This window comes from Rattus norvegicus, chromosome 8 (genome assembly GCF_036323735.1).
Source record: "Rattus norvegicus strain BN/NHsdMcwi chromosome 8, GRCr8, whole genome shotgun sequence".
Taxonomy (NCBI): domain Eukaryota; kingdom Metazoa; phylum Chordata; class Mammalia; order Rodentia; family Muridae; genus Rattus; species Rattus norvegicus.
The window spans coordinates 13341805-13463210 of NC_086026.1; the positions used below are offsets into that span (position 1 = coordinate 13341805).

Sequence of the window (121406 nt, forward strand, 5' to 3'; positions counted from 1 at the left end):
CATTCAAGGTCAGTCTTGTCTATAGGACTACAGAGTGAGATCCAGGCTAGTTTGGGATATGTCTAAAAGTAAGGCCTAAAGGGAACTAGAAATTTAACTCAGTGGTTGAAGGTTGAATGCTTGCCTAGGAAGTAAGATGATGATAATGAACTGAATCTCAGAAACTGTTCTATTGTAGCATGACAAAAAGAACAGAAAAATGTAATGTTATGGTTGGACCCCCAGATTAACTGCAGCATACCAGGGAATTGAATTGAATGCTATGGCTGGATCCCACATGTGTACAAGGAGGGGGCATCAAATCCATGAAGGATATTTTCCTTTCAGTCTGTGCATCTTTAATGTACAGATATCTCAGCACATCATATTTATTTTTTGGACCATGAGTTTGAGACAGGTGAACTAAACCAGCTCTTGAGAGTTATTCTACCATTGTGAGCCTTGAGGTTTACGTGTCTCCTGTTTTCTTGGCTTGAAGTTGAAATATAAAAGATGACATCTAAAACTATTTCTAGGGGTGGGGGTGAGGTCTATTTACTCTCAATACCATGGAGAACTGGCTAGAGATGAAGGGGAAATCATAAGGGAGGTTCAGGTATGCTGGGCACACAAAACCCTGAGATGGGGCATTACCTCCTCCAACCTTTGGATCTTGGAAAACAACATCATTTACAAAAGTGCACACACTGTACCAACTAGTTTTGTCACTTTTCACAAACTACAGTTATCACAGTAAAAGGAGCCTCAGTTGAGGAAATGCCTCCATGAGATATAGGGCATTTTCTCAATGAGTGACCAAATGTGGGAGGGCCCAGCCCATCGTGGGTGGTGCCATCCCTGGGTTGGTAGTTCCGAATTCTATAAGAAAGCAGGATGAGCAAGTCAGGGGGAGCAAGCCAGTAAGCAGTGCCCTCGCCATGGCCTCTATACCAGTTCCTGCCTCCAGGTTTCAACACTACTTGAGTTCCTGCCCTGATTTCCTCCAATGATGGACTATAGGAAGTATAAACTAAATAATTCCTTTCCTCCCCAACTTGCTTTTTGGTATGGTGTTTTGTCACAGCAATAAAAAACCCTAACACTCATTGTCTTAGTTAGGATTTTACTGCTGTGAAGAGGCACCATGACCAAGGCAACTCTTATAAGGACAACATTTAATTGGGACTGGCTTACAGGTTCAGAGGTTCAGTCCATTATCATCAAGGCAGGAACATGGCAGCATCCAGGCAGGCATGGTGCAGGCAGAGCTGAGAGTTTCACATCTTCATCCGAAAGCTGCTAGCAGAAGACTGGCTTCCAGGTAGCTAGGAAGAAGGTCTTAAAGCCCACACCCACGGTGACACACCTACTCCAACAGGGTCACACCTTCTAATCATGCCATTGCCTGAGCCAAGCATATACAAACCATAGCACTCACACTTCAGAACTGTGCAAACAGATTACAAAAATGTTGGCCGGGCTTCCTGGTTGCTGCCGCCGCAGAGAGCCCTTGGGCAGCACCCCGCAAGCAAACTTGAGCCTTGGGACCACAGGTAAGACCAACTTGTCTGCTGCAAGAGAGCTGCCTGGTGAGATCGGGACACACAGAGGCAGAGTTCATCTAGGACCAGGCACATCCTGTGTTTGCCGGAGGTCCCACGCCCTCAGATCCCGGGCCCGCAGCAGCTCTCTGCTCCCAGACCCTGTGGGAAAGACACCTCACCGCCTGATCAGGTGGGCACTCCTGAGGCTGCAGAGCAGAAGAGACCACCAACACTGCCCACCCCTGCCCACATCCCTGGCCCAAGAGGAAACTGTATAAGGCCTCTGGGCTCCCGTGGGGGAGGGCCCAGGAGCGGCAGGACCCCTGCCTGAGACACCTCCGGAACCTGAGGGAAACAGACCGGATAAACAGTTCTCTGCACCCAAATCCCGTGGGAGGGAGAGCTGAACCTTCAGAGAGGCAGACAAGCCTGGGAAACCAGAAGAGACTGCTCTCTGTACATACATCTCGGACGCCAGAGGAAAACACCAAAGGCCATCTGGAACCCTGGTGCACTGAAGCTCCCGGAAGGGGCGGCACAGGTCTTCCTGGTTGCTGCCCCTGCAGAGAGCCCTTGGGCAGCACCCCGCGAGCAAACTTGAGCCTCGGGACCACAGGTAAGACCAACTTGTCTGCTGCAAGAAAGCTGCCTGGTGAAGTCAAGACACAGGCCCACAGGAACAGCTGAAGACCTGTAGAGAGGAAAAACTACACGCCGGAAAGCAGAACACTCTGTCCCCATAACTGACTGAAAGAGAGGAAAACAGGTCTACAACACTCCTGACACACAGGCTTATAGGACAGTCTAGCCACTGTCAGAAATAGCAGAACAAAGTAACACTAGAGATAATCTGATGGCGAGAGGCAAGCACAGGAACCCAAGCAACAGAAACCAAGACTACATGGCATCATCGGAGCCCAATTCTCCCACCAAAACAAACATGGAATATCCAAACACACCAGAAAAGCAAGATCTAGTTTCAAAATCATATTTGATCATGATGCTGGAGGACTTCAAGAAAGACATGAACACACTTAGGGAAACACAGGAAAACATTAATAAACAAGTAGAAGCCTACAGAGAGGAATCGCAAAAATCCCTGAAAGAATTCCAGGAAAACACAATCAAACAGTTGAAGGAATTAAAAATGGAAATAGAAGCAATCAAGAAAGAACACATGGAAACAACCCTGGATATAGAAAACCAAAAGAAGAGACAAGGAGCTGTAGATACAAGCCTCACCAACAGAATTCAAGAGATGGAAGATAGAATCTCAGGAGCAGAAGATTCCATAGAAATCATTGACTCAACTGTCAAAGATAATGTAAAGCGGAAAAAGCTACTGGTCCAAAACATACAGGAAATCCAGGACTCAATGAGAAGATCAAACCTAAGGATAATAGGTATAGAAGAGAGTGAAGACTCCCAGCTCAAAGGAACAGTAAACATCTTCAACAAAATCATAGAAGAAAACTTCCCTAACCTAAAAAAAGAGATACCCATAGGCATACAAGATGCCTACAGAACTCCAAATAGATTGGACCAGAAAAGAAACACCTCCCGTCACATAATAGTCAAAACACCAAATGCACAAAATAAAGAAAGAATATTAAAAGCAGTAAGGGAAAAAGGTCAAGTAACATATAAAGGCAGACCTATCAGAATCACACCAGACTTCTCGCCAGAAACTATGAAGGCCAGAAGATCCTGGACTGATGTCATACAGACCCTAAGAGAACACAAATGCCAGCCCAGGTTACTGTATCCTGCAAAATTCTCAATTAACATAGATGGAGAAACCAAGATATTCCATGACAAAACCAAATTTACACAATATCTTTCTACAAATCCAGCACTACAAAGGATAATAAATGGGAAAGCCCAACATAAGGAGGCAAGCTATACCCTAGAAGAAGCAAGAAACTAATCGTCTTGGCAACAAAACAAAGAGAATGAAAGCACACAAACATAACCTCATATCCAAATATGAATATAACGGGAAGCAATAACCACTATTCCTTAATATCTCTCAACATCAATGGCCTCAACTCCCCAATAAAAAGAAATAGATTAACAAACTGGATACGCAACGAGGACCCTGCATTCTGCTGCCTACAGGAAACACACCTCAGAGACAAAGACAGACACTACCTCAGAGTGAAAGGCTGGAAAACAACTTTCCAAGCAAATGGTCAGAAGAAGCAAGCTGGAGTAGCCATTCTAATATCAAATAAAATCAATTTTCAACTAAAAGTCATCAAAAAAGATAAGGAAGGACACTACACATTCATCAAAGGAAAAATCCACCAAGATGAACTCTCAATCCTAAATATCTATGCCCCAAATACAAGGGCACCTACATATATAAAAGAAACCTTACTAAAGCTCAAAACACACATCGGACCTCACACAATAGTAGTGGGAGATTTCAACACCCCACTCTCATCAATGGACAGATCATGGAAACAGAAATTAAACAGAGATGTAGACAGACTAAGAGAAGTCATGAGCCAAATGGACCTAACGGATATTTATAGAACATTCTATCCTAAAGCAAAAGGATATACCTTCTTCTCAGCTCCTCATGGTACTTTCTCCAAAATTGACCATATAATTGGTCAAAAAACGGGCCTCAACAGGTACAGAAAGATAGAAATAATCCCATGCGTGCTATCGGACCACCACGGCCTAAAACTGGTCTTCAATAACAATCAAGGAAGAATGTCCACATATACTTGGAAATTGAACAATGCTCTACTCAATGATAACCTGGTCAAGGAAGAAATAAAGAAAGAAATTAAAAACTTTTTAGAATTTAATAAAAATGAAGGTACAACATACCCAAACTTATGGGACACAATGAAAGCTGTACTAAGAGGAAAACTCATAGCGCTGAGTGCCTGCAGAAAGAAACAGGAAAGAGCATGTCAGCAGCTTGACAGCACACCTAAAAGATCTAGAACAAAAAGAAGCAAATACACCCAGGAGGAGTAGAAGGCAGGAAATAATCAAACTCAGAGCTGAAATCAACCAAGTAGAAACAAAAAGGACCATAGAAAGAATCAACAGAACCAAAAGTTGGTTCTTTGAGAAAATCAACAAGATAGATAAACCCTTAGCCAGACTAACGAGAGGACACAGAGAGTGCGTCCAAATTAACAAAATCAGAAATGAAAAGGGAGACATAACAACAGATTCAGAGGAAATTCAAAAAATCATCAGATCTTACTACAAAAACCTATATTCAACAAAACTTGAAAATTTCAGGAAATGGACAATTTCCTAGACAGATACCAGGTACCTAAGTTAAATCAGGAACAGATAAACCAGTTAAACAACCCCATAACTCCTAAGGAAATAGAAGCAGTCATTAAAGGTCTCCCAACCAAAAAGAGCCCAGGTCCAGACAGGTTTAGTGCAGAATTCTATCAAACCTTCATAGAAGACCTCATACCAATATTATCCAAACTATTCCACAAAATTGAAACAGATGGATCACTACCGAATACCTTCTACGAAGCCACAATTACTCTTATACCTAAACCACACAAAGACACAACAAAGAAAGAGAACTTCAGACCAATTTCCCTTATGAATATCGACGCAAAAATACTCAACAAAATTCTGGCAAACCGAATCCAAGAGCACATCAAAACAATCATCCACCATGATCAAGTAGGCTTCATCCCAGGCATGCAGGGATGGTTTAATATACGGAAAACCATCAACGTGATCCATTATATAAACAAACTGAAAGAACAAAACCACATGATCATTTCATTAGATGCTGAGAAAGCATTTGACAAAATTCAACACCCCTTCATGATAAAAGTCCTGGAAAGAATAGGAATTCAAGGCCCATACCTGAACATGGTAAAAGCCATATACAGCAAACCAGTTGCTAACATTAAACTAAATGGAGAGAAACTTGAAGCAATCCCACTAAAATCAGGGACTAGACAAGGCTGCCCACTCTCTCCCTACTTATTCAATATAGTTCTTGAAGTTCTAGCCAGAGCAATCAGACAACAAAAGGATGTCAAGGGGATACAGATCGGAAAAGAAGAAGTCAAAATATCACTATTTGCAGATGATATGATAGTATATTTAAGTGATCCCAAAAGTTCCACCAGAGAACTACTAAAGCTGATAAACAACTTCAGCAAAGTGGCTGGGTATAAAATTAACTCAAATAAATCAGTTGCCTTCCTCTATACAAAAGAGAAACAAGCTGAGAAAGAAATTAGGGAAACGACACCCTTCATAATAGACCCAAATAATATAAAGTACCTCGGAGTGACTTTAACAAAGCAAGTAAAAGATCTGTACAATAAGAACTTCAAGACACTGAAGAAGGAAATTGAAGAAGACCTCAGAAGATGGAAAGATCTCCCATGCTCATGGATTGGCAGGATTAATATAGTAAAAATGGCCATTTTACCAAAAGCAATCTACAGATTCAATGCAATCCCCATCAAAATACCAATCCAATTCTTCAAAGAGTTAGACAGAACAATTTGCAAATTCATCTGGAATAACAAAAAACCCAGGATAGCTAAAGCTATCCTCAACAATGAAAGGACTTCTGGGGGAATCACTATCCCTGAACTCAAGCAGTATTACAGAGCAATAGTGATAAAAACTGCATGGTATTGGTACAGAGACAGACAGATAGACCAATGGAATAGAATTGAAGACCCAGAAATGAACCCACACACATATGGTCACTTGATTTTTGACAAAGGAGCCAAAACCATCCAATGGAAAAAAGATAGCATTTTCAGCAAATGGTGCTGGTTCAACTGGAGGTCAACATGTAGAAGAATGCAGATCGATCCATGCTTATCACCCTGTACAAAGCTTAAGTCCAAGTGGATCAAGGACCTCCACATCAAAGCAGACACACTCAAACTAATAGAAGAAAAACTAGGGAAGCATCTGGAACACATGGGCACTGGAAAAAATTTCCTGAACAAAACACCAATGGCTTACGCTCTAAGATCAAGAATTGACAAATGGGATCTCATAAAACTGCAAAGCTTGGTTGGGGATTTAGCTCAGTGGTAGAGCGCTTGCCTAGGAAGCGCAAGGCCCTGGGTTTGGTCCCCAGCTCCGGAAAAAAAAGAACAAAAAAAAAAAAAAAAAAAAACTGCAAAGCTTCTGTAAGGCAAAGGACACTGTGGTTAGGACAAAACGGCAACCAACAGATTGGGAAAAGATCTTTACCAATCCTACAACAGATAGAGGCCTTATATCCAAAATATACAAAGAACTCAAGAAGTTAGACCACAGGGAAACAAATAACCCTATTAAAAAATGGGGCTCAGAGCTAAACAAAGAATTCACAGCTGAGGAATGCCGAATGGCGGAGAAACACCTAAAGGAATGTTCAACATCTTTAGTCATAAGGGAAATGCAAATCAAAACAACCCTGAGATTTCACCTCACACCAGTGAGAATGGCTAAGATCAAAAACTCAGGGGACAACAGATGCTGGCGAGGATGTGGAGAAAGAGGAACACTCCTACATTGTTGGTGGGATTGCAAACTGGTACAACCATTCTGGAAATCAGTCTGGAGGATCCTCAGAAAATTGGACATTGAACTGCCTGAGGATCCAGCTATACCTCTCTTGGGCATATACCCAAAAGATGCCCCAACATATAAATAAGACACGTGCTCCACTATGTTCATTGCAGCCTTATTTATAATAGCCAGAACCTGGAAAGAACCCAGATGCCCTTCAACAGAGGAATGGATACAGAAAATGTGGTACATCTACACAATGGAATATTACTCAGCTATCAAAAACAACGACTTTATGAAATTCGTAGGCAAATGGCTGGAACTGGAAAATATCATCCTGAGTGAGCTAACCCAAACACAGAAAGACATACATGGTATGCACTCACTGATAAGTGGCTATTAGCCCAAATGCTTGAATTACCCTAAATGCCTAGAACAAATGAAACTCAAGACAGATGATCAAAATATGAATGGTTCACTCCTTCTTTAAAAGGGGAACAAGAATACCCTTGGGAGGGAAGAGAGAGGCAAAGATTAAAACAGAGACTGAAGGAACACCCATTCAGAGTCTGCCCCACATGTGGCCCATGCATATACAGCCACCCAATTAGACAAGATGGATGAAGCAAAGAAGTGCAGACCGACAGGAGCCGGATGTAGATCGCTCCTTAGAGACACAGCCAGAATACAGCAACTACAGAGGCGAATGCCAGCAGCAAAGCTCTGAACTGAGAATAGGACCCCCGTTGAAGGAATCAGAGAAAGAACTGGAAGAGCTTGAAGGGGCTCGAGACACCATATGTACAACAATGCCAAGCAACCAGAGCTTCCAGGGACTAAGCCACTACCTAAAGACTATACATGGACTGACCCTGGACTCTGACCTCATAGGTAGCAATGAATATCCTAGTAAGAGCACCAGTGGAAGGGGAAGCCCTGGGTCCTGCTAAGACTGAACCCCCAGTGAACTAGACTGTTGGGGGGAGGGGGACAATGGGGGGAAGGTGGGGAGGGGAACACCGATAAGAAAGGGGAGGGGGGAGGGGATGTTTGCCCGGAAACTGGGAAAGGGAATAACACTCGAAATGTATATAAGAAATACTCAAGTTAATAATAAAAAAAAAAAAAAATGTTGGCCGGTGGCAGTATAACCCAGGCTTGCCTCAAACTCACTAGATAGTCAAAAGTCTGATCACCGGCCACCACCTCCAGACTGTTGAGATTACAGTTTGTATGACCGCACCTGTATATGCAGGGTTGGGGCACTGACCCAATGCTTTTCACAAACTCCGCATGCACCCTACCAATTCAGCTACATCTAACCTCTCCCAAGGTTTAGGGAGCTTGTGCTGGGCTAAGACAAGAGTGGACCCAGATGCACAAGTCCAAGTGAGCATTGCCATCTAGTGGCGACCTCTTTGAACTTCAGCCATTCGTCTGTCCGTTCTAATCCATTCACTCAGGTACTGTCCTGTCAGGACTGTTTAAAGCAAACAATGAATCACAGACATCTCATCGCCACAGCAACAGAGCACAAGACTCACAGTGATCCCACCCTTCAACAGCTGTCCCAGTTCAAGTGCTTCAAATTTGATAGGCAAAAATAAAAATAACATGCTGACCTGTGGTTTGTTCCTGCTTGTTTGTTTGCTCGTTAAGAAAGTATCTCATCGGGTTGGGGATTTGGCTCAGTGGTAGACCCTGGGTTCGGTCCCCAGCTCCAAAAAAAAGAATAGAAAAAAAAAAGAAAGAAAGTATCTCATTGTGCATCCCAGAATAGCCTAGAACCCGGGTAATCATCCGACCTCAGCCTCCAACTGTGGTAATTAAAGGCATGAACTAGACTAATTACGACCGACACCTTGAAGGCCCCTCCAAGCACTGTTATCTGTGCCATCTCAACACGCTCCTCCCAGCTTCCTAAACACGCTCATGGGCTTTCCTGTTGCCATCGAATACAAAGAAAAATAAAATAAACTGCAATGGAAATATTTTAGAAGGGTTTTATTCAAGAAACAAAAACTTCAGAAACTTTCTTCTGAAGGTTTAATAATTGACTATGACGTCACCTAATGAGAAAGTTTACGCTTAGCGAGTGTGCCCAGCATACTGTATGCCCAGAGCCTAGACTTACACCCTGGTTTACTCATTCTCCCCAGCCCGCCTCACTCCCCACCCAAAACAAAAGCCCACGTTGAATCTACTAAAGTAAATTAGCAGTAGACATGCAGGACAAAAGAGATTTATTAACATACGTGCAGGCACGGAAGCATGAGGAAGAAGGAAAGGCGATGTGCTCTCCCGTAGGCGTTGAGCCTCTCAGATAACGTAGATTAGAACTCGTGGCATCAGGACAGTCCCCAGACATGGTGTAGATACTCTCTAGACCTCAGTAAGGCAGATTCAGGACTTAGGGAAAGCCTGTTTGCACTTGGTCTCCACTGAGGCAAATGTCCTCTAAGGTATGGGTCTCACCCACAGAATTGCAGCTTTTCAAAACAACTCCAGGTCTACACTCATCTTGAAGCATTCTAGAGAAGCACAAATTGTGGTTGCTATTCTGACCCTCCTCACATTCCTTTGCAATTACTTTTTGGTAGAAAAATGGAGTGCGGAATGAAGGGTGGAGAATTGGCTTGGTTCTCAAGAGCACTGGCTGCTCTTGCAAAAGACCCCAGTTGAGTTCCTAGCCCCAAACATGGCAGCTCCCAGGGGATCCAACAGCCTCTTCCGGCCTCCATGGGCACTTGCATGAACACAGTGCATGTACACATGTCTTTTTGAAGAACAAAACCATTAGGAAAACTTAGGCATATATTTCTCTAAGATTGATTTTCATTTTAATTTAAAAATTAATTGCTCTTTGTTGAAAACCCCCCCTCTCCATCCTCCCTACCCGCCTCCACATGCTCATGGCCAGCCTCTACTTCTCTACTCAGTCTCTCTGCCTTTCTCCTATCCTCTTAACCCTCCACATGGGCAGCAGAGGCACCCCCGGCGCCTGACTGCACATCCACCAAACATATTCCTTCTCTCTCCTTTATTTTTATGAAACACAACAGTGTAGTTGTGGTTTGGTTTGCTGTTTTGTTTTGTTATTGTTATTGTTATTGTTGTTGTTGTTGTTGGTAGTGGTGGTGGTGGTGTGTGTGTGTGTGTGTGTGTGTGTGTGTGCATGTGTGTGTGTGTGTGCGCGTGCATGTGTGTGTGTGTGTGTGTGTGTGTGTGTGTGTGTGTGTTTGAGACAGGGTTCTGATGGGCCTGGCCTGCCTTCCGTCATCCAGCTTTTACTCTTTCAAAAGCAACCCTTTCTCTTCCCCCTCCCCTGCCAAGACCTCTGGACTCTCGTGTTCCTTATGTTCAGAATAAACAGGGTCTCATTCTAGCTATGATGGGAATGATACCAAGCAGGGAGTTCTGTACAGCTGTGTGGTGTTGATTTTCATTTGAACAAAAAATAATGAAACCCTGGGCCTGTAATCCTGGCTCTGAGGGAGGAGGCTTGCTGTGAGTTTAAGTACAGCCAGGTCTATCTGGTAAGACCTTGTTTAAAAAAAAAAAAAAAAGAATCTTCTTTAAATGAAGTTTTATCTGAGACGCAGGAAGCAGCAGATGGCTAAAGCATTTCTTTCTAAAGTTTCTTGTAAACTTTCAGTCCAGAAAGAAACGCCCCCACAGGAAGTCACCTCCTTCTTGTGAGAGGAAAAACAGGCTCCTGTCCCCAGGTAGAGAAAGGTCTCAGCTTGTCTGTGGTGGAATTCAGAGCTCTCAGCCAGAAACTCCAGCCGAACCTGTTCTCTACCCCAGTTCGGGCAGGTTGAGACAGATAGTGTTCTCTACGAAGAGTGAAATAAACCAAGATTCTCTGCACCTTGGGAATACCCAGTCCTGCAGTCTGTGGTGAAAAAACAGCACCTACACAGAGCACCTAGACGGAAGGTTACAAACCGAGTTTTCCAGATTCCCATTCTTTGGTTTTTTAGAAACGGGCTCATGATTTAGCTTGGGATGGCCTGGAACTCTAACCTCCTGTTTTAGCCTCCGGAATGCTGGCCTTATAAGTACATGCCAACATGTCCTGGCTTGAGCCCCACTATAGAAGGCAGAAAGGCCGAAGTGCTTGACCCAGAGGTAACAAGTCTACGGAAATCTCTTAGCTCTAGAACACAAACTATCAGGTTCACCAGGAAACAATTCTCATCAAGACGGGAATATGCAATGTAAAATATTTCTTTCTCTCTTTTTTAGAATGTTCATTGGTGTTTTGCTTCCATGTATGTCTGTGTGAGGATGTCAGAGCCCTGGAACTGTAGTTACAGACGTGAGCTATCATGTAGATGCTGGGAATTGAACGCAGCCCTCTGGAAGAGGACCACTTAACCACCGAGCTATGTTTCCAGTTCAAGTGAAAAATTCTTATCCAAGGACAACTCGAAGTGTTACTTATGTTCAGAATAAATAGGGTCTCACTTACAAAATGTTTCTTAGCACACGCAACCAAAAAGGCAGAGTCAGTTCTAGAGAGATTGCCCAGTGGTTAGAACACCAGCTTCTCTTGTAAAGAGCTGGGGTGCAGTCCTCAACATCCACAGGTGACTCATAGCACCAGATACCCACGTGACATGCACCAATACACAAAGGCAAATATTTGCACACACAAAATAAAAATAAAACTAATTAAGTCTTTTAAAATCAGGGGTAATCGCCCATTTTCTCCATTTGTGTTTCATTCACTGCCCACCAGGGGGGCTACATGATTTGAAACTGTGGTACTCTGGTGTGTAGGGCGGGCAGTGAGAGCTGACCCAGAGACCTGACCTCTGGGTCGGCTTCTCGTGTTACATCACACTTCCCAGTCTTTTGAAGTTAGCACAGCCCTCTGCTGCCTACTTGGGAAGTGTTAAAGCTTACATCTGTGAAGCCCTGGGCTCCCTCTTCCACTCAGTCACCTTTCACCTACTTTAAAAGAAACCACTCATTGTCTGAGATCCAGTTTGTTCTTTCAAAAATCACCTATGATTCAGTGCTGCCAGGGTGCTCGAAATGAACTAATTAGTCACCTGGGCTTGGGGAATCATTTGTCAGGCATCAGTGTTTAGGGCTGTATTTGGGGAGTGTTGGTACATTGTCTTGTGAATCTCCATTTGTCTCTGTATTAAAATAATGGCAGAAAATGTACAAAGATATAAGAAGTTGCCTGTAGCTTTTTTTTTTTTAACAGACTTGGCTTTCAGGCTTATTGGATATTTCCCGGACTTCCTTGATCGAAGAAGATAAGAACTATTTTAAATATCTTGTTAGGGTTCAGTGGGATAGCACTCGTCTATCACACACAAGGACCAGAGCTTGATTACCTCAGCACCACAAAAAATGGATAGCAAAGTATTTAAAATGTAAGACAGAACGCCTGTTTCCTGCCAGTCATGGAAGCCTTGGGTGACAGGAGTAACACAGAGATCAATTTGTTTTGCTTGAAGTAGAGTCTTCTGGGAGACAGGCTAGTCTTCAATTTCCTGTCTTGAATAATCCCCTACCTCCATCACTGAAGTCTGAGAGTTGTGGGCATGTGACACCAGGCTGGATCTCTGTACAACATGAAGTGGAAATCTCATACGTAGTGATATGGCTGAAGTTCGAAGTGTTTGAGCAGTTCCACGGGATGCTGCTATTTTGTGAGGCTCTGGATCCTTCAGGAGTCAGAACCATGTTGGATCAAGTGGATCTCTGGGCTCCCGGCTTTGATGTTTATAGCTTAGTCCCACTTCCTGCTCCGTCTCGACCTGCCCGGATGTGAGCAAGTGGTCTTATCCCCTACATATCCCAGCTTCTTCCAACACTGCCTTCCTGGGGGTGACAGCCTGTGTGGCCAAACTGAGCCCAGACACGCCCTCCCCCCCCCCCTTATCTCCTTCCTTCCTTAAGCTGCTCCTTGGCTTCTCTGCTGGACACACTTTCTGTAGCTGTACTATGCACACCTCACCCTGGAGCCCCTGCCGCTGAGGTTTTGCTCTCTACCTGCAATGCTTCTCCCCCTTAGAACATTCTACGTGGTTCCTGCTGCCCCTCATGAGTGAACTCAAATACCAACTCCTCATTTATTACTTCCAGGTCTCCTAGTTAAGTCAGCTGAACTACTCCCTTGTCCTTGGGACCGCAGACCCCTAAACATACCTACGGAAGGGTCCCTCACAATTCTCTCTAATTATCAATTTCCGTTTCCGTCTAGACTCTAGAGTGAGCTGCAGAGAAGAGGAGAGGGAACTGTGGTTGTTAGTATTTTAAGAGAGGGTCTCACATATCCAGGCAGGTTTTTAATTCACTGTGTAGCTGAGGATTAACTGGAACCTCAGTTCTTCCAGCTTCCACCTCCCAAATGCTAGTGTAATGGCCACCAGACAGGACAGGGTGCGAGTTTCTCATATCGATAATCCCATGGATTAGTCAGCACTCCCAGCCATGATGAATGTGCTTAGGAAGCTGAGGGACAAGTCTCTCTTCTCTTCTCTTCTCTTCTCTTCTCTTCTCTTCTCTTCTCTTCTCTTCTCTTCTCTTCTCTTCTCTTCTCTTCTCTTCTCTTCTCTTCTTCCTCTCTCTCTCTCTCTCTCTCTCTCTCTCTCTCTCTCTCTCTCTCTCTCTCTCTCTCTCTCTTTCTCTGTAGGAAGACTTCCAAAGCAGTTCAGTTCACATTTGGCTTTGATCATGAATCTCTCAGGAAATGCCTCTTAAAGAAAATACTACATGAAAGTATTTGAGTGAGTACAAAAACGAACCAGGTCTTTTTTTTTTTTTTTAAGATTTATTTTATTTTATTTATATGAGTACATTGTAGCTGTCTTCAGACACGCCAGAAGAGGGCATCAGATCTCATTACAGATGGTTGTGAGCCACCATGTGGTTGCTGAGATTTGAACTCAGGACCCCTGGAAGAGCAGTCAGTGCTCTTAACCTCTGAGCCATCTCTCCAGCCCCGAGAACCAGGTCTTAAAAGTGAGTTGTGGGTCAGTGAGAGAGTCAGAGGATGCTTGCTACCCGGCTGGACGACCAGAGCTCAGTCCTTGGAAGGAACCCACATGGTGGAAGGAAAGAACTGACTTCCTCAAGTTGTCCTCTGACCTCCACATGCATGCCATGACATATGTGCCCCTACACAGACATGTGCACAAAATGAAAAGATACAATGTAATAAAAATAAAACCTTTAAGAAAAAAAAAACATAAAACTTGGATCACAGCCAAAACTGAGCTCCTAGCCATCAGGGTAGAGGACAATTTAAAGATTAACAAAAGGATGGAGAGACAACAGATTAAGATCATCACACCAGTCTCAGGAAGAATGCTATCTTAAAATTTGTGGTTCCTAGATCATATGCTGTCACATAAAATCATACATACATGTGTAGGTTAGGTTTGAGAGCAGACATGATGTCATCAGCAGGGAAGTATGGTGCCTCGGCCTGCTGGAGTTCAGAGGAGACGTGGGGGGGGGAAGGGATGGGGGACAGGAGGCAAGAAGGAGAGCAAGTCTATGGTCTGATCAAGCTCTCAAATTTTATTTTGATACAGTGGTTTATAAAGACAAGCAGGCGGGAAGGCCACGCAGGGCCCAGGGTCAATTTCACTACCGTCACCACCCTCCCTAAAGCCCTAAAACCATACATTGCAGGTATATTGATAAGAACAGATAACTGGGTAGGTGTCTCAGAGGGCGTAAGAGGGCTTGACATTCCTGAAACATTCTTGAGACAGAGGGTGTGTACGTGGGCTTGGCTCCCGGCATGTGGCACAAAGAACTGATGGAGTTGGGGAAGACATGTTTGATGTGTATATCTCCTACAAGAAAGCAGACAGAAATGTTTAAAAAAAATACAGGAAGATGTGGGGGTTAAAACCAAATTTGTTGGCTACAGAGTTCTTGGGTAGGGTTTCATATTAAGCTGTATGGTGAGGATTCTGTTAGGTGTCACTGGCAGATAAGATTAAGGTACAGGAAGGAGACAGACGGCATGCCAAACAGTCCTACTGTCAGACAGATGTCAGGCATGTCCCCGTGCTGGAGGCATTTAGGGGAGGAGGGCATAATTGCTTCTATGGAAACACTGTGCAGGGCTCTCAGGCGATTTTCAATTACATTTTAGGAGCATTGCCCACCCACCTGTGCTTTTGGACAGGCTGTTTTGGGAGCTGGAGCCTGTCAATGCCAGTTTTAGTGACTTCACTGTGAGGACAAGCATATTATTATTATTATTATTATTATTATTATTATTATTATTATTACCATTATTACCATTATTTTATGTGTATGTGTGTTTTGCCTGCATGTATGTCTGTGCACTACATGCATGCCTGGTGCTCAGGGAAATCAGAAGAGGGCATCATGGCCTTTGCAATTGGATTACAGATAGTTGTGAGCCACTACATGGGTGCTGGTAATCAAACCTAGGCTCTCTGGAAGAGCACATTACATATCTGAAGGAACCATCACTTTCCTGGGTCAAATCTGCTGTGTGCTGCTACCAATTTGCTGCTCAGTAGGAATGGAGATCAACTCTAACACTTTCTTCACTGGGCTTGAGCCCCAACACTGAATAAATTGGGCCTGGTGTCACACACCTGTAAGTTTAATATTACAACAGAGGACGAGCAGATGTCTAAGGTCATCCTTGCTTGGATAGCTAAAGCTTGACTGAGGATATGTCAGTTGGTAGAGTATTTGTGTAGCACAAAGCACCAGTGAGGTAGCATAAACCAGGCCTGGTGGTTCATGCTTAAAGGCCAGAACTAAAGAAGTCGAGGCAGGGGTTGGGGATTTAGTTTAGTGGTAGAGCACCTGCCTAGCAAGCGCAAGGCCCTCAGTTCGATCCCCAGCTCCAAAAGAAAAAAGAAAAAAAAAAGTCGAGGCAGGAGGATTACATATTTGATAATATACTGGTGTGCTGGTTTGACTAGGTATGCCCCACACCCCATAAACTCATGAGGAATAGTAAGTACTCTTCAGAGGTGTGGCCTTGTTGGAGAACATATCTCACTGTGTCACTGTGTCACTGTGTCACTGTGTCACTGTAGGGGCAGGCTTTGGGTCTCCTATGCTCAAGCTATGCCTAATGTGGTCCACAGTCTTCTTTCTGCTGCCTGTGGGTCAAAATGTAGAACTCTTAGCAATACATTTCTGTTGAGCTCTAAATTCTGTTAGCATTTTGTCTAAGCTCTGCCCTACAGTTACCTGACAGCCAGGTGTGCCTGACTCATTATAAAAGGGGCTGTTGCCCCCTTGGCTCTCTCTCTTGCTCTTGCTTTCCTGCTCCTGCTCTGTTCTCTCGCCCCGTCCCACCCCCCCTCCCCATTCCCTTTCCCCAACTCTATGTGCTCCTAGCTGGCCCCTACTCCTGTCTCCCCCACCACCACCTTTCTTTGTCTCTCCTACTCCCTAGAATCCCCTCCCCATGCCCTGAATAAACTCTATTCTATACTATACCATCATGTGGCTGGTCCCTCAGGGGGAAGGAATGGTTCATGCCCTCAGAGGCACCCCCTCCCCCATACCTGTCTACACATCCACCAAACATATTCCTTCTCTCCTTATCTTTTAATAAATACAGCACCTTCACCATGTCTGTCTGCAGGCTGCCATGCTTCCTACCATGACGACAATGGACTGAACCTCTGAAACTATAAACCAGCCCCCATTAAATATTTTCCTTTATAAAAGTTGCCTTGGTCATGGTGTCTCTTTACAGCAATAAAACCCAAACTAAGACAACTGGGCTACATGAGACTGTATTATAAATACCAAGTAGATGATAAGTCACAGGGTTCTTGTATTTTTGGTCATGAGCCTTGCTTTTAAGGGCTGAGCCATCTCTAGTCCAATCACAGCATTCTTAAGGCTCAAGCAAGTAGAAGAGGATAGGGAAAATGGCAATCAGGTATAAACAGGTAAAAACCGGAAGGAAATGGATTTCACTGCCTTTGGGCTTAAAAAATGTTATCTATCATTGCACAGTTTCAGGAGGAATATAATTATGTCCGGTGCTTACAGTCAAAAGCTTCTGTGTTCTCTGGAAGCTAGATTTTGGCTTAAGCTGCTTAACCTTAAAGTAATTTGCACTTAAGAGGCTTTATCTACTGCCCTGTCCCAGGATCAGTCCCTACAGAAGCATCTGACCCCAAGGCTAATGACAGTGTTAAGTTACAGTATAACCTAGACGGGCTCACACTGGCTTTGATAAGGAAATGAATGGCTGCAAAACTGCGGCCAGGGCAGCGTGCTGGCAGGAGACAGGAGACAACTGGAACAGAAGACAGAAATGAGAAGTTAGCTCATTAACCCGGAGCAAAATAAAGGGCTCAATGACTTGAAAACATAGCCAGGAGGTGTGGCAGATACCACTCAAGTGGTTAAGAAAAAAAAGAGTAGGGACTCATGTTACACTCTTTACACGAAGTCAACCTTGTTGGAAAAAGCACTTGTTTGTGTTGACCTCTTCATGCTCCAGTAGTGCCACAGTTTGGGATTTGGCCTTCAACATGTGGGCCATTCGGGGGCGTTCAAGAGCCAGAGCGTGGCAGAGCAGAGCAAGGCACACTGAGGTGAGGCAGAAGGCAGTAGAAGCGTAGAAAAGCGGACTCTAATGAGGGTGCTAGAGAGAATATGCTGCCAAGGTTGACTGGGACGCCATGTCCAGGAAGAGTGTTACCAATGGCACACAATTTACCAAAGCTATGGAAGAAACGCATTGGTGAGAGGAGACCAGCCTCATGCCTATGGTTTGACTATGTCCCCTCCCAAGTCAGGTGTTACCAATGTGACAGCAAAAGAAGTGGGACCTTTAAAGTCATGAGACCATTACAGCTTTCTCCTTGTGTGTGTGACTACAGAAAGGGTTTCATGCCATTTTCAACTAGTTTGCCCTTTATCTTTCCCACAAGCAGGCCACACCTTGATTCCCTTAAGGAGGATCACAAAACTGGACTGGCCTGCACTGCCTTGAGTTTCTTCTCCACAGCTGCGAGAATCAGCGTCTGCTGTCGTCGGGACTATGTGTCAGCTATTTTGCTGTGGAAACAGCACGGAAAAGCCCCAGGGAATTCAGGGATGGCTCTGGTGCAGAGATTCCACCACAGAACAAGGGATCTTTAAGATCTGGGGAGGTTAGACCCTGAAGCAACAGGAAGGCCTGCCTGGTGAGAATCAGAACTATGCTGTTATCATAATGATTGACAAGATCAGAAGGAGCAGCCAGGGACACCCAAGCTGAGGAGTGATGGAAATGCTTAACAGAACACAGTCTCCCCAGGGGCAAAATACACTGACAGGCGACAAGGGTAAACCCTGGCCCTGCAGTCCAAAGACTCTAGGTGAGCAGGAAGGAAGTTGAAGATGGTCATGGTGAAAGTCCTAACTCCTTTCTAAAGTTTTGGATGTCAGTTTTTTTTTTTTTTTTTTTTTGTTTTGTTTTGTTTTGTTTTGTTTGTTTTTCTTTTTTCTTTTTTTCGGAGCTGGGGACCGAACCCAGGGCCTTGTGCTTGCTAGGCAAGCGCTCTACCACTGAGCTAAATCCCCAACCCCTGGATGTCAGTTTTTAATCTGTCTGTCTGTCTGTCTGTCTGTCTGTCTGTCTGTCTGTCTGTCTTTCTTCCTTAAAGATTTATTTATTTATTTATTTATTCATTTATTTTCTGTATGTGGTTACACTGTAGCTGTCTTCAGACACACCAGAAGAGGGCATCAGATCCCATTACAGATGGTTGTGAGCCACCATGTGGTGGCTGGGAATTGAACTCAGGACCTCTGGAAGAGCAGTCAGTGCTCTTAACCCCTGAGCCATCTCTCCAGCTCATTTTTCTTTTTTTTTAAATGCTGTTTTGTCTGTATACCTGTAAACCTGTATACCGCATAAGGGCATCAGCCCCCCTAGAACTGGAGTTACAGATAGTTATGAGCCATCATGGGGTGATGGGAATCAAACCTGGGTCTAGTATCCAGTGCTCTTAACCGCTGAGCCATATCCCCAGCCCCTGCATCAGTTTTTCAACTTGGAGAACCCTGACTGACAGAGAGGATGAGTCCTCAAGAGGACTGACCTTGACTGATACACATCAATGGCAGAGTGCTTGCCTTCATAGTAAGTTCTAGGCTGGCCTGGGCTACATGGAATTTTGTCTCAAAAGGGGTAAGGAGAAGGGAGATGAGGTGACATGGGTGAGAGAGGGGACGTTGACAGTGGCTGAGAGTACAAGGTGTCAGCACACGGTGGAAGGGTTGGCCTCCAGAGTGTAAACAATTCATGATACAATCCCCCAGGGACAAATGCAGGCCTTAGGTGCTCTTGCTGTCAAGAGATTCTGTACTTTCTCTTCTGGTGACCTCTATTTATTAGTGAAGAGGGAATAAAAGTGATTGGCTAAGCACTCTTCGTTTTATGCTCTGAGGGTTACAGCACCCCCGAGGAACAGAGCCATAACATACGGCCCAGAGACCAAGACTGAAGGTAGCGATGGAGGTGAGAGAGTTGGAATGTGGGACACTGGACCTTGCCAGGAAACTTGGTAAGGTCAAGCAGGTCTGAGTCCCCGGCACCCTGGCACCCTCCTGAGACAGCAGGGAGCTCCCTGCCAGATCCCTGGCCTGGAACATGTGCCATGCTCCCCATGTTGGTCATATAGTCCAAAGCAGAAGTCTCCATGCTAACAAGGTCCCTAGAGGCCCTGAGGGTTTAGCCAATAAGCTTCCCTTCCCAGACATTCCTCTCTGCAAAAGGTATTTAATCTCTTGTCCACCTCAAGAAGCTGGCATCCATTTTCCACAGTGAACAGTCAACAAACGGTATAGATGGACATGGTCTGCTTCTTTCATCCAGAAGCACAGTTGGGAGCATGGAGAAGGTCTTCACCTAACAGAGCCACAACCTAAGTCTCCAGTAGAAGGCTTCTCTGCACTTCCAGCCAACTGCCACCAAGCTAAGGACAATCACCAATGAGCTAAACTGGAACTCCCATCCTCCTCCCCCCTACCTCCCCACTCTCCAACACCCCAACTCCCACACCCTGGGCTAGATACTGTCTTCAGCCTACCAACCCTCGCCCCTCCAACTCAGGCAACTCAAGGATGCCTGGATATCCAGGAGTTTAGGAACTCCCAGTCCTCACCTCATTGAGGGCCCATGACTCCCCCTCCCAAACACACACTTCATTCCCAACTTTTCTGTGCAATTTTCTAGCAGTGACTAGATGACTGCGGGTCAGGGAAGCCCAGCTTCAGCCCTCCCACATACCACACTGTGCCTTCCCACCCCCAGAGTGGTGCTTGGTGCTTCCCTGAAGCCCAACACCCAGCAGCAGTGGCTGGGATAAACACAGTCAAGCTCCCAGCATTTTGCCTCTCCAGCAGCTGTGCCTAGCACCTCAGCAGTGGGAGGGCATTATGGGATGGGGGAGGGGATGGGGTCCCACATTGGTATAGTTCAGATCGGAATGAACTATCTTCGAAATGTCAACAGGATAGTAAGAAGTGGAGAGACCACCATATAAAAGAGGGAGAAGGTGTACAAAATATATGTCATATATGAATGTATATTATTATTAGATATGATGAGCAAAGTACTAAAGATAAGAATCTTAGATAACTTCAGTGTTTGAGCTTGGTAAGTAGCATTGAGGAATAGTAGCAGAAGCCAGCAAGATGGCTTGGTGGGTAAGGGGCTTGCTGCTGACCTACCAACCTCAGTTCAATCTTCTGGGCCCACATCACATCATGGAAGGAGAGAACCAACTCAGTTCCTGCAATCTGTCCTCTGAGCATCACACACTCACACACACTATACACCACACACACACTCACACACACCATACACCACACACACCCGCTCACATACACTCACATTCACACACACAGTTTTGTTTTGTTCTCGAGACAGGTCTCTCTATGTAGCCCTACTCTCACTATGTAGACCAGGCTGTTCTTGAACTCACAGAGATCCACCTGCCTCCCAACTGCTGGGGATTAAAGGTTTGCACCTCCACACCCAGCAACACAGTTAAAACAACATTACATTTACTGATTTTATGTATGCATGAGTGTTTCTCCTGCTTGTGTGTACATGACCGGCAAGGTTGGTGCCCAGAGTGGTTCTCATCCCCTAGAACTGGGGATATAGATGCTGTTAGACATTATGTGGATACTGGATCGAACCTGAGTCTCTATAAAAGGAAAAGGTGTTCTTAACCACTGAGCCATCTCTCTAGCCCCCCACAAAACATTTAATGTGATTTAAAACATAAAAAGGAGAAATGGTGTATATAGGCATCACAGCAAATTCTAAAAGTATTTTAGGCACCTTGAAATTGGAAACAGAAGAACTCGGAATTCCTGAGTCCCGCCCAGCAGGCCGGCATCCCTCATCCTACTGGAGAAGCTGTCCCTAGAACTCCAGTCTCTGCTGTCTATAGCATATACTTCTTAGATGAGAGCTAAGCCCATCACTAGATGATATGATAATTAATGCCTAGCATGGTGAGTATAATGTGTTCTAGGCACTGATATTGATGTAGCAACCTATGGAGTTCTCCAGGGAGGAAAAAACTTTTCTTTTGCAAGTGAAAAACAGTCCCTAGAGGCCTGGGAATTAATTAGCAAGATGTGATTTAAGTTTGCAGTAAGTCAAGCTGTTAAACTTCCTTTTGCTACCTGTGAACGACTTTAACTTATCTCCAAAATTAACTAAATTCAGCTCACCTCTAAAGCATTATCTTCTGTTAAGTAATTACCATCAAATTGTAGCCTGTCCCCAAACCATTTTTCTTATCTCATATAGGGATGGCCTAGCGGTTCCTGAAGTTATTCAGATACAGGCAGTATCTGGACCAGGGTCATACGAAAGCTTGCCCTGATGGGAGGATCTGCTTCCAAACCATCCTACTTTTAACCTGCCATGTCGGTGCTCAAAGCTAGCAAGAGACTCCCATTCCCGGCCACCCAGAACTCAGCATTGGAACAGCTTTAAGCACTCACATAGTACAGCAATGGAGGGTGGGACAGAAGTCACATTCTCTGCCTCCAGGGAGCCACGTCAGTTCTGAAGTATCGCATGGGTCACATAGGTCAGTCCTGTTTAGTGTATAGAAAGGCACAGACACGGACACTGGAGGTGAGACTCCATTGGAGGAGGTCAGTCTGCAACTACCTCATTCTGAAACTACTCTGTCTCCCTCCATGTCTGTTTCAGAGTAGTCCTTAAATCTACTCAGTTCTGAGACTGGAGCAGTGAGTCAGCCACTAGAAGTGCCTGCTGCTCTTGCGGAGGACCTTGTCTGATTCGAAATCCCCACACCATGAGGTAGTGTTTGTATCTGGAGTTCCAGAGGGTCAAGCTTGCACACGGTGCGTGTATGTATACAATCTTATTTATTCATTTATTATATATAAGTACACTGTAGCTGTCCTCAGATACACCAGAAGAGGGCATCAGATCTCTTTACAGATGGTTGTGAGCCACCATGTGGTTGCTGGGAATTGAACTCATGACCTCTGGAAGAGCAGTCGGGTGCTCTTAACCGCTGAGCCATCTCTCCAGCGTATGTATACAATCTTAAAGACAACTTTCTCCACAATTTACACGTATCTTTGAATCTGAATGGCATTATGAAGTTCATATGTGATTCTCAGTCTCCATATCTTGGGAGTCAATGCCATAGTTTGAATCTGAATTGTCCCCAAGGGATCTCATGTGTTGGACTCTTGGTGCCTGATCCAGCAATGCTCAGGGTGGTGATTTGGTCATGAGGACTCTAACCTCATCAATGGATGAACTCATTGTTAAGCTGATTCATTTGTGTCCTAATTGGAAGATAATGGAGACTTTGGAAGGGCAGGTACACCTTCTTAAATCATATCTTCACATAAAAATTTCTTTAAAAGGAAGATTGCAAGCTGTGTGGTATCCATGAGCAAAACAGAGGGCTGATCTTATCCAGGGCGTGGGCAAGTGTGAACAATGCTTAGTTTGCTGACTTTCATGGTGGGAATCTAGAGCGGCTGCTGGTCTTTCCTGTCTATCAAGTCTTTATCAAGACCAGCCAAGGGCTTAGAGCACTGACTGCTCTTCCTGAGGTCCCGAGTTCAATTCCCAGCAATCACATGGTGGTTCACAAACATCTGTAATGGGATCTGATGCTCTCTTCTAGTGTGTCTGAGGACAGCGATTGTGTACTCACGTATATTAAGTAAATAAGTCTTAAAAAAAAAAAAAGACTTAGCCAAGTGATTTCCAAAAGTGTTAGACGGTTGCCAAGTTCTTGCCTTTGACAACTGGGCTAAGGTTAAAACTGATTCTGGCCACTACCCCACTCTTTGAAAAACATTCATTTCAATGCCTGGCACATCGGCTGCATATTCAGTTAGCATAAGTGAGCTTATGAAAACTTTATCGTTTATGAGAATAAATTAGCAAAATTATTATATTTTCCCCACTCATTCCACAGCAAAAGGTGCTGAGAAACCCAGCAAAGTATGCCAGGAAGATGGCTTAGGCACAACAGCATGAGCACATGAGTCAAAAAGTTAGGCTTAATGGCATGTATCTAAAACTCCAGCGCTGAGGGGGCGGGGACACAGGCGGATCCCAGTGCTCATTGGTCAGCTAGTTTAGCCAAATCTGAGTTTCAGTTTCAGTGTGCACACCTGCAATCATTGATCAGTGGATTTAAACGGGAACGAGAGTATTAGTTATTAGCTAATCCTGCAAACTGCTGTTTCAAAAGCATTGTGTTGGGGACATCGTTGAAATAAGAGCATGGGGGCTGGAGAGATGGCTCGGGGGTTAAGAGCACTGACTACTGCTCTTCCAGAGGTCTTGAGTTCAATTCTCAGCAACCACATGGTGACTCACAACCCTCTGTAATGAGATCTGATGCCCTCTCCTGGTGTCTGAAGACAGCTACAGTGCACTCTCACACATACAATAAATAAATCTTTTTTAAAGATTTAAAAAAAGAAAAGAAAGAAGAGCATGCTTAACTTACCACCTAACAGAATGCCACAGAGAGAGAGAGAGTCGTGACCCTACTAGTGCACTTAGGGCTTTTAATCCCCCAAGCCAACCTGCAAGCCCAGGCCTGCAGTGGCTTCCTTCTGCAAATCTGATGACACTTTCCACCGTTTCCGAGCTTCCTGAGCCTAGGAACAGGACAAGCTGAAGTGAGCAAGAAACAATTCTACAAGTGGGGCAGTTGAAAGAAGAAAGCATAAAGATTTTTGTTTATGCTGACACTAAGGTTTGCTTTTGGATTTAACATCTTAAATTTATAGAGAAGCCATTAAAGCCGAACTCAGTCCTTGATATAGGGAAAAACTGACTATCTCCTTAGTATCTGAGAATTTAGAACTATATAGTTTCACCTCAAACTTTTCTGAGTGGATGGGGACACATTTTTGAGATGCTAGAGGAAGTCATGTGACCCTTAGGTGGTATGATAATTGATGTGTTTATAAAAAGGTAAAGAGAGGGTGCCAGGTAACTGTGGGGGTGGAGCTTAGACAGAATGCCAACACTAATGGCTCACAGTTTTATTTAGTATGGGGGAAAATATCATATTACTTTAAAAATACCAGATTCCTGTCATGTTTTTGTGATTTTATAAAGTAGGTAGTATTCAATTGGATCAGACCTTGCATATCGATATGACATCTAACCAGGGAGATCTTCCTAAAAGCCTTCCTTAAAATCAGACCCTCTAAGATCCTCAGTACCCTCTTTCTGCTTCAGGTAGAGTGCTTGCCATGCTCATGTGCAAGGAGACCCAAACACACACACACACACACACACACACACACACACACACACACACACACTGGTCAGGCAGGGTGGGTGGCTGCTGTTCGCAGTCCCAGCATTTGAGTTGGGATTGTCATGCGTCTGATACAACGCAAGAGACACTGTCTTAACGAAACCCAGCAAGCAAACCAAGATAAACCTCCACTGTCCACGCTAGCATTTAGGTAGGCATCGCTCACACTCAGGCCTTTTCCAACTTCACAGACTCCCTGATCCTTCATGGAAGGGCTTCTGTGCCAATCTGAGAGTGGATTAAGCACAGTTTGGGGCACTCCCAGAGTTCCCCCGACCCCAGCAATCCTGCCATTACTGTACTTCTTCTAGGCGCTTGTCTACCTCCTCACAGACAGTCTGCCAGCGCAGTTATCTGGACATTCGATCCGCATTTTTGGGAACAAGTGGACTCTTTGAGCTAGTTGTTGATTCTGGCAGTACATGGAGAGAAAAGAAACTAGCACTAATAAGTGCCTGAACGAGGCTAAGCATAAAGACAAACTAATTTTTTCAGTCATCAAATAGCTGCATAAGGTAGGGATCAAATTAACCTCATTCTATTCCTGGGAAACGCAGTCCTTTGCGCAAGGGACACAAAAGCAGGATTACAGAAGTCTCGGTCATTACTGTGCCCTTCCCACAGCTAGGAGGAGCTGTATCCCGAGGGCTCCGCCGCTGGACTCTCCATACAAGCAAGGCCTTGCGCGTGCGTAGTGCGCTGGACCCCTCCCCCAGCGCTTCAGGATGCCCCACCCATTCAGCGCAGGGCAGGGTGGGAGAGCAGAGCCTCCAGCAGGAAAGATTGACACACAAGTCTTGCCTAGGCATACCGGAAATGCTAGGGAAAACCAGGAAACTAGTCTCAGTAGCCAGGAGGCGTGGCAAAAAGTCGCCCTTAAATATGAGTCTCACTGTTTCCTCCCTACAGATGTCAAGCTGGCAGGCGTAGGTCCTGGAAGCGTCTTGAACTCTGGCTTCTTATGTTTGGCAGAAGATGATTGTGAAACTCCAACCTTCCACAGCGAGATTTTTTTTTCTGGAATATTTCAGTCCCACAAGGCTCTACACAGTGGTTCTGCCTTAGAAGGTGCAGTGGGATAAAAAGATGGCCACATCCCAGCTTTTGTAGCTCTTCAGTTCACTTCACCGTAATCCTAACTGCATGTTCTCCATAAGTATTCAGGAATCCGGTGCTATCACCAGGGAATGCTTTCCTCCTGTGGAAGTTGATTTCCACTTGCCTTCTTCGCTTTTTCCATGGTTGGGCATGGACTAGTTAGTGTCTAGGGTCGGAAAGTGCCCATTCTGTAGAGCAACCCCACAGCTTGCTAGAACTAGACCGTCCACCATTCTGGATCCCAGGCCCTGGATATTACCTGCTCTGACAAGAGACGCTGTACCTCCACCTCGGATAAACAGCTCACCACAGGTCAACATACTTTTACACCATAAACGCCCCCTCCCCCATCCCCACTTCTAAGTTTGTAATATACAGCTCATGCTAAAAACAAAAAAGTATATATTAAACAGTCACACAATCTACAAGTGTCAAGTGTTGGCTTGTCACACAGAAAGAATCACTGTATAGACAAGCTTACAAGCTTAATGAATATCGTTATACAACAACGAGGCTGCTGGGTCTTTTGTCAAAGGGCAGTATGGGACGAGAGAGTTGGCTCTGCGGTTAAGAGCACTTGCTGCTTTCGCAGAGGCCTTTGGTCCCTTTCAGTCCCAGCACTCACAGGCTCACAAACATCTGTAACCGAAGTTCTATGGGATCTGACCCCTGCTGCCACCAGGAATATAAGTGGTACACCTTCACACATAGAGGCAAAGCACTTTTATACATAGGTAAATTTTTAGATTATGAATGGGTTATAAAAAACAGTATATTCACATATATTAACAATGGGCCTCTTGGACCTTTGTTTTTAGTTGAGCTAAACTGACCTTAAAATAAAGGAGGAGAAATGTAACACTTCCTCAATTTATCTGTTGTCCACTCTAAACAGAGGCTTCTTGAACTTTCTTACCTCCAACCCCATTTGACTGTGAAATTTTACCAAATCCAGATATATGGTATATAGACCAGTTATGTAAAGTAGACATTCGCCAATAATAAATCATAAAGATATTTACTTCCAGCAGTGCTGTGGTATACATAGACTTTTGCCACTAATTAGAGACAAAACCAGTAGGCTCCCTTATAATGTGTTTGCTTACTTTTCCATAAGGAATTGAATCAAAGCTGAGTATTTCTTTTTTTTTTTTTTTTGTTCTTTTTTTCGGAGCTGGGGCCTTGCGCTTCCTAGGCAAGCGCTCTACCACTGAGCTAAATCCCCAACCCAAAGTTGAGTATTTCATATTCCACCTATACAGCACTGTCAACATTTCTCTAAGTTGATCATATTTTAATTCTGTAGCTGTTGATCCTGAGAATGTTGCCTTGCAACAATGCACAGTACAAAATGATAGCAATGAGTTTCGGCCTATTGCAGAAATTGTTGGAAAATATGTCCTAGTCTCAAACAACAATTCATGAATGGATTTAAGGCACTCATGTCAGCAGCTCAAGCAGAAGCTTTTAAGATCAAATATTTAGACACTATAAAAGTCAAAGGTACAATAATGTGCTGATTACATCCTGAGAAGTGACTGCAGTCTGTAGGAAACGGTAATGCTTCCATAGAAGCAGATAGCTTGGTATTCACAGGAGAAATACTGCAGTTCAATCCATAGCCCCTGCTCATCTCCAGTCTAAGCCTTCGTGTTTCAGGCAGACCACTGGCATCCAGGGATGTCTCTGCTTCCCACAGTGCAAAGCACACAGCTTGCACACATGCAAACATGACCACAGATGTAGCACAGGCGAACACTGCCAGAAACACCTTGGGTCCATTACACATTTGATCTTGAATCTTTGGACCAAGAGAGTCCAGTAAACTCTTGGGTCCTCCTGACTTCCAGTTATGCAAGAAGCCTGCATTTTAAGACCTGTGTTTCTTTGATGCTCTGCTCCCTGGGTAGACAGTCCCTTCCTTCGCCAGCCAGCCAGCCAGCCAGCCAGCCAGCCAGGTATGTGAAGAAGCTTCACTTTGGGGCAGTAGCTGATAGCAGGGAAACTACTTTCCCATGATGGGGTCGGCTCGTGGACCACGGAGAAGCACTCTAGAGTGCACCAGCGAAGCCAGTGTGAGAAGGTGGCACTTTCTTTGTCTGGTTTTCAGTGTGACCGTTCCACTGCGTCGTACATCTACCGTGCCTTCCCTCACTCTCTTCCACATCTATGTAAATATAACTGATTCAGAAGGTAATCTGGTTCACTGCTTACATTCAAGATTGAGGAGGGCATGAGACTGCAGCTCAACCTGGGCTACAGAGCAGGGCCCTATCTCAAAACCAAACAAAAGGAAGAGGAAGAGGGAGCTGAGGAGGAGGCTCAAGGTTAAGAGGCCTTGGTGCTCTTGCCCAGCACCTAAATAGTGGACTACAACTATCTGCAACTCCAGTTTCAGAGGTTCCAGTGGCCACCTCTGTCCTCCTGGGGAACCAGGCAGGCAAGTAGTATACAGGCATATATGCAGACCTCTCCCTCTCCCTCCTTACCTCTCTCTCTCTCTCCTTCCCTCTCTCTATCCAGAGAGAAAGATATTGATCGTATATTTATCAACTCTCTTTGTGTGTTTTCTAAGTAAATGACCTTAGGAACAATTTTAACAGTCTGTTTTAAGTGCTGTATTTGTTCTTTGGGAAAACTGTTCGTGTTTATCTCCATTTCTGACACCAGTGCTTTAACATTTTAACTTAAATACTCAAATGAGCTGGGCGTGATGATGCGTGTCTTTAATTGCAGCACTTGGGAGGCAGAGGTAGGAGGATCTCTTTGAGTTTTAGGACATCCTGGTTTACATAGAGTTCCAGGTCAGCCAGGGCTACATAATTAGACCCTGTCCCTTCCTTGTTAGAAAGAAAGAAAGAAAGAAAGAAAGAAAGAAAGAAAGAAAGAAAGGAAGGAAGAAAGAAAGAAAGAAAGGAAGAAAGAGAGAGAAAGAAAACCCTCAGATACATGCTGTCTTATTTCTCCAAATATGTTATGACATACCTGTTGGTTCTCAGGCAGTCCATATACCCAGCAATGAGCTCAAACTGGCTAGAGCAGAATTTCTGTTCAATAGAAGCCAGTGTTTCTCAGAGATTTGTGAAACTGGTTCCCATCTGCCAAAAGACCTCCTTTCCTTTACTGCCGACAGAAGGGACATTTGGCTACCTGTGGTTGCCAGAAAAGCCCTTGCTGACCTCCAGGCTCCCTACACTCTGTCACACACCTTTCCCAGCCTGGTACACAGAGTTATGCTCAGGACTCCCTCACTCTTCCTCTCCAGCTGCTTTTCCTTTCACAGACAGCCTGGGCCACGTTGGGTCCACTTCTTCCCCTCTCTGCTCTGGACTCTTCTAGACACCTCTGAATATTTTCTTCCTTTTAACTACAGTAAAAACCCTTCCCTTAACCACACTACGGAGCTCTGGTTTGGGCAGTTTCTTTCCTGCATCCTCTGGAGTACAGTATCAGCTCACTGGAAAGGACAATTCTCATTGCACCCGTAAAAGCCCGGAAATCATCAAGTGAGGAGGATAGCCAAACAACCAAACTAGCGACTCGCTCCACCGTCCTAGGCTTTTCAAGTTTACAATTAGTGCTCCTTGAACATGAGCAAAACTTTTTTTTTCCTGAAACAAAACCATCATGGTTTGTTGACCTATCTTAGCTTAAGGAAACATAGTATCTGTTAGCAGCCACCCTCCGCCTGACCAGGATTTTGACTGAGCAGTGACTTGGTGGAGCTGAGCTTCTCCCTCAGAAACTGGTGGCCTCCCTCCAGTGGCCTCTTTCAGGTAAAGTTTTGGGCTATACTCCCCGTGATTGGTCGGCTCACTGAAATATTTGGCTAAATGACAGACACACGTGACTGAAAGTCAGATCCGGGATTTGGAATGAGCTAGGGCCCTTCAGCTGCTCAAATGGATACTACAGCACTTTGACAGGTTCCCACAGCCAGAGACTGCAAAACTGGGGACCAAATGACCACTGGTCTAAAGTATATTATCCAAGCCACTTGTAAGAGATTTTAAAGATAAATCAGGAAAGTTTAAAAAATGTACTAGTCTCATTCTCATTGCAGTGCCAGAACCATCTCCCGTCCTAGCATTCACCCCTCCTTCTCACTCTTCTCATACCCTTAGCTGAATTGGAACGCACTCTGCAGACCAGGCTGGCCTTAAACTCACAGAGATTCACTGGCCCCTGCCTTCTGAGTGCGGGATTAAAGTGTGTGCCTCCACAAATGATTTCTTTCCTTAACGAAACAGAAGCTTTCTTTTAAAAAAGGTTCATTGTTTTATTTTATGTATAAAAGTGTTTTACCTGCACATATGCAAGTGCACCATGTCCATGGTGCCTGCCAAGGCCAGAAGACAGTCAGATCCCTTGCAATTAGAGATACAAAAGTATTTGAACCACCATATGGGTACCAGAAGCCTGGGTTCTCTTTGAGAGCAGTTTATGTTCTTAACCACTTCTCCAATCCCACACTTTCTTTGTCTGAAGTAGTATTTAATGTTAGTTTAAGACACTGTACCAGAATGTATCAAAATTAGTCAACAGCTGACTAAATAACCTTGAAGAAAGCTAGCCAACATGTCTCTGGCCTCCTCCTAAGAGTACTATCCAAACAGCCAACTAAGCTTATATCACCTGTTTACCTCTGGGAGTGGAGAGATGGCTCAGCAGCCACCCACCTGACAAATCACAATGCTTTTCAACTCCATTCTCGGGGAATTGGCGCCCTCTTTTGGCCTCTATGGACATTGCAAACACATAGTATGGAGACATGTGTAGGGTAAACACTCATACACAAAAATGAGATACAATTAAAGTGTTTATGTACGTGTATATACTCATACATATGTGTGTAAATGTGTGGTGTGTGTATGTATATCTAAACACACACACACACATGCACACACACATGCACACACACACACACACACACACACACACACACACACACACCTCCAAAGATTGGCTCCTAGTGTAGGCTACACTTCAAGACTGCCATAGACATCTTTATTTTTTCATAGTTTGTCTACAGTACCTAAGCGTTGTTTCTGAGACCCTTGGTTTTAGGTCACAGAGGTTTTCTTCTGAGTTCAGTTCCCAGCACCTATACCATGAAACACAATTGTCTGTAACTTCAGGTGTAGGGGACACCGTGGCTTCTGAGAGCACCAGCAGCTACTGTAAACACCTCACACAGACACATGCCTACACATAATTTAAAAATAAAAGTAAATCTTTAAACAATCAAAATGAAGGTGGAAGATGAGAAGGATGAGGAGAAAAATTCAGAGAGAAGGAGGAGAAGGGACTCCGGACTGGAAGGTAGGTGCACTCCTGAGGGAGGCTGTGCTTTCCGAGGTCTAAACTGATGCTCAAGATGAGCTGGCCGGTTCCTGAACCCCACAGACCACCGGCTTAGAGGGGATCTGGGGGTGAGCGACTCATGCCTACCATTCCTTAAGTGAGAGAAACCTTGTGAAGTCAGTTTATCATCCTCACAGATACGCAAAGGTGGGGCAGCCTCCTTGTCCCGCCCCCATCCCCCCTGCTAACTGAAGCTGAGGTGCCAGGAATTCCTTGGGGGGGTATAAAATAATTAACTCACAGCTTGGGGTGGGGGGTAAGAACGTTGGAGGATGGGGAAGCCCCAGTCCTTGGATTTTATCATCAGTCCTGCAGGGATGGGGCTAGGGTGCCCTGCCACCCCTCTGGCCCTGGATCTGGGAAGATTCTGGGTCATTAGATCATTTCCTTAGCCCAGCACAGAGTGAAGTTTATATAAATAAAAATCTGTGTCATGAGTGGGGGAAAAAAAAAGAATGGCTTGGACTTTGAACTGACACCAAGATCTTGAGAGACACTGGGAAGAAAAACCCAGCTTCTACCCCAGCTCGTTTCCAATGGGACAGAACCCATGATACAGCACTGGCCCAGGTCAGGCTGAGGCAAGATGGGTATCACTATGCATGTAGGTAAATGCAGCTCCCAGTGTGGTCTAATCCACAGGGCCTGGCAGTGCCTTACTGTCTACGGGTTCCCTACCAGCGAACTGTAGTGCTTCTGACTATTTGTCCTGTGAAACAAACAGCTCAATGTGAGGGCACACACGAGTAATCTCAGCACTAAAGGTAGGACGACTGGTAATTCAAAGCCAGCCTAGGCTACACAAAGAGACCACATTTCAAACTCAAACCAACCACCACCACCAACTCTACCACCACCACCACCACCACCACCACCACCACCACCACCACCACCACCACCACCACCACCACCACCACCACCACAAAAACCCCCAAACCACTATAATTTTAAACCAAGGCCCATGCACAGCTTCAGCTGTTGCCTGAAGTCCCAAGCTCCCACAGTAAAGAATTACATTACTTTTCTCCTTGCTGTAACAAAATACCAAACAAAGACAGTTTATGGGAGGAAGAGCTTGGCTTGACTCTGCTGGAGAAAAGGCTTGTTCTGACTGGAGAGGAAGGGCCAACTCTCTCTTTGTGGAGACAGTATGTCTGGAATGGGAAGCCTCATGGTGACAATGTTAGGTCACCTGACAGTCTTGACATTGCAGGCAGTAAGGTGGGAGATGAATGCTGTCCAACTTGTTTTTTTGCTCTTTCTTTTAATGTGGTCAAGGTCCACAGGATGCCCTTACCCTCCTCCAAATACACACTCAGGGTGTCTCTTCTCTGCTCAGAGACACAACTAAGATGCATTTCCATGGAGATGCGAAATCTCATTAACCTGTTAATTTCAATTCAACAGGTCCAGGACTCTGCCAACGTGAGGACTACCAGTTCCTGCCCGCCACCTTTTCAGAGGGTCTGATGTTTACTGTTACCAAGGAGAATGAGGAGAGATATCTGAACTAGTTGTTCTTTTTGTTACTATCTCTCTTTCCCCACACCTGATCCACCTTCAGGATCTGAACCACAAGAATGATACTGGCCTCTATGCGTCTCCTCTCTTTGGCATTTTCTGCTCTGAATTCCTTTGGCAGGCAAGGCAATCCTTTTGCTGCGTTTGAGACAGAGTCACTCTGCAACTCATGCTTATTCTGTAGAGTCTTGCTCCCAGCCTCCCAAGAATGCTATACAAGTGCCACATCCTGACTGTCCCCACAGAGATTTCCTTTACTACCTTGTAGGTATTCACCACCCACTGGTTGAATAAAATACTAGCTTCTTCCACAGGACTCTATCTCTTCTCAGATGATTGATGGACCTGCCTCAGCATAGGGGCTACCGACTCGTCAGCACCACGACCTGCCCGTCCCACCTTCAAGATCATCTAGAATATCTGGCTGTGTTCTCAGCACTCCTCTCAAAGCTCTTTCTTTCTTGAGTAACATTTAAAATCTATCCTTTCAGAATTTCATACAGGTATACAATGTATTTTGATCCTACCCATGCACCATTCCTCCCTCAGGCTACCCACAGACTCTAGCCAATGCGTTCCCCTTCCAACTTCATGCCCTTTTCTCGCACAAGATGAATCAGTATGGAGTCATCCACTTGAGATATCCAACCTACCAGTGGCCACACTCTCAGAGAAGAGGCTTTCCCTGCACGCAGCAGCCCTCTGCTGATAATGGCAGCTAGCTAATAGCTCCCTGCAGGAGGTGAGGTCTCATGGCTGCTTTCTCATTTCATCTGCATCTTACAGGCTTGATCTTGTTGTTGTGCGGTCATGATTTCACATCATTCCTTGCTGTCCCCACTTCCTGATGCTCCCTGAGCCTTGGTGAGATTAGCACAATGTTCCATTTAGGACTCAGCAGTTAACAGTTACTTATTCACTCTTTCACTAGTGTGACCCTCTGTACTAACCACTGCCACTGTATTTACTATTATTATTATTATTTGTTTGGTCCCCCCCACCCCCGTCCCCATGAGACAGCGTTTCTGTGAAGCCTTGGTTGTCCTGGAACTCACTTTGTAGACTAGGCTGGCTTTGAACCTCTAGAGATCCCCCTGTCTCTGCCTCCCAAGTGCTGGATTAAAGTCATTGCCATGAAACCCAGTCACTGCTAACTGTAAACAAGAAGCCTCTGACGTGGTTGAGCTAAACAAAGATTTATGGGCATAAACATTTAGAAAGTCATTTGGCAAGACCATTTAGCAAAATCCTAAGTTCGGCTTGCCTGCCCTGGGGGCTTGTAACTGTCCAACACTTTGAGCAGGTTTACAGGATCAGACATGAATTCCTCCTGTGAAAGTTGCCTCAAATCCTATCACAAAGCAGGTACCTCTGTAACAATCATGCCTTTCCTGTACCAGTTGCACGTATTACCTGGCAGACTATCACTGTAGCATGGACGTCCAGGCCCCAGTAAGGCCATTGAGAGCTTTTCTCCAACAGCGGCCTGCATAGCGCCATTGGCTCCGTGAACACTAGCCACCAGATAGGAAGTTTCTCTTATGTCCTGAACAAAGGGTGTGTGTTCAGCAAGGCGGCCTTACCTAGTTATCGTGGGAAGCCAAGAGCAGTGACAATGTCCTGTCCTAGAAACTCCTGACCAATGAAGGTAGGGAGCATCCCAGATGGCACTGAGCTCCTAATAATCCGTGTCTTCTAGAAACAGAACGGACCTCACCCTTCAGGGCAGGGTACCTCCATTCAAACCCTTTAACATGACAGGCTGAAATCGGTCTCCACGAGTTTTCACACATCCTCGGTTTGGTTACCTTCAACCCCAGCATCCCCTACTTCTTGCATATTACGTTTTCTAGTGTTCCTTCCTTCCTTCCTTCCTTCCTTCCTTCCTTCCTTCCTTCCTTCCTTCCTTCCTTCCTTCCTATTGTAGACTTTAAAGATGCATTTATTATGTATAGTGTTCTGCCTGCATGTGTGCCTGTACACCAGAAGAGGGCACCAGAGCTCATTACAGATGGTTGTGAGCCACCGTGTGTTTACCAGGAAGTGAACTCAGGACCTCTGGAAGAGCAGAAAATGCTCTTAACCACTGAGCCATCTCTCCAGCCCCCTATTGTACTTTTTAATTGGGTTTCAACATAATAAGATTCCCAGCACTATATAACCTGGGTGCAATTCTAGCACTCGGAAGGTGGAGGCACAAACCATGGGGCATCCTTGGCTACACAAAGAACTCAGTGCCAGCCTGTGCTACCTCAGACTGTCTCAAAATAAAATAAGGTTTTGAAAGAATATGGACAGCTTATTAGTTAATAGTTTAAGACCTTTCTCTTTTCTTAAAATTACATGATGTGTGGGTATCTGAGGTGCAGAAGAGGATGCTGGCTTCTGAGGAGTTCTGGGTGACATGGTTCTGGAAACCAAACTCGGGTCTTCTGGAAGAACAGCAAGCACCAGTAATCTCACAGCCATGCCTCAAGCTTCGGTCATTGCATCTGAGGTGCTGTTTTCTGTACATTTCCCTCCCCCAGTGGGAAGTCTTGAGACTCTGGTTCCCGGTGGGTAGCGTGTAGTGGGACACCAACTTGACTGGACCAATTTACCATTTTCAGTGGCACAAAATTCAGAGCAATGAGAACCGGAAACTGTCAGGCCTTGGGATTCTGTTTCAGTAGCATTGGAAACCTGACAGGAGTCCACTCAGTAATTTTTAGTGCAAACCAGTGTTAAACTTCTAACATCCATCTCGCACCCCAGATTTGTCCAATACTGGCCTCTCTACTCCAGGCCAAGACGTGGCCTCCCTCAGGAGCTTATAGCTTATTGATAACCCTCATATGCTCTGATGCAGCTAGAATATAGGACTGTATTGCTCAATGGTTTGATCACATCCTCTGCATGCTCCAACCGGACTTACAATTTATAGGAGTTCAAGAAGATTAGGAACATGTGACCTGGGTAGGGACTTCAGGTTAGTCATCTGGCTGCTCTTCTGTACGTATCTTTATATCTCTCATAAACTATAAGACAAAGGCTTGAGTGTTTAAGGGCTTACTCTTGGAGAGGATCTGGCATGGGTACTCAGCATGTATACCAGGCATTCACTGTGAATCTAGTTTTGGGGAATACCATGCCCTCTTCTGGCCTCCACAGGCACCTGCACTCAGGTACACATACACATAAAAACTATTAATAATTTTAATTAAAAATAAGTTCTTAAGGCCTGCTAGGCAGTGATGGCATGGGCCTTTAATCCCAGCATTCCAGGCAGAGGCAGAGCCAGGTGAATGTGAGTTCAAGGACAGCCTGGTCTACATTCAAGCTCCAGGACAACCTATGTTACACACAGAAAACCTATGTCTCAATAAACAACAACCCCCATACCCAAACGTCTTGATTCACAGCCAGTGACCAGTGGTGACCATGCCGGGCATGAGCAAAGGTGCTTGTCGCTAGCCCTTGGACCTGCTTTTCCCATGAAACCTCAGCTCTGAAAAAATGGGAAGTGAGAGGAGTTGGTTAAGCACTGATCACCACCAGGGGCAGCAGTAGTGACTGCTAAGGCCGCCTTCTATTATGAGCCACTCCTGTCAACACAAGTACCCAGCTCCTGGGTACTGCCCACAAGAGGCAGTGGTATGAGCACAAGGCTCGTCTTTTGGTGCTGGTTCAGAGATGTAGAATCCCCATATTTTGTGCTAAAGGGGGTGGGGGGAGGGGGAAGACGATGACAAGCTTGTCTCCCTAAGTTGCTGGCTAGCAATGTGAAAAGCCTACATTGTAATGTCTAAAAGGCTTGCAGATCTACCTGACCAAAGTTGACTATGTCAACATACGTACAAGAAAAAAAACAATCAAATCTATCTTTTATTCAAAGTATACCCAGGCCATACTTCTTTTATATTTATAAAAACAAGAGTTTCACAAATATAATTTGTTTTGGAGATCATGCAAGAATGCTTTGGAAAAATCAAAGTGGGGGTGGGACGGGGTGGGGATAGAGTGCGTGCACTGTGTGCAGAAGCCTCAGCTCCATCTGCAACACCATGTAAATGAGTGTGGTACCACACCTTGGTCATTCCAGAACATGGGAGGTGGAGGACCAGAAGTTCAAGGCCATCATAAACGACAGTGCCATGGCCACCTGTCTCCTATGTGATGCTACATGGAGTGTTTAGGAATAAGAACAAAGCAGACAGGACCCTACATAAGATGGTCCCACTGACAGAATGCATATGGAGTGAGTGTACAGGATAGGACAGTCGGTCAAGAGCAGCATCTGTATTGGGATAGCTGCAACATGCGTCTTAGAGGTAAAACCGACATGTATAAAGTCTACCACTGACTACTAAAAGTGGCACTTTATTTTTAGCATTTGTTCTACCAGAAAATCACTAAGCGGGGAAAACGCTTTATAGTTTAATAAAGAGTTCACATATATATTTGAACCATATGAACCAACAGAAAGGCAGTACATACTATATGAGCATGCACTTGTATTTAAAGTAAAAATGTAATGTAGGTCATATACATATGTCTATATATGGCACGTGTGTACTAGAAAGCACTCTAAAAGCACTGAAAACATGGAGAAGTCGAGTGGCAGTGGTGCACATTTTAACTGTAGCACTTGAGAGGTGGAGGCACACACACTTGTGTGAGTTAGAGGCCAGCCTGGTCTACACTGGGAAGAATCAAAAGAATGGTGGACAGTGGACAATGGCTTGGGAACTGAGAGGCTCCAGGAAAACAGGCAGAGGCCTTTGACCTCAGAGGCATTTTGTCCCCTGGATTGCTCTTGGGCATGATTTCATGCCTCCTGCAACATTTATATTCAATAAATAAGACAGGTCATAAGACATGTTTAATCTTGTTGTCAGATCATTGTTAAAGAACCCAAACTGGTCAGTGTACCCTGAATCTGATATGGCCTTCTGCCCTGCTTGCATGCCTTCCCAGACATAATTTACAGCATGTGCCCGGCATTGTGTTTAAATTGGTCAGTCCTAAGAAAGGGTTGCCCTGCTAATATTTATTATGTGCTTACTGACGTTCATGTTTTCCTGAACTCAAATGACCCTCCTTGGAGCGTTGCTTTGTTTCATTTGGGTCTAAAACTATATTGAAATTGAAGGTGTCTACAGTGCTACACTGTAGCCACTCAATTTTTCTTTTCTTAAGATTTATTTATTTAATGTATAATCTCATTACAGATGGTTGTGAGCCACCATGTGGTTGCTGGGAATAGAACTCAGGACCTCTGGAAGAGCAGTCGGAGCTCTAACCGCTGAGCCATCTCTCCAGCCCAGCCAGTCAATTTCTTAAGGTCCTCAAATCCCAGGTCTGAGAGACAGAGATCTGCACAGGCCAGCAAAGGCTGACAGTCTGCAGCATGAATTCCAGGACAACCAGTGCTACAGAGAAACCCTGTCTTGAAAAACCAAAACCAACCAAGCCAAACCAACTTGGAGACTATTTGAGAGAAAAGACAACAATGAAGAGATCCTTATATCCAAAATCCTTATGAAAACAGGGTTGCCAAGTTTATAAAATTCATCCTGCCCCCCAGATGCACAAGCACTCTGAAGTTGCCACAGATACTGGCTCAATTTTTAAGTTTCAACACTAAATGGTCTGGCTTCTAAAGTATTTAACTCATTAATGCTCTTCGTCTTTCACTGCATTCTACAACAGCAACAGCAAACATTCCACAGCTGCTTCCACACGACCTTCCCCTCCTTTCTTTTTGAAAGTTAAGTCTCTGTGTTTAGGAAGCAGTTCTGATACAGAGCAATGCTTACCCCAGCCAGCATTTTCCCTTGTTCCCAAGAGACTCAGAAGCCCTAATTGAAAAGAACACAAATGTGGAAAAGTTGATACATTTTAAGATTATAAAAATTGGTTTATTGTAAAAGAAATTCAAGAATAACCAGTTAAATTCTTATCTGCATGCTACCCACTACAGCCAGGAAGCATTAAACACTGTTGGACACAACAAGAAGACTACGTTGAGGCTGTGATTCAAATTCAGTGAGAGAAAAGGTGCTCGGGTCTCCCACAGTCAGCACGGAGGGTTTGATAAAGTCAGAGGCACTGTCAGGCACCAGGGCTGCTGGACATTGAGGTATAACCAGGCACACCATGCTGAGGGAGAAGGAAGGTGACACATTTCACTTTGTGAGGGAGGTTAAGCAGCTGGAAAGTTAGGAAAAACTTTACTGGGAGCAAGATGAGAGCGAAGTCTTTAAGGAAGAGAAATTAAGTTCATAAAAGCTTTTCTAACAGTAACAGGGCTCTGCTACCTCTCACCAGCCCATGCCCACCTGCCCTCCCCCTCCCCACACTGAGGCTACTCTGCCCACAGAAGATGTGGTCCTTTGTTCTGGAGTTTCCTGGAGAATCATGGGCACTCAGCATGCCTATTATCTGTGAATCCCCACACTGCTGCGGACCATCCATCTGCGCAGTTTTCAGTTAGAGTTTCCTCTCTGTTCTAAAGTCAATGCATCCTCCCGTGGTTGTTTCCCCAGACTAGATTCAAGGGTGAATCTTCAGCTTGGTTCTGATTAAAAGCCTTGAGTTGATGGCCTCAAATGACTGACCTATGAATCATATATAATACACTGATTGCATTTTTTGAGCACTCAAAGTACTAAATAAAACTTTTCTACTTCATTCTTGCGCTATACTACTCAAAAGGCCAAAATACAAGATTTCTATCTTCCTAAGCTGACAATTTTTATAGTTAGCAGCTTTAGCCAGGGGAAAATTTGTTGTTGTTGTTGTTCATTATGAACCCTTGAAAATAAGGGACTCTTCTAGAAGCACTCAAAGACTCTAAATGAGAGGTGCTAACTGGTGCAGCGACTGCAATTCACAACCAACTATTACGTCATAGCTTATACGCAGAGTTAATTCACGCCTATTTTGTTCCTTTAAAAAATACTCTTTGGAAACCATCATTACTCTTGGAGACACATACTCTAGTAATCTTTCTTCTTGTAAAAATAAAGCCATAATCATGCTTCGCTCTAGCCCTTTGCTAAGTTCAGCCACCCCCGCACACTTACTGTCTGTTCACTTTACTGGCCAGCCAAGGCCTCACAGCATTCTTCGCCCTACCCCAGGGTCCACTGAACACAGGCACGTGAGGTTTCCTAAGACTGATCTTGTAGGTGACAGTCAATACTCAAAAGTATCTGAGTGGACAGCCGAGGCCGAGGCGGAAGGAAGGCCTGCCTCTCCAAAGCTCAAAGCTCTGAGACTGCACAACGGAATCAGTCCAAGGGAGTGAGGCCACTGGTGGCTTCTATCCTCACTGCCGCAGTGCAGAGGGCTGGAGAGCTCTTCCTGGCTTTACCCACAACCAGAGCCCTTTCTATAACACTGCCCTCCTTCCCTCCCTCCCTCCCACCCTCCTCAAACACCTGCAGATTGCCCCAACCAGAATTTCAACTATCCGTGAAACATAACTAAGATGTCTAAATGCATATGCTCAAGGCTACCATTTCAACAGTAAACTAGGAGCGAAGGAAACACTTATCAAGACACACTCTGCTACACACTACCACAGACATCAGAAGAGTGTGTACATACGTAGAGAGGAGACAGCCAAGATTTAAATAGGATGTTAAAAAGTCGAGAAATATAGATTTCCCCCAAAAGAATGGTACTGCCCACCCCAAGCTACAGCTATGAATGACTTCATTAAGTTGCCTACGTTCCACCAAAACCAACCACAGAAAAGAAAACAGAAAAACCAACCAAAACACCCACAGAAAATATCCATTCAAACCTAACCTAGAGTATGTGGCATAATTAATGTATTTCTATGGAAACTGTCCCATGCCTCATGAGCTTCTAAGATAAAATCCAGGTCACTATGTGCCTAATGGTATGACTAAAAAAAGAAACAGGAAGTCCATCAGTCTTCGGCATGGGTCTTTGCCATCTTCCGGTCTTCCGTGAGATCAGATGCCACGCGTCTGGCTTGTTGGACCCAAGGGCCAAAGGCAGCTGAAGAAACCGTGTCTTGAACAGACGCATAAAGCATTTCAGACCCAGCCTGGGGTTCAGTTGAGGATGGGTGAAGACCAGTGGAGGAGGCCGGGCATCTGTTATCGACAGGCTCCCCACAACCCAGAGAGCACAGCTGCCAGAGCAAAGGAAACAAAGGGCTCTGGCTATTTGTGGTTCTGGTTCTTTAGGGGTGGCCGTGAAGAGGTCAGCAACCTAAGAGCAGCAATGGCAGAGAAGAGCAGAGCAACAGTGGATGATCCCCGCTGGACACTGGTCACCTGTTCTGTGTTAGCCAGAGAATCACCCACTGGCTTATCTGAATGCAGGAGTGCACACCTTAGGCTCTGTGGATCCTTCACAGACCCGGAGAGTGGCTCCGGACAGCTCTATAACCACGTGAGAAAGCTTTCTTTATCTAACTTGGTGGCAGCCAACACAGACTCCACATCCAGGATTTCGGAACTCAGCGCTTCCTGAAGGCTGGGCATCAGCTCCTCCCCTTCTATGTTCATTGCATCTCCTTCCAGTGTGCCAAGGTCCACATTTGTCCCAGGGAGGGCCTCCAGGTAATCAGGGAAGCGGCTCTGCTGGGACGGCAGGGTGCTCTGGCTGATGGTGTCTCCTAGTTTTGGGGAGGGAACAAAATGTTTTGTAAGAAGCTTCAGAGCTGCCCCTGTGAGCACAGCCATGGGAAACAGAAACACCCAGCGTCTGTCTACCTTAGAAAACCACACACAGAGACCACTTGGTAACAGTGCCAAGTTTCACGTGCCTCAGCCCTTCAGTCATGCAGTACAGATCATGGCCTGGCTGCGCACTACGAAGGGCTACCTGATGGGTTGTGAAGAACTGACACTCACTCCCTTGGAATTCTATATGCAGCAGTGAGAAATGACAACCATGCCTTCTCTCTTTCTCCTAGGAATGCACCACCATTTCTAGGTCATTTACATATTAAGATGGAGCGTCTTCTGTCTCTCGTTGTACTCTGGGACACTAACATTCAGCACTGTAGACAGTACTCTGAGTCACACACGCCATAGAGGAAGAACATTCCCAGGAGTCCTTGAAGGCAAGTGGCCCTCTCGCCCCCCAGACTTCTTTCTAAATCACTTACCTGCCTAGAGAACTTTTATCTATGTTAGCACTCCTCCTTGGAGCTTTGCCAGAACTTACATTCAGAAAAACAATCGGCCTTTCTGGTACAAGGGGGCCAGAGAGGTGAGCCATGAGAGTGGGTGGGAGGGGCCAGGATGGGGCTAGACATGAAGTAGGCCCAAGAGGCTCCTAAAGAAGATTTCTGACCTAGGTGAACTCAGAGAAAGCAGGGCACAAGTTCTCACCTTCATGTGTCAGATAAAGTCAAGCTCCGAAGACTTCCACACTTTGGAGAAAATGTATCACTGTCCTGTGCTCTCTCCAGCCCCAAGGCAGAGGTCTTAGCTCCTCAATACTCGTGCAACTATTTCAACTATAAAGTCAGTAAGTCTTACTCTAGGCCCCCTCCCCGCAAATATGGCTTCCCAGCCCCGTAACACTGTTAACAACGCAGCTGAACCCAAAGTATTCAGAGGAAAGAGAAAAACAGTGGGTCACAAAAAAATTACTCAAAATTAACAACACAGATCTAAAACAAGAAACTTCTAATAGGCCCAACTAACACGTTAAAACAGAACAGGCTCAAAAGCTGGCCGGCCACTGAGGAAGCTGGGCAGGAGGGCCATGAGTCATCTCAAAAAGAAAAGAAAAACCAGTGTGTCAGCCTGTGCCTGAATCCAGGCTAGCCTGTGCTAGCTCCAGTGGAATCGGAACTAAGAAGGAAGGAGGAACACAGCTAATGACCACCCACGCTGAAAGTGAATCAGTACTTGCCTGTGTCCATTTCATCCACGCTGTTCAGGAAGTCGTCTGGGGTCCGAGGGATGCTGTAGCTGCTCATGCTGAGGCCACTGTCTGTGCTCTCATCTCTAGAGTGATAGGTGCCACTGTGAAAATAGTGAAGACACACAGGAAGATTCCATCAACTTGGCAAAGGTGAACACATGTTAAGCGAGACCATGATTCTTAGAAGAACAGTGAGTAGTCCTGGCCTTGCAGTGCTCTTCAGAGCCCAACAGCCTCTGACTTAGAATGGGATAGACACACTGCTCCTAACTAAAGTGACAACTGCTAAAGACAGAGGTATCTGAAGGTTGAGCTTGGTGGCAACTGAGAGAAAAAAAGTGACAAGCCCCATTACCTATTTTGAAGCTTGGGGTCTTCAAGGTCTCAAGTCCCAAACCCAGGGGTCAAAACCACATTAGGCTCATGTCCAATTCCCACCTCCCAAGGCACCAGAGTTTAGCGAGGGATAGCCACGCACAGCAAGTCAGGGAAGTGACTGAAGAGTCCCAAGTCACTGAAGGCAGAATCCCCACAACTCGACTTTCTTGTCACACTGGGGGAGGGGACACCCAAATACAGCGCAGACAAGAGGCCCAAGGTTCTGAAGAGAAGGGACAAAGCAGAGCCCTTAGGAGAAAGGAGCCAACGTGCAATTTTACTGTAAGGTGGAATGGAAAGCCTCAAGGTTGATTCAAGAGCAACAGAAAACAACCTTGAAGCGTCCTAAAGAGAATGGCTGATAATAGGGGCTCTAACCTGAATTCTACTAACACTGAAAGAAACCAACAAACCAATAACCCCCAATCCTGAGGGCGACGGCTACGCTTATGGCTTCTGATCACAAATGTAGACTGACTTTCTTACATGATGGACATTTAAAGTGTTTGTTTAAAAAACCAAAACACCTCCACCAGATCCCAGGTCAGCAGTACAAGTATGTTTGAGCCCAACCTTCTAATGAATTGTTTGATGCATTCGGCCCATTCTCTCCCTCATCACTCTACACGACAACTGTTGCTTTATGCCAACAAGTCTGAAACATTCAGAAGCCTCACACAAATGCAAGACACAAACTTGCCCGAGACTGTTGGTATATAACATAGCCATACTTCATGGAACCTCAGCCCTGAGCTGCTGTAGCCACAGCAGCAGCTGAGGGAGGGAAGAAGGGCTTTGAAGGCGAAGAGGAAGAAGCCTGAAAAGTCAGCAGCAACGCTTCTTCGAGGGGAGGTCAGAGACAGGTGGGACTCGGACCTTGAGGCAGTGCTGAGACTCACTATTGAGCAGAGCAGACATCAAGAGACTTTTTCAAGAAAAAAAAAGTGGGGCTGGAGAGATGGCTCAGCGGTTAAGAGCACCGACTGCTCTTCCAGAGGTCCTGAGTTCAATTCCCAGCAACCACATGGTGGCTCACAACCATCTGTAATGGGGTCTGATGGCTTCTTCTGATGTGTCTGAAGTATACTCACATGCACAGAGATGGACAGCACAGGGGGCAGAGGGCTCTGGAGAAGGGCCATCTCCATTCTGCAATTTCAGAGACCCTTAGGCTTTAGCACAAAGCTGGTCAGAGGTCTGAAGGGCTGTCACATATCTCTGCCTATTGCTTCCCTGCTTTTGAGACTCTGATTCTATCCTCAGATAAGCCTTTAACAAAAGAGATACTTGAAAAGCTCTGGAATTCTTCCTCTGGGGGATTCTGTTGTATGGCCCCTTATCTAGTTACAGTTTAAAATTACAAGCGTGGGTAAATAGACTTGAGTTTAGATAGTAATTCAAAGTCTGCATCTTTCTCTCAGTATATATAGTAAATACGACTTCAAAATACCTTTCCATTGATTTTGGGGCAGGGCCTTAAGCTACATACAGCAGGTTGTCCTGGAACTTACTACTTGGCAGCTGAACTGGAACTCCTGTATCAGCCTCCCAAGTGCTGGGATTGCAGTGTGAGTAGGTACCCCAGGACAAATTCAAATAGCCTTTCATGCCCTTTGAAAAGAAACCTACCTTACAGGCCAACTTCTTTAGCTTCTTTTGACAAGATCTCACTATGTAGCCCTGGCTGTCCTTAGACCAGACATCAGCCCTGCTTCTCTGGCTCCTTGGTGCCGGGACCAAGGTGTGCCTGGTTCCTTAGTACCAGGACTGAGGTGTGCCTGGCACAAGGAGATGATGGAAAATTCAACTATTCAAAATGTTCTAATATCATCAAATAAGTTTTTGCTAAAATTAAATAAAACATTTTCTAATTTAACTGCTAAGAATTGAAAATAGTTTTCCTAAGCCAATTTCTGAGGGTGAGAGGGGTGCTTTGTTTTTTGAGACAGGGTTTCTCTGGATGTCCTGGAACTCACTTTGTAGTCCAGGCTGGCCTTGAATTCACAGACAGCTGCCTGCCCCCGAGTTTGCCTCCTTCTGGGATTAAAAGCATGTGCCACTATCACCTAGCTTCCTAAACCGATTTTAAAAGCATGTTGTAAATTGGGCATGATGGCTCATCCATGTAATGCTTGAAGGTTAAGGCAGGAGGAGGAGGATCACTGATCCTTCGAGGCCAGCTTGGGCTACAGAGAGACCCTAACTCAAAACAAAACAAAACCAACCAAACAAAAAATGAACAAACCAACAAACAGAAAGAAGGAAAGGTATGTTACTTATAAGCACTTTGGGGAGGTGGGAGGGAATCCATCACAGAGTATTCTATCTTTTTGAAAAGCGAAGTTCAGCAGATATTTTCTAACACAGCAGGTAGGTTTTAGTTAAAAATTAATCATAAATGGTTCAAATCCAAGCTCTATAAACCCACTGTGAAGAACCTGGAGCTTACATCATTGTGTTTGAAGATTTGGGTGGGCATAGCACCCCCACCCTTAGGGGTAGGATGTTGCTACCTGCTTGCTTTCACAAAACGGCATCCACTCAATCCTTCAAGTCCCTAAAATTTTAAGGGACTTTATTTAGCACAGAGTGTGGGCAGGAGAGAGCATGTCGGGGCTTTGACCCAGATTCCAGCACAAGCCTTATTGGCTAGCCCTCTCCTACTGCCGCAGCCCGTTTAATCCTCAGCTTTGACCATGCTGGGCATCTGTGCCGAGACGATTGACAGCTATGGGTTTTGGCCCACACAGAAATTCTACACAGCCATAAATCTCAAAGCAGAACAACAAAGCAAGGGTCCTTTCCAGTTATTGGCCAGTATTCTCACCAACCTGTTAAGAAAGGGATCTGAACTATTGGTTGTCATTGTCCTCAATTCCTGAGTCATCCCGGGAGAAGACACTGCATTCTGAGTCCCTCCATCCTGCTCCAGTGAGGGCAACTGGCTGCGGAGAGCTAATTCCTTAAACAGACAAATGTAAAGACAAAAGTCAGTCTGCTGATTAACAAATTTATTTTTAGATTTAAGAGAGATGCAATACCACAAAAGGGGTAAATACGCATGAAAAAGGTAAAACATTAACATTTAACACTTCCTAATCAGAATAACCAAATTCTTCTACCCATTTCAAGTGATTAGAAGTAGGCTGCAGACACTAACCCCAAAACATGCACAATTTTAATTGCAAAGATCCCCCAAAATCTCCCCTTGGGACAGTCAGGGCTTTAAATGGTAGTTCTTAGACTTCATCGTCACTTACCCGCTCTGACGGTCTGGGCCAGCAGTGCAAACAAAATGGAAAGGACAAGGACAGTGTGATTTGTTGTCAGGCACAGTGCCCCGCCCCCACTGAGCACAGGAAGCCTCGCCATCTTAGGGACTTCCTCCCAGAACCAAATAGAGCTGTGTTCTCTCCTTTGGGGTAACATTTCTTCAGGGATCAAACAGTGCTCAACAGAATCCTACCTGGAAATCTGCCACAGGCTGACGGGCCTTGGAGATATTTCAGACATTCTGCACCAGGGCCTCTCACCACTCTACTCTATAAGTCGTGGACTTGTCTCCTGAGCAGACGTCATCCCTGACAGAGCACAGGCCCCTCTCTTCTACTTGTTAACTGACTTGCAACACTGAGTTTTCTATAAAGCATGCTGTCAGGTCTCTGCCGTTTCCAGACCCACGGCTGCCTTTAAGGTAGTTTCCTCCAGCCACATCTAAAGCCACATCTTCGCTCGCTCAGGGCCTGAGCCATCAACACCTCCACACAGCTACAGCTATGGTGTCTCCTCTCTTTAATCCAGGTTTATTTACATCCTCAGGCCTAATGTCCTTCACACTGGAGCTCCTTACCTAGAGGTGTACTGAGTATTCAGGTCTGTGCACGTGTGCGAGGGAAAGATTACCTTACATTTTTGGTAAATTTGAACTCAAATTTTAAAACTTCTTCAATTATGAATGGACAATAACAGTATTCATTGTAGCTGATTTTTCAACAGTATTTCCATAACTCATAATTCCACAACACTTCTCAGTCATTAGGGAAATGCAGGATCAAACTAGTCCAAATTACTATAAAGAAAACCAACACCAAATGCTGTAAAGATCGAGGGGGTGAAGAAGGAAACCCTGTGCACCGCTAGAGAGCAAGTTCACTCTATAAACAGAGGAACACTAGGAACGAGGGCCGTCAGAGAACCACTCCTGTAAACACCAGAGGGATGTGAACTCCGAGACATCTGCACACCTATGTGTGATATTGCTTTACTCACAACAGCCAAGGCTCCGAGGCAAGAAAGACGTCTAGAGGCCCAGCAACAGATGTGTAGATTAACTGATTGATATGAAATATGAAAGAGAACTCATGGAAATGGGTGAAGATAGTGGACAAAGCAAGCAAAACTTGGACAAGTATCCTACAGTTTCTCCTACTGAAAATCTCAATTTAAAAAAGTATATACACCCACAAAGGCATCAAAAGGAAAGGTGGGTTATTTGGTGGGGGAGACCAACAAAGAGAGATCAAGAGGATGCTGTGTGGGGTACATATGAGGAAAGCACACTATGATAAACATGTATGAAATACTATATAACCCATTGTTTCTTATATTAAACTTCCCATCCAGACCAGACTATCCTTAAACTCACTCTGTAGATGAGGCTAGCCTCAGACTCAAGACCTGCTTCTGCCTCCCAAGGGCTGGGATTAAAGGTGTGCACCACCGCCTGGCTAATATGTCATTACTGTGCACCCCTGCACTTTCTCAGGACTGTGTTTTCCCTGTGTGGCTCCAGGAAACCAGTTCTTGGATGACCTCATCTCCCATTTAACCCTTCACACTCCGGGCCCTTCCTGCTCTAGCCTTTTCTGGTTTCCTTTGTCCTCTCTCTACAAGCCCATGACTTATTGATAGGCCCTATACCTTTCTAGGTGGTGTGTGTATGTGTTAAGTCTGCCTGCGTATTCTTTACTGGGTCATGCCTGCGTCCACTGCTTCCCCATCTCAACAAGAACACTGAGACTCTCAGGCCCAGTCTTAGATCCTCTGGCTGTTTCTGCTCAAAGGCCAACACTCTGCAGTGGTTCCTGTGATAACCCAGTTCTGTCAGACAGAATTCCCTTGCTGACTACATCACCCTGAAAGGTGAGAAGTGACTCTAGTGGTGGAGCATCCCCACAGCTTCTCAAACTTCGCTCTCCCATGCGTGGCTTCTTGCTAAGACAGTGTTTTTTCTATTATTTAGGGCTCAAGGAAGGCAATGTTTTTCCTATCTAACTCCAATGATCCCAGCTGCATTTTTGAGATTGGATTTTGCAGGCCACGTCTTTAAACCCCAAGCACATAGCAGGCTGTGGAGCATCCTGCATTAACCTATGTCCTGAAAGGACAGAGTCAAGAGGCTGTTTTATTGAATAAAATGGTAGCAACCCTGAATAATCAATCCATAGCATCCTGAAACTGAACACGCCCAGGACTGTACGGAGTGCTACCGATATGCTACGGAGAGCTACCGATATGCTACGGAGACATGCTAGGAAGGGGCTGCCTCCACCCATATCCTAGCACCTCAGATGCATTTTATCAAAGAGACCCATTTTGGTCTATCTGGTTTTTAATTGTGTTCAGTCAACGGTACATGGCCATAGCTAACAGTTAATAGAAATAACTGTAGTGTGGTGAATTTTCATAGTATTTTAACAATCTTTTATCTTGGCTCTTTTGAAGATTGTGCTTTTCCAAGATCACTGCATGCATTAAAACTAATAGCAGCCCCTTGTTGGTTGTGATGAACACTTTTAATTCAGCAGAGGCAGAGGCAGAGGCAGGCAGGCAAATCTGTGAGTTCCAGGACAGCCATGGCTACGCAGAGAAACTGTCTCAAGGCCTCTGTTTCTGCTCTTTGAATTCTGTTGCTCTTCTGCTTTTACTGGTTTTTCTTTTTAATTTACTTATTTTTATTGCACATGCACTGGTATAAGTTTGAGGGTGAGGACCCTCTAGAACTGAGGTTATAGACAACTGTGCTCTACCACATGGATGCTGGAAAATCCAGGTTCTGTCAGTGCAGCCCGTGTTCCTAACTGCTAAGCATGCACTTCCTGACCCACTGCCACCTCAGTCTCTCCCACTGGCAGACGATGCAGATCTCGAAGTCTAGACTTACCAAGAAAGGCAACCTGGGATGTGAAGGCAGCTAGTTGTTCATTCCTAGTCACCCAAGGAGCCTCCAAGAAGGCCCTGAGCCATGATCAAAATCCAGCTACCCGTCCTTGAGAGGATCAGTAAAAAAAGGTGACAGGGTGACAGTACTCTGCGCTACAAGGCTGGCAACAATTTGAAGGAAACCAGAACCACAAAGACATCTGTCGTGGACACACAGATAAGCAGCTATACTCAAGGCAAGATCACTCATGTCCTCAGAAAGGAAGACACTGTGCTTCCTGTCATTCCCTTAACACAACTTAAAGTTTTGTGTGAATAAACAAACATGGTGTGTACCCTTTTATCTAGAGTACACAATCCCACACCCCTACATAGACCCAAGCCAGGTGCCGTGACGGTGCACACCTGTAATTCCGGCACCTGGAAGGTTTAGGGGAAGGAGGTCCAGTCTTAAAGCCAGCCTGGGCTACAAGAGCCAGGTTTCAACAGAGGCAGGAAACTCAAGTTCATTCTGGAAAACAGGCAAACCCATCTTCCTCATGAAGCACCACAGAAATCTAGATCAGGCTGGGACCACTGACTTTACTCACAAGGCAGGACTCTAAACATGTCCCAGATTAGCTGAGATTTACAGGCTCACTGGGAAAAACTACTGCATATTTGAATTATTACAGAAGAGAATGCACTAAAAATACTTGATTTAGAAAAAGTCAAATACTCTAGTAGCAGAACTATTTGATCTCTGACACAGGGCAGAAGACTGACCTGGCTCTGGCCAAACTTCTTCTGACTTGCTTACTTCCCCATTTTGTAAGACTTTCAAACTTTTCCAACTACCTTTGGGAAAAGAGAAGTTGGACCATCTTGTATTTTTAGCTCAGTCGTCTAATTTTAGGCACTGTGTTCAAGATGAAATAACCCCAAGCTCCTTGGAGACAGAGCAACTTGCAACATCCAGTGCTTTGGGTGAAGTCACTCCTGTAGGCTGTCCAACCATGTCCCCAGGCTGAAGTTGTACAGCTGCTCCACACTGACCCAGTTACAGGACAATGGCTGTGTCTCTGTACTGAGGCGGCTAATGCTGCGCCACGGAGGCTATAGCCCCAGCAACACTGGTTCCCATAGGACAGCGTACAGAGGATCTTTTGAAAAAGCCAGCTCTGATTTCACGTTCATTCTCCTTCAGCATCTGACGAGGTGCAGCACAGAGTAGGATGCACCTCCAATCTTCCGTTCACGTCTGAGAGCTGCCTAAAGCCTTCTCAGAGGCGCTGACAACATGTAAAACGCTTTGTTTACTAAGTGTGCCTGTCACATGCCATTTACCTAAAGTGCTTTCAACTCCACAAGGTTGTTTACTGAAAGCACACAGATTAGAGACAGGAAACCCTGTAGCACCTTGGCTCCAAGAAGTAACCTCTGACACAGGACAGAGGGTGCAGGTAATGGCGCTCCCTGCATGCAGGTTGATTTATATAGGAAGAGAAGTTGTTTTTAGATTCAATTAATGCCCAAGATGTGATTAAGAAAGAGGGGAGTGGGGAGGAAGCCAGGTGTGCTCCAGCCTGTAATCAGTAGTGGGGGACTGAGGCAGAATTCTAGTTCAAGGCCAAGCTGGACCACAGAAAACAAGACCCCCCCCCCCCCACAAAAGGAAGTCAGGGAGACTACTTTACGCAAAAACTCAAAAACAAAGTGATCCACCCCCCTCCATCATTCACGTGTTAAACATTCATTTCAACTGATTACCACTCTAGCTTTTGACAGTTTCTTGAAGCTGACAACAGGTTTAACTTTACTGAATCCTATTTGCTGCATATGAAAATACTAAGGGTAGTCAACTGCGGGTGCAGCCAAGTCAGTCTGTACTGTCTTTGGCAGTACTGAGATATGCTGCAAAGCATGTGCCTTTGGATACTGCATGGCACACAGGCATGGGCAAGTTGGCAACCACCTGCTTAAGGAGGGTCACCTTTGTGAGCTAGAAATCTAATGTAGGAAATGAAAAGTTAACTCCAAAAATGCATATTCTTACAAATGGTCTGCCTCGGCTGCAGCAATGTAAACCAACAATCCTGAAGACAGCAGAAGCTGCCATTGCTCAAGGTCAGAGTCTTAGCCAGGTGTGGAGGTGCAGTTTATGACCCACGTTCAAGGCTAGCCTGTTCTACACAGTGAGTTCAAGACCAACCCTGCTTCAAAACCAAACCAAGACAGACCGGGTCTTATCAGTCTCCTTTCCAGCTCATCTCTGAGTCCTAGAGTTCTTCATTACTTCCGAAATAAACACACCAAGTTGGGCTGTTTCTGAAAGATTTCTAGAGTTTGGTCTTTTGTAACCTGAGACTTGAAAACCAAACAAGAAAAAACTAGAAAGCTCTTTATGGCATCACTTCCTCAAGAGGCAATTATAGTTAATAAAACATATCGTTAGTAAGACAGAGCAGTAAGCTGTTAGCTGTCTCACTGTGTAGCTCTGGATGGCTTGGAACTCACTATGTAGACCAGGCTGGCCCTGAACTTACTGAAATTCAAGGCAAACCAGTTAAATAAATCTTAGGATTTATGAGAAATTAGGGCTTCCAAGAGAAAAGAGATTTGAAAAAAGTGTTAAAAGAACTGTAAATTATGATTTCTGGTATCTGTTAACTTTGAGTAGGGGAAGCCAAATTCTTTGCTACTACCAAATTCACAAGAAAGAAATGTCTCTGGCAATTGTTTTTAATAGCCTTTTTCCTATCAAGTGTTAATGTGTAGCTAGTCAAATTCTCTAACACTATTACTCACTGAGCTGTGCCAGGAACAGGGAGACCTGTCTAACACAGCCACAGAACACTGACACTGTCATTGCTATGAAGACTGAAACTGACTTTTGACCACCTAAATCTGAGTGAGATGAGACATTTATGTGATTGTCTTACCTCGAGTATTTCAGCTATTCTGATGAGGACAGTCCTGGGTGAGACCTGGCCTTAGAGCAAACAGAAAGCCCTAACTGGTAGGATCTCACCAATGAAGAACTGCTTACCAAATATTGAGGAGTTACTGACCTCGAAGCATGACCCAGGGAGCCTTTCAGGCAGAAAGACCCCAGACACTCAGAACCCCATTTTCAGCAAAGAAAAGGGGTAATGTGTACCCGGAAGGAGAGTCATTTCCTCCAAGTGTGACAGAGCTGGAGTGTGCAGGGTGGCCTTGTGAGGGACCTGCACACACCACAGGCGGTGGTGCTCACAATCAGAGCAGACGTGTTTACACAGCTACGGCTTCCTTTGGATTGTAGAAATGCAAATGTAAGCTCTACGTAAGGACAATTTCTCTGAATCCTATAAACACACTGTAAGAAATTATGGTGACACGTTCCATATTTAGTTATGAAATCTAAAAATGCTTTGAAAGGTCTTCCTTCTGTCGACATGATCCACACTACAAGCCTGAGGTTTTCACAAACCCATGGGGACACAAGTACACACAGGTTATGGAATCCCAGAATACAGATATGATTTGTTAGCCTCATTAAAAGTGCTAAAAATAGTTTTGACTGTAGTTATTTAAAAGTGCTGGCAGTGCTTGTACACACGTGTATGTAATCCAGTAACTCAGAGAGAGCTTGGAGCCTGCTAGTAGGTGTTCAAGCCCAGCCTGGTTTAAGTAGCAAGTTCCAAGACAGCTAGAGCTACACAGCCAACACCCTGTCTAAGACCAATGCACGCTCTGGAGTCTGGAGCCGCTAACAGCCTCATCCACGGCTATGAACAAGACCCACATACATCATCACTGTGAGACTCATCTTTCTATTGGAGAAGTGAAAAAGCAAGCCCTTCCCATGTCCACTCAGACTGTTGAGCTCTGTGTGGCTGACTTGATTTCTCTAGTGCCTTATGGGAAGCCCTCTCACCATCTTCCCTCCTGGTGTGATGCTATAATCCCAGAACTTGGGAGTCAGAGGCAAGTGGAGTTCTAGGGCTACCCAGAGAAACCCTGATAAACACTCTGCCCCAGCCCTGAACCAAATCCTTCCTGACAGGGTGGCACAGTGCTTTGGCAAGGTGAGTGATCTGAAGCAGAGGATGACAGAGGAAGCCCTCGTAAGCCATGTCTCTTTCTGACGCTCTCCTGCCTGTCTTCCTCATGCACTCTCTCTCCCCACAAAGGCAGGCTAGATTGAGAATTCCTTTTCTCCAAGTTGAGTCAGAGTAAATGAAATCATTCTCCTGCAGAATAATGAGGTGCAGCAACATTACTTCTCCTCTTACTCTCCAAGGAAAAGCCTTGATGAACCCAGAAGGGAGAGCTCGTCTGCCCTGCGAGGGTTCACCTAGATGTGTGTCAACACTGTCTTTACTGCTCATTGAACTGCAGTATCAAACTGTTTTTGCTGGATCTTTGAGCTACCATTTTTGAAGGCTCTTGGGTGATACAAAACATTAAATGAATTGGAAACTCTACTGTTCTGGCTTTTGTTACAGAATAGCTGTATGGTATGAGAAATGCCACTTTTCTCTCCATATACAATGTCATAATGTCATAGAGAATATATGTAGGACGAGAGAGGAAAAACCTCTGGAGGCTTCAATGTCAGAGTCCACCATCACAACTGAATATAGAGATTGACACTTCATAACCATCGGTCTGTATGCTGACAACCAAACACACAGAGCAAACCATTTTACTTTAGAAAGTGTCTCAGTAAATCCAGGCCAGCTTCAAACTTGCTATGCAGCAAAGGTATGCCCTGAACCCTTTATCCTCCAACATTTACCTCCCAAGCACAGGAACCATGAGTCTGTACAACCATACCTACAAAAACTAGAATTTTAAATCTTTGGTGTATCTAATGGCATTTTCAAAATTTAACTCTCAAAGATTTTTGATCTAGACTATACAAATCTAAAGCATGTGCTCCAATTAAAACACCTTAAAATTTTACTGTTTACATCTCACGTTTGTGTATGTGTTGGGAATTGAACTAGGAGCCTTATACACTGAGCCCATGGCTGATCAATGACCTGGCCCTTAGCCATAAGAGGTGCCAAGGCACACAGCTGTAGTCTGGCCCTGGGAGGCTGAGGATCCAGAGGATCCAGAGGATCCATGGGAGTGCAAGGCCATCCTGGCCTATAGATTTGGGGAAATCTTTTCTTCAAAACAAAGCACCACACCAAGATCTCAACTCCTGATGCCTTTACTACAACACAAGGCCTTTCTATTCAAGTGTGAAATGAAGACCTGAAGGCATCTTCATTCACTAGATTTGGGTTTCAGATATAAACAAGGAGAGCTTCTGCATTTATTTCTGACTTACAGGACTTATGATCTCAATGAAAATCTAGGGAGTTACTTTTGTCTCTTGAGAATCACTAATAGAAACCACTTAATAGAAACGGAAAAGATGTTTCTAAGATCCAGTGCTACGCAGTTTTTGCAGCCAGATGTACAGTGTCCCTTGCCTTGAAAATGACTGTTTTGCACGAGTGTTCACACTCCCTTATTTGGTTGATGTTTTGGTTAAATGAAGGCATTATGAGATAAAGAAAACAGAGTTCAGGCCACGTGTGGTAGTGAATCCTAGAATGTGGAAGCAGAGACAGGCAGATCTGTCGGTTCAAGGATAGCCTAACCCAAAAATTGAAAAATGAAAGAAAAAAAATTCAGTTTATTTTCTTAGTTAGGATGATCTCTGACTTTATCACCAAGTAATTCCACTGGCCAACCTAACAGTACATGCTCCTTCCACTTAGCCCAGAGAAGCTACAAAGAGTTCGGCTGCTGATGGGGCAACAACAGGCAGGACAGCCATAGAAAGACCTGAAGCTAGCCTGGGCTATAATACAGTGATCCCTAAAGAGCGAGAGGTGGTAGGAGTGGGGCAAGGGAAGGAAATGGAGAGTGTTTTATGGCTACTTCTACTCATCTAAGAGGCACAGACTCTCTTTATCTCGGTCTTCTAGAGCAGAAACATAACGGATCCACACTGGTACCTAGACGGCCACTATTCATAGCTCAGACAGGAGCAGCCACAGCAGCATCTGGTGCGTTTGTGACCAGTGTGTCACTGCACCAGGCAGCTGAGTGGAGGCAGCGTTGACAGTGACAATGCCCTCCTTCAGAAGGGCTACTGAGAATAACGTATTCATTAGGATTTCCAAAAACAGACCGCAAGTATGTAAACTAACTACTTTCTTTGCTATGGCTCAATTTACTGACTCTTTAAAACTTTAAAGAGAGTGAGAAAAGAACATCTACTTTAAGCTGCTTGAACAAAAATCATACACATTTGGAGGCTGACAAAATGACCACTGAGACACTGTTTCACACTGTGTATGAAACAGGAAGCTCTGAGAGTCTCAAATGCCACACACTCTGGGAGAATCAGCACGGCCAGACAGTCGTCAGTCCCCTGGAAAGTAATGCCAAGTGTCTGGGGAGAAAGACGACTCAAACATATTCACTCTGGCTCATCTCCAATGAGCACAGGGCCAGGAACACGGTGTCTCTCTTTCCTAATTTAGTTATCTTTTTCCCCAAAGCTAAAACATCATATAAGAGCCTACCTGACATTTTGGAGCATTTGCTGTGCTGGGATTGATATTCCGTATTGCCTAAGAGTAAAAAATAAGACGGATAAAAATTACTTTAAGCCACATGGTTTGGCTGTGTAGGCTGACTTACAAATTGTATCCAGACATCTCACCATAGCATAGAATTCCCAAGCTACCCAAGAAACAGCAAAGAAGAACAGGAGCCAGTGATGTCACCACAGAACAGACTGCCCCTCACAGTCCAGCAGCACTGAGGACAGACAGCAAGACTTGGTGCCAAGACAAAGGCAAATTTAGTAACAGTCAGGTAGGCTCTTTGTTTCTGTGTTAGATGTAGCAGGTAGAAATAATCTTCAATGTTTCAGTGATAAGACAGCTGTGGATGGAGACGTTCACAGGAAGCCAGAGACCTTAAGATATACTCATTCATATACTGCTAAACAAACAGTTCTAAAATAAAATGCAGTCCATTAGCATTAGAACAGAGGAGGTCTGACCCTTCAACACTAGGCAAGACGGCAGCAGGGAAAAAGTAGCAGAGGTTACCTCTGAAGAAGGCAGGCCATCTGTCCAGGACCCACCACCCAAGAACAGCCAGAAAACTTCTTTGGAAGGAAGAATTCTACAAGTAGCAGAATTTGCCCAAGAAACCCTGGCTAACTGACATAACACAGAGTGACAGAGGTGCATCTCTACGTTAAAGAGTGAGAAGACATTATAAACTGAGTGAGCTTCTTATTATGACACAATCTGGATTTTGGCAGCCCACATGCATATGAAATTGCAACTTGATTGTACACCCACCCACCAATCAGTCACAGTCAGAACAGAATGAAGACAACGAGCCAGCTTTACTACTTTTATTTCTTCGGCCACAACACTGAAATCCTTGTGATGCTACCTGTTCTAAGAGTTTTCTGTAACTGGGAAGTACTTCCTTCTGCAGTGAGATGGAGGGCGAGGACAAACCTGAGTTAGTGTGCTCTCCCTGTCACTGTCTGCGGACACGAACCTGGCCAGCACACCTGGACCACGGGACGCATTATAAACGAGCGATTCCAGGGCTCAAGTCAGTCTACCTTCCAGGCCAACTTCTTGGAACAGAAGTGTAATATAAAACTAATTTTAAATATTCACAGTAGCTCTGATTTTAAAAAAGGCAATTTAGAAAGTCCAGACACTATTTTGGGTTGGTAAACAACTTGGAGGGTAAGAATAAAAATAAACAGTTAATTTACAACCAACAAAGTTTGAATCTCTGGGAAAGGAGATTGTATTTCCTGGGTCTTCTCTTTTTGTACACTCTTGACCACTGTACTACAGTGACATTCATTCACAGTTTCTATACAAATCTACTGCTTAACCAAAGACCAACTCTCTACTAAGGTAACAGTATCTCAAATTCTTGAAGTACGATAAAAAAAACAACTGGGTGGGACTAGGTGTCTCCTGGACCCAGGCTTCACACGTGCTAGGTGAACGCTCTTTCATTAGACTATACTCAGCCCCAAACCTCAGACCATGTCTTCTTCCTCAGCCGATGCCCAACAGTGCTTTCTGAAGGAACTGTCACAAGCTTGTCCCTCTCAGGTCCTCTGCCCTTCACCATGAGAAAGCACAGCGACAACTCTTAAGACCTTGGATCTTATAAACTTGGGGACATTTTTAAGGGAAATTCTTTGACTTAAGAATACTGAAACATTTGTCATTAAAGAAAATGTCACACAGTATACTGTACAAATGATTCACTTAAGGGAGAAACTGTTTTTCTCCAAGGGATAGTCCAGAGTTCTACTTGCCAAGCTCTCAGAAACAATGTCTGCAATTGGCCTGCACCTGGGAAGAAGCATTTTTGCCCAACTGCACTGACAACTGCCCAGTACTTTTCTTTTTTTCTGTTGAAACAGGGTCTCATGTAGCTCAGGCTAGCCTTCACATTATAATGTAGCTCAGACTGGTCTTGAGCTCCTAATCTTTTTGCAATGGCCTCCAAAGTTCTGGATGAGAGGGAGAGGTGTGCCCCACCACTCTGGATAATAAATACAGCTCTGTATGATGTAGGACCATGAATTATAATGCATATGAACCAAGGCCAGTCAAGGAACAGGACAAAAGCAGGCCTGCTTTCACAAAACCAACATTCCTTGGCAGCTGACTAAAGCTACAATGAAAAGCACAGACTTTTGGAAGGGGAAGCCCGGAAGACAAAGGCCGCGCTCTAACCTGTGGTCTCACCTGCCGAAATAACTCCTGCTGTTTCAATCGCAGCCTCTCCTTCTCCATCTGTAGCTGCTGCAGCTGTATCTGCTGCTGCTGGTTTGAGCTGCCTCCACCCAGGACGCCTCCCTGTGGGCTCTGGGGAGCCAAGGGTGGGGGCTGCTTCACTGGAGCACTCTGAGTGATCCTCTGGTTCATGGCTGAAATGAAACAAAGACTGTCCTGAAAAACTCAAGCATGCAAGGGGATAGCCAGTCAGCTAGAAATCCCTGAGAAGCTACCATAGATGTGATGACTGTGACCCATGTCCATCACAACTGTTACAGATCCCGAAGGCAAAAGGAACTTGGGTAGCATCAGAGAACAGGAACCAAAGTGGCAAGCTATACAAATAGAGTTAAAGGGCCTGCAAAATGCTCAGCGGGTAAAGGTACTTGCTACCTAAGCCATATAACATGAGGTGAATCCATGGAGGCCACATATAACACAGAATTCAATAGCATACATCTGTAATCCTAGCACTCCTGCTGTGAGATAGAAGGCAGAAGCAGAATCCTCCGGAAGCTGGTGGGTTCAGAGAGAGAGGCCTTTCACACAGAACCTTCAGGGAGGCACACACACACAACCAAACCACATTAAAACAAAATCGGAGAGACTTTCTACAAAGGCTACGAATCAAATCATCAGCTCATCAATGACCACTTTCTGAAGAGAACTCGACCAACAAAATAACCAATCCTGACTACTAATTATTCCCATGCAGTAAATGTGCTAGAGTGACCTGGAGTGTGCCCCTTCCCACAGAGCCTGCAAGCAGTTTATTGTTGTTGGGTTTGCTGTAGTTTTCTTGGCCTGGTTGTCTTTGGTTTAGGCAGGGTTACATTCTATAGCACAGGCTGGGCTGTCACTCACCGCAGCTCCAGCCTACCTCAGTCTGTAGTGAGCCTCCTGCCTCAGTTTCCCCAGTGCTGGGATTGCAGAAACAAAACATCACTCCCAGCCCAATTTGTTTTCACCAAGTATGTTTTTTAGTAACTCACTTAATCTATTATTACCAACGACGACGACAATCTAGTGTAAAACGCAGTCATTTTCTGTTTTTTAATACAGGAAATGCTTATGAGACTTAGGCTGTGTTTTGATGCTTGTATCTCATAATCCCAGAACTTCTCAAAATGAAAGGTCATTTTCTAATAACACTATTCATCCATTTATTGAATAGTTTTTAGATTAATTTTATTTTTGTTTTGTCTGCATCTATGTCAGTGTGCCACATGTGTCCTGTGCCTGTGGAGGCAGAACAGGGCACTGACACCCCCCACCCTCCACCCCCGGAACTGGGACTGCTGATGGTTGCGAGGCAGTGTGGACGCTCGGAATCACACTTGGTCCTCTGGAGAGCGGCAGGCGCTCTCACCCCGTGTCATCTGTCCAACCACTTGTACTCCTTCAATTAATTATAACTAAAGACACTTTTCTTCCCAGTGGGTGTTTGCTCTTGGCCTCAGTTCTTAAAAATAGTTGTTAAGATTATCTTGGGGTACACATACATACTGAGGTTACAGGGGAACTTGTAGGAGTTGATTGTCCTTATATGTGCTTCAGAGATCAGACTCAGGTCATCAGGTTCTGTAGTAAACACCTTTCCCCCTGAGCCATCTTGCTGTCTGAGGCCTGGGTTTTGACTGTACACAGTGCTTCTCACAACAGTCCTCAGGTCGTGCTCAGCTTCTGCTGTGCTGCTTCTCACGGTAGTATTCACGGAATGTAGAAATGTACTTCCTGTTCTCTTGGAGAGCCTGTAACATGCCTCAAAGGAAGGATCCACTGGTTAACTCTGCCACCCATCTTTGTGCCTTTATAGAAAAGATGAAATCTTTGGGAATTACAGAAAATCTTAGAAACAGTGAACAGTTTGATCAAGTGGGAAAATGGAGAAGGAGCGTATATATAAAGGAGCCAGTGTTTACAAAGCACTCTTTTTAGGAAGGGAAAGGTATGGTTTTTATACAGCACATATGGAAACAAATTGAACAGAGTGACTTACTGAGTCGGTGTTCTCATCCGTATTCTTCCCCATTGATTGGCGATTGGAGGTAGGTGTGAGGAGGTGTGAGCTACACAGAACCTGTCTATTACCTATGTTGGTGAAAATAATTTTATTAAGTAAGGTATTGGAGCTTGGCAAATCTTCAAGCTATTAGCTTCTTTCTTGTCCATGCCCCAGGAAAACGTTTAAATAATTCTCTTTTTAGAGGATTTTAAAAAGGTATCTATATATACCTGGCTGTAAGTGTACATGTGTGTACAGGATATAGGAAGACTTACAAGGTCCTCTGGAACTGCAGTTAAAGTTGTTGTGAGCCGCCACAGTAGGTACTGGGACTGAACCCAGTTTCTCTGGAAGAGCCGTGACTGCTAAGCCAGGTCTCTAGGCCCCCATTTATCCTTAAAGGAGTGTTCTGTTGTGTGGGAGGTGAGCTGGCTTGAGGAAGGCTGGGGTAGTTGATTGTGCTTTGAGCTTCTTTCTCTGTTCCCAAGACAACATAGTAAACAAGATAACTAAGAGCACATCACTGGGACACATCCCCACTGGATGGAAGGTAAAAGGAAGAAAAAAGGAAAACGTTGTTGGAATCTGCTAGGTGGAAAGGCTAGATCCCCTTGCAGACCACTAACGTGTATTAAGATGATGAGGAACTGAGAGGTTTGGGCAGTGTTATCATGGCTTTGTGTGAGTGTACCCCAAGACACTGTATGCATGATAAATATAATCTTAACAACTATTTTTAAGAACTGAGGCCAAGAGCAAACACCCACTGGGAAGAAAAGTGTCTTTAGTTATAATTAATTGAAGGAGTACAAGTGGTTGGACAGATGACACGGGGTGAGAGCGCCTGCCGCTCTCCAGAGGACCAAGTGTGATTCCGAGCGTCCACACTGCCTCGCAACCATCAGCAGTCCCAGTTCCGGGGGTGGAGGGTGGGGGGTGTCAGTGCCCTGTTCTGCCTCCACAGGCACAGGACACATGTGGCACACTGACATAGATGCAGACAAAACAAAAATAAAATTAATCTAAAAACTATTCAATAAATGGATGAATAGTGTTATTAGAAAATGACCTTTCATTTTGAGAAGTTCTGGGATTATGAGATACAAGCATCAAAACACAGCCTAAGTCTCATAAGCATTTCCTGTATTAAAAAACAGAAAATGACTGCGTTTTACACTAGATTGTCGTCGTCGTTGGTAATAATAGATTAAGTGAGTTACTAAAAAACATACTTGGTGAAAACAAATTGGGCTGGGAGTGATGTTTTGTTTCTGCAATCCCAGCACTGGGGAAACTGAGGCAGGAGGCTCACTACAGACTGAGGTAGGCTGGAGCTGCGGTGAGTGACAGCCCAGCCTGTGCTATAGAATGTAACCCTGCCTAAACTAAAGACAACCAGGCCAAGAAAACTACAGCAAACCCAACAATAAACTGCACATTAAAAAAAAACAAAGCTAAAAATCATCCCCTCTGTTTTCACCATCAGCTTCTAGAGTCCCACCTAGGCAGAGCCCGGCCACAGCGGGGATCTTCACGGCTGACTGCTGCAGGCAGCTGGCACTGCACTGTCAGTGTGCATCTTCAGAGTTAAGCTCACCTGGCTCTTCAAGGACACCAGGCCCAGTCGACACAGCAGAAGGGCGTGCTCCTGTGATGGAGTGGGTGTGGGTACGCTAGCATATGCTTTACCTCAGCCTTGGTCACTCACTCCCTGAGCATCTTACTTAACCAACAAGACACAGCGCACAGCAGTGCACTCACACGGGTGCAGTAGGGACCTCACAAGCAGCAAAGAAGACACAACTCGCTTTGTTCCAGGGAGAGGGGGTGGAGCAGGAGACAGGCAAAGAAGCTCTCCAAATTTCCTCCCTGAAGAAGAGCCCTTGATTTTAACCAACTCAAAAAAGGCAAAGGGAAAATGTCAAAAACACAAAAGTAAACAAAACACCACATACACACTCCCTGCTAAAATCCTGTCTGAGCTACTTTTGCATGGCAAAGAGAAACTGCCCCAAACAGCACTTCAATCTGACAGAAAACCAAACTACCCATGATTGTTGATAAGAAAGAGTCAGGGCTCTCTGCAAGCCTCCTCAGGTCTTGAGTTTTCAGACTTAAGACGACCTTTAAGGGGGAGGAGGGGAGCCACAGGACCTGAAGTCAATCCTGGAGGACCACATGGTGGAAGGAAAGAACTGACTTCCCAAAGCTGTCATCTTATCCAGTGTGCAGGTCATACACAAGCATGCGCTGGATAAAAATGTGGTACAAATGTAACCTTCAGGTTTATAAAATTTCAAAACCATGGGCTATTATAAAGAATTACAGAGGTGTTAGTCTTAGCTTCAAGATCATTAATTTCTAGAAATTTTACCAAGTATAAATTTAAAGTCTGAATTTTTTAACAGAAATATTAATTTACATAAATTCTTTTGATAAAAAGAAAAGGGTTTGTCTAATGCTTGCTGAAGGAATGACCGTCTACAACTACCGAAGAAACGAGTGTGGTTTTGTTGGTTTAAGGTACAAAACACCCATGGCTGTCAACATAAGGGGCTGAATTCGCTACAAAACAATTACACTAAGTTGGCACAGTAATTAATTTGTCCGTCTGGCATTTATTATACTGGTGTTTCTTTCTCACCATGAAAATCTCTGGCATTGAGTGGATCAGGATCCACAGCAGGTGTAGGTGGTGCTATCTGCCTGAAAGTTGAGGCCAGATTATCTTGAGTTTTTTAAGGCTAGTCTGGGCTAAACAGTGAGATTCTGCTTAAAAGGCCTGGAGGGTAGGAAGGTGAGTGGATAGGCAAATCAGGACCTTATCTAATGTCATCATTAATATATAGCTTGCTTGCCAACGCTTAATAACCCTTATGTCTAAGTAATGTAGCGTTTAGCATCACACCAACATCGAGACAGTCTCACTTTGTAGAGCCGGCTGTACTAATGTGAACCAGGCTGGCGGTCCATCTGTCTCCCAAGTGCTAGGGTTAAAGGCCCACTACATCCAGGTCAGTATCCCATCTTTAACTGACTGGAATAAGGACAAGTAATTCAATTCATTTTCCCCCTCCAACCTTCAAAAGCCATCCGACCCCCAACAAAACAATTGGGATGGAACAAAAGGAAAAAAGAAGTCAACAGAGCAGAGTATCTTAGTGCATACCTGTGTGATCCCAGTACACAGAAGACTAAGGCAGGGGTAGTGTTCTGAGAGTAAGGCCTCAGACAGACAGACAGACAGACAGACAGACAGACAGACAGTCAGTCAGTCAGTCAGTCAAAGTTAAAAGATTTCTCCCCTCAACACCTCCTCCTGCACTCTGGGGCAGATGGGTAGCTAACTGAGGTGAGATAGAGGGTATGTTCTCACTGGTTGTCAGCCTTCTGTCCCCAGCTGCCCCGCTTCTCTTTACTGTGGAAATGACTTATTTGGAAGAAAAGGACAGACAGTGACTGGCACTCAGTGGAAGGAGAGAGAGCACACGTTAGACTCACTGGATTCCTCTCAGAGCTGATTTCACATGATGCACTGCTGTGGTGAAAGGCACCACACAGCCGACTGACTGACCTTCCATGAGGCATACATGCCCTGGCCTGTGGCTCCTTTCCTCTATTTTCCCGTATTGTTTTATCCTTCACCTTGGGACAGTTAATAACTAGTCCTGTCCTGAGTTGGTGACATGCTGCTGGTGACACGGGACAGACTGGAGCACAAGTGCACAAGCATAGCTTCACACAAGCAGACATTGGAGGTGACCTGGGGTGGGGGTCACCAAGGGAAATGACAAGCAGTAAAACTAAAGCCTGGGATGGCCCTAGCCTGACCCCTAGGTCTGCCACTTCTTTCCCTTTGCTTTCAGTCTGTGTCTGTAAGTAACAGCTAGCCCATCTTTAGCACAGTCTAAAGATGATATAAGTAAGGCTGAAACTTAAAAAGTTTGTGTACAAGTGCACGCATCTGATAGTAGCTGCTTTGAATCACAAACCACTATGCTTTTATGCTATGATTTTAAAGCTCACCCGCTCAGCAGGAGCTCCTGCTCCAAGTCCTGGGACTTGAGAGAGCTGGCCAGTCAAGAGTGCCAGCGGTAGAGGCTGAACTTATATTACTACACTGAGCGTTCTGGGTGAGCAACGGGGACTGTCGCCGCAACTGAAAACCTGCCTAGGTACTGAATAACAATGCCAAGCCCAGGTACTAAACTATTTTTATTTTTGAAACATTATTTACTGGGGGGTGTGGTGGGGGGTGTAAACCAAACTGTGCCTGTCAACTTAAAGAGTCAGTTCTCTCCTTCTGCCATCTGCGTCCCAGGGATGGAACTCAGGTCACCAGGCAGTAAGTACCTAACAATGAGCCATCTTGCTGACCCCGGACTGTTTGGATATTTATTTAATAATCTGATGTATCAAAAACCTCACGTCAAGAAGTGCTTAAGCTGAAGAGCTGCTGGGAGATGGCTCGGACTCCCTCACAGCAGCTGCTGTGTCGTGTGGCCTGTGTGGGTTCTGAATGAAGAGAGGCAGGTCTGTGGCAGACCCACTCAGGCAGTAGGGCCAACCCTGAAGGACGCCAGGTAGTCTGCTCTGCTCCACCAGCACCCTGTCCTCACTACTCCACAGAGAGAACTGAGCACTTGCCAGGCCAGTCTCTGGAGATACGGCTTATCTTTAGATGAAAGATTAACAGAGTCTGGCTTCTCTTCAGAGTAATCTCAGCTGTGCCTAGAAGACCAAAGCAGGCCTCGGAAACCTAGAGCCCTTGGCATACAGTTGCCGAGAATTAGCTGCACGCGAAGGTCCAGATACAAATAGTTCTTCCCTTTTTCCTATGCTTGATATCTCAACAGTGCACAGATATGCATAAGGGCAAAACATTCATACACGTGAAATAAAATAAAAAATTAAAATAATCCATTCATAAAAAATGACAAAAAATGAAGAGAAATGATTCAATACAAAGCTGGGTGTGGAGGTGCATTCCTTTAACCCCAGCATTCAGGAGGCAAGACCAGAGAGCCTTGGAGGCCAGTCTCATCTACATAATCATTTCCAGGCCAGATGGGTACAGAGCAAGGCCTATCTGACACCAAACAAAAACACAAAGATTCCTCATGTTTGAACTAAAAGTACTTTACCTATCTATCTCCCTAGCCTAAAATTTGACATAATTTAACATCCGCACAAATACTACAAGACTCATATTCTTTAATGCGGTTAAAAAGCAGATAGCCTCTTGTAGAGGTTATCAACCAGCATTAACACTGACAGAGACTTATCTTCCACAAGCATATGCTAACCACACATGTAAGAAATAGATATGAAAATGAAGGTTGATGTTTGAAGTGGGCAATAAGTTAGAGCTTATCCTCCATCCTAAGGCATGGACACCTTTCTGCCTATCTATGTGGCTTAGCTAAGCCTCTCTTAACTATGGATCCGGAGAGCACAGAGAATTGAGTGAGCTCCACATGCACGGAGCCACTAACTGACATGTACTTGTGTGTGCACGGCCCCACCCAGGGTCAAAAATGAGAGGGCAGCAGCTAACAGCTTGCTTCTCCCTTGTCACTCTCCACTAAGTTCTTCGCCCCGCCCCCTCAGTCACACTCCAGCTCTGACTGTAAAGGTCTGGAACAGATTACAAATCGGGCCACGAAATCAAAGGCTTTGGCTCGTAGACAAGCCTGCCTGGAACACACTACATAGTGGGCCCAAGAAAGGGAAGGAAGGCAAGGAGGAGGGACCTTTCTTAATATCTCCATTACCCGCTGCGGTGGGGTGGCTGGATGCTTTTCTTTTCCACCCCGAATACCCACTTTCTTAAAAAACCCAGCTGTACGGTACGATCACCAGATAAAGTTAAGTTAAGCCCACTGCCAAGCTTCTCCCTCTTTCTTCTCTCTTAACACCACCACATACTATGGACACACACACATAGCTACAAGTTACAGGGAGCGGCCCAGCAGTTCTTCCAAGCTCTCCAAGGGCAGATGAAGTGAATCATCAAATAAGCTTTAAGGAAATGTGGCTCTATCACTCCAGATGAGTGTCATCTATGCATTAGGACACTAATGCGGCATTTAAGGGATTTTTCTACCTTCATGCTCTGCTTCAACCACAAAAGCTTACTCAAGTATTAACAGAACCTGAAGTTGCGAACTGCTAGCATATATGTTACTTTCTTAACACCACAACAGGTCTTGAAGCACAAACAGCTGGTTCTGTCAAAATGATGGCCTAGGCTACAGTCCCACCTCTGATGTCCCTGGAGAAGGGGGGAGGGGCTTAACTAGCCAATAAAGCTGACATCTGAGGTAAATTCAAACATTGTCTTTTATTGTTGTGGTGTCTGTTTCTAAGTGAACAGATGACACTGAGGATTGTATCAGGCTATAAGACTCTCTCCGGGAAAGTTATTTTTACCCAACCCTAGGGTTGTGTTTTGGTGGCATTCACAGAGTTAATTCTCCTTTCCAGTAAAGCCTATGGGGTGGTCAGGTCAGCCCCTGGGAAGCTTCAAAGGCTCAGCACCGAGCACTGTGCACTGCGCCAGGCGCGCCCAACTTGCCCGCTCACTGCTCTGCACATTGTTTCCATTAAGGCATCAGGGCCAAGATGAGTGCTCAAACCACATTATATGTTCTTTTTTAGATTCATTTTCCATGCTTTGGAAAGAAACTTCACAAAGCCAACAGATGAAACTACAGACAGGGCAGAAAGGTTGTGAGTGGGAACGGAGACCCTTACCCACCCAGCACACTTGGGAGGAGGGCTCTGCTTTGTTTTTCATTTCCTAAGTAAACAGTGAAGGAAAGGGCCTTAACGTAAACCTAGGTTAAAAATCCCCACCAACTGCACAATTCTTCCATTAGATCCGTTCTCGTGCTCAGAGCCAGGTCTGCACCTTCAGCCCCGATAGTGTGTGGCATGCCAAGCACGCACACCTCTGGGGAAAACTCTGTTCCACGTGCTGGCCAGTTTCCAACCAGATCACCACATGAATGAAGCAATGAGCTTTACAGCATTCCCCACCCAGCCCGGGCCAAGGCTAATTTGGACCTAGATTCCTCAGGTTTAAACAAACAACAACAAAAACCCAATAAGGGTATACAGCACTTGCTACCACAGGCAGTACAGATTCTGATTTTTTTTAAAAGTTTTCTTAAGTCTCCCCAGACCCCACACTATCATCCAAAGACCACAAAGGTTCTGAGGTAAACCTTTACCAAAACGAGGGTCAAGCCTTGGGTCCAGCCAGGATGTGGTCTTGTTCTTATGGTTTATGTAGTAAACTTCTCCATCCTGAGTCATGGCTTGCTCCCATCCATCAGGAAGAGGCCCTACAACACAGAAATCAGACTGGTTGGTTTTGATCTGGTGTACCTCAAACAGCTGAGTGCTGCTCCTTTAAAGCAGAACGATCACAATCAGATATGAAGACAGACTACAGCCTATGAACAGAGAGAATAAGGCAGGGCCACCACTTACCTGATTATCCTCCATGAAAAATAAACCACTAAGCAGTGAAATTAACATCCCCAGAGACACAGGCAGAACTTTAAGGTCAGGTTAAAGCACACTTCAGCTGATACAGCCGTGCTCCACTATGTATGCGAGTGCCTTCGCCAAGAAATCCAGAACAGAGATACAGTTCAGATTATTGGCCTACAGAACTCTGCAAGCATGAGAGGATTCAGCTGAGACTGCTAAGTTTGTTGGTAGGACAGAGAGGGCTTTGAAACATGACACTTATTGTGAGGTAAAAAGATTGTCCTATTTTCACAGAAGCAAGGAAGCTTCTGGAAAGTAGCAAATGGAAGGAAGAGGCCCCCTGTACTAGACACACAGAACAACCAAACTGTAACCGGGAAGGCGGCTTACTCCTAAGGCATTTTTGAAAAATACACAACCTTTTAAAAGGTCAGAGTCCTAAGACCCTGAGGGGCTGACACACACAGTGATGTTTAGTGAGCCACAACTGGACAATCCCAAGAGACGATGCTATGGGGTTGGATGTGCTCCCTCGCTCGCTCGCTCAACTGGACTCTGGCCATCGTTCCACCCAATAGCAGTCAGTCAGAACCACCAACCAGCACCATCATGGCCTTCTCTCTGCTCAGACTTCATCCTAAAGACTGCACTAATGATCTCTTTAGCTCATCTGAGAATTCATTAACCAAGGGGAGGTGACAGGTAGTGACTGCTCATCTCCACTAGGTAATGATGGCACTGTCACAGTGACTCCACCTTGTCCCCACATAGATGAACAATTAGGTGTGCTGGGGTAGTCTGGAATTCAAGCACGAGTTTCCACTTCTGTTTCCTGGAGATATAAATCTACTAGCCTAAACTTTTGTCGGCACTCCTAGATTACAAGAAATCTATCAGGCTTTTAGTTATTGTTAATTTCACTAAGAATGGTAGACCTACAAGAACTAAATGCAAGTGAGTCAGTTGTACACACACACACACACACACACACCCTCTCTGTAATCTCATTTATTTATTCAGGAGACTGAGGCCACTTCACACAATTACAAATTCAGGGCCAACACTAATTTCGTGAAGCCTTATCTTTAAGACAATTTTTAAGGGTGAGCAATATAAGCCAACAGGTGAGAACTGGCTCAGTACATGTTAGGTCCTGGGTTTGGTTTCTAGTTCTGAAAGTGTTCTACTAATATCACCCTACCATTAAAAAATGGAATGAAAACCTTGAAACAGAATTACAGACATGAACAATGAGAACACAGGGTCAGTTAGACCTGCATCTTCTCTCCCCTTATCAATTTAAATAATGTACTTTTCTTAAAGACAATGTTAACAACCTTATGTACACTCCATATCAAAATGTAACTTCAAAACCAGCAGAGATCACTTTACCTATTTATCTATGTCTTTCACATTTCACATCAGAACTAGAATGTTATATGGACACAAGCAATAGTAAGATTATTTCCTTCTGAGGGAGATTATCAAAAAAGATAACAGTTCTGCATCGCAACTTTAGCAGTGGAAATTAAGGAAAGCAAACAGAAAGAGGTCTAGGCTGCAGCCCTGGGGTCAGACGCTCACCTAGCGTGCATGATGCGAGCCAAGTCCAAGAGCGTCAGTCAGTCAGTTGAACGTGGGAAACAAAGACCTGCTTAAAGTATCTTAAACAACAGATGCACTGCAGCACGGGAGGCGACTCAGCTCCCTGCCCTTGCCTTGGAATAATTCAGGAAACCACTTGCAATCTCTACCCAGTCAGCAGTCTTCACTGCCCCGTCTATCAGACCAGCCCCTCCTCACCTGCCTGAGTCAGAGAAATCCAGAGGACAATGAGAGATTGGCTGCACACACCCTGGCGATAGCAGCTGCCTTAGAAAGTACTTCTAAAAGTAGCTCTAAAATCTAGGCCAATTTCAAATGAGTCCATGCTGCTGTCACTACACAGCAGGCACAGTTCTGCATTCTTTGCGAGCAACTACTAAATCATTTACAAACCTCGACATAGACACAATTATCTACCATGTAACTGATGAATAAGCTAAGCCAAGTTCCATGCCTAAGCTGGAAAGTGGCAGCCTTGGGATTCAGACCCAGTCGAGCTCTCTATAACACTGTAAACTTGACCAACAGCAGTCAAAGCTGCTCTGCTCATTTTTATACCTCCTCTCCTGAAACTCAAAAACACTTCAGACACTCGAGTTTTACAGACCTCTTCTCCTTTAAAGTCTTGCACAATACTAATGTGCTGATTAACAAGTTTATAAGGCATGCGCTCATATTTAGAATGGAGAGAGAATATGCATGCACTCCTTTTGCCTCAATTTCTGAAGTCGTGTCATTTTTCTGTGCAAGCTTAGATGTTTGAATCTAAAACAATCATAAATATACTGATGAACCTGCTTTAGCACACAAATGCCCAATGAATTATCAGAACCCCACCTCATCCCTAGGACTCCAAAATCTCACTGAGGCCTTGTGGTCACTAGAACTTGCTGGTGTGCCTCAATATCCTTCTAGACTACCAATGGCAATGAGAGCACGTGGACCTCAAACTGAAAGCTCGGGGTGGAATCCTGCTGCTTCACAGTGTCCTATACCCTGAGCTTACAACTTGGCCCATCTTAGCTAAATATTTATTAACCTTGTAATCCTGGGCAAGCTCCTTAACCAGATGGTTCCTTTTAGTATCTACAGAATGGAGATGAACAGACCTAAGTAAAGAAGAAAGCTCCAACAGAATGCTTATTGTAACGCCAGCTCTGGAGGCAAATGGTTCTACTTCTGCAACCACTCTTAACCACTGAGCCATCTCTCCAAGAGGGGTGGGTGTGTGTGTGTGTGTGTGTGTGTTTTGAGATGGTGTGAGCTTGTGTTTTAATGGAATTCTAGGAATGTTCACAAGAAGACTGAACTCTTCTTGGCCCCTCACGGGTATCCTGACATTTCTACTGTCTGTTCCTAGACTCTCTACCACTGTCAAGGTTGTGTTTCAGGTCTCAGCAGGTGCCTTCACACCTAACCTTTCTTTCCCTCTCACTAAATTCCTGTTTACCAGGTCCAGAACCAAGTACTCTCTCTCTCTCTCCCACTCACCAGTTACATTCTGTCATCCCCTATGTTCTAAATGGTCCCGACTTCCTGTCTGTTAAATGAGTAAACTCAGATCATATGCTCTCTTTTCAAAACCTACAAGGACACAAATGGCTTCCTTGCTGACTTTTACTGGCTCCTCCAGATGATGTCTTTGTATTCCCAACACATGGCTCAAGAGCATTGATCGGGCCACCATACCCTGCTTGGATTCTTTCTCCTTCCTCCACATAAGCCCTGGTCACTTAAACTTGTAGCTGGTTTACCCTCCCCTTTGTCATTTTAACTGTAGGAAATATGATGTGTCTGTCTATAAACTGGGTCTCATGATTTAAACAGAGGTTGGTATGCAGGAAGGGCTTGAATAATGACTGAGGGTGGGAATGAACCTCTGCTTCCCTTGGTGAGCCCTTCCCTATAGCCATCATCTACTGCTTCCTGTGCTTGGCCTGCCGGCTCTGTGTGACGCTCCCTGTTGTGATTTTTGTTACAGAAAAGGCAATACTTGCTGGTATTTGCTGAATCAATGACTTTGGAAGGGCAATATCTAGTCTCAAGGGACAACAGTAAGAACTGTCAAAACTCATCCATTTTTAGGTTAGTAGACACAAGAGATAACGGTGACAACTATCAAAACTCACTCATTTGTCTCATGTTAGTGGACATACTTCCTAGTGTGCCAGAGACACCCAGAGAGCCAGGACAGGCCACTCCTCAGATTTTACTCACGGATCCCAGGCTCAGATAAAAACACCATGCGTACAGTGCTCACTGACTTCCTGATCATGTCCACTCCAGCACTCCTCCCTTCATAACTCACTCACTGGAAAGATGGCTTAGCACTTTCAAGCACTGGCTACTCTTGCAGAGGACCTGGATTGGGTTTACAGGATACATGTGATGGTTCACGACCATGTCTAACACCAGTTCTGGGAGACTGACACCCTCTTCTGGCCTCCAAAGGTACCGGGTGTGCACAAGGTACACAAACATACACGCAGGTAAACCACCTGTACCCATTTCACAGAAAAGTGAGTCCTAGTCCAATGGGCATGGGTATAGGCTTGCAGCCGTCTGAGAGCACAGACAACCTCAGGGACCACACCAAGAAAAATGGCTCCCTTCTCCAGCAGCCAACTGGGGCAAGTCCTCCCAAGGCCCTCCTCACACTCATGCTGGTATTGTGGACTGGCTTCATCTTCTGCAGGCCACCACAGGCGCTGAGCTTATGCTGTAAGAGCCATGTCAGGTCCACAGCACTCACAGCACGCCAGCATTCACAACGCTCCTCCCTCTTCTCTTGCCTCTTATCTTTCTGCCCCATCTTCCATGGTGTTCCCTGAGACTTAGAGGTCATGGGTCTGTTATATATGTCCCATTTAGGGTACCAGATTTGAATTTAATGCAACAGCTCGGTGATTTGGTAAGATCAGTTTTCTGAAAGTGCTCATTTAGACTTCAAAGTGATAAAGTAAAACGATCACCTCTCACTGACACCAAAGTTCAGTTCTACCTGCTGATTATCCTTACATACATGTTTTTTAAAAAGTATTACTTAGGAACCATTTGGCTACTGCTGCGGGAGTTAATCCATTTCACTTACACTCTGTCTATATATGGTAGTGTAGATACCATTTTTGAAAAATTAGCATCTTAATCTTTCACACAAATACTCCTTCCATGAGTCACAAAAGCCGTTGGAGCAACAGTGACTAGGACTTAAGAGAACAGTGGAGAAGACAAAAATAAAATCCTAGCATGTGCAGAGGGAGGAAATAAACAGGAATTTTATTTGGTCCTTAAATGTAAATAATTTAATCTCTTTTCATAAAATTTCCAAAACATCTACAAAAATACTGAAGAATAAGTTTAACATGGACACTGGTATCTATCTTTGAGTCCTACTATCTAATAACTGGTTCTCCTCAGGAGCTAGAAAATGGCAATTACCACAGCCATGGCTTCTCCGTGTATTCTGTTTGTTCCTGCTCTCTGGGCCGGTGGGCCTGGTAACAGAAACTTGCATTTTTTTCTTAGTGGTTCATTATTTACACCTATGGGTAACCATCAGAGTTCAAATAACTCCTAAGTAGAAGGGAAGCATTGCCAATGCCTGCTCCAGGTCAGATCAAGGGAGCTTCAGTTTCTACCTGTGTAGATCTAGTACCCACCTCTAACCCTGACACTTGGGACACAGGGAGAAAGGTTCAAAATTCAAGGCTGGTAGTCTGGGTTACAAAATCATATCTGCGCTGGCTGAGTTCAGTTCCCAGCACTCACTGCAGTTCCAGGGGATCCAATGCCCTCTTTGGACCCCCAAAGGCTCCTGTGATATACACACATATACACTCAGACACACACAGTAAGTCAATAAACAAAAATGTAAAAATCTTGATTAGAAAAAGAAAAGGTTAGCTGATAGTTTAGGAAGTAGATCGTAGTAAGTAGGGCCCTGCTGTAAAAACTAAAACCTGAGTTTGGTCCCCAAGTCCCACAGAGTAGGAAAAAAATAATTCCCACGAGTTGTACACCCCACCCCCACCCCCTTTCAGCACTCACCCAGGCTCACCCAGTCTTTTGGAAGGGAGAGAGAGAGGCAGTGTGTGTGTGCGTCTGTCTGTGTGTGTGTGTGTAAGCAGCATTATTAAAGCCACTGAAGGGGTTGGGGATTTAGCTCAGTGGTAGAGTGTTTGCCTAGCAAGCGCAAGGCCCTGGGTTCAGTCCCCAGCCCCGAAAAAAAGAAAAGAAAAAAAAAAAAATAAAGCCACTGAAAAGCAATAACCAGTACAGGGAGAGAGAGAGGGGCAGTGTGTGTGTGTGTGGGGGGGGGAGGGAAGCAGCATTATTAAAGCCACTGAAAAGCAGTAACCAGTGCTCAGCATGTAGAGCTCAGGCCAAGACAGCTGCAAGTTTGAGGCCAGCCTGGGGTGCAGTTGAGCCTGCAGCAAAAAAAAAAAAAAAAACAAACAAAAAACCAAACCAAACATAAAAAGGTTACTTATAAATTCAATTCAACACAATTACTCTGGTAAGTACAAATGGTAAGAAAATTGGGTAATGTCAAAAGTTCCCAATCCAGAGTGCTGGAGCAGCTCTGAGCAGAGTAAAGTCAGCCTTGTGCGGGCTATTTCAGGGTTAACAAGCTTTAGGAGTCCTGGCCCTGGAGACCAGGGCCACCTGCAAACTGACTGACACTTTCTATTTTAGCAGGGCTGAAAATCTTTGTACTTCCTTCCCGTTACTTGTGTGCACTGACAGACTGTCTGGGGGGAGGGGCAGGGGAGGGGTAGGATGAGCTGGGGCCACTGCTCCGGATAAAATCTGGTTCAAGGCTCTCCAAGTACCATCAAGTTATACGCCCAATGCCTGACCCACATGATTATGTAAGAATAGTGGCTACTTCTAAATCACCAAGGTGCATGGTAAAGTCTTTGGCTGGCTCAGATGATGTTTTAAATTACTTTAAATGAATAACCAGTTGCCACTAATTACAAATAGTTTATAAAATATTGGGTCACATTTACTTTATGTTTAAATGAATCTTTTTTACACCCTTTGTTTTTAAGATAATACAATTACACCATTACCCCCTTCCCTCCAAATTCCCACCTACCCCATCAGGGCTGCCTGTCTGTCAGAGACACACACCTCTAGACTGAAATCCTATCAACAAGCCATTGTGCCCATCTTCTGACGTGGGCACAGGTGTGTTGAGATTACAGCTCAGGGTACAGGGTAAACACGAGCAGGGATATGCTTTGATCTCCAGGTTCCAAAGAGTGTACAGCTCTTCTAATTTTCATTTCAAAATGTTTCATTTCACCCTTATGTCTATACGGAGAATGACTGAAATAGTCTTCCAGTGAAACAACTGGGAGTGGTGGCTCACATCTGTAACCTCAGCACCTGAGAGGAAGATCAAGGAGTTCAGAGCCAGCCTTGGCCACATGGTCTCAAAGGTGAGCGTATGTGCTGGGGTGTAACTGGGGAGGGGACATGGGGACAGTGTTTAGTGGAAGAGACTTTGCCTCATCTGTGAGGCCATGAGCTCAATTCTCTACTGGGAGAAAAACAAAAACCTCCAGACACACCACAGCAACAGATGAAGCAGCATAGCCATTCTGGAGACTTCCATATATAACAGGTCCCCCACAGTCCTCAAGCTTTATACGCACTGATTAAGTCAACCATGTATAACAATTAAAAAACTTAAACTGTATTAAAATGTAAAGATATTTTCTTCCAGCATAACCACTTATTTGACTATTTACATGGTCAAATCACATAAGTTAGAGACCATTTAAAGCATACAGGAAGATGCTACATTCTATAGGCGACCTGGACATTTCTGATTTGGTACCCCTGCTGCAGCTATCCTCCTGCCTCTGCTCTTGCAGTGCTAGCTTACTGGCATGTGTCATCACACAGGCACAGTAGTTGGTGACTATGTTTTTTAAGGTCTGCTGACCAGTCTCTTCCTAGCTCACTGTACTGTCTAGCCACAAAGTCCTCCTTAACAGACAGTGTAATTACTAGAAACAAATCTCTATAAGCTCACAGCTTTGGTCTCCAGTGTCACCCTGTCCTCTTCTGTCCCCTCTGACACGTATCACATGGTTTAGAGTCTAGGAGTGGGGTTGTAAGAGCTCAATAGCAAGTTCTGAATCCGACTTCTTTTGCCTAAACACCAGCTGCTGTTGTATCTCTGATTCTAAAGGTAACTTTGCCCAATTCTCTCATGTTCATACTTTAGACCATTAATGCTGGAGAGGAAACAGACGGCTCAGTAGGGAAAGCCTCCCAAGCTTGAGTTCAACTCCTAGACCTGTGGCAGAAGAGAATCCAAGCCCAAGAGAATTATGCTCGGAACTATTAAGACTTATTTAGTTTTGTGGGTGGTATTTCCATGCAAATAAGCAAGGGTGGGTTTTCTATTCTGTAGAAGTTCTGGGTTTTGTTCTAACCCTCTCTGTGCTGTGCTTGTGTACACAATATGATAAGTCCATAGAGACTTTGAAGTTAATACTTTTGTGCAACTGTATTTTGAATAAAGCCACCAAAGGGTTAAACACAAGGACAGGCAGTACTGATCATGTGTTTCTATTTTGTTTTTTTTCCTGACTGCTGTAACTTACGTTTTTGAAATTGCATTTCTTTGAATAATTTAAGGTGTTATTAATAAAAAAATGCTCTGACACACTCAAGCCCCTCCCCTATACATAACAACGACTAAAATATAATTTTTGATAGGCACGGTCTCAAACACTTTCAATCCCAGCACTAGGGAGGCAGAGGCAGGTGGATCTTTGTGAGTTTGAGGTCAGCCTGGTGTACAAAGTTCTGAGACAGCCAGAGCTACAAGGAGAAACTGTTTCAAAAAAAAAAAAAAAAATCAAACCAAAAAAATGGAAGGGAAAGAACAAACAAATGGACGGACTACTATGATAAAACAATGTTCTAAAAGGAGCCAACTAACCCGCTAGACACAGGCTGCCACATCTTCCATAATAAGGAAGTGTCTGCTACTGACTTCTAAAGTATACATTTACATAGTGTGAAATACTAGTCCTACAACTTTTATTTGATATCTGGTAGTTAAAGAAAAAAAAGCTGGGCTGGAGAGATGGCTCAGCGGTTAAGAGCACTGACTGCTCTTCCAGGGGTCCTGAGTTCAATTCCCAGCAACCAAATGGTGACTCACAACCATCTGTGATATCTGATGCCCTCTTCTGGTGTGTCTGAAGACAGCGACAGTGTAACCACATACATGAAATAACTAAATAAATCTTAGGGAAGAAAAGAGAAAAAAGTTACCAAAGTAAAACTACCAGTGAAATATACCTTTAAAGCTCCAGGACTTAAATCAAATAGCACACACAAAGCACAGACTCTGGGCTTGCCCCAGTATATTCCTGCTGTGGAACCTTATTCATCACCGAGTTGTCACCTTTATAGTTAACATGGCTCAACATCACATTCTGGCCTTACCTTCATTTTCAGCCATCACCTCTCAAAGCTTGTTTTCAACTCAAGAGTGAGGTTGGTGCAGGAGGAAGTCTCACATCTGCAAATCCTCCAGTCAAGTCTGCTACCTGACTCCTGGCCACTGATTGTCAGAAGCTCCACAGTTAGGAAAGCCAGGAAGCATCTTAAGATTTGCCACTAGTGTTTGTGCCACTAGGCATGGAGCACTTCTTCCCATACATACCTAGGTGCTAGCTAATGCTTACTACCTGTCTATTTAAGTCAAGCTTTCTCGGGTTGGAGATGGCTCAGAGATTAAGAGCCCCTACTGTTCTTTCAGAGAAACCAGGATGCATTCCCAGCACCCATGTGGTGGTTCATAACCATCTGTAACTGCAGTTTCAAGATGTGCCCTCCTGACCACCATAAACACCAGCTATGTACGTACATGGTGTGTCATTTCAACTAAAAAACATTATTTAAAAATCAAATAAAAAATCTCATATACAGAAATTTTAAACAAGGGCTTTAAATGTATCATACAACTTTCTGTAGCATCTCCCCCTATCAAGCAGTATGACTCCTTATCATGCAGACAAGTAAAAACTGTAGTCACATAAGCTGTCAAATAATTTAATTTGTAAGCTCATTTTTGTACCTAGGATAGAGATTTAGTTTTTGCTTTTGTTTTGTTTGACAGTATCTTACTATGTAGCTCTGGCTGTCCTGGAACTCACTCTATATCCCAGGCTGGCCTTGGACTCAGAGCTCTGCCCTGCTTCCTGAGTGCTGGGGTTAAAGGGTCACATCATTGGACCTAGCAGTGAGGACAGTTTAACAGTGCATGCTAGATCTAGAAGTAAGAGGTGCTCTGGGGTTTATGACATGCAGTATCCTTATAGGTCCTGTCAAGGTCATACAAATATCTCCTAAAGAGTTTAAATATGGCAAGATGGCACACAAACCAGGCAGAGGCAGGGAGACTACAAGTCTGAGGCTAGTTTTGGCAGACCCCATCTCAAAGACAAACACATAAAAAGGGAGTTTTGAATACTAAAGCTTGGATTCCAGTGCCCCCAAGGCAGTCATGCAGTATAGCTGTGCTCTTCTCAGTCCTTATAGCAACTAAAATAAAACACATGCTTTTTATCATATTTCAAAAGGATGAGCAGAGTGTCATCATGGACTCCAGATAGAAGGCAGCAGTAATCAAACACAAACTCACAGGGTGGTAGAGGCGGGAGGAGCAGGGCTTCTGGATCAGCCATCACTATATGAGACCACCTCAGAAATGCTTTGGGGGAGGGGGTGTTCAAGAGTAAAAGTGCTTGTTGCCATGCCTACTGACCTGAGTTTGACCCTTGCATCTCACATGGTGGTAGGAGAGCAGTCGTTCTCACATGCCACTGTACACACACGCACGCACGCACGCACGCACGCACGCACGCACGCACGCACGCACGCACGCACGCACGCACAAACAAATAAGATGTCAAAAACAAAAGTACAAACCCCAAACTCACAAGTGCCATGACAACGGGAAGCCTGGCCTTGGAAAGCTCCTTCCCAGTTATATCAGTCTTCTCAGCAGAGGAGGAACAAAGCAGGCTGCGGCTCTACACAGGCTGCTTTGGATCATGTCTCTTACCGCACTGGGCAAACATGGACACAGGATCCAGGAAACATGCACGTGGCTCTCCCAACAGGGTGGTACTCACCTGAGGCAGAGTTCATCAGCGTCTGGGGCACTGCTGGGCTGGCAGATGTAGGAACGTTCAGTTGGGAGAGCATGGCCTTCCGGGGGTCCTGCCATGTTGTTGTCTGATCATTGTGACTGAGACAAAGCAGAGTGAAAGTCAGACCACCATCCCTAAGAAGAAAGTCTCGAACAGAGAATGGCTGAATCCTAATCAGACTCAGCTTACTCTGCCTTCCCACCCTGTACAAGTCACTGAATTACCAATATACTTTTTCCCCTTTAAAAAAAATGTTGTATAAGTGCTCTAGCACTGAGGTGTTCCTGTAACCTTCCACCATCCCACTGAATAAGCACACACACCTCCTCCTCAAAGCTGAACTCTGGTGCTTCAGAGATTGAACATCAGGTAACACCATCAATGTCTTGTTTTCCTTGAGAGACTGTTGCCAGGAGCAGTCTTCTTCCTTGGGGCATTGCCTCTCCCTGCTAAAGTCTTAGCTTGTGCTTTACAGGGTCCGTATCTCACAGGCGCACATTTAGGCTTTTACTCATTTACTTTTTCATCTAAGCTGTACTTCCTGAAGGCACTGTTTCCCAAAGTTCTATAAAGCACTTGGTTTCTACCACACACACACACACACACACACACACACACACACACACACACACACACACACACACACACACGTGTGTGTGTGTTAAAACCCTAGCTATGGGGACAGGAGAAATGCCACACCAGCATGAAGCTCTGACTTCTGTACTTGAGGGATGGGGACAGATGGACCCCCCCAGAGCTCAGCGTCGAGCCAGTCCAGCCAAGACAAGATCAGAACTCTGTGAGAAGACCTGTTTCAAGATGGGATGTAATGTCACCTCTGGCCTCCTCCATACATGTAAGAGTGCACATGTGAACATGCACATGATCACACAATTCACAAATACAGTGCACACACACAAAACTCAAAACCCCAAACAGCCCTAACAAAGACAATCTGGATTACAGGGGTATGTTTGGGCAACCTGCTTTATCTTCAGAAAGGAGGAATGGGGGTTGTTTTATTTACTCCCCAAGGCTTTGAGAATCAACTTCATATTTAAAAGTCATTGGAACTGTGGTTCCTAGGAAATGCTGTAGAGCCCTGCATGGTGGTGCACACTTTTAATCCCAGGACCCAGGAGGCTGAGACAGGTGGATCTGTGAGCTCAAGGCCAGGCTAGCTGACCTAGTGAGTACCAGAGTTTCCAGTACCCATCTATCAGGCAGTTTAGGTCATAAGTGGCTGTAAGTACAGCTCCTCAGAATTCTATGTTGTTTCTGGCCTCTGTAGGCACATGCATACACCCCCACACACATTTAAAAACAAATTTTTAATTAAAGCTAAAAGAATAAGGTAGGTGTAAGAGATAGAAAGATCTAGAGACTTCAGATGGCTGTCACCTGGTAGGTGATAAAGTGATAGCACAAAGACAGTAGAAATGTTTCTAGGGGCTGGAGAGATGGCTCAGAGGTTCAGAGTACTAACTGTTCTACCAAAGGTCCTGAGTTCAATTCCCAGCAACCACATGATGGCTCACAACCATCTATAATGGGATCTGGTGGCCTCTTCTGGCAATACAGACATACAAGTAAGCAGAATACTATATACATAATAAACAAACAAAAACTAAAAGAAAGTTTCTTTACCATTCATTCAACCTACACCAAGCTTAAAATTAAGAATGAGCTAGGAAACAAAACAAGCAAATACAGACACACTGCCTTCCTCAGAGAGAATCCCAAAATACTAACTGTGGGAAACCTCTGGACAAAGAGTTCTTGCTTACAACATAACATGGTCAATTTGCAAATCAGACCAACCAACGTGCCCAATCAATAACTCTTAGTGCTCCTCAAAAATCTTGATTTTAGAGACAGCAAGACAGCTCAGGGGCTAAGCACACTTGTTACGAAGGCCTGACAACCCAAGTTCAATCCCAAATCCATGAAAGGTGGAACGGGAGAAGAGCCTACCCTCAAGGGTTGGGCGTAGTGAGAGTACTTACTGTCAGCTTGGAAGGCAGAGGCAAATAGACCTCTTGAGTTTGAGGCCAGTCTAATCTACACAGTGAGTTCTAGGATGCCAGAGCTATGCACATATATATCATTTTATCCTTATTGGGAAAAATTAGCAGTTTTAATTGTTGAAAAGCCCCCTAGTATAGCTCGATAAAGAGACAGCTGAGTTCACAGAGATGCAGGCTGCCAGAGCAAGCCTAAACACTAAACACAGTGCGCACACACACACGCTCTCTCTCATGAGTTTTTAATAGAAAAGTGTGATAATTTGCAGTTAATTATAAGATCAGTGTATTGTCTAAATGAGAAGTTCAAGTGAGTGACTGGAAAGTTGACTTAGGCCTAGAAAGGTATCCTGAGGAGATATAGGGGGACCCTGACTTCAGAAAAAGAACGAGGCTGTTTTATAAACTGGGTGTGAAGACTGCTTGTTGTCTGAGCACTGGCCACTGTTGGGATTCAGAAGACTCTAGTGGCAGAGCTAGGGAGGTTCCTTGTGCCGTATCAAACCTATGCACTGAGAAACTCTGTGGGAGTGCTCATGACAGCCAGGTGCTACAAGACACTCTTACCCAGGGAAACCTAAGCCCTCTAGAACAATGATCTACTGTCCAACCCAGTCCTCCTACAACTCTGGTTCTAAGACCACAGCCAATCCTTTCATAAATCCATCACCTACTCTTCAGAACTCTGAAAGGCTCAGAGAGCCACATGGCATAATTCTTTGATAACTATGAGACAAGGTATACACTTTTCTTCTATGGTAAGTTTTTCAGTATTGTCAGAAATCAAAATCTGAGACTGGCTGTCAGTAAAGTGCTCAAAAATGTGTGGCCAGAAACTCTCACCTTCAGCCAAATGGTTTCCCTCCAAATCAACACCATGTTTTCATAATGTTGTAGTGACTGATAGACACCACTTCTTCTAAGTTCACATTTCCCCCTTTCATGATACCAAAAATGACAGAAGTAAGCATAGAATGCGCTGAGAACAAAAGCCAGATTCCAAGATTCATGAGTCCCTAAAATAAGGTCTTGGTAGACCTTCCCTAGCTGTCATTATCAGGAAAAAGAATGAAATATAGAGCTGAAAAAGGAGTCTACGAATACAAGCCAGTCCCAAGAAGTCTGGAACCTCAGGGAGTCGATCATTTCTAACACTCCAAATGGAGTCTCCCAATAACCTGCAGAATTACCAGGGGTGGAGAGCATGGCTTGGTTGGTAGAGCAGGTCTGCCACCCACCACACCTTGAGATTCCAGGTTTCACACCCTCAGTATGTACACACACACACGCACACACGCACGCACACACAGAGTTAGACGTGGCATCCTGTGAAGCTCCAGCATTCAGGAGCAGAGGCTGGATTGTATGTAATGAACTGCAGTCAGCCTGGGCTAAATAGTGAGACCCTGTTTCAAAAACCAAAGGAAGGAAGGAGGGAGGAAAAAAGAAAGGAAACTAGGTTGACCTCTAATGATTTTAAATATTCTCTTAAATCTACTTATAGACATGCTGTTTTAACAACAACAAAAAAGGCAGATTAGGACTTCTCGGCTTCCCAGATGTATTATAGTTAAATAAATCGATAGTCCCAAACAAATGGTATTTAAATGAACTACTGCATGCCAGAAAAAAGTAGCTTTGCTTTAGAGATGAAAGGTAACCTTTAATTTTGTCTGTCAGCTGGGGAGGGGAGACCATGAAGGTCAGAAGCCAAGATGTTCAATTCAGACCCAGACTTCACCCCTCCTTTGCTGTGACAAGAATTCAGCCTAAGGCCCTAGACTCAGGACCAGGAAGGAAGACAAGTTTAGGCAGTCCATCCAAGCTCTCATCAGCTCTCTGTGGCCACCCACACCAGACCTGTTCAGTGAACCAGCTCACACCTGCAAATTAGGGCCTTTGTGTGTGCTGGTTCCCAAACCTACTTCAAGGGAAGCCATCTTACTAAAGACCTGGGCCTACATCCACCATGAATTTATGGCCACGCTGACATTTTAACTGCTAACAATACAACAGGATTTCGGCCACCCAAACCGCTAAGACAATGAGTCTATTAGTTTATAAACATTCCCCAAATGGTAGAAGAGACACTAAATAATTAGGAAAATGAAATTCACATGAACTTTGGCTGATGACACCAACCCCCACTGAACCTAACAAAAGAATCTTAAAATAGTATTTTCTTTTTGGGTTTGGAAGTGAATGCCTTTAATTCTAGTACTCCAGGGGTAGGGTCAGGGGGAGGGGCAGATCTCTGTGAGTTCAAAGCCAGCCAAAATGGTTTTAGATTGAGTTCCCAGACAGCCAGGACTGTTATACAGAAAAGGTCTGTCTCAAAAAAAAAAAAAAAAAAAAGTATTTTCTGTAAATTTTCAAAATTACGTGAGTAAGGTGGGTTTCAGGAGTCAGTTTTCTGCCACCATGTCAGGTCCAGCCTGCCAAGCTCCTTACCCACTGAGCCTTGACACACTTTGTCACTATTTCCCTGCACGGATATGCACTGCCAGGGGGTCGGTGGGGGGGGGGGAAGTAGACCCCCTGAACTAGATTAGACATGTTTCTGGCCACCACATGGATGCTGGGAACCAGGCCGAATTCCTCTGCAAGAACAGCAAGTGCCCTTAACTGCCAAACCTATCTTGAAGCCACTACATATAGTATTTTCTTTCAACAACCATTGGATATTATAAAACATCGTCAATCTTTTTATTAAAGATGCTCATCAGTATCAATAAGGCAACCTGGGGAGTGAATCTGAACCTTGAACATGTTAACTAATTGCTCATTTGATGCCACATTTCTGAGGAAGAGATACCATGCAGGCCCGACATGGTGGTTCGCACCTGTGATGCAAGCACTTATGTTAAGGCAGACTGTGTGAAAGAAATGGCTGAGAGGGGTTGGCGGGATGGCTCAGTGGTTAAGAACACTGATGGCTCTTCCAGAGGTCCTGAGTTCAATTCCCAGCAACCACATGGTGGCTCACAGCCATCTGTAATGGATCCAATTCTCTCTTCTGGTGTGTCTGAAGACAGTGACAGTGTACTCACATAAAATAAATAAATAAATCTTTAAAAAAAATAAAAAGAAATGGCTGAGAGGTAGTTGGAGTGTGCGGATCTGCTTCTGTTCCCCGTGCAGAGAGAGAGAGTGTGAGTGTGAGTGTGTGTGTGTGTGTGTGTGTGTGTCTGTGTGTGTCATGGTAATTAGGGGACCAGAGTGGACAGAACACAGACCTCGTGGCAGAGTAGCAGCCATAGTGAGCAGATCTAAGAGAAACTGATAGAAAATGATCTTTGAGTTGAAGACTAACTAGTCTCATAGCCTACCCAAGCTAACTAACTTTGAGAAAACAGTTGTCTAGATGATTTTCTAATGGTAATAGCTGTGCACAGCTTGTATTTGATGAAAAATTTTTAAACAGAAAGGGTGACGTGTAGGATGATGTCACTATGCAGCAATGTGGGTCCGGGATAAGGCATAGCCATCACTGGATGAGAAGGAAGGGTAGGTAGGGAAAAGTCTAGGGAGGGAGGAGGAAGAGGATTGAGGAGAATCTAGACGGAGACATAGAAGGATAACTAGCATCCGGCTGGTCCTGAATTGCCAAGAATTTCTGTAGGTAAATTTATCTTATCTAGGTTTATATCCTTATCAATTGGTTGTAAGTTTATTGTGTGGATGTATTATAGATTGTGTGAAAGTGCCTGACAAGAGAAGCAGCCGGAGCACGAGGTTCCTGTGGATCCTTGAGGAGTGAGAACTTGCAGGAAGCGGCAGCCATGGATCTTTTAAAAATTTTTTTACTACAACACAGCTGTAAGCCATTTTCTCAATTAATGATCAACATGAGCGGGTCCAAGCCCATTATGAGTGGGTCCGTTCCTGGGCTGGTGGTCTGGGTTCTCTGAGAAAGCAGGCTGAGCAAGTCATATAAAGCAGCACCCCTCCATAGCCTCTGCATCAGCTCCTGCCTCCAAGTTCCAGCCCTGCTTGATTAAGTTCCTATCCTGACCTCCTCCATAAGCCAAATGAGCCCTTTCCTTCCCAGCTTGCTTGCTCATCACTGAGTTTTGGTCACAACAACAGAAACCCAAACTAAGACATAAGGAATCCCTGGATTTGATAAGTAAACCAGTAAAGATAACTACTGCTATTAAAGGTCAGGCCATGTAGTGTGGTGCAACGTGAGAATCCAGAGCTTCCTACCATCTCATTTTAGAGAGGACGTTGACAGACTTAAGTATTCCCCTGCAAAGGAACTACAACACATGGGTCCTGACTCAGGGCAGCCTAGCTTCCCTGAGGTAACACCCAGACTGGCTTCTCCCGCAGCCTGAGTGTGTGTAATGTGCACGGGCACTGCTCTTCCAATAGCTGCTGCACTGGGTCACTGGGAGAAGCACCCGCGCTGTTTGATGCTGAGACCAAGAGCTGAAAACAGCTCCCACAAACACACTCACCAGGGTGTCAGTCACCTGCCGGTCAGGTGAAGGATCTTAGTGAAGACACCCTGTGATCCTGACAGTGTACAGTGAGATACCCCTCACAGGTACACGAGGGAGACTTTCCAGTTGAAGATTCCTCAGTGCTTTCTCAATGCTTGGTATTGACTTAAGTCCCGTCCCCCATCTGCTTTCTTAAATTACGGTGGAAGGATCTCACAATTACACTAGGCCTCTTTCCTTTACTAATGGACACAGGCGTTCTCAGTGACACCATCTGGCCTCAGGTAAGTGCATCACCACGAACTGCTTATTCAGTGTTCTGAATCTTGCAGGCTAATCCTCCCCCACTCCATAGATGACCAAAATGAGACTCATGGTAGCTGTGCAACACATGACACTACTGAGCAGGGGACAAAAATGAGGTTCCTAAACTCCTGCTCATCAGCTTTGTGTGGTGACAGGTTAAGTGAAGAAGCTGCAAGAGCAGTGACTCTAGACTATGTGGCTCACAGCGAAAGAGAGGAGCTGTTATTTCATATACCCCAGTCTGTCCTAATACAAAGTTCAATAGAAAAATCAAAGGAAGGAAAAGCACTCCCAGTAGGAGTGTGGGAGCAGGGTAAAGACACCATTGGGTCTGAGAGCCTGCACTCATGACTCCTCATCTCCTCCTCCTCACGCACACACAGATGAAGGAGGGGCTCCAAGCAGGTTGGTGGTGTGACTCAGCGGCAGAGCAACCACTTACATGTGACTTCCTGGGTTTCATCCACACACAAGAAAAGAAAGAGACCTGCGAGAAAGGTCTAGCACCCTTTACAATGCCTGCCATGAAAGAACATAGAAACTACATGTCTTCCAAGATCTGAAACAAGTGTTAGCTTTTTGCACTGCTAAGTAGGTTTCAAAGTTCCTCAAGATGAATTTGAAGGTGAAATCAGCACCAGCAATCCCATTTCTAGATACACCTGAAAGACTCCGGCTCTCATATGTATTCACAGCGGCTCACGGCGAGAGATCCCAAATGTCTACTAGCAAATCAATAGCAAAATATGGTGTTCACAAACACTGGAAGGCAGCCAAGTAAAAGGAATACAGGCTATTAAGACATCTCTTGGGTTGGGGATTTAGCTCAGTGGTAGAGCGCTTGCCTAGCAAGCACAAGGCCCTGGGTTCGGTCCTCAGCTCCGAAAAGAAAGGAAAAAAAAAAAAGACATCTCTTAGGGCAAAGGCACTGCTGCCAATTTAATAACCCAGGTTTGAGTCAATGACCCACTTGGTAGGAGAGAACTGAGTCCTATAAAGTTGTCCTCTTGCCTCTACATCAGGGGACAGAAGCATAAGCTTTATCTAGACCAGCTGGTTTTATTTTTTCTTTTTAAACTTTCAAGACATGTTCTCAGATTTATCTCTGGCTAGCCTTGAAAGTGAGGCATCCTTCAGGTCAATGTGCATGTGGTCATACACATAAATAAAAACAAGCACAAGCAAGAATCAAAACTAAGTTAAAAGCGACAACATAACACACGGAGGGAACAATATACACACTATCAGGGTGAGACTCGAAAAGGTCACATTTGGATCTGTTCTACTCATGAGCTACTAGTGGGAGACAAACGATGCCTTCTTACGGAAGAGCTGTTGTTTCAAATAGCCCGAAAATACACAGCCAAGTGTCACCCATGAGCGTGAGATAAGGGATTATTTATTCTTCTCACCCAGCAGGCCGTCCAGCCCTGCCCCCACAGTAAGCATTGGTTACGTGCACAATAAGAAACTACAAGAGGTAGAAAATAAGACAGGTAGGTACCTTAGATCTTAGTGTGATGTCCAAAGAACATACGACACTATTTAGAAACACATCCTCAGGAGAGAAGTAATGCAAAATCTCAATACTTGGGATCAAGTTAAAGGCTGGCTTGGTTTAATTGTGAGACCATCTCAAAAAAAAAAAAAAAAAAAAAAAAAAAAAAAAAAAAAAGACAAGAAAGAGGAAAGGCAAGGGGGAAAGGGCTGGTCTAGTGACAAAAGCCACAGAGGAAGGGAGACCCCACTCTCCAAGCTGCCTTCTGACTTCCTTGCACATGCATGTGAACACACAAAGTAGAAAACAAAACCGGTCAAACAAAACCCTCAAGCCTACTGTGGGGCCACACACACTTGGGAGGGAGCAGAGGTAGGATGATCAGGAGTTCACAAGGACACCATTGCAAGATGCAAATACCACAACACACCCTAGAAGCCAGCCTGAGATAAACTAGTCCCTGTTCCAAAAACTAAAGTAAAAACAAAATGTACCTTGCACTTTCAACATGATTCTAATGTTATATGGCTAACCCCAAATTTTACACAAATGCTAGGCATAAACACTCATATAGGATCCTTTATCTGCCACTGGGCGCTTTGCTGTGCTTGGTTTTGATTTGAGACATCTGCCTAAGCAGACTTTGTCTCCTGCAGAGACAGCTTTGACAGATAACTAGGTTTTCTAATCGCTGCTCTGCCTGGCTCCTTAAAAGCCTGTATTGGTGGCTGCTCATAAGCAAACCAGACACTGCTCACAGGTAGAGCAAGTTTAACCTCTGAAGTCAACCCAGAGCCCACAAGGACAGCATACTGCTCACCATTTATAACACTAAAAATTCCACAGCATAGCCTTTACGGCCAGCACTCAGGAGGCTGAGGCAGGTAGGTGGATCTCTGAGTTGTTGGGCAGAACCTGGTCTACAGATTGATCCCAGGAATGCCAGGGCTGCACTGAGAAACTCTGTCTCAAACAAACAAAAACCAAGCAAGCAAGCAAGCAAGCAATCAAACAAAAGCCATATAACAATCTAAATTTCAAGTCAGAGAAAATCATTGCTCCAAACAAGGATACCACAAAGTTATGAGACAGATGGTTTTATACTAAATATTAAATATTTATAAAGCCATGTGTAAGAGAATGGAGTCCCCAGAAAATGCTCCGTCTGTAGCACGGACTGGTGAAACTCACTATGTCATCAAGCTGACTTCACTCTCATGGCAGCCCCCCACCCCACCGCCAACATCCTAAATATCCCTCAACATCCTGATCGCCAAGATCACCGGCAGGAGCCATGAGCCTGCTGAGAGTGAGGTGAAGGCTCTTCAGGGTTACTACGCTACTAAAGAACCAACAGGCAGACGATCCACTGGTATCATAAAAGGACAGAAAAATTAAATGATATTCCATTTACAAAAGATAGTAAATAAATAGGAAAAAGAGCTTTCATTAAAATTCTAAAGATAACAGCCGGACAATCTGCTGCTTGCTTGGAAGTCCTTTTTGGGAAGCAAAGCTGCACAGTTGGGAGATGAACCATGAACTCCTCAATCCTCTACCCACGCTCTCTCCATGTACATCCGAGTAATGCCCAACTCCCTTGTGTACAGAAGATGTCAGGTCACTTCCCGTAGAGTCTATATTGATCACAGCAAGTGAAACTTAATCACTTAAAAATGTAGAAGAGACACTGAAAGACCAACTTTGTGGTTTCTTTACAGTTCGAGTGCTGGAATCTGTGCAAACGTGAGCAGGCCTGGCAGAGTGCTCTGTTCCATGCCTGATCACTGTCATGAGACTAAAGAGTCAGCAAAACCACGAGGTTATGCTAACTAAGTACAAATTACACACTAGTATACTAGACTCTAGGCAGGCACCTGGATTCCAGATTTTTGACTCAAAACCTGTCAATACTGGACAGCTTTCTGTGGTTCTGTTAGCCAGTGAGCAAGGAGATCGAAGTCCTCTCACCTGATTAGAGATAGTATCAGGTGTGCCTCTCTATCTTGTTTTGTGCCTTCCTGACTATGAGACAGACCCTCCATGTCCCGCAAAGTTACCCAAGCAATTTAAAACTAAGAAAGCCCTAAATTTCAGAGGAAAACTACCAAGGCTATACACATCAGGGCTGAAGAGATGCTACACGAACAAGTGACTGTGGCCAGCATGACATGCCAGGTCCGAGGGTGCACACCTTCAGCCATCACCTCAGGTGCTGGGATTACAGGTGCACCAGGAGTTCAAGACCAGTTTGGTCTACATACACAGTAGTTTCCAGGCTAGCTTAGACTACAGAGCAAGACCCTGTCCCCAAGACCTCGGAGATGAGGAGCAACAGCATCAAAATACACTGCATGCAATGTCCCAGGAACCCTAAAGTTATGTGCCTTAAGCACTGCTCCCTTTAGCTTCAACTTCCCTATCAGTTTGTGGTTTATAAGGTTTAAGTTTGATATGAGAGACTGAAATAAATGACACATCGTGTATTTCTTTTCTTCTCGAACTGTTTCACCTACCAATAGAAGCCTTTCTGCTTTCACAATTCATATGGGAGAGGGGGAGAGGTAGGTCACAGACATTAGTGCATTTCCAATGTTGTCAGAGAACCGTCACCCCCCCAGCCTCTCTACCTCCCCTCAGCCCTCATCTATTCAGAACACAGCAAGAGCGACAAGTGTATGTGAGGTGCCAGCCTACTGCTGGAGAAAAGCTATTCTTAGGAAACAGCAGGGGTTGGCTCAGTAGGCCACACTCTGGCTGTGGACCAGAGGTCACCGTCTCAGATTTCAGATGTGAGCTCCAGTTCCCAACTCCAGTGCAGAACAGCCAAAGGGGCTTTAAGAAGCCCCATCAATGTCAAACAGCCTGTAGGATTTAATCTAAATGCAGGGATACACGGGGCCAATCATACGCTGGAGTGTGATGTTTCACACCTGGAGTCACAGCTTTCAGGAGACTGAGGCAGGTGAATCACTGTGGGTTTGAAACCAGCCTGGGCTGCAGAGTAAAATCCTGCCAACAAAACAAGAAAAAAAAGAACACATTAATTTTTTTTTTTAAACAAAAGTCCATGCTTAGAAACAGTTAAAGAGAGTATATATGTCTTGGCCAAAGGTAGGATAAATGAATTATATTCTATAACTATACTGACACAGGTTTTAAACACAGATCTATTCTGAAAAAGGTCCGCTTAGCATCAGACTTATTCAAAGTAAGTTGCTGGTCTCTAAATGTTCCTATTAAATAATTTCACTTTAAGCCAGAGTGGTGAACTAAAAATACAGGCAACATTGTTGCACATGAGAGAGCCTATCAAGTGATTTCACGTAGACAGTCCACAAGCACAGGACTCAGACAGGGAGGCACCAGGCGATTAGCAACCCTTTACAAAAATAGATAAATAATGCGGCAATGCACAAGCTGTCGTCCAGAATGCTAGGCTGTATTCCTGAAAGTCCAAGTATAATCTATACTGGAAGAGGCACCAGAATAAAATCAAGTAAGGCACTAGGAGACTGTTTAAAGTAATTCTAGATATACACGTGTCAGAATGCAAGTTTCTTTCCATAGAACTTTTTTCTACTTAAAATTGATTCCTTTACTAAAACAAAAGACATTCCACATTAAGATCATGATGAAACTTGAGCTAATTCTATACACAAATGGAGAAAAGCTTGTACAATATTTATAGGTTTAACTAAAAATGTTAAGTTTAAAATATTACTGCTTTTCAGACAAAGCAAAACGTCCTCTAGTCCCCATGTTAGCCTTTAGAAAACTAAATGACAGAGGACATTTATATGGCTCCTTACATATCTCATGGTACTCTCATGCATAATCACACATACATACACACACACACACACACACACACACACACACACACACACCCTGACATTTATATGGCTCCTTACATATCTCATGGTACTCTCATGCATAATCACACATACACACACACACACACACACACACACACACCCCTGTATAAAATGATGCAGGAAATGTCTATCTAGCAGGAGTAGTTGAAGCCTAGGATAGGAGAAGGAAATGGGAGCGAAGGGCTGCCTATCCTTAGCTGAGGCTTCTAAAACTGTCAAATGAGCCTCTGCCTACCTCTAGCTTGACCCTCTTTGATGACAGGAAAGAGCAGATAACAAGGACTTGCTGAATTTCAAGAATTTCCCATTCATTCCGCTACTCCTTGACAAGTGGATGCATACATCTGAATTACCAGGGAACCTTCAAAACAACAGTTATTTTAAAGGACTTGCTGGGAGTCTTGGCTTAATTAATTTAGCATGTATTTATGATCACTTAACAAGACAAAATGAGACTCATGGGATATAGGACTTCTGCCCCACTCTATAAAAAGCTCTTCTAACACAAACACGAAACAATATAAAACCTTTAACTGCAGAAAAAGCAGCATTTAGATGGACAGAAGCTGCTCTTGCTTTCTGTCAGACACTTGCACAGGGGAAGTGGTAAAGCAGATCCTTTCTGTAACAGTGTGTGTGGTAACACCCAAAAGAATACTAATATGCACACAGGCAAACAGCCAAGGGCCAATGTGCCCAAGCAGAGATACCACACACAGCACAGCGCACACACAGATCTGCACACAGGGCCAGCACCCAGCTTCTTAAGCATCTTATTAGCTGTGAGTGTATCAAATAACATCAGCATTTTTCCGTATGAGTCAACTCGGCATTCACAATCTTGTAATGGTTCAAACAATTCCAAGTTGTTTGACAATCAAAAGGCCCAAAACTAAAATGACTATAAAAACACATCTGAAAAGCTGGATGGACAGCGTGTGACTGTGCCTAGCTAACAAAACCAACAGCTCTTCTCTGAGAGAAGGCTATGAAGTCCTTCAGAGAGCACACAGATGAGAAACTTTTTTATAGTGTGATGATATGGAATTCCATTTTCCTAAGTGGGACACACTTTTTAAATTAATGTTTTTAGATGAGCAAAGTGGCATTTTCTTTACTTTTTAAAATAAGTCCAGGTCCCCTCCTCCCTCCTCTGCAACTTCCTGCACACCCTGGCCACAAAGTAGTATTTTCTTTTGTGAGGTATTGGATCCCCTGGAACAGGAGTTACAAGTTGTAAGCTGACGTATGTGGGTGCTGGGAATTGAACTCAGGCCCTTTGGAAGAGCAGCTAGTGCTCTTAACCACTGAGTCATCTCTCCTGTTCACAAATTAGCATTTTCATACCAATGTGCAAGGCAAATGATTCTTAAAAGACTTAAAAGATTTCAGAGCTATGCTGACTGTCTTGGAAGGCCAGCCCTCCCCTCTACAGGTCCTGGTCAGGGTCAGCTATATCACAGTAAAACAGATGCTTACAATAAAACTCCCTCTGATTGCACTGCTCAGTTCTCTGCTTTAAGACAGGTGTATTTATACATTTAAAAGAATACGTTATTTTAGCCAGACATGGTTGCACACGCATTCAATTCCAGCACTAAGGAGGCAGAGACAGTCGGATCTCTGTGAGTTTGAGAATGGGCTCTTTTACAGTGTTATATCCAGGGCTATAAAGTAAGAACTTAATGGGGGAATATATATATATATATATGTATATATATGTATGTATGTATGTATGTATGTATATGTATATGTATATGTATATATATACACACATATATACATATATAAAATATATATATAAAATAAATACATACACATTATATGCATACATACATATATCACACACAGATCTAAGAACTGATTTTTTATTTATTTATTTTTTGCACTGACTTTCACAGCATTTAGAGTTGGTAAAGCTCAACATTAACCTGTTAACTTTACAGAGGAAGCTAGTACTCTGGGGCTGGTGGATCAAACACCCTCTCACATCATTAAACATTCATCACGAGCTGGATGCCACACTATGTGCTGGAGACACGACTGAAGACCTTGTTTTTGGTTGCTGATATTCCTTTTTAGAGGGGGGGATTCTTGCTCTTTAACATTTTTCTTATTTTTTTCTTTAAAGAATTAGATATTATTCCCACATGGAATATCTCTGTACATGTCACCATAGTTGGTATCTATGGTGGTTTGAATATGCTTGGCCCAGGGAGTGGCACTATTAGAAGTTGTAGCCTTGTTGAAGAAACATTGTCACTGTGGGGGTGGGTTTTAAGATCCTGCTCCTGGGGGGCTGGGGAGATGGCTCAGCAGTTAGAGCACTGACTGCTCTTCCACAGGTCCTGAGTTCAATTCCCAGCCACCATATGGTGGCTCACGACCATCTGTAATGAGATCTGATGCCCTTTTCTGGTGTGTCTGAAGATCGCTACAGTATACTTATATATAATAAATAAATAAATAAATTAATTAATTAATTAATTAATTTATTTTAAAAAAGAAAAAACCCTCCTCTTAACCCTGTGGGAACCAGTCTTCTCCTTTCTGCCTCTGGATCAGAATGGAGAACTTTCGGCTCCTCCAGCCCCAGGACTGACTGGACACTGCCATGCTCCCACCTTGATAATGGATGGAACCTCTGACCCAGGCAGGGTCTCTCTGTATAGCCCTGGCTAGCCTGAAACTCACTTTGTAGACCAGGCTAGCCTTAAATTCCTAAGAGATCTACCTGCCTCTGTCACCAAGGGCTGGGACTAAAGTTGTACACTGCCACCTCTGACAGATTTGCTTTTAGGGTAGTCCTAAGTTCTAGAGCAAATCTAAGCTGGTGTAGCCTGAATGTGCACCTCAGTAATTTTGACCTAATGCTTTAAACACTACTTACAGTTTAAGAAACAAAGCTTTAGTTAAATGGTCTTGCATTTTCTTCTAACCTTATCTTTTGATTGCTTGAGATTTGTCTCTACTAGCTGAAAGTTAAAATCGTAGATAGTGAGGAAACTAGAGTGCAGACTGCTTTGTGCTGATCAGACCGTACATGTCGCTATTCACAGGATGGTAATGGATCTGCTGTTCAGACAGTACCACCCGATCAGAGGGCAGTCTGTGTGCAGAAGGTGCTGGGCATGGAGGCAAAGGCCTCTAATCTTGGCACTCAGGAGACAGAGGCGGGTGAGTGCCTGAGTTTGAGGCTACCCTGGTTTATAGAGTAAGTTCTAGAACATCCAGAGCTGCACAGAGAAACCCTGTTTCAAAACAACAATAATAAAAGTATAATTTTGAAACATATAGCATGTTGTTTAGGGTTGTTTAATTGTCTAGACGTTAAAATTCTGCTGTTTATGTATTAAGAAATTAAAACACCATTTTGATTACTCTAAATATTTTCAAGCCTTTAAAAAGAAAAAGTTTGGGTTGGGGGCTGGAGAGATGGTTCAGTGGCTGGGAGCGCTGACTGCTCTTCCAGAGGTCCTGAGATCAAATCCCAGCAAACACATGATGGCTTGCAACCATCTGTGATTGTTCTGGTGTGTATGAAGACAGTCACAGTGTGTGTGTGTGTGTGTGTGTGTGTGTGTATGTGTGTTATATAAAATAAATAAATCTTTAAAAAAAGAAAAGAAAGTTTGACTAAGTGAGAGAAAAGAATACATATGCATGTACTAGGAATGCTACAGTTTAAGTGGTCAGCTTTAACTTGTTTCTACTGTGGTCTCACAAAGAAAGACACAACAAGGGCAAAAAATCCTTTCAAACACTACTTTTCATAAATACCTCTGCCACAAAATTTTATTATGGAAATTTCAAGCATATAATAAGATTGGAAGAATGACAGGTCACAGACGCATTAGAGTCTAATTCTACCCACAGACATTGGATGAACCTGCTAAACCAATAAGCTTAACTCCTTTACTGCCAACAGTAATACTACATGGGCATCAACTTAAAACCAACATTCCATAACTTCATGGGATGGGGCTTCTACTATATTAATAGATTAGTTCGACTAATAGATGAATCAAGATTAACTTGATTCAGTCAGTGTCTGTGCTGAGAGCGCTAACTGGCTAAGCGTCTGGAGTGGGCTTGGCAGGTGTCACACTGTGAGGTACGCCTGAGCCTGAGGCCAGGAGCAATAAGCACCAGAGCTAAGTCTCACCTGAGCCGGCTGACTCCAGCCCTTTAGATAAATGTACTGTTAGCATCAGGACCAGAGCAAGGAAGAAGGTGTACATCCACTTTCACATACTGGAAGGCAGGCTCAGAGATACTGACTTTCAACAAGGATGCGGCAACCTCGCCCCTTCAGCAGTCCTCAGCAGAACTTGAAGGATTAACTCTTAAATAACGAATACAGTGTAAGACGAGTAAGTGGAGTTTTCACCACCAGGAAGTTCCTAAGTCTGTAACTCTGGAATGTTCCCACCACAGAGACAGGAAGACAAGAGGCAGGATAGAGCACCAATAGCTGGCGTCTACTCAAGTTGGAGGTAGAACCACCCCCAACCACCTCTCCAGAGTGTTGAGCATTACAGATAATAGTTTTAGGAAAATCTTTTGGTTTTCCAGACAGGGTTTCTCTGTGTAACCCTAGTTGTTCTGGAGCTCACTCTGTAGACCAAGCTGACCTCAAACTCAGAGAAATCCACTTGCCTCTGCCTCCTGAGTACTGAATTAAAAGCACACACCACCACTGCCCAGTAAGAACAACTAGGTTCCTCTCGCTCATCAAATTCATAAAAGAAGTCCAAGCTCAAGATAGCTTAGTCAGCGAAGTGTTTGCCGTGCAGGGAATAGGACGTAAGTCTGGATCCTCAGAACTTACATTATACGGTGTGTGTGTGGTGGTACATGCCTGTAACCCAGGCATTGATGAGATGGAAGGAAGGCAGAGACAGGAGGGTCCTGATCCGTTTGAGCAGTTAAAAATGCTCTTGTAGCATGGGGGGGGGGGGGGGGCGGGGGTGTTCAGCTCCCAGGACTCATGTTGGGTGGCCTATTAACTCCAGTGCCAGGGAGGCGGGGGGGGGGGGGGGGGGGGGGGGGGGGGGAGCATGGGGGGTGGGGGGGGGTGTTCAGCTCCCAGGACTCATGTTGGGTGGCCTACTAACTCCAGTGCCAGGGAGGGACTTACTTCCACCTTCTGGCCTCCAATGCTCCTGTATGCACACACTGAACATATACATAAACATTCATCTTTTTTCCATGCAGACGCACATATAATCACTTTCTAAAGCTAGGATCTTACAGAAAAAGAGCTCCACATCCTACGGATACAGACTAGGAAAGAAGGACACGCTGTGTCCCAGTGCGACTCCATTCCCACTGCAGACACTACGTTCCCTGCTTATCCCTGTAGGCAAGCGCTGCCTAAGCACACGAGCACTCCGCAACCTTATTCCTTAACAGCCGAGAGTTTCTCAACAGTGCAACAGTTTAGCCCGCATAGTCCAACAGCAGGCTCAACTGCTGTGGAAATACCTAAGTGGAGCCAGGCCTGGTGGTCTGAGTTTATAATCCCAGTCATGTGGGAGACTGAGAGCAAGTTCAAGGCTGGCTTGGGAAACTTAAATCATGTTTCAAAATGAAAATACAGCTAAGAACAGAGTTTGGTTGACTGCCAAACATCAGGAGTTCCCAGGTACAATCTTGGGAGAGAAATAATCACTGAATTCATGCAGCAATGCAAAGAGCTAAGAGATATTTGTGAAGTCTCATAAAACTGATCAAAGTAAGTTAGAACCCTGGCACGGTGATACCGCAGCACGGTGACACAGGTCTGTAATTAATTCCAGATGAACCTTCAGAGGCTAAGGGGACAGGAGAGGAAAGACTGACAACCCAAGGTCAGCCTGGAACCACATAACAAGACTATTTTAAATGACCACAGAAAGCAGGTGTGGTGGTACGCACCTGTAATCCTGACACACAAAGTAGGCAGAGGCTGCTCCAATGCTCCAATTCAAGACAGCTTTGTCTACTGAGCAAGCTCACACCATCTCAACACACACACACACACACACACACACACACACACACACACACACACACACACACACACACACACACACGGGGTGGGGGAGATGGGTGGGTGGGGAAAGAAGGTACTGGAAGGATAGCTTAGAGCTTAAGAGCATTTGTTGGTCTTACAGAGAACTAACTGGAGTTCTGTTCCCAGTACCCACACAGCAACTCACAACCACTAGTTTCAGGGGATCTGAAGCCCTCTTATGATTTATGTGGATACCAAGCATACATACTACCGTAGCATGCACAAACAGATAACATTTTTAAAATGAAAGAAAAACAACCATGTTTATATGATTGAATTTGTGCGGGTTTATAGTGAATGACTGGCCTAACTGATAGCTGCCATTTAAGAAATAAACTGCCTGGCTGGAGAGATGGGTCAGAGGTTAAGAGCACTGACTGCTCTTCCAGAGGTCCTGAGTTCAATCCCCAGCAACCACATGGTGGCTCACAACCACCTGTAATGAGATCTGGTGCCCTCTTCTGGTCTGCAGGTATACATGCATGCAGAATGCTGTGTGTATATATATAATAGATCTTGAAAAAAGAAAAAAAAGAGGAAAGGAAAGAAAGAAACTGCCCCAGGAGTAGAGAACATTGAGACAGGAGGCAGGAGGATCTTGGGTTTCAAAACAGCCTGGGCAGTACAATGAAGTTCTGCCTCAAAACTGAAACAAAGAGGGTTGGGGTATAGTTCAGTAGAATACTTGCCTAACACACCCAGCCCCAGGTCCCAGCACTGAGGTTAACAGAAAGATCGGAAGATAATGCTTAGGCTACACAGGGAGGTCACAGCCAGCCTGAGATACAGAATAAGAATGGGAGGAGAGGCTAAGAACTTACAAAATTACTTTTTTAAAGCCAGCTGGTAACCCTTGCCTGTAATCCTAGAACCTGGGAAATGGAGGCAGGAAGACAATCAGGAGTTCAAAGCTAGCCTCAACTACATGATGAGTTCAAGACCAGTCTTGGGAAAAAGAATACATGAAGCAAAGATTCCAGTCACCCGTGTTGTCTGGATGTGAACTGTCCACAAGCTCTCATGTTTGCACACTGCTGCCCAGGTAGCAGCTAATGCTTAGGGAGGCTGAGTTTGGAACCTTATCTGGGAGAGTGTTAAGGCTGGCAGGCTCTGGCTCTCTGCTTTCTGGTTAGCTGAGAGGTGTGTCAGTCATCTCATGCTGTCACTGCCAGGAAAGCAGCCACACCTTCCCACTGTCCATCTGTGAACTGAATGAATCCTCCTTCCCCTTCAGGTACTGTGTCAATGAGGAGAAAAGCTACACTGCTGTTCCACAGTGCTTTCAGAAAGGTGTGTTAGCATCAAACCGCACAACTTTGGAGAATAAGAACAACAATTACACCACAGGTATCAACCATGATGACCACTGATAGACTCCAAACTAACGAACAAATCAAGGAGGTACGTTTGCCTTTAGAGGGCTTGTAGCTAAGTAAGCCCACGGTGAGAAACACCAAAGGTGCTACACATGGTAGAGGTACCATGGCCGAGTGCAGAGAGTATTCATCAAGCCCTACCATGGCCTGTGGCATAGAGAGCACAGGATTATGAAACGAGCAGACCATGGAGCACATATGAGTGCAAAGAAAAGCATTTAAGGATTCAGGAAGAGCCTGACTTCTCCTCAGCTTGAGGCAGCAGTGGGAAGATGGCTGTCAGCCTGGGCACTAGGTAGTGAACAGACCAGTCTGAGATCAACCTGGTCTTGAAAAACCAAGAGGTACGCAGGAAGAAACTATTACCACATCAAAATGAGCAAACTAAGAAATGCGGTATAGTGGGTTTTCTGTGGTAAAAAGCCACTGTGATCTGAAGCAAAGGGGGTTACCCTACTGATAGCTATGCTCTTATGCCTGTATGCTGAGTACACACAGCGCTTTTTGAGTGGAGCCTGGCACTCCTCCATCCCTGATCCACACATTCCACCCCCAAGCCCAGGTCCTTTTAAAAAAAAATGTATTAAACTTGTGTGTTGCGTCTCTCTTGTGACGCATGCCTGTGGAACTCACAGAACAACTGTAAGAGTTAATTCTCTTCTGCCGTATGCTTGGCAATTAGGTGCCTTTTCCAGGTAAACTGGCTGTGTGGCCCACAAGCTCTTAACTCAAGTATGTCAGTACTAACTCAAGAGTAAAGCACACACAGGAACCCCAGAGCAAGCGTGTCCTCAAGCACAGTGGTTTGCTTGCTTTCTTTCCCGCCCGCCCATGGGGTTTAATAACTAGTCCAACAGGGAAGCCGATGCCCCACTCCAGCAGGTCCGAGTGGTATACAGCACACAGTATCATCGTCTGGAGCCCATCCAAGCTGCAGGACTTCAGAAACACAACTGATAGCGGTCTGAGCATGTGCAGAAGAAAACAGAGCACCTACACTTGACAGCTTTCACCTCTTGTGTGGGCAATTTCCCTTTCATCTTGTAAACAAAGCGGTGGATGACACCTATCATCTGGGGAGGCAGAGGTGGACAGATCTCTGAGTTTGAGGCCAGCCTGGTCTAGAGACCAAGTTCCAGGACAGCCAGGGCTACAAAGAGAAACTCTGTCAAAAAACCAACCACAAAACCCGGAGCAGCACACTTGGAGGTGCGCCTGTTACTGCTGCTCATCCTTCCGAGCACACCCTGGGGATGTCTACTCAGAGTGCAGGACAGTAACGTTTCACTGACCCCACACTCCCATGATCATACCCATCAATACTTCATCCTCACAGCTGCTCATCTCTGCCGGAACACCTGACAACTGCCACGGTTCTGGTGTCAGTCATCCCCTGGATGGCATTCTCTCAGAGGGAACAAAATGGAGATCAGACCCAAGTTGACAAGGGTAAACTTGCAATTCCTGGACTTCTAAGATGCTCTTCAAAATGCTTCTATGAGGGGCTGGAGAGATGGCTCAGTGGTTAAGAGCACCGACTGCTCTTCCCGAGGTCCTGAGTTCAAATCCCAGCAACCACATGGTGGCTCACAACCATCTGTAATGAGATCTGATGCCCTTGTCTGGTGTGTCTAAAGGCAGCTACAGTGTACTCATATATAATAAATAAATAAATAAAATATTAAAAAAAATGCTTCTATGACCATGGCTAATACAAGGGGGTGGGTCACTAATGGTCCATTAAGACTGAGCATAAGCTACTTCGTCGAGTTAGCCATTAAAAAGCACTTGGCGGGTGTGTGGGAATAAGAACTTGGTTGATTAAACAGTGCTTTTTCAAGCACAAGGACCTGAGTGTGATCCTCAGAGCCCACAGAGGAGAAAAAGTAGGTACCCAAAGGTGGGGAAGTTTAGACGGGTGGGTAGGTTCCTCCGGCTCCCTGGCCAGCCAGTCTAACCCACTCAGAACAAAAAGGTGAACAGTACCCTAAGAATGACTCCTCTGGTCTCTGAACACATGTGCACCCAAAAAAGGAACCATGTCCACTGGAGAAAGTACTAACTAAACATGCAGCAGTGCCCGTCACCTACTCCATGGAAGAACTCAGGTAAACACAAGAAATGAACCCAAGGAGAGCCCCCTGGTATCAAGACACCTAGTATCCACGTACACTCGAGTGTACACTTAGGATTCAGGGAGGACACCTGTCACCTCTGTGTCCTCACAGCTGTTACCCAGCAGAGGGTTAAACAAGCATGAAGGCTGAGACAGGAAAATCAAAGATCCTGACAAAGGGCAGGAATAGGGGAGGACTCCTCTGGGATCCAGGAGACACTTTCCAGACTGAAGGAGAAGAGTGTTACACTGCAAAACCACGAGGGCCTCTCGCACACTGAGGTGTCCAACCATCTGTTTTTTGACAAGGAGTTTTAATAAGCACAGACCTGGGCTTTTCATGAAAGACAACAAAAACTAGAGTTCCTGAGGGTTGAGGAAAAGTAGTTTTAACTTACCAGTAAAACTAGAAACTAGCGTAAAATAGAATTATAGCCCTCAAAATCCTACAACCCAAACTGCTGATTAAGAGTTAAGAGTCTCAGTCACTGCCTGTGAGTCTGTGCGGTTTTCTTGGCAGACCTCTGAACAGTGAGCAAGAGAGTAACCAAACCAAGGGAGGGCATTAGAGTCCAACTAAGTGAGCAGTGTCCGGCAGTGACAGCCCACAGCCAGCCCCAAGGACTCTAAAGCCACAAACTGAAGTAATCCAGATTGGGAACACAAAGAACTCTTGGTAAGAGTTCAGGGGGTGGGGGAGGAACAAGTCTAAAGAAAATGTAAAAGTTGTTCAGAAAAAAAAAATCACAGTAATCATTATACATATCTGCTATAGAAAACCCCAAATAAATAGTCCTAACAATGTAAACAACAACAACAACAACAACAACAACGAACCCATAAATATCCAGCAGTTATTCTGGGAGGGCAAAGGCAGGGGATAAGGAAAACTAGACAGAAGAACGGCATATTTTACCAAGTTTATAAGGGTGTGCTGGCAATGGTCCTGTCAGTGGTGTGGCCACCTCCCAACTCTCAATGGAAAAGGCCAGGTGTGGGAGCCGCACCTGCAGTTCGAGAGGAGCCCTGGGGCTCCATGTCCGTGAGACACAGAGCTGCCTGAGGATGCTGAGACACAGGGATGCACACACCACACCCAGTCAGCCCTAGGTTTATAAACGGGGGTGGGGGGGGCGGGGGGCACCTAAAAGGCTCACAAGTGTTCACCGTTTGAGAATGAAAGCCAAAGGAGGGCTATTGCTTTTTCAGCTGACAGAAAAGGACTGAGGTCCTTTCTAAATTCACATAGAACTCTCTTCAAATTAAATTCCAAGCTATTGGTTTATAAATAAAAATATGGGAAGCAAGTATCTTCAAAGTACTCTCATCAGCAGGTCCAGGTGTGTCCTCACCACTCCTTCAATCTTCTGATTCTTCCCAATAAACACGCATCCCTCTAACAGCACTACACTTTGGATTTGCCACAAGGCCTGCCTATCTAGGTTCCCATGTGGTAAAAGAAGTTAACCAATTCCTGAACACTCTGACCTGCATATACACCATGACAAGAATATGCATACGTATGTATGTGTATGTGCACATGCGTGCGTGCGTATACATACATACACACACACACACACACACACACACACACACACACGCACACACACACGCACGCATGTCGTATCAGTTCCATGAAGGAGGAATGTGGGGGCAGTGGCATAATGACTACAATGTTTTTTCTTTACAAAAGGCTTCTTGCCTGCCCCTTTGACAGCTGCCTGTGCTATCCTCTTCAAAGGCAACTCCATATGCCAGTCACCACGGGAGTCTGGAGAAGTGGAGTCTGTCAAAACAACACTCCAAAAATGCACTCAACTGGGCACGGTGACACACTGGTAATCAGTGACAGAGGATTAGCAAGAGTTCAAGGTCATCATGGGATGCTTAGAGGGTAAAGGAGGCTACCCTGGGGTACTCACTAGATCTCACCTCACACAAGCACATAGCACCTCTTTTCAAATAAATATACTGGATCCCACAACTTAGGGCCTAAAACAGAAAAATTCGAGGTAAGCTCTACCCCAGTGCCTTGAGGCAGAAGACCACATGATACTACAGAACTATTAAGGGCCTAATTTACATTCTTTCTCTAACTACAATTAAAAAGATTTCTTTGCATTACTAAAAGATGCCGATTTCAGGGTTTCAGAAAGGCTTTGTTTTACATTGTTTAAAAGTATCAACTACCGATAGTGTGGTGGTCTATACCTTTAATCCCAGTACTTGGGAGGCAGAGGCTGAGGCATAGGGATGAGTTTGAAGCCATCTTGGTCTCCAGAATGAATTCCAGGACAATCAGAGCTACATAGTGAGACTGTCTTACACACACACACACACACACACACACACACACAGAATAACAAAAGAAAGTGTCAACTACTGAAACACCACTCATGAAGCAGGTACAGTTTGTGTTAAGCAAAAATCTGAGAAAATAACCTTTAAAATGATGGAATGAGATACTTTACTTAATAATATTTACATGTTTCTTTAAAAAGCCATTCAAAATCACTACCCATTTAATTTATCCTGTCATGTATATATTTATATATTTTTTGAGCCAGGGTCTCCATGCAGCCTAGCCCCAAACTCAGGCAACATTCTGCTGGGTGCACTACCATAGTTCCTATCTTTTTTTCACATTGACCATTACTCTGCTTTCATGAGAAATGAGAGACAGTGAGAGACACCTCAAATGAGGGCACATGTGGAGATCAGACAACTTTGGGGAGATGTTTCTCCTCCTACCATAGGATCTTAGGAGGAAACCAGGTCATTAGTTTCCTAAACCATCTCACTGACTTTATCTGTGCCTCCCCCCCACATCCCAACAGGGTGGCCTGAAAGCGACAGAGCAAGCTGAGGGCCTTTATGCTTGCTGTAGCAGAAAGAACTTACACTCCCATCCTCTAAAGTACTCTGCAACTTTCAACAAAACACAGCCCTAAGAAAAACACTATTCAGAGAATGACAAATAATCACACATACATCTTTTTAAAATTATTAGAACATTATTAAAACAATGTATACCTACAAACATTAAATCACTCGATCACACCTAGCACATCCAATTCTGACGCCTACATGGTACACAGTTTACAATAAGTTCTATGTACTTGGCAATGGTTACAAGGTATCAGATTCAATAAAATAAACTGAAAAGTAGAAGCACCCCTTGTAACTAAAGATATTATAGAACGCTAATTCAGGAAGTTACTCAGCAGCTTATAAAGAAACAGGAAGTTGTTGACCAACTACTGGAAGAACTATTTCCTGCAGGAAAACCGGCAGAAGTGCTGAGCTGTAAAGAGAATTTATTCCTTTAAAATAAAACTCAAAGTACTGTGGTCAACTTAGCTGCAAACAGTAAGTCAGTCAGTTCAGTGGTAAAGATGTAACAGCCACAAAGACCACGCCTTCCTTAGGCCCAGTATAGTGTCCAGAATCTGGGCTACTGTCCAGAATAAAGGTGCTAGCACCATATAGATCCACCCTATCATTTGCCAATATAAAGTCAAAGTCTCTAGATCTCACTGACCTAGGGCGGGCTTTAACACCAATCAAGGCAACTGGATGGATGGCCTTGAAACTGGAAGATGGGCCAGCTGACTTCCAAGCCATTCGTCTGCAGTCACAAGGCAACAATTCTCCCACATCTCTCAAGTTACATCATCTTGCCAGCTTGGACCATTTGGGGTTAGAGCTCTTCCTGTCAAGTATAAATCTCAAGAAATGACATACTTTGTAACATAAAAGTTAGTTCCAATAAGTACCTAACAAGATGAATGAAAGGGTTAGTTTCCATGGCTGGAATGAGCTGAAGTTCAGAAGCTAGTTCAGATCTCTCTCTTGCGGCTGGCTGGGCAGGAGTATCCTTTTGAAAATGTTATTACAGATATTGTTTATGCATCTCTGCACGCAATGAGCCTGAATATGGAATGTCTGAGGGCAGTACGCAGGAGTCAGTCCCTTCCGTCATGTGGGACCTTACAAGAACCTCAAACAAAAGCAAAGTATCGACTATGAAGAGAACAATTCTAAAAACTAAGATAGAGACAGTCTCTCCCTCAGTCAGGGAAGATGTTAATTCATATCCATTTGGAACACCAGTGAAACCAACCGGGAGAGGGAAAGTTCTGCTTCACATCTCTTCTCTAAACTGCATATTGATCATGAAGTAGTTTACTCCTCAGAAACTACCAAAGACTAGACTCCATCTCTCCATCTAGTTCGAGGCCTCTACATGATCTTTATCAGATCCAGTGACTCAGTTCACCTGCTGTACGGTCGGTAGCCCCTCAGGCCACTGCTGCCTACCTCAGCAGAACCAGAGGCCCATTTATCACAGAAGCAGCTCTGACTTCCACTAGCAACCTCAGGTTTCCTCACTTCCTGCTAGTGTTTGCTTCCTAAAGAAAGCTCTCCCGAACCCCCTTGGAAAGAGGTGAGGATGCTGAGTGGGGAGATGGAGGCAGGGTGCAGCATCTATAAAACTCCACCCATGAAGCAATTACATTTTGTGGAAAGAATCATTCAAAGTTTTTAAAAGCAAGAACCTACAATGTGGTTTTAGTTCAGCTCCAAAAAAAATGACTGCTGACTCAAATAATGAAAATGCAGATGTCACCAAACAAGCAATTTCAAGAAAACACAAGAGTAAAAACAGCATAAATGTTGCTCTTTAACCTTCTGCTCAGCCCCAGCCACAACTGAAGGCCTGCAGGCTTTTAAGCTGTTTAAAATCTCCCCAGGTCAGCACGGGACACAGCAGGGAGGGTTCAGCAAGCCTAAGCCTTTCTTTTCCTCCCTAACAACCTGGCCTGTTTCCCCTCCCTTCTCCTTCAGCACAGGGCTCTTTCTCACAGCCAGCCCCTCTTCCAAGTCATTTACTTTGGACAGCTGCTTAAAGGAGGAAAGATCTGGCCCTTGTGGATGAGTTTGCCAGGCTCCTGTGTACTTTACAGTCTCAGGCCCTTTATTGTTCTCCTTGAAACCCGACCCTTTGAAATGATTACCAGGACTGTTTTTTTTTTCTTTCTTTAAAAAAAAAAAATTAAAAAAAAAAGACAAAGTTATAGGGGGTGAGGGTGGCAACAAAACAACAACAAAAAAAGGGTGGTGGGGTCCCTTTCCAAGATCCAGATCAACTCTCCTCCAGTGGTGTCGTCCTGAAGTATCTCTATCACGAGTATCTATCCTTAAAGTAGTAAGCAACGTGGGACACCTCATACAAGCCTTTCAGCCCAGCACTTGGGAGGCAGAGGCAGGATGATCTGAGTTGGAGACTAGCCTGGTCTACAGAGCAAGTTCCAGCACAGCCAGGGCTACACAGAGAAACCCTGCCTGGAAAACCACAACAAACACAAAGTAGCAACCAACCCACCCAGGCAATCAACAGAGCGGCCAGGCAGGGGTGGGGGAACTCTTGTTACCCGAGTCCTCCAATCCAATAAAACCTGCTACATTTCCTGCCAATTGTCAGAGGAATCTGAATCAAAATGAGTATTGTTCTTCCCTTCAGTATCTAAACCCAGTTACCAATTCAAGGAACAATACAACAATCTGAAGTCTGTAACAATCAGTCTAAGATACTTTGTATACTTAATTCAAATAAGCTCTAGAAAATTAATTTTACTTCCAAAGCCAAAAGTAGAGGGGATAAAATTTCATTTTGTCCTTTTCAGATGAATGTAATTTTGCCATTTTGTTGAAGACAAAAAGACTGGGGAGGGAGGAGGACAGTGGTCTGCTCACATTTTCCCAGAGCAGATACTGCTTTTGAAAACGAAGTGTGTCAGGATGCGATTGGAGGCCAAACCTCACGACTAATGTTTTCTTCACATTTTGAGGGGAATCTGTTAAATGACATGGAAATACTTCTAAAGTATTTGCTGTTTCACAATTTAAGTATTGTAAAGTCATCTCTTCCCCAAGTCCTATATTTCCTTCTCTACCAACCATTTACTCTGAAAGACTGCACAAGGTCCTGGCTTGAAGACCACCCCTCCCTTCCCCCCAACACAGGCAGAGACAAATAGACACACAGACATGAGGTGGGGCACAAGAGATAATAAAACATATCTATGCCAGGTTTGGTATTTAAAAATTTATATTTTTTCATGTTTTTTTCTGTTTTGTGCCAGGCTAATTAACAAATTTGATACAAACTCAAAATGAAATTATTTCATTTTGCCAAAAGTTTGCAAACAGTCTCTGAACCAAGAATGAATCAAGCTTTCAAGATATGACCAATCCTAAAGGGTGGGTGGGTGTGTGTGTGGAGAGAGAAAGAGAGGGAGGGAGGAAGGGAGGGAGGGGGAGAGGGAGGTAGGGGGGAGAACAAGCATGCTGGGGGTGCAGCTCAATGGTAAAATATGCTGGTTTACCATTTATAGGCTGAGTTCCATTTTTTGCAACAGCAAAGTAATAAATAATTGAATCATGTTTTGAAAAAGATAATAATACGAATAGTCATTCCGACATTGCCACCTCCCAGCAACATCCTCACTTACTTTAAGAAGTATCTCTGACCAGAAGAGGTCTTGGCCATCTCCCAGCCTGCTGGCAATGGTACATCATCAGGGATCTCAAAGGAAGACTGTCTGAGATGTTGAGCAGCAGGGGTGGCGGCCGGGCCAGAGACAACACCACTGGCCGTGAGTGTCCCGGCCCCCAGCTGCAGGGAGGCTGGAGACGAGTGAGCTCGAACGTGCTGGGGAGTCAGGGCTCCAGCAGTGCCCGCATCGGTACTGGCCTATGAGGAACAGCAAAGGAAAGTCAGCACAATGTAAATGTTACTTCACTGACGAACAGTCCATGTGAATTAATGTCTGCCCCCTAGACAGTGTGAAAACAAGGACTAGGCTAATAAGGTGACTTAGCAGCAGAGAACAATGATTACCCCATACAACCCAAAATAAATAAATCAGTAATTTTTCTAAGCAGTGTGGTTGCTTTTCCAGGTTCTAGAACAAAACCTGGAGATGACTGTGCACTTTTTCTTTGTTTTAAATATCTAATGTCCCCCCCATCTGTCACTTTGACTGTGAACAAATGTGATCAATAAATCAACCATTATAAATTATACGTTTAATGAATTCAGAGGCTCAGAACTGCACCAATGCTAAAAGCTCCCCAATGAAGAGAACAGGCCTAGAAAATAAAGACTTTATCAATTCAGTTTTAATTTGTGGATTCACACACAAATAACAGGGGGAGGGAGAAAGGAAAAATCTGCAAAGACCCCAATGATTCGAATTTGGGGTCTAGTCAGATCAATGTTAGACAGGTATCAGGAATGAACTTGTCTGTAAAGTAGTTTTTCCAAGCCAGAGGGGATATAAGAATTCTCAGGCAGGAGCCTATAGATGATTATTTACAAACTCAGATACATACTATTCATAATCTAATCCTTTTATTGGAACTAGGATTATCAAAACATTTGTTTTTCTAAATTAATTTTGATAAGAAGACTGAAGGGCCTCAGCAGTCATTTAAAGCCCCATAGCAAAAACCCCTGTTTTTGAGTTTCTAGGTAAGATTAAATTTTAGGAAATCATTAGCACATAGAAAAGGTGAATTTCTCTGAAAACGATAGAGAGAAGGCAAAAGTACCCACGAACGACCCAGTGGAACTAGGTACTGCATACTTTCCCGGGTACATTCCTTCTGACTGCTAAGTGCTACAAAATGGAGCGTTCAGTCTGGATATTCCTTCAAAGTTTCCCCGACCGTTTCTCAATTGCATGCCAACATACATTAGTTCAGTGAGTACAGAATCCCACTTGGGGGAGGGAGCAATGAATAGTATCTAGGTCTACTGTTGTTACAAATTAAGAGTTTATTTAGACTAGCAGCTACATAACTTTTCCTTCCTCCGTAAGTAGACTTTTTGTAGGAGGTTAATCGAGATTTTCGTGGCTCCAACAACCCGGTTCTACAGCAGGCCTGCCTAGGAGGGGGGCTGGAGTGGGGGCGGAAACTCTTCTTTCCACTCAAGTTACAGCCCGAGTGGGCTAACAACATGGCAGTGTTTGGAAAACCAATTAAGTTTTGGGCAAAGATCCTATACTGGTTTAGCCTAAAGCAAGTTCTTTAAAAATTAAGTAATTAAAAAGAGAAAGCGGGGAGGGGGGGGTTCGGGAGGGGAAAAAGACACTGAAGAAAAATCTACCAGGACCTATCGGAATGTTAATACTTTGAAACGGTTTCACTTCTGTGTTGGATCCAGTTGGGAAAATAACCAGGCGTCGTGGATGTGGATAAGCAGCCATGTTCACATCCGCAGTCAGTTAAAGAGCAATGGCGAGCCTGGAATTAGTCATTGCTTCCCAAACATTACCTTTAATCACAGTTGAGCCAGGCAGAACTCGGCCTATGAGTCAACCTGCAACGCGCTATCAAAGGCCAGCGCAGAAACCTCTGCACCGTGAGCGCGCCGAGCTCCTGCGCAACGCACAGACGTGGCTCATTTAAAAGCTTTCGGGCCGAACAGTAAATAATAGGTTACGATTGGGAAAGGGACACGTGAGCCCACCGAGTGTGAAAGGATCCCGCCCGCGCGAGTTCCAGGGTACCGCAGAGGCGAGCGGAGGACGAGGGAGCTCGGCCAACTCTCGGGATCGCCGGGGCAGGGGAGACCGAACCCTGCACCCGGACCGCGCCTGGGCCGCGAGAGCAGAAAAGCTTTCGGGAGAGGGAGGGGGAGGGGACGAGAAGGAACCAGAAACTCAATGGACCGGTTCAACCCCCACCCCTCACCGACACGGGAAAACAAGAGGGTAGTTAACGCGGCTCCACGGGACACTCCAGTGGAGCGGGAAGGGGAGACCGTGTACCCCAGGCCTGGAGTCCTGCACGGGACGCCGGGCCCCCTCCCCCCACCTCCCCTCCCCCATGGTCGGAGCGAAGGTGCGGAGCGGAGGCGCGCGCATTGTGCTGCCCCCGCGGCCGCCAACTCCGCGAAAACAACCCCCAGCCCAGCACCCCCACGCGGCCCCGGGCCCCCGCGTTGTCCTTACCTGTCGCGAGTGGGACTTGGGCTCAGGCGGCTTGAAGAAGGAGTCGGGCAGCTTGCGAAGCCTCATGGGCACGGTCTGTGGCACGTTGGCCGTCTTGGGGTTCATGACGGCGTTGAAAAGCGCTTCCAGGTCGGTCTCCGAGTCCCCGCGGACGTGCACGACCTGGTGACCCGCCGGGGGTGCGGGCGGGGCCGCGGGGGTCCCGGCCGGAGACACCGACGGCGGCGCGGGGCCTTGCGGGGCCGGCTGGGGCGGCGGCTGTTGCGCGGGCTCCATGGCTGCGGCCTCGTTCGACGCTCGGGGCGCTGCGCTCAGGTTCGGGGGGCTGCGTCGCGCGCCCGCATCGCCCTGCACTCCTTGCCCGAGGCCCCCTCCCCTCCCCTTCGTGAGCTCCTTCCTTCCTCCCTTTCTTTGCCCCGGGCCGCGGCGGCGTCCCAACTGAGACAGAAACTTCGGCTCTAGACGCCCAAACTAAAAAGTTGCGAGGAGCGCCCGCCCGCGCGCCTCGCGGGCTCCGCCTCCTCGTCGCTCTTCCTTCCTCTGCGCGCCCGCCCGCACCGAATCCGCGGGCCCCGGGAAACTTTCCCTGCGCGTCGTTACATTCCTGCAGACTCCCTGCCGCACGTGACCCGGAGGCGACCGCGCTGCGTGCGCACCCACCGGCCGGCCCGGAGCGGCGCGTCTGCGGGCGCAGACCCTGCCGGACCGGCGCGCAACGCCAAGGCCGCCAGAAATCCCGACAGCCCGCTGGGCAGGCTGGATGCAAAGGCGACGCTGTTCGCCTGCACTGATTTTAATCCGGTCCGCGTTTTAACATTGATTCCATTTACCACAAGTTGGAAGAAGAAACAACAAAACACTTGAGGGCGGGTGTAAATGATTACATAGTGAAGCTTGGAACCAGGAGTTGACTCAGAGTATCTAACAAAAAGAAGCATAGTATTACTTTTTTAAAAAGTTTTGTTTTAAGCAGGTTTAGCCCTGTAGCCAAGGATATCCTCCAACTCCGGACAATCTTCGTGCCACAACTTCCCGACTACTAGGATTCCCAAGTGAGGGCCTCTGCTAGCCCGGTTTTTGTAAATTCGTTCTCTTTCCTTTTCTATTCTTTCTTTTTTCTTTTCCTTTTCTTTCTCTTTCTTCCTTTCCTTCCTTCTTTCCTTCCTTTCTTCTTTCTAATTATATTGATTGAGTGAGCACACTTGCACAGGTGAAGGTCAGAGGGCAATTTTTGGGATCTGTTTTCTTCCTGACTGTGGGTCCCAGAAATCGAACTCAGGTACCCTGAGCCATCTCACTTGGAGCACTGACTGTCTTTCAACTCACTACATAACTGAGGCTGGCTTTAAATTTCCGCTCCCCCTACCTCAGCCTATAAAGGGATAGGATTACAAATGTGGGCAGCCTTGCTCAGCAAACCATTTTTTTAAGTGAAAAATCATGCCAATTTTTTAACATCAAGACTTGATATTTCACTGGGAACATCAACTCCAAACAAAAGTCACTGTTGAACTTGAAGGAGCATGTTGGTTTTCCTTCTTGTGCTTGGTACAAGGTTAGACAATGTGAAGAGAACAGGACACGAACCTCAATGGAGAGCACCTTAACCCCGTTCTCTGTGTGTCAGTCTTCTATCAGAAGCCTATTTGGAATAAAAAATGATAAAAATCTGTGTTTTTTAAGTTAATTATTGATATTGGGTGTTTTGCCTGACTATATATGTCTTTGCCTAGGTCTCACAGCGGCCGAAAGAGGGTGTTAGATTCTGTGGAATTGGAGTACAACTGGTTGTGAGAAGCTATGTAGTTGCAGGGATTCGAACCTGGATCCTCTTAGGAACCAGTACTTTTCGTGACTGGCCATCTCTTCAGTCCCTTGTTGAAGTCATGAGGTACAGAACAAAAAATAGTTTCATTGAAATATAACTCACATAACTATAGTTTTCCACTTAAGCAGTTTGGTGCTTTTTGAGTATATTTCCAGAGTTGTGCAACACTGATTTTAAACACAGAAATTTCTTCTCCAGAAATCTGGTTTCTTGTGTTAATGATTTTGTCTGCAGTGTGAGTGAAACAGGTATAAATAGGATTAAGCAAAGAAAGGACCCTTGAGCAAAAAGATAATCTCTTTCTCTAGTCCAGACATGCCCGGAAGAATTCTAAGCAGCAGTCTTTTGCTTGTGTGGTAGAGCGGAGTGATCTAGCTTCAGACAGGTAAGGTTTGAATCAACTATTCCGTAGCCTGTTTCCTGTCCTAGAGAGGAAGAAGGGTAAATGTACCCTAGGACTGACCCCACAATTAGTTCACACCCCACCAAGTGCCAAGGCATTTAGCCACAGTCTTGTAGGCTCTGGACCTTCTGAGTTTAGAGTTCAGGACCTCATTCCCCACACAGGAGCTGTGTGATAGTGAACAAACTACTTCCTGCTTTTTAATTTTGTAATTACGTCCACCTCATGTCTCTTATGTTGTTGAGACATTAAATGAGTCAACAGATATGAAGTCCTTGGCCCAGTGTGTGGCAAAAGGCGAGGTCTTGGTAGTCAGCCATTGCCATTGCCCTGTGTTTGCAGATTACTTCATGGGTAGTGGCCAAGCCTGTGGGATCACAGCTCTTTTTGAATCCTGACAGCACTCCCTCTTTCTCAAAGCCAAAAGTTAAGCCACAAGCAAAACCTTTGGACAAAATATCTGCAGTAAAAGTTGGAGTGGCAGACAGTGCTGGTGCATGCCTTTAATAGTGCACTCAGGAGACAGAGGCAGGCAGATCTCTGTGTAGGCGTGTGGGGTTGGGGTGAACTCAAGCCAGACTTGGTGATGCATTCCTTTAATCCAGGACTGGAGAGGCAGAGGCAGGTGATCTCTTGAGATCAGGTCGATCTACTCCACGACCTACTCGACAAGGTGAATGTCAAGCCAGCTGGGCTAGCTACACAGACTCTTGGTGTTTTTTTTTAAAGGTTGAACTGAAATTATACCTAAAGATGGTAGGCAGGTAGGCGAATTGCCAAACTTGTAGGCTGGGGTGAGCTACATAGGATGCCGTCTCAGGTAGGCACGGTGGCACGGCGGGAAGCAGAGGGTCAAAAGCTTAAGGCCAGTTATTGACACCGTAAGTTTAAAAGGAACTAGGGCTATTCCTGTCTCGTAATAGCAAAACGTACACCTGAAAGGAAACTTTTAGAAGAAAAGTGACTAAGCAAGGGTTGCAATGGAAGCTGTCCTCTAACTATAGCTTTACTACCATGGACACTGGAATTAATGCGCTTATGTGCTTTAGTGAATAAAGTTTCACCAGCCTTTAAAGAACACACTTGCTGTGATAACTGGATCAACACTGTGTCCCTTACCATTTGTCTTAGTTAGGGTTTCTTTGCTGTAAAGGGACACCATAACCAAAGCAACTCTTATAAAGGACAACATTTAATTGGGGCTGCCTTACAGGTTCAGTCCATTACCGTGGCAGGAAGCAAGGCAGCATCCAGGGAGGCATGATGTAGGAGGAGCTGAAAGTTCTATATCTTTATCCAAAGGAAGCCAGGAGCAGACATAGGCTGATAGGAGGAGGGTCTAAGGCCCACCTCCACAGTGACACACTTCCTCCAACAAGGTCACACCTACCTCATAATGCCAAGCATATTCAAACCACTACACCATTGTTTCTCACACTTCAGTCAGAAATGAGTAAGAGATGAGGACAAATGGGTATTCAGTCTTTTGTCTTCTTGCTTGACCACCCCTTTTTGAGTTCTTATGTTCCCTTGAGGCTGAAAGGTAGCTTATCTTTGTATGTGGTTTCCTGAGATAAGATGGTCTTGAACTCACAATCTTCCTGCCTCAGCCTCCTGTTTACTGCTTAGAGTATGCACCACCATGCCCCACTTGGGAGGCATCTTCACAATAGACCCTGCACTGGGGGCTGGAGGCATGATGCAGGGGTTAAAAGCATTGGGTACTCTTCCAGGGGCCCAGCATATATCTACATAGCAGCTCACAACTCCTGTAACTTCAGTTCCAAGAGAACTAACACCATCTTCAGTCACTAGGTAGGCACATGGTACACAGATATAGATTCAGGCAAAACATTCAGACACATAAAAGAAATAATAGAACATTTAAAAAATATCTACCACTGTCATAGACCATTATCAATGCCTGTAGGTCACTAACTTTGTGATCAGTTGGACTCTATAACAATAGAATTTCCCTCTGCTTCGTTTTAGCCCCCCACCCATCTATAGTTGTTCAGAACATTCCAGATGAGAACGGAGCTGTGTCAGCCTCTCCTCTTGTGTGTTTTTTTTTTAAGTTTATTTATTTCATGTATGTGAGTTCACTGTCACTGTCTTTGGACACACCAGAAGAGGGCATTGGATCCCATTACGGATGGTTGTGAGCCTCCATATAGTTGCTGGGAATTGAACTCAGGATCTCTGGAAGAACAGCCAGTGCTCTTAACCGCTGGGCTGTCTCTCCAGCCCATAAATTAGTCTTATAAGAACATTCTCTAATTTCCAGGTGACTGGCACACTATTTTGTGCATGGGTTATCATGTGTTAAAGGCATTAAACTGTACATGTTTAGGGACCGAGCTCATAAGGGTAATCCCAGTACTTGGGAGGCTGAAGCAGGAGAATTTCAGCAAGTATAAGGTCAGCCTATGCTACCTAATTAGTATCCATCTCAAACAAACAATGATGAAGTAAATAAACAGCCAAGTATGGTGGTGCCTGTCTGTAATTCCCCATGGGAGATTGACTCAGAAGTATGTCCACAAGTTAGAGCCCAGCCTGGTAAATGAATTCCAGCCATCTGGGGTTACATAGAGATATCCTGGACAAAAAAATCAAAAGTAGCCAGGCAGTGGTAGAGCACTTTTTAATCTCAGCAATAGGGAGGTAGGCAGAGGCAAGCTGATCTTTGAGTTCAAGGCCAGCCTGGTCTACAGAGTGATTTCCAGGATAGCCACTGCTACACAGAGAAACCCTGTATTGAGAAAAAAAAAAAAGCAATTATTTGGAATGTCCCTGGTTTGGTAACTGTTTCTTAGTGTGATGTCATGCCCAGGAAAAAAAAAAAAAGATCAGATCGTCCCCAACCTCTTAAAATCGTGGGGCAACTGAAGGGACACCCATAACTGGGTGGATTGGTGCCCTACATCTATGATGTCATGTCATATTTTCTGGTATCTGTAGGTAGCTACCTCTCACACCCTTATTACAATTTTGCTTTACCTTTCTTCTCTCCATGAATGGCTTCTGAGACAGGAGGCCACCCTGAGTCAGTCTCTGTTCACCTGCAGAGCCTCCTGCAGCCAGGGTCCTCTGCGCTGCAGCTGGTGGTGGGGAAGGCGGTCTAGACTAGTGCTAGGCTTATGACCACCACTCTGTTATTCACCTGCTAGCCTAACACACTGAGCTCTTCACTCCCATCCCCCTAAAACGCCAGCAGCACACCCTCCCACCCAGCCACGTCCCTCTGGTTCACCATGTTAATGCTAGCACAATTCATCCACTTGTTCAAGTCAGGGAACTAGAATCACCTCCATTACTTACCTTCAACCACTTCCTAATGTGGGCTACTTTTATGCTGGAGCTTTGAAAAGCTGCGATTCCAAAAGTCCACTTCTACTTTCTGCTCTGCTCTTTGCTGTTGATCCGCAGTAAATGTAAAAATTGGAAGCAGGGAGGGAGGAAGAATATGAGAGAGAGAGAGAGAGAGAGAGAGAGAGAGAGAGAGAGAGAGAGAGCGAGCGAATATGACAGAAAGACAGAGAATATGAGAGAGGGGGGAGGGGAAAGAGGGAGGGGGAGAAAGGGAGGGAAGAAAGAGGGAGGGGGAGAGAGAGAGAGAGAATGAATATGGGGATCTCTGAACTCACTGCAGAGTTTTGGGCTCGAATCTCAAATGTTTTGCTCTCTACTGTACTCTTGAGACTGTTTGAAGCTTCTAGGCCTTATGCCTGCAAGATACTGTAATATTTACTAAGTGTTGACGAGTTTTGCCTGAGTTTTTATTAATTTTTTCAGTGCTGGGGTTCAAACACAGGCAGGCAAGTACTCTAATGTTGATCTCCCTCCCAGTCTTCAATTTTTTTTTTTTATGGAATAAAAGTAACAGTTAGTGCTGTGACAGGTACTGTGGATGTGGGAGAAGAGGACCCTAGTCATTGCTGTGAGGAGCATAAACTAGGGTAGCCATGATAGGCAAGAAGGGAGATTCTTACAACCTAGAAAAGAGAACTACCATATGGCCCAGCACTATGCTTCTGGTCATATGCGTTGAAGGACTCCACATCCTTGTACAGACATGCTTGTACATCTGTGTTTATTGCTGTTGTGTTCACAATAGCAAGAAACTAGGACTATCCTCGCTGTCCGTCGACAGAGGGTGAAAATGTTTAAACAGACCAGGCACAGAGCCATGCTTGCCTCTCCAGCTATGTGGGGAGCTACGGCAGGAAGACTGACGGTCACCAGGTCAGTTTGGGTTTTGAGACAAGTTCCTGTTATGTAGACTGCCCTCAAGCATAAGATCTTCCCTCAGCCTGCTCAGTGATGAGGTTGCTGATATGCCTCACATCTGTGGAAGAATCCATCTTGAAAAAAAGTTTTTTAAATAACGACAACAAAACAACAACAACAACAACATCAACATCAAGCTGGAGATGTAGCTCCGTGCAGCATACTTGCCTGTCATGACAGAGCATCACAGACACAGCCAAAGTCTCACCTTACGTGAACCGGAGTGTTATCAAGAAAGTCTTTTCAACAATCAACTAAATGTGTGTTATGTACTAGATATAGACATTTCTGGGATACATGATGAGGTAATGGGATTATACAGTGCAGTGTTTACTTAGATGCATAAAATTTATACAAATGATTTTTTAATTTTAAAAACAAGACCTGGATCACAAATCAGAACCCTGTCTCAAAACAGAACAAATGAGAATTCTAAAGGAAAATTATACTACGGTGTATGTAACTTTTGCTTATGTTTTCTGAGAAAGTTCTCACTTTCTAGCCCAACTTGCAGCAAGCATTTCTCCTCTTCTGTCTCGGCTCCCATATATAAGTGTATTTTACAGAGGCAGCCTATATGCATCTATAGTTTTTATAATACTACACAACACGCATATTTGATAGGAGTGGGCCTTTCTCTAACAGTACGGACTCAGCATACAGAAAAGCAAGTTACAATCACAGATCTGTCTCAGCAAACCAAGTTAGGAGAGCAAAACCTATGGGTTATCAGCTTTAAACCGATTTATTTATCTTTATGTATATGAGTCTTGCCTGTATGTATATCTCTCTACATAGCCATAGTTGTCCTGGAACTCACTATGTAGACCATGTTGGCCTTGAACTCACAGATCTAAGCCTGCCTCTGCCTGCAAGTGCTGGGACTAAAGGTATATGCCATCATGCCCAGCTATTTGAGGTTTAATAGGTGTGATGTGGGTGCAGTTCTGACATATGCATATCTTTAACATGACCTATGGTACATAAATGTCTTTAGAGCAATTAATTAGGGCTGAAGAGATGGCTCAGCAGTTAAGAACACGTGCTGTTCTTCCAGAGGACCTAAGTTCCATTTCCAGCACCCCATAGTGGTATACCACCTTCTTTAACTCCAGTTACACAGGATATGGCGCCCTATCCTGGACTTTGCAAGTACCAGACAAGTACTTGTATAAAGACATAACCTGTAGACAAAACATCCATGCACATAAAGTAAAATTTATTTATTTTTAACAAGTAGAAATGTAATTAAAAACTGTATTTCAGGGCTGGGGAGATGGCTCCATAGCTTACTGTACTTGCTGTGCTTGCAGAGGACCAGAGTTCAGACTCCAGCACTCATGGAACTCCAGTTCCAGGTGATCTGTCTGCAGATTCAGCTCCACAAATAAGCACAGACATGACACATGCACATGCATACGTGCACATACATTATGCATATACACAAAAATAAAAATAAGTTTTGTTGTTATCATCATCATCATCATCATCATCATCATTATTTGAGACAGAGTTTCTCTGTAGCCTGGATATCTGTCCTAGAACTTGGTCTGCAGACCAGGCTGGCTTCAAATTCAGATAATTGCCACCTCTGCCTCCAGAGTACTGGAAATAAAGTTGTATGCCACCACTGGCTGATTAAAAATTAATCTTTTAAATTAAACAAAAGCTAAATTTCTTTTAAGAACTTAAAATGAGGCTGGAGAGATGGCTCAGCAGTTAAGAGCACGGACTGCTCTTCCAGAGGTCCTGAGTTCAATTCCCAGCAACCACATGGTGGCTCACAACCATCTGTAATGGGATCCAATGCCCTCTTCTAGTGTGTTTGCAGACAGCAACAGTATACTCACATATATAAAATAAATAAATCTTAAAAAAAGAATTTAAAATGCCAAAACTTTGGAAATACTCTTACTGTCTGTGTAATGTCTTGGGTTCTGTCTGATCAATAATGAATGGTTGATACTATTGAATCCCCTCTCAGGCTGGAATACCATGAGAAAGCTCATATGTCTTTTTCTGTTAATAGCATCAGTTACTTAACCTTGACACAGGCTACTCCTCAACCCTTCAGTCATTCTGCTACAGCTCTCTGAGTCCTCTTCAGCTAATGGTACAGCACACACCATAGATAGTACATCATTTATGCCCATCTGATTAATCCATGTCTTCTCTATGTGTATGGAGTATAACGTCACATTCTTCAGTGATATGTTTTGTTTAGAGAGGTCAGAACTTGCTCTCTTCTGTGAAGTCCATGCATTTGCGATGAGTTGGAATGGCAGTGTGTTGGAACTGAAGGACAAAGGAGCCCAGGGGAAGAATCAGAAGTTCCAGGGAGTTGCTCTGTACTGTTTGATAGGGCAGCTGCTGAATCCAGACTGAGAACGTCTTACATGCGGCTGCCACTGAGGCATTGTGTGGTGTTTGTATGGAAAAGTGCCTTCATCACAGATGCTTTTTGGATATACTGGGGTGTGTGATTTGCTCAGACCAAAGAACTCTTCAATAAACTTCACTAGAAAGAAAAACATATCACTTCTCTAGATGGCTGTAGTGGTGCATGTCTGCAATCCCAGCATTCAGGAAGCAGAGGCAGGAGAATTATCATGAACTGGGGGTCAGATTACTGTTCCATTATACAAACATTTATTCCGTTTCTATACAAAGCACGTGTGGCACCAATCCTGACTCTAAATAGGCTGCTTCAAGACGCGAGATGATTTAAGTAGGATTGCTGTCTACACAGAAATTGGTAGATGGTGTGTGTGTGTGTGTGCGTGTGTGTCTGTCTGTCTGTCTGTCTGTCTGTCTACCTGTCTGTGTGCTACTGATGTGTCATTAGTCCCGATGACCTTCTTGGGGAAATCAGCCCTTTCTCAACTCATACCTCAGTTTTTCCAGTTAACTCCTGGCTGCTCTCCCAGTCCCCATCTCATCTTTCCTGTTCCCATCAATCTTTTACCATTCCACCCCAGTTCTCTCAAGGGGTGTGTTCATCCTTGCTCACCCACTGAAAACTATGGTGGCTCCCACTATGTACCTCCCAGTAACATCAGCTATGAAGAAGTTAGCAGTGGGAACATCATGTGCATACTTGTCTGGTTCCCAAGGCTCCCCTACACACACAGAATCCCGCCCCATTAAGTCCAGTCCCTCTTCATCTCAAAGCCCTGTTCACTGTTGCTGCCACACTAATTTCTAATTGTTCCTAGAGTTCTAAACCAGGAGCAGCACACAAATCTCCTTGAAATTCACCAGCAAATCACACTGCTTCTGGGTTTAAGGCTGCATCTGAAACACATCCACTTTCCTCTGTATATTATTTAGGAAGGCTGTCACAACAAACTATGCAGACTTGGGCAACTTAAGAACAAAAACTTTCCCCACAGCCCTAGAGGTCAAGGCCTTTGTGAGGTTTAATCCTTGTTTTTATTCCTGGTTTCTGCATATTCTTCCCTTTTAGACTATATTCTTTAAAAAATATATATTATTGGTTGTGTGTGTGTGATGTGTCTGTTAGGGTGTCTGTGTGTGTGACATATATTGTGGAAGCCACAGGATACTTTTAGGAGTTGTTTCTTGGGTTCTGGGAACCAAACTCAGGTAGCCAGGTTTATGCAACCTCCTCCTAGATCCCTGAGACATCTTGCCCAGCTCCTGTCTGCATTCTAACCTATTTTCCTTCTAAGAACACCAGTAAGATTGACCTACCCATATGGGTACAGCCATAGGACCTAGCTTTATTTTAATTATCTCTTAAGTACTGTCTCCAAGTACTTCTAGGGTACTAGCAGTTAAAACTCCAAGAGCAGGTTGGGGAGAGGGCCCAGTTCTTCTATAATATTCCACCTTCACTGGAGCTGTCTGGCTCATGCTGCTTGTCTTAGTTGATACTTCAGATACTGTTTTCCCACTTCTGTGTGGCCTCTTGAGCTCATTAACCACACAGTGGTCATGGAGGTCTTTCAAAGTGCGCAATGTTCTCTTAAAAGTTATATCAGAGCTGAAGAGATAGTACAGGGATCATGGGTGTGTAGCACTCTTCCAGAGGACCAGGTTTGATTCCCAGCACTCACACTGGGCCACTTAGAACTACCTCGGGGACTCGACACCCTTTTTGGTCTCCATGAGCACTTGAACACCACCCCCCCCCACACCCACACACATACATGATTAAAATACACCTTTAAATTTTATTAAATTTTAACCTTTTTGCAGAGGATGGGCAGGACAAGAGGAAAGCATACTCTTTGAAAACTTTTTTTAATGTGTGAATGTGCAGGCAGGTCAAAAAGGGTGTTGGGTCCCCTGGCACTGCAGAGATAAATGGCTGTGGGCAGCCTGACATGCGTGCTGGGCACCACATTCAGGGTGCTCTTAAGAGCAGCAACTCTTAACCTTTGCATCGATTCTCCAGCTTCCTATTGTTTTGTTTTTAGTCAAGGCATCAATTTGTAGACCAGGGGCCCTCACTTGCCATACTACCACCCCTCCATGTGCCCTGACCTCTTTAATACAGAGACTACACAGGTCACTCACCACTCCAAAATATTGTTCATACATGTAGACTGTGGCTAGAACATTATTGTGTGGCAATTACAGAAACATCCACGGGATGGATGCTGGGTTTTTGTTTTGTTTTGTTTTGTTTTGTTTTTCGTGACAGGATTTCTGTGTAGTCCTAGCTGTTCTGAAACTCACTCTGTAGTCCAGGCTGGCCTCAAGCTCAGAGATCTGCCTGTCTCTGTCTCCTAAGTGCGAGATTCCATTTGTTTGTTTTGAGATAGAGGCTCACTGTACATCCCTGGCTGGCCTGGAACTCACACCTCTCAAGTGTTAGGAGTATAGGTGTGTACCACACCCAGCTACATTAGTTTGTAACGTTTAGTGGTGAGTAATTGGGTAAAAGGATTTAGGATATCCTTTTCCTTAAGACTCCTCCAACCAGCTTGTAGGATCTGCAAATCTGTTTTGAAAAGTGTGAGGGAGCAAAGCTGGTTGAGCATGGTTTAGAACAATGCCCATGGGCCTGTGAATCAGAGCATAGAGGCCTGAGAATCAAGAAAAAGGGAGGGCTCAGCTGAGGGATTTCCCCTGGCTAACCACAACTTCCTCCCACAGATCCCAATTCCGGGTCCTCAGAGCCCTGTCACCTCAGAACCCACTCATTTTACTAACTCTTCCTCTTTTGGGCCACATTGGATTTTGTCTTACTCTATTTGTTTTACAGTGCTGGGATTGAACCCTGGACATTATACTCCAGGCAAGTACTGTAGCATGGGGCTGTGTTCCCAGCTCTGATTTAAAGTTTTGTAATTACATTTTATTTATTGCGTGCTGTATAGATGCAGACAAGCAGCAGCTGTGGTATGGGTGTGGGGGCAGAGGACAGCTTTCAGTTGTCTCCTTACACTGGGGTCAGTCTGATGAGTAAGCACCTTTCCCCACAAAGCCATCCTGGTGGCCCGTCACTTCCACATTGTTGCTGGGCTTTGTTCTCTTTGTTGTTATTTTTGTTTGGAGATAAGAATTCATGTCTCCCACACTGGCCTCAAGATCAGTATATGGAATTCATGATTCTCTTCTTCTCTGGTTTCTGAGGGCTTTTTGCCTACTAAGAATCACTCTACCAAAAGAGCTCTATTCCCCGGCCTGATTTGTTTTTCTAAGTATTAATTCATTCAGTGTTTTTAACTTATGAGAGCCAGACAGCAGGTAGTTCTTTAAAGCTGGTC

General features: G+C 44.7%; 1 protein-coding gene and 1 long non-coding RNA gene across 10 annotated transcripts; both read right to left on the reverse strand.

Moving 5' to 3' along the window:
- Window positions 1-13825: 13825 nt before the first annotated feature.
- On the reverse strand, window positions 13826-32215 carry LOC102546843 (uncharacterized). Its single transcript, XR_593752.4, has 2 exons — window positions 22056-32215; window positions 13826-14878 (listed from the first exon to the last, which is right to left on the reverse strand). It is a non-coding gene; the product is annotated as an uncharacterized LOC102546843 (long non-coding RNA).
- A 6531-nt stretch (window positions 32216-38746) lies between these two features.
- On the reverse strand, window positions 38747-109836 carry Yap1 (Yes1 associated transcriptional regulator). 9 transcript variants are annotated; one of them, NR_172096.1, is made up of 10 exons: window positions 109145-109633; window positions 106637-106878; window positions 78400-78515; window positions 67360-67473; window positions 58090-58271; window positions 55867-55914; window positions 46411-46423; window positions 45982-46112; window positions 42761-42873; window positions 38747-41510 (listed from the first exon to the last, which is right to left on the reverse strand). NR_172096.1 is itself a non-coding variant. In XM_006242488.5 (9 exons), the coding sequence occupies exons 1-9, from the start codon at window positions 109418-109420 to the stop codon at window positions 41275-41277; spliced, it is 1476 nt and encodes a 491-aa protein (XP_006242550.1). In that variant the 5' UTR covers window positions 109421-109836; the 3' UTR covers window positions 38747-41274. The 9 variants fall into 9 exon arrangements, 8 of the variants coding, with proteins under 8 accessions (XP_006242550.1, XP_006242552.1, XP_006242551.1 ...); XM_006242488.5 differs by lacking the exon at window positions 46411-46423 and having other exon boundaries at window positions 58078-58271; window positions 67354-67473; window positions 109145-109836; XM_006242490.5 differs by lacking the exon at window positions 46411-46423 and having other exon boundaries at window positions 67354-67473; window positions 109145-109830.
- Between the last annotated feature and the right edge of the window lie 11570 nt (window positions 109837-121406).

What these genes read in the sequence shown, in the direction of transcription:
- Yap1 (XM_006242488.5), bottom strand. Translation starts at nt 109,420, where the DNA reads ATGGAGCCCGCGCAACAGCCGCCGCCCCAGCCGGCCCCGCAAGGCCCC. An exon ending in TTCGGCAGGTGAGACCACAG is followed by an intron (nt 55,915 to 58,077) that starts GTTAGAGCGCGG and finishes TTTTACTCTTAG; the next exon opens with GCAATACGGAATATCAATCC. An exon ending in CAAATGCTCCAAAATGTCAG is followed by an intron (nt 46,113 to 55,866) that starts GTAGGCTCTTAT and finishes TGTCTGTTTAAG; the next exon opens with GAATTAGCTCTCCGCAGCCA.